Below are 144179 nucleotides of genomic sequence, written 5' to 3' on the forward strand. Positions count from 1 at the left end.
ATGGTAACTCAGAGCAACAGCAGGTGAATTACTGGTACAGCGGCAGTTCAAATAGAGGCAGTAATGGAGTAGAACTTAGCTGATCCGTAGATGGTAACTCAAAGCAACAGCAGGTGAATTACTGGTACAGCGGCAGTTCAATAATAGAAGCAATAGTGGAGTAGAACTTAGCTGATCCGTAGATGATGATTCAGAGCAACAGGTGGTGAATTACTGGTACAGCGGCAGTTCAATAATAGAAGCAATAGTGGAGTAGAACTTAGCTGGTCCGTAGATGGTAATTCAGAGTATGGCTGGTGAATACAGGTGCAGCAAGCAGTTCTGTTAGAGGCAGCAGCAGAGAGGAACTCAGCTGGTCCGAGGACGTTCGTACAGAGCAACAGCAGGTGAGTCAGACCGAAGGAATCCAGATCCTTACTGAGAGTGAGTAACTCGAAGAACAGGCATCGGACAGAAGGAAATGGGAGGTTTAAATAGTGCTCCAAAATGCTGGGACCAATGGGAATGGGTAGGAGGTCATAAGAGAGGGTAGTTGGTAGCACATGCGCAGAACAAGAGACTAGATGGTGGATGTTGATCCGAGAATGAAGTCAGGACACCCTGATCACCGCTTACAGGAGGAAGGTAACAACGTCGGTACCCGTCCTGCGGGGCCGGCGTGTGACAATGTGTTGAATTTGTCGGTTTGGTGAGGTTGAGGCTGCTAAGATTAAAAGATTCCTTCCGGTTTTGTCCCTTTCTCATGCATAATCTTATTCTTTTTTCTAAGACCTCCAATTGTTCCTCTACAGAGTCTGTTTTCTTTTTAAGTCTGTAATTGTGCATGATTCTTTTTCTTTGTTGAGTTTTCAATTGATTTTGAGTCTTTGATTAAGTAGAATTTCACTAGTTGTGGGTAATTTCTGTTTGTTTTTTTTGCAGATGAAATTTCTTGAGCGTTGTGGTTTGTTTACTTTATTTTGGCCTGTTTGTTACAGTTTGTTGGCAATCACTGATGGTCTTCTCTCTTTGCAGGTCTCGTTACATAGGGTGTCCATTCTGAGCGTCTTGTGCTTTCTGTGTTGAGGGGTGGATTTTGTTTGTTCTGATATATATTTTTTTGTTTTCAAATTCATCGAAATCTCTGTAGAATTTCCTTTGCTTGGTTGCTATGATGTGGTCTTTGATTTTGTTGAGTTTATTTGGGGGTCTTAGTGAATCTTGTATACTATGAATTTGTGTGTATTTTCTCAGGGGAGGACTTCCTGTCTTTGATGAGGAGTTCCATCAAGTAGGACCAGGTTTCGAGGATGCCGTTCCATTCTTTCTGGAAGTTTTCATTGCTCGGTGCAGACGTGGTGTGGCTGGATCAATTATAAATAACTTATTGTATAAATATATTTCAATTATTAACACAGTGGGCTCATTTATATAATTGCAAGTGTACTTTTTTTTATATTGTGTTGTATTTTGGTATAGGAAATGTATTTCTGAGACGGTGGCAGGGGAGGAAATTGAATTTGTGTAACTTTTCTAAAGGAAGCCTCATGCTAATTAATTCTTTTCATGTGAAGTGACAAACATGTTTTATTAGCCTCAAAGCACAGCAGGGAGTCGTTCCTTGCTATCTTGCCTTGTTAAAGTGAAAGGAAACATCTAAACAATGTGATTTAGAATATTACAGATTAGTGTAAATTTTGTTAAGTATAAATTGCATTTAAAATCCAAGTTTAAGGAACATCTCACAACCTGATGTTAATCTTTGAATGAAATATTTCAGATTTTTTTTGGGGCCTGGTCGGAAAAAGGGGCTGTTTATCCCCTGCCAGGCTGTGTCTAAAACTGTATAAAATAAGCACTGTTTGACCTTGTTTTATTATATTATCCGTAACTTCTGGAGAACACTAGTACCTTAAACTAGTGTATGTAAGAGTCCTTATTAGGACTACTTCAGCTAATAAAACATCAGTGCTTAAAGATCCTGTTCTGATGCCTACTTACGTGTGGCGATTCCTGTGACCTACAGATTAGACCAATCTAATTCGTTATCCGACTGTTCTGAAGTTTGGAAGCCAGCATTCCAGTACCAATGCTCTGCACACTACCTTGAAGCTGGCCAGTGTGATAGGCCAAGGGGAACCATCCACAGCAATCTTGATCTAAAGCAAGAGGTCAGGGGTACCAGCCCAGGTGCCCAGTGAGGGGGTACTTCATCAGCGAGTTACATAGTCGGAAGCTGTTCTAGCGCCAGTGAAGGAGCCTAGTGGTGGCATCAGTTTCCTACTATTGCGACAGTATGGGCGCAGTTTGGGATAAAGAAAGGGGATGGTGGCAAGGCAAGCCCAGCCAGTCCCCAGCAACAATGGACAGGGTGGCATAGGAGGTCCATTTTGTCACACTTCCAATTTAGCTCAAGGCATTGGTATGCACAGTCACCCAGGTTTCATAGTATGGGTTGAAAAGGCAGCAGCCTTAAAGGATTTAATCTCTTTCCAGATATTACTTTGTATACCTCCTTCCTTTATGTCCCCCAATCTATAAAGATCTACCAACACTTAATTTCTCATGCAGCATATGGGACAAAGTGACTAAAATGTTCTCTCTTACACCCCGGACTCCCTACTATTTCCCTCTCCAGTGGCCCTCATAGAATTTCCCCAGCCCAATGAACAGACTACACCCTCTAGCACCCCATGCTGGGAGTATTTTCAGACTATGAAAATGAAGGTTAATGTGTTTTGATGCACACTTGCACTCTTCTGTATGTATATTGCTGACTTATGAGCCTTGCTTCAACTGAGTGAATCCTCCTCCCATGCGTGGGGATCCCCCATGTGTTCCTCCTTTTGTGATTTCCCCTCTTTTCTTTTTTCTGTACCCCATATATTTTTGAAAAAGTTTTAATAAAAATATTGATGATAAAATGTTCTCTCTTCTTTGACTTTATGGGCCATCCCTCTCTGAAATCAATAAGAATATTTATGCTTCTCAAATATTGCTCCACTAAATGTCTTCTCAAGCTTTACAGAGGTCTGTACTCATTTTGGGTTCTATAATTACCAACTTTTCCAATATTTTCACACTATTTTTCACTCCAGTATGTGACAGGGTGTCCTCCTTGTCCCCAAATCTTATTTAAATCTATTTGTCTTACCCACCATGATGCCATGCAGCTCACTGCCATTATGTACAATGCTAGAATTTCTTCTTGAGAAGGAACTACAGGAGATTAAGTGGGAACATCAGATGGGAGTGACCTTGCACTCCAAAGACTAGGCTAAGATTAGAAGCAGTCTTGCTAAATCATTACTATAACAACAAAAGGAATTATTGCTGGTATCCTTTCCAGGCTACACACCATCTAACCTTCATCAGGACTCTGTGGCCAAATTGGTTTCTTTAGGCACATTGGGTAGAGCTATCCTAAACTAAGCTCCTTCTGGTCAACAGCTAGAGATATAGTTTTAAATTTGCTTAATGTCCATCTCCCAGATACTGCAAAGTTGCATTTACCCTCATTCCATTTCATGAGAACTTGAAATATGCCAATAAATCAATAAGATGCATTTGCTCTGCAGCTAATTGTCTCATCTTTTCCAAATGGAAGTCTCCTCATCCACCTTGTCTTTTTAACTAGAAGAGTATGGTTTGCCCATCCTATAGCATTTATGACTAGCATACCAAAAATCATTTACTTTCACTTGGAACCCATGGCTACAACATGTCAAAGCTTCTACACCACTTTGCTGTATTTGGCCTACATTGAAACTCCCCTTCTTTCTACATAGGGACTTACACGTACACATTTTTCATGTGGAGTGTATGTATACGTTACGCAAATAAAATGGACATGCATCCAACTCTGCATGAGGCCCTCAGTGTTTTGAATACTAACTCATCTTAAAAAGGAGGAAGAAAACTTACCAGTGATTTGTAACCCTTGTAATGATTCTCTCTTATCCCTGTTTACATGCACATGCAAATTGACTCCAAATCAAGGTAAGTGAGTATTTGGAGAAGTAAGATTGCTGATTGCAATGAGAGATGCAATACAATGCAGAACAGGCACATCCCACTTCATTCTAACTTTGATGTATTACCAGTAATAAGACTTGACTGCCAAAATACCAATCTAGGAACCTCCATGAGTACATGCATGTTTTAACCGTTTCCTAACTGTAAAAAAAACTAGTTACAAGCTAGTGGTAAAGACATGCTAATTGTTTACTTCTTTAATCATTTTAGTTAACTGCTTAATGGCAGCCTTGTGTTCAGATTGCGACCTTATTGCAGGTTTGCAGTATCTCATGTAACTCATCTGCAATGCCAGCCTGGATTAAACCGACATAAAGGTTATAGATGTCCATGTCTACAGGTTCTGATACAACATGTGAATCCTGACTTAACTCATTGATAAGCAATAGATTTGGGTTGACAGGCTGTGAGCTTTCCAACTGACTCCTACTATAATCTGGATCCGCACTGCTTACACGTTGTGAATGGATACCCTCCCTCAATGCATTAGGTGACGACGGACAGGGAGTAAAGTTAATCATTCTATCTTCTTGTGTTAAGAATTCCCAATCAGTTTCATCTTTGTTGGTAAGTGATACGTGAATATTTTTCACAAGATCTTGTATCCTTCTTTCGCTATCTTCCATTGTATTTTCCAGTCCTGTAATCTTATTTTGCTGAAAGGAAACTTGAGTAGACAACTCTACTATAAAGCTGTATTTCTTGTCATCGAAAATGTTGTCATCATCCCCATGCGAGCTCTTTTCTTGATACAAATTTTCTAAAACATAACAGAAACACAAAACAAATTACTTTGGCTCTAGATAAATGTACATTTGTGGTATTATGGATGATCATAAGGTGGGAGTTGCCCAAGGTGCGATGAACACTTGGTGCTTTAACTGATACTTTATCACTAAAAGGTCTGAAAACGTAACTTTTGTTATCATTATTGTACAAATAATATTCTCTTTTTTGGATTTACAGCTATTATAAATAACCCCACATTTCTTTATAGTGCCACTGACCCTTAGCACTTTACAAATGAGTAGAAAAACAATCCTGTAAGAAAAACAGGGGAAAGAGACAGGCACAAGATCAAAGATTACCTTACACCCATGCTTACAATCTCAAGGTAATTGGGGAATAATACATAAGTTGGGATGGTCTGTTATCCTGGAGCAGTCTTCAAGTGTGGCACAGTACATAGCAAGATTCCTGGATGGAGTGGTGAGGTTTTAAAAGCAGTGAGCATGACAGAAGGTGTGTACAATGAATAAATAAAGAATATTGTGATGACATTTTCATTGAGAATTGACTAAATACAATGGGTTCTACAAAAATGGTGTGTTTTCAGGGTGTGTTTTCAGGGAGCATTTTACATTTTGAAAGTTAAATGTGTGAAATGTGAAAGAGTCTCATGGAATGGATACTGCATTGGAAAAGTCTGCAGATGGGAAAATTAGCATGTAGTGATGGAAGAGGGGAGGTGTGATGATGGAAGATAGAAGGGGTCTAGTATGTAGGTATTTGGTGACAAATGAGGACAAGTGGATCAGGGTAATACTGATAATTTATGTTTATGTTAGGCAGTCAATGTAAGGACAAGCAGTAATGATTAGTGAAGATGTAAAGTGCTTAGAAAATTATTTTGGATGTGTCTTGTGTGATATATAGGCATATTTTGAGAAACTTTTCAATAATCTAGCACAATTCACATACTGACTCAATATGAGGTACAGGCTAGAGTCAAAGAGGGTACCCAGGAAACTTGCTGGTGTGATAGCAGTTATTATGGTAGTAGTGGAAGTAATAGTTCTGTCTTACAAAGTTTCACTTTTGTATTTTTGAATGTTGAAAGGTCAGCTGGAACATGGTTAATGCATCCGAATAAAAGAACAGGGATGAGTAATAAAAGAACAGGGATGAGGAAGGGTTTCAGACATCTCTGACCACCTAACTGAAGTCATTTTGCAAAGAGGAGAAATCTATGGGCCTGAGTCACTAAGGAAAGTAAGGCAAAAAAAGGAGTAAATGTTCTCTGGGACAAACCATGTTACAATACAAGGGGTGCAAACTAGTTTATTATTTTGCACATAAGTTAAATACTGGCTGTTTTTTCATCTAGCACACCAATACTTAATAGCTTTATTTTTACACTGAAATTCAAAGTTGATCTAGGACATGCCCTACCTCAACTATAAATCTGTCCCCACATTTTACATTTACCTCCCCCTCCAATGTTTTGCCCATGTGCAAAGCTACTCCCTTTTTATGCTTTACGCTCCTTAATGACTCCTTAAAGGCCCTATGTGTCTACCCATAAATCACCAAAATGCTTACCTAAACACCCCCCTCCACACCCTCTGCCAGCTCATTTAATGAGTCCTGTATCATCAAACAGGGGGTTACTAGGAATAAAAGGACCCCATAGCAATACCCTGAAGGGGCCCCATTTTCTCTTCACTTTCCCACAAAACACGACTCTGAGGTGAGCTGTGAAAAGAATCATATAGATGATTTCTTCACCAGCTTTATTACTCTAGACAATTCTGCAATTATATGCCGTTTTCCTGCATGTAGCAGGCAGTGTAAGCTCTAAGTTCCTGACATAAGAACGCCATTCATTCTATGAATGTTGTCAGTAGCGTACACATATCAGTGCTTGTGCGTCAGACATATTGCTTTTATGCTACCTTCAACTTGTAGGAAAACACAGTGTAAAAGTGCAGCATTCCTAGGCCAATATACATGGGCGCAGAGCAGCAGGCTAATATATATGGGCGCAGAGCAGCAGGCTAATACACATGGGCGCAGAGCAGCAGGCTAGTATATATGGGCACAGAGCAGCAGGCTTATATACTGTACATGGGTGCAGAGCAGCAACCTTATGCCGTTATCCTTAGGGGCAGAATCTTGCTGGGCCCTGGAACAGCTGCCTGGGCTGCTAGGGCTTTGTTACCCGCAATATGAAATACTAATTTTCCACTTAGGTGCAAAGCTGTAATTGACAAGAAAATCTCTCAATCTGCCCAACTCAGCCCATTAGACTAGACCCCTCTAAAGATGCTCATAATGATCCATAAATTTGTGTATTTAACCATAAAATGGGTGCATTTGCGTAAAAGTAGGTACATGACATCACAATAGAGTATTTGCACTGTGCTATTTCACTACACTTTTGTACATTTGTAAACTATACTTTTTGAGTCTTCTGTGATAGGAAAGACTTCTATAGTAAAGATTTTGTAGAACACAAACAATCCATAATACAATGTATCATGAAGAACTATTTGTACCAAATACAGATAAATTTTTAGAAAAGAGTGTTCGGAATTATTATCATAACAGTTTTATTTAGCTCAGGAATGTCTGCCATTTATCTATGATATATCTTTAGAGCTTGCTAAAACAATGAGAACTGCAGATGTACCATTGACATGATGTTCCTTTGCTAGATAAGAAGGCAGCAGAGAAACAAAACACTACATTTTGTGTTCAGGCCTAGAATGAATTACTTTCAGGTAACATAATACACATTAGGAAGTGGTATGGAACGCTATGCAGAATCACATGCATCTGATAGGGAAAGCAAGATTCATTTACACTCCTCACTTCTTGATGACAGTGATTATTTCTTTTATTGTCTATGGAACAATTTCATGTGATTGCCCTTTATGATATAAGCATATTTTTAATATATTTACTGCCTAGAAATAATGTAATATCTATAAATTAGCTGTAAAAATAAATATATATGTTTAAACAAAATATTACAATATATTTTGTTATATATTATTTCCATAAAGTACATATTTTTTTGTTATTATTTATAAATTTTGCTGCCGGCTGTACTGAGATACCACATACCAAACTTAGGAAATAGCACTGTGGTTTAGTGGTTAGCATTTCTGCCTCACAGCACTGGGGTCATGAGTTCATTTCCTGACCATGGCCTTATCTGTGTGGAGTTTGTATGTTTTCCTTGTGTTTGCGTGGGTGTGCTCTGATTTTCTCCCACAGTCCCAAAACTTACTAGTAGGTTAATTGGCTGCTATTAAAATTGACATTAGCCTCTCTCCGTGTGTATGTTAGGAAATTTAGACTGTAAACTCCAATAGGGCAGGGACTGATGTGAGTTCTCTATACAATTATTAGTGGCGCTATATAAAAAAATAGCTGCTGATGATGATGATTAGACATTTCAGCCATGCAAAAATAAAGAGGACCCCTGTTACTTTTTAGAAGGAGAATACTTTAAACTTTTATACTGCATATTGTAAAAAGTATCTGTGAAGGGAAAGATAAGCCAACAAAAACAATCAGTTTCTCTTTGTTAAATTTGTCACATTGAATGGTCCAGAACAGAACCACTGTAAACCATTAGATAGTTTATTTAACAACATAGTCCAATAGAATACACATAATTTAACCTCGTAATCACATGTTAGCATTCCACTGCACATTTATGACTAAAAGGGATATATACGATTGGTTGATATAGATTATAGAACTAATTTACCCTATACATTGTGTCTTTGAAGAACTTTGAAGCATGCAGTATTGCAGTATGCTGGATCGTGAACATGATCCAGTCTTGCAGGAATTCTAGTCTGAAGTCTGTAACCTTTTCATGTCCATAACAGCTAGAGACATCCCCTTTCAACCTGAATACTTTTTGCTGCCCCTAACTCTTCCAGACCTCCAGTAAACATGTTAACAAAATTATCAGACTTTGAATAAGTCCAATACATTTTTCACTACTTCTGACGTATTTTTAAGTGGTGCTTGCTGAGTAGATGCTAGGCATGGGAATACACTTAGTTATGCCCACGGAAAATCAAGATTTTGTATATTGGTATGTAATTACTCAACTTTGAAAAAGTGTGGAGCTTCCAGACGAAATGTGTCAGACATCTATCACAGAACGATGGCAGCATTGAGGACAAAACCATCCACTGAGAGTAAGCGGAACCTTAATATCTTCGCAAGTGTACCAGGCCAGAATGAGCTCTAAAGTTGTAATATATGACCCACTACGAAGCAGCAGGATGGCCAGAACAGCAAAACAGGGACGTAGGGACAGTAAGAGTTTTACAATCATTGTTGAGACCAACAACATGTATGGGCAGCACAGTGGCCTAGTGGTTAGCACTTCTGCCTCACAGCACTGGGGTCATGAGTTCGATTCCAGACTATGGCCTTATCTGTGTGGAGTTTGTATGTTTTCCCTGTGTGTGTGGGTTTCCTCCGGGTGCACCGGTTTCCTCCCACGATCCACAAACATACAGGTAGGTTAATTGTCTGCTATGAAAATTGACCCTAGTCTCTCTCTCTTTGTGTGTGTATGTTAGGGAATTTAGACTGTAAGCTCCAATGGGGCAGGGACTGATGTGAATGAGCTCTCTGTGCAGCGCTGCGGAATTAATGGCGCTATATAAATAACCAATGATGATGATGATGATGATGTCCCAGGGAACTCTGACGGAATGGAAAAGAAACCAATGTTACCATAGAAAAACCGCTTATACATGTATAGAACACATTACCTGGATCAATAATATGTGGGGAAATTCTCCCTAACTAACTATTCCAGTGGAGTTCCTAAAGGACTTATCCTGCTTTGTTCTTTATTTGCATGCTGGTTGTATATGTATAATTATTTATATATGTGCTCACTATTCTGCCTCATGGTCTGATGATTTAACACATTATTGCTATTTTATATATATACCCTTACAATATTTGTCTTGAATAAATATATATGTGCAAAGAAATATTTAGATAATCTTTAACATATAATAAAAAAGGTTTTTTCTTTAATTTATCTAATTTGGAAGAGACAATTATTTGGGTAATTCTTCCAGTGATAACAAAAAAACAAACAAAGTAGAAATTTTAAGTTCTAAAAATATTTGTCATCATTATTCACTTTGGTATTTATTGCTATATTTATGCCTCTTGATTCCCGATGCTGTTTGAAATTTTTAACATTCTTACTCTTTCCAGCATATACATATCTACCCGGACCTGTAAGCCCCCAAAGTTGGCATGGAGTGCCTTTACGGGACAGTTCTAAAATGTGCAATTAAGGTGTGTAGTGGATTTGCTCTTATATTATGACAGTAATTAGGACAGTAAAGTGTATTCGTTAGCACTGTGCCTCACAGCGCTGAGACATTGTGAGTTTGTATGTTCTCCCCTTGTTTGCATGGGTATCCTCCGGGTGCTCCGGTTTTCTACCACAGTCCAGAAACATACTGGTAGTTTAATTAGCTTCTGACAAAAAAAAAAAAAAAGGATCCTAGTGTGTTTAAATTTACTAAATTAATAGTAAAAATACGGCTTTAATTAAATTAAACCTATATGCAAGGATATTTTGACATAAAACAATACATTTGCTAAATGCTACACAGGTTCCATAGCTGAAACAGAGACTCCAAAGGAAAAGAGGCAAAAAACGGAAAAGGTGGATAAAAAACACGCATGTAAACAAACGGTCTGAATTCTTCAGAAAGGAGCTGATAAATGTTCCATTGTGCAAGGCTGTTAAAGAGGCAGTTGTTTTTAGCCTTTGAAACCCTATCATATTTAAACCCTTCATATCCAGGTAAGCTATTTAAACTTAATTAAAACATTGTTCTTATATAAGCTAGTGGTAGAAGTGGAAATTTAGAAGTGGCGGTATGAAAAATTTAATGGGAATTTAAGTGAATGGAATTTTATAGTATTACAATGAAGGTAGTGGGAGAAGTATGGCATACCAGCGTATACACCTCACATCCACCACTGATATAAGCAGTGATAAAATAAGGAGAGCATCCATTTTCCTAGACAGTACATAGGTTTACAAACCACTGATCCAGTAAACCCGAAAAGTACTACTCTATATTCGAAAATGAGCATACATAATTCTCCATTATGATTGGAGAGTTACATAATGCAGCAAAACTTTAGCAGATCTAAAGCAGAACTTTCCAACATTTAGCAAATATGTCATTTAAGGATGCGCCGGCTGTACCGGCGGTACAATGTTTTTTATTTACAAACCATTCTACATTGTACCGCCGCTACACCCGGCACATTCTTAAATGAACACCTTAATACCAGAAGTGAGAGTGTCGCTTTCTATAGTGACGTCACTATGGCCGGACGGCCTGTTCATGCGCCGCATTTCTGTCAAGTCTCTTTTCCAAGATGTTGGAGGAAAACACTATTGGTGAGCCCTCCATCGTTCTTCTCATGTAGGTCAAATTGCTGTCCGGGTTTATGTACTTTGTATTTAGTACCTAACCCATATAAAAAACGTGTGTAAATTACAACAACATGGAATATCAATAAGAATAACCGATTTCATTAAAACACTGCCAAGGCAAACTCTGGACTCCAGCATCACAAAAATAAACAGTTATATTAAAGGTGAAATCAAGTACATTTCCTCTTTAAAAAAGACAGACTGTTAATGAGATTTCATATATAATAATGGTAGAAAATCTGCAAATCCTCCCTCCCTAGTGCACCTTATCATTACCCCAGATGCTCCAAACTTTGTTAAGTAAGTAAGGCCTTTAGAGAACAAAAAAAAAAAGGTAAGTAACTGTGCTGAATGTAAATTATGCAAATTAGCTACATTTATTACTTAATTTTTATGTAAAGGTTGAGGAAGACCATAATTTGGGGTGGCTATGAATGATTACAAAGGAGGATAAAGGACTACAATTATTGCAAGGGGAGAATAATGAAGGGGAAATGAGTTTTCTGTTTTGCACATAAGTTAAATACTGACTGTTTTTTCATGTAGCACACAAATATCAACTTTAAATTTCAGTGTACAAAGCTATCAAGTATTTGTGTGCTACATAAAAAACAGTCAGTTTTTACCTTATGTGCAAAATAGAAAACTCATTTGTACCCCTTGCATTGTAACATGGTTTTGTCCAGGAGACCTAAATAAGAAACTTCTCAATTTAAGATCCTTAATGAATCAGGCCCCATGTGCCTTAACAGTCGTTGACCCCGTTCTGTGATTTTATGTGGTCTTCCACTTTGTGGCTGAGTTGCTGTTGTTCCTAAACGCTTCAACTTTCTAATAATATCAGTTGACAGTGGAATATCCAGCAGGGATGAAATTTCACTGTCTTATTGCAAATATGGCATCCTATCGCAGTATCATGCTGGAAGTCACTGAGTTCTTCAGAACAACCCATTTTGTATCACAAATGTTTGCAAATGGAGACTGCATGGCTAGGTGCTTGATTTTATACACCTCTGGCAAGGGGTCTGTTTGAAACACCTAAATTCAATAATTAACAGGTGTGGCCAAATACTTTTGTGCATATAGTGTATTATGTGACAGGGAGTGATTTTATGTAACTTACATGTTTTGAAGTGGTTTAAAAGCATCTTGTTCCACAGTTAACAACAGGCTAACAGGGTGTGTCTGCAGTGAAGAGTAATTAAACAGAACACCTGCAGAGAACTCTTTTTTAAAGGCATGGTGGAAGTCTGCCTTGAAAAAACATTAAGTGAAATGTACGTCAGCATGTCTGTGGTGTAAGGGAATTTCTGAACAATATATGAGATAGCAATGTACCTTAAAGATATAGAACTATCAGTTTCAGGGAGAAAAATGGACCTTATGTAGCGACTTTGCAGCTCGGAGTTATTATAGCTTCCATGGCTCCAGTAAGCTTAACTGATCACAACAACTTCAGCTGGCATGTACGAATGATTGATACTGTGTCTGAAGTGCCTGGCTTGGTATCCAGTGAGATATTGCAGATAATCCCACAATCAATGAAGAAATAATATATTTGGTTAAATAACTGAACCATGAGGATTGTTGGTGAATAACAACCATAAGAAACAATGGATAAAAACAATTAATGTAACTTCATAACCTCCCTAAGGGTGCAATTGGGGATAAATAATAACTGACTAAATGTGATTTAAAAAACCAAATGTGTTAAAAACTCACCACAAAATAAATTTGAATCACTCATTTCCATAACTTTATAATCACCAATACTATTTTACTAAATTTTATATTTTGCTGTGTTGGAGTTTTGTTCTGTCATGTATGGGTATTTTTCATTATTTATTAATAAAAGTTATATTTCGGGTCTATATACTATAGATTGTGCTATCCATTTAAATGACACCCCCCCCCCCCCCACACACACACTTTTTTTCCTTTTTTCACGCATAAACAAATTATTCATGAGCAAAGGCACTTTCCCTTATAAAAATTATATAAAGAATACATGATTAATAAAAATTGAAAATTACTCTTATAATAGGGAAGATACAGCTATAAGATTTCGAGGACATACAAATCTATTTCCCCTTTCTTTTTTCCATTTCTTTTCATTTTTATCCTCTGTCCCTCTGCACACAGAGTAGAAGTGTCACCTGCCAATAATGATAGAGAGGAGTGTAAAGTATAAGTCCTGATGGAAAGAAGGAAAGAGGTAAAGATATATATATATATATATATATATATATATATATATATATATATATATATATATATATTACTGGGCATATCTCCTACTAGAAAACTACAGGGCATTACTACTGCTATGCACATTACTGACCATTTTACTGGACATTAACACTGCTAGAATATTAATTACCGGGTATTATAATTATTGTCATTATTGGTTAAATTACTGAGCATTATTGTTTATGTGCTTAGTAAAGGGCATATTACTGGGAATACAAATAGTACTGCTGTGGATCTTATTTGCCATGTTACTACTGTTGTTTATGATATTATATATTGCATACCTGCCACTAGAACGGATTTTATATTGTATACTTAGTTTCAGAATGGAGTCTACATTTTACTGAAGTGATTTTAAATGGTGATAATGACTGAAGGTGAGAAGGTGCAATTTCATACATCACCCCAGATAGCTACAAACCCATGAATCAATCCTGCTGGCCAGACAAGCAAGACAAAATACAGAAACATCTAGAATAGAGCACATTAATAAAAAATATCACAAATTTAGTGGTGAAAGTATTTTGTATATTAAGTAATTGTACAATATATATATAAATTAGCCTTTTGCACTATAACCTAAATGTAACAGAAACCTAACAGTGATAGGAAAGTATGGCTAAGGGAATACAAATTAGAGAAGAGAATGATTTATCCATGTCAAGCATGAAGTCAACACAAAAAGTTATGTTATTACAAACACACACCTTCTACATGTTTTATATATTTATTGCTAGAACACTTTTATATTACATGGCCCATCCAGTTAACAATGTTTTATCTAGCTAAGCTATTTAAGCATTGTTGAGCTGATGAAACTTAATTTACGACACTATGGGTTGTCAACTTTGTGTAAATCAGCAGTAGACCACAAGTCGGGCAAAAAGAGGATTGTGACTACATAAATCATATAAATGCACAGGTCTGCAGTAGCATGTAAATATGCATATTTGACAAATTCCATTAGTTCCAAAATATTATTTTTTTTAAAAAAACAAGACTTGTTGCCATTCTATTCCATGGTGCAATTTACTGGTGGAAAAGTAAAAATCACAACAGACCTCTTTTTTTTTTTTATCAGAAAAGTATTCTAATGGAATGGGACAAAAATAATGTTAGGGGTACATTTATTCCACATCAATGCACATAAGGGTAAGCCAGAATGTGTAGAGGATGCTGTCACAAATGACTTTGTATAAACAGGGAGTAAGGACATGAAAGACATAAAATGTGAACAAATTCTGTGCAAGTCGATCTAACCATAACTAATGTCAAAATATTAAGATAAAAGTAATTCTGCCGCTACATGCTGCTGAGACGCCTGTATAATACAGGAATGAAAAGCCAGGAGAACAATGCCGGACCACCTCCCCTAGACCCCTGCTTTGCTATTCTGAATATGTACAGAGGTTGGTGCTTACACAGTTTATGGATTCACTGCGCAAATGCAAGCCCCTAGGCGAATCTCAGTAGAGCACAGTGGGGCCTCTTCTGAACATACTCCGGCTGGTGAATGTGCAGTAAAGCCCCAAGCATGGGCTGGCCCTTGCATGCTCAGAATACCAGTTTGGGGGGTCACTGAAAGTTACACCAGTATTGTTAGGCCCTATGTAATTTTTTTCTATAGACTCTGACAGTGCCGTGTTCCTCTCTGCCGTGAGGTGTCTCTCCTTGCCCGTGAGAGCAAAGAGCGAGCAATCTCTTAGGCGAAAGGATCATGAACAACATGCATAGTGCTCAAGGCACTATGTAATAAACAAATTAAAAAAAAATCAGTATAAGTCCTGAGAACTTTTTATATAAAATAGCAATTAAAGAACTGATAGAACTGTGGAGTTTCCCTCAAGATACTCACATCTGGCTCCCATGGTTCACTAACCTCTCCAGATCTCCAATCCTGGAGGCTTATTCAAATGAGCAGCAAGCAGCAGTGTCAGTGTTGAACCAGAAAACTAGATAATGCTTATGTTTTAGAGCTTTTTACTTTCAAACGTACTGTAGTATTTTTTAATGCTTATGCTTTCATCCTTTAATAACCAATGATGTGAGTAGAGAGGAGTTAAAAGGCAATAAAAGAAAATACATTAATATCTCTGTCAAAAGGTTAGAACTCCAAAACACAATGTTGCAAACCTTGCAAACAAAGCATCAGCATATCAATTAAGGTCTGGTAAGCACATCTACTGTGACAGAATGTATCCAGTGATCCCTGTCCTCTTTGGGTCTAATAGAAGAAACAGTAGAACAAAGTGTCTCTATTCAAGCCTGGCCAACTATGAAATAATGTAAAATGTGAGTGAACGGACAAGCTGGCAAAGTACTGCATGGGATAAAGTAACAAACCTCTATCTGAAAAACTATTACTCCAACTCTCACTACATCCCAGCATCATTGTTATGAATCCTCCCAAATTTTCAAAAACACTGTCAAACACTTCAGTAGTCAAGTAAAATTACAAGTGACTCTTCTCATTTTCATGCCAGAAGTTATTATTTGTCCATAAAACATAATTAAAATGGATATGTACAATTCAGGACTTAATGAATTCTTTAGGTATAATATATAATACATTACAGTTTGCGTTTTAAAAATACCCATATATTCTCTATATGCAATCTGGAATTAAGAGTGTTATCAAACAAGTAGGAACTTGTTTACATACATTTGAAACCAACATCTTTTTACATTAGCTTTATAGAAGCCTTATCTCTGCTATTGGGGGACCCTGTTCCTTCCACTATCTAATTCTCAGAGGCCTATTTATCAATAGTCCCTTTACTATGGAGGTTGTAAAAAATAAATACATAAATTATTGCCATAATGTAACAAAAACGCTCAGCTCATGCCCTGGATACTGGTCTGGAGCAATAAGGGTTAACTTACTGCTTTACGGGGCAGTCTTTGCAGGTGCTGCCTCTCCTCTGGCCCAAACTGGCAGGAGATAATATTAAAAGTATTATTTTTAATTATTTGAACCCAATCAGTTTAGTTTCAAATAATTAAAAATAATACATTTATTATTATCTCCTGCCAGTGTGGGCCAGAGGAGAGGTGGTGCATAATTACATAAGCACTCTGGTGATATCACTGAGTACACTAGTGCTCTGCCACTGCACTACAGAACAAAATCCTTAGTGGAAGGGATGGTGGGAGGGTAGTAGTAAGAGTGACCACTCTCCCTCATCCTGGAACCTACAGTATCAGGTGCACCCCTGCTTGGGGCCCATTACAGGTTGTTGTCTGGTGATCATGTGTGATTACCAAACAAACATCCTTACACTACATAAATCTTAATCCTGGCTTCAATAAACTCCGGATGTTGGAATTTGACCAACCCAAAAACATTCTAAAATAGGCTCAGCACAGGGGGGAGAAAAGCCTCACTGATCACTATTAATCTAGCAATGACTGTATAATAGGTAGAGACATGCAATAAGTTCTATTCTGTTTTTAACACACTGTCATAAAAACAAATCCTTACATTTTAGATGTATTTGGCTAGGGTCAGAGCACCTATTGACATCAGTCTCCAAAACGGAATACACATGGACGAGTAGGAGATGATGTGGGCAGGTTTAAAACAACCTGTAGCTAATTAGATCACTAGATCATTAACAGCAGCACATATTATTTCAGAAAAGTCCATCTGTAAGTATGATGGAGGGGCTAGACCAACGTGTAGCCAATCTAACCATCTAAAGGTTAACAACAGCACTAAGTAGTGATATGAAGCACAAGTCAAAATACTACATGTGTACCTCCAGTGTGGGACTGGGGCATGAAGGGCCCACAGGGAGAATATAATGGTAGAGACCCACCAGAGGGGGTGTGGTCAGCCACTAGAGAGGCGTAACAAACTACTAGAGGTGGTATGGCAAGCCCACAAAGGACAGCTAGCACCATAGTGTAGTATATAAAAAATGCAATGTGTATATAAAGAGTACCCAGTCTTGGCCTGCCCCTTAGATTGTGCAGAACAGTCACAAAAAAATCGTGATTGTCCTAATAGAATCAGACATTTGACAGACTGTCCTGCTTTCTCCTACCTGTTCTTGTCACTTTCACCACCTGTGGCTGCTGGTCTCTTTAGTTGCAGCTTGTCTGGATCCTGGAACGTTGGGGGCCCTATTTGGGGAAAAAAAATGAGCACATTTAGAAAATGTCAACCAACCCTGGCGTTAAATCAATAGCACCCATGATTAATAATTAGGCCTTCCTCCAGCCCCAACATTAAAATAATAGTATTCCCATTTAATAAATAGATCTATATCCCTCCAACCAACCCCAGCATTAAAGTAATAGAATTTCCATTTAATAAATAAACCTATTTCCCTCCCTCCAAACAGCCCCAGCAAGAAATTAATAGTATTTACATTTAATAAATATACCTATTTCCTGCAACCATCGCTGCCATTAACTAATTCATATTCACATTTAATAAATAGATCTCATTCTCCCCAGACTCACCCCACATTCAATTAATGGCACTCAAATCACCCCATCTTAAATGAATAGTCCCCACTATTAAATTGCCTCACCATCACCCCACAAACAAAAGAGCACCCATTAATTAGCCACCACCTACCACACACACATTACATTGCCACAAGCCTCCTGTGCCATCACACACACACACACACACACACACACACTACATTGCCACAAGCCCCCTGTGCCATCACACACACACAAACTACATTGCCACAAGCCCCCTGTGCCATCACACACACACACTACATTGCCACAAGCCCCCTGTGCCATCACACACACACACACACTAAATTGCCACAAGCCCCTTGTGCCATCACACACACCACATACTACATTGCCACAGGCCCCCTGTGCCATCATTCACACATTACTGTGCAACTTCATAATCACTATGCTGTGTTCCCTTATAATCACCACGCTGAGCCCCCTTATAATCACACTGCGCCCTCCATGCTATTTTTTCCCCCCTTCACCTGGCCCCCATTCAACACCCTGTGCCTTTCTGCTGCCCCCTTCTTCATCACTCTGTGCCATGCTACTCCCCACCCTTATTCATCACTCTGTGCCATGCTGCTTCCCCCCTTCATGAATCTGTGCATGCTGCTTCTCCCCTTCATCACTCTGTGCATGCTACTTCCTCCCCTTCTTCATCACTCTGTGCATGCTACTTCCTCCTCTTCTTCATCACTCTGTGCCATGCTACTCCCCACCCTTATTCATCACTTTGTGCCATGCTGCTTCCCCCCTTCATGAATCTGTGCATGCTGCTTCTCCCCTTCATCACTCTGTGCATGCTATTTCCTCCCCTTCTTCATTACTCTGTGCCTGCTACTTCCTCCTCTTCTTCATCACTCTGTGCCTTTCAGATTCCCCCATTCTTTATCACCCTGTGCCATTCTGCTTCCCTCCCCTTCTTCAACACTCTGTGCCTTTCTGCTTCCCCCATTCTTTATCACCCTGTGCCATTCTGCTTCCCTCCCCTTCTTCAACACTCTGTGCCTTTCTGCTTTCCTCCCCTTGCCTCCGTTCCTTTACTTACCTTTCTATTGGCTTCTTTCATCTCTTTTCTTCTCTTCTTGTCTTCCTACTGGCTCCTTTTTGCACTGCTCCTCGCTGAATGTCGGGCATGACGTGATGATGTCACGCCCGACATTCAGTGCAAACGGAGCAGGAAGGAGGAGTTCCAGTGCTGCGATCATGTAAGTATTTTATTTTTCACTTAAAGTACCCTGCTCCCCCCCAGCAATGAAGAGGGCAGAGTCATCACCGGGGAATAACCCAACTCCCCAGCGGGCCAGTCCAACCCTGAGTACCTCTATATCAGGCCTGGCCAACCTGTGGCTCTCTCGTTGTGATGAAAGTCCCAGCATGCTCCTCCTGCTTATAACCTGCCGATAGCTAGCAGGGTATGCTGGGAGTTGTAGTTTTACAACACTTGGAGAGCCACAGGTTGGCCAGGCCTACTCTATATGTTTTAAAAAAAAGAAAGTCCTGGGCAGGAATAGACAGAATTCCTCCAAACACCTGGCAGCTTGTTACATTTGTGCTTATTCTGTGACTTGCAAATGTAATTTGTCACAAAAGTCACAGTGATAAGTCCATCCTGTTTTACCAGCAGAATCAGAAAACTATAGCTAGAGTTTCACTGAAAGAACATAAAAGGAATGTTTATCATAAATATGTCCCACTTAGTGTGCAATAGATTCAACCTTAGTTTTCTGATACTAGCATGTTTCCAAATGTTTCAAATGTACCCCATAACATTTTTAAAATATATGTATCATTCTAATGTCCTTCTCAGTAATTTTAATAAATTTATCAACCTATTCATCAGAAAAAGCCAAATCTTAGACAGATTTCTGATGATCATCTAACAACTGCACTCTACAAATGTAGTACTAATAAGAGTAGGTACGAATTACTCTCTATAGTATACTTGCCTATTCTCCCAGAATTTCCAGGAGGCTCCAGAATTTTGGGGGAATCCTCCCGGACTCCTGGAAAAGTAGGCTTCTGCGCCATTAAACCCTACCCCCTGCTAGGAAATGCTGTGAATATGTAAAGAGAAAATGCATCCAGTTCCTCTTGCCTACCATTACTCTGTTTTCTGTTCTTAGGAGCTGGTGAGTTTTGCTGTAATCTAAAGAAATCTGAGTAATTAATAAAAAAGGCAAATAAAAAATGCCTTTGAGTCTTGTGTTTTTCAGTGAAGTAAACATTCAGTTTATCTCTGATGTAATAGAAGGCGTCTTCAATATGCATTTGAAATAGATACATTAGGCCTGATTTAGAGTGGAATGCAGCGTAAGCAATTGAAAAAGTTGCATGCAAGTGTATGTACGCCGTATTCAGACGTTAAAGATGCATCCAGATCTGAATGAGTAAGAGATATGTCAGCCTGACAACAAACACACCCCTGAGAAACTTCAAACTCGAGAAGATGTGCAAAAACCTTTTATTTTATGCTACAAACACAATTGGTATGAAGCATAATTTAAACTTACATAACCTAGGTAATGCAACAGGACTAACTTCCCAACATGCGTACAAAAGAAAAAAAGTTTTTTCTTTCTTCCATATTTGGAGTTCATCATAATCATCTGCTATTTACCGTTTTTCCCCATGTATATGACGCTCCACTGTATAAGAAGCACCTATATAAATCATGTGAAAAAATTGAGGATAAACATTATCCTCAATTTTTTCAGTGTAATTGTGCAGCTTATACAGAGGAGAGACAACGCTATAGTCAATTCTGCCTTACCCTGTCAGATGATTCCTCTGTCAGGTAAAGTCTTCTTTCTTCTGTCCGTCTGATCCTGATGCTGGAAACCCGATTAAGGTCCTCTTCGCGATGTCCGGATGTCCTTTCTGGACCTTGAAAGGATGCCTTTCAGGACCTTGTCAAGGTCCTGAAAAGACATCCGGACATCGCGAAGAGGACCTTAAGCGGCTTTCCAGCATCAGGATCAGACGGACAGAAGAAAGAAGACTTTACCTGACAGAGGAATCATCTGACAGGGTAAGTGCTACTACCCCTGTATAAGACGCACCCAGTTATTAGACCCAAAATTTTGGGGAAAAAGGTGCGTCTTATTCATGGGGAAATACGGTACACTTGTCCCTGACCATCCACAAAAAAACAGGCTTTTTCAGACATATTCACGACTATGCTCAAGTCTGAATCTGTATGCAACTGCTCAAACACGCCCTTACTGTTCATTGCCTCTATTAGGACAGCCCGTTCTCCTCGTCATGCTTCTTCAGACATAAGGAGTTGTAAGTGCCAAAGAGTAACAGGTCTGAAAATCCGCAATTCAATAGGCATTAATAGTGTGAAAAACGCAAAGATACACTGTGCAAACGGGCGTACATCTTATTCTGAATCAGGCCCATTGAGTTAAATGGGTTGTGTATACATATGTTACAAAAACAACAAAATTAAATATAAGAGAAGGGAAAAAAGCATCAGCGGTTTTTGCTTTGGTAACACTGTTCTTATTTTTTTTCACCGTTATCAGGAACTAATAATATATAACTCTTTGAAATTCCATCTGTTCCTGCAATCTTATTTTCCACTCAAAAACCTTTGAAGTTCTCTAAGCTCCATAGGACTTGTTAGGGAGGAAAAACAAGACCACAAAGTGGCCACAGTGGGCATTACTGTTGTTCAGTCGTGACCTGCTGATGTCATGTTCTCTGCACAAGAGGCTTTGCATGTTCTTAAACAAAACTTGGCATGAATAACTAAGGAAAGTTATTTTATATTGATTTCAAATGAATTAAAAAATAAGAGGAAATAAAATTGCATAAAGTTTCCTATCTTTTATGCCACTTAACTTTTAGAAAACTATATTTTCCACGTATCCATATCCACAGTCCTTTCACATTCACTGTCCACAAAATGATTCATAAATTACTTTGCTACTTCCACTTAAATCCTAAACACGTTGTAGTGATTATTTCAGTTTGCTAGTTTTTGTTATTCAGTACTATAGGAGTCAGCAGTTTGAAATGCTGTTGATAACAGTTTATGTGTGTATATTGTTCCTTGTGATAAATGTGATTCTTGGTTGAAGTTGTGTATCAAAATGTGTTTCTTGTTTACAATCCAATATTTGAGTTTAGTTCTTGAGATCAGGTAGTACCTTGTAGTTTGTTATTGATACTGCATTAAACATAATAGTGTAAGAGAGACTACAGCTTACAAAGTCTTGCAAACAGGGCCGGTGCGACCATTAGGCAGCTGCCCAGGGTGCTGGTCTCTGGTATGCGGTACTGTGGTGGGTACCCATATTAACAATATCACTGAATGAGCAGTGAGCAGGCGGCCAGGGCGGTGCGATTGCCCACCTGCTAATTAACCACGCCACGGTGCCGACCTGTAAAGAGAGGTAGTGCTGCCATCTCTCTCCATCCCTCCAGCAAAGGGCTCCTGGCAGCGTTATGAAGTCACAACGCTGTCAGTTTAGAGGATCCGAGAGGCTGAGAAAAAGAAAGAGAAGAAGCATGTAACACAAAGTAAGACGTAGGGAGTGAAGGGTCCCCAGTAAAAGGAGGGAAAGATGGGTTCCCTAGTAACATAGTTGAGGAGGTTGAAAAAAGTCACCAGTCCATCAAGTTCAACCTATTTTGGATCTCCTGGGATCCCTCACTTATATTTGAAAGTGATCCAGATTAATCAACCGCGATCTGTTTCAATGGGAAAAAATCCCTCCACACCCAATAATGCAGTCCTATTTTTTCCTGTATCCACTACTATCCTTCATTTTAATTATCGGTTGTATCCCTGGAAATACATTTCCGCTAAAAATTTGAAAAATATAAATATATCTATTGAATCGCCTATCACAACATTCCCTGGCAGTGAATTCCATATCTTGACTGCCCTTACTGTAAAGAACCCTTACCATTGCTAGTTGTGAAACTTCCTCTACTCTAACGTTAGGTGGTGACAGCATGAACTGTGTATAGTTCTTTGGGTAAAAAGTTCCCATGAAAGTTCTCTGTATTGACCCTTAATGTATTTGTACATAGTAATCATATCTCCTCTTAGACGCCTCTTTTTTAAAGTAAACATGTCTAAACTGGCTTACCTTTTCTCATAACTTAAAAACTCCATACCCTTTATTAATTTTGTTCCCCTTCTCTGAACCCTTTATAGTTCCTAAATATATTTTTTATAGAGCAGTAAAAAGGAAGGAGAAAGAGGAGTCCCCAGTAAAATGGAGAGGGAGAGAGGGGCACAAGAAAATGGGATGGAGAGGGGGCTCCAGAAAATGGGAGGGTGGGGGGTGGAGAAAATGAGGGGAGGGGGAGGGTCACGTTCAGAAATCCCCACCTTTACTTACTATTAATTTAAAGGAACTCAAAATTTGAGCACCTATTTATTTTATTAGTATTTGCACATGATTTGGCTCTGTTGCTATCTATTAGTATAATTAATTTACATCTGCAGAATACATTAACATATAAACAAAATGTAATTTAAATGACATACATACAGCATTAAGCCGTTTATTAAAATGTTGTGGGCAGGAGGGCATGTGAGAACAAAATCTGGTTAGGGCACTTGGCCAGGGGTGCATATGAAAGATAAGCTAATGGGCAAGCGGCATGTGAGAAAAGCTGGTGGAATAGAGGTGGCATGAGTGACAAAAGCTGCTGTGTATGGTTTGGAATGTGTGAGAAAAGCTGGTGGGCAGCAGAGGACGTACCAGTGGGTAACTGGTGAGTGATTATTTTTTTATGCTTTGTTCTAAAATGTAACATTTGGAGCCTCCCCTCTAGATATTCTGTGTTTGCTCCTGGGCATTCTGTGTCAGTACATCTGGACTGCAGCCATACCAACCAGCCAGGGGGAGGCCAGAGTTACTATTTTTATTTTAAAAATCTAAAGTTTGTGAGGTGCTAGGAAGTGAGAATTGGGGGGAGGAGGGGCGGTAGGCTGAAGCTTTACCTAGAGCGCCATAAAACCTTGTACCAACCCTGCTTGCAAAGGACTTCTTATGATACTATACCCAATAAGGATACAAAGGGTTATTCACTAACAAAAAAAAAGACAAACTTTTAGATTTACTTTTTTAAAGTCACACCAGATTTATAAAAAATATATTTTATTGCATTTACTGGAAAATTTGATATGATAATCCTAAAATAATGATTCAAATGACATTCTAAACATTGCCTTATGCATGCTATACATATTCATTTATAATGAGTGGTTGAATTGGGCTGGTATGTGCACCCATCGACTACACAGCGGAGGCAGCCATTTTGTTGACTGAACCGATATTCATCAGCATACAGCCAATTAATTCATTAGCAAACAGAGACATGTCTGGCTCTGGTTTTTAGGGAACTGATGGATTGCATAATCATAAATATTGGTTCAACCCACAAAATATAGGGAATAGGTATAAGTTTAGACTACATGGGTGATTTTCAGAGTATGAGACATGTAGGATTTCCAACCTGGTCAGATTTTACAGGCACACACTTAGGGGAGGGTGTCAAGTTGTCCTGCTGGTTTGTCCTTTCTCCCAGACCAGCCACCTTAATACATGTGGCTGTGGATCGTCCCTCTCTTCCCTTATGTGTGTGCCTGCCTTCCTCCTATCTCCCTCACTGACACGTCTCACATGAAAGATGTCCAGTCCCACATGTGTAAGTAATGGAAGAGTTAAGTGTGATTGTCTGTTGGTGATATTAATGCAATTGTGCTAGTTGAAGGGAAATAGGTCTATGTAGTAAATGTGAAAGGTATAAATTAAATTAAACTAATTACATAGTTGCCAACTCTCTCGGAATGTCCGGGAGACTGACGCATTTCGCGTGAGTCTCATGGACTTCCGGGAGAGTGTGGCAATCTCCCGAATCTGCCCACTTCCTAGTGAAGTAGGCAGAAGTAGGTCCAAAATGACGCGATTCACCGTGAATCGCGGCATTTGGCCCCACCCCCTGCTGTAAAATGATGCGTTTGCATCATTACGTCACGGGGGCGGGTCCGAAATGGCACAAATTTTGGAGCCCCGCCCCCATCACACCCACCTCCCCCGGCAGGCTCCCGGAAGCCAACTTTAGAAAGTTGGCAAGTATGACTAATTATTAAACATGGGTGCTATTGATTTAAAGCAGGAGCTGGTTGGGGCCTTCCATACTTCTTATCTTTTTTTCCCGATCAGGGCCATAACATTTCTGGATCCAAACAAGCAGCAACTGAGTTTAAGACGCGAGTAGCAGCAAGAACAGCTAGAAGAGAGCAGGAGAATTCGCCAAATGCCGTAATTCTGGTGGGGTAGTCCCGATTGTGTGTGACTATCCTGCTCAGCCAAGGATAGTTGGGAGACAATGTACATTTCACACTGCGCTGCTCATGAAGGGGGAGCTGTGTACACCTAAGAGTAGTGGTATCAGCCTGAGTAGTTCTCATGCTGGTCGTCCTTTAGAAATCATGCTTTTGCCCCCTGTTTTATCATTATTTTACAGGTGTTTCTTTATTATGTCATTTGATTTTAAAGAGGGAAAAAATACCATAATCATTTTTCACTTGCTGCATAAAATTCAAGGGAAAAAAATTATTTTATGCCATGTTTAGAGAGATCTTACAAACAGAGATTCCCCAAGCAACGGTTTTAATTATTATACACATCATTGGTGAATATCGTAGGTGTAGTTTTGACATTCCTTTGAAAGAAATAATACATTATTTTGATATAAAATATGGCTTTTGCTTTTTTGATCTTGCTTTACACTTCATAAACATTACATCATTATGATCAGTAAAATATGCAAAGTGTGTTTCTCAGGAGTATAAGTTTATATTTTTCAAACAATCACTCCTCTGTACACACATTTGTATGTTAACCTCTTAATTCTCACACATTCAATTATCAACTAGGTCACATTATTTCTCTTCGTACATATTTATTCTTAGACAAGAAAAGACTGTTGTCTATAGTGGTCTAAACTTAATAAAAGCATGTGCACACTCGCTGCAGATTAGTTTATCTTCTATTAGATTATGTGAAATATTAGCTACATCACAAAACAATGTTTCGGCAATTACAGAGAGGGCACCCACTTTCCGCATGACCTCTTAAGACTATCTAACTACGAAGTGATCTTGGTTCACGTGAACTTACAGGCGATAAGACGGACAGAGCCTTTGCAGCTTTTGTAAGTGACAAAATATATTTTTCATTATAAAAAATCCCAGTCAACATTGCAGCCCATTGAATCCAAAGGGTGAAACAGTGTTTTGAGAATGTGGGATTTTGTATCGGAATGTACTTTGCAGAGTGTGTAAAGCATCTAGGCCGTGGTTGTCCAACCCGCGGCCCGCGGGCCGCCTGCGGCCCAGCACGCCTTTAAATGTGGCCCAGCAGGAGTTTTGGTTGTTGCAAGGGGGCAGCACTGGAAAAAAGAATCCTGCAAAAAGAAAAAAAAAAAAAAAAAAGGAAATACTTACCTTGCGGTCACGTCAGCTGGCACTCCGGCTCCCCTTCCTGGTCTCCTCCTCCGTGTGGCGCTCGCAGTGAATGTCGGGGGTGACGTCATCACACCCGACATCCATTGCGTAGCGCAGCACAGAGGAGTCACCCACGCGAACTATCAGCAGTAAAGATTATCCAGTATCTTATTGTTGTTACTCTGAATTTGGACTTTCTGCACCATGCAATTATGAACTAGCTGTGTTCTCTGTATGTATCTAATATAAATATTAAGAGATGATTGTATTTTTAATATTTTAAACCATTTTAAATGTGCAATGCTGAGTAGGGTGAAAATATCACCCACTGTTACCCTCATCGGAGGCTGCTCCATGAGCCATTTTTCCCGCCACCCTATCTTTAAATCTCTGTAGATTTCTATTAGTCCTCCTGATGCTACCTATATCGGTGACCATTTCAAACTGGTCAATAAAAAAAATGATTCATGGGTGCAGAAAGAGAGGAAAAAAAAGTTTTTGGTATTTAATTCCCCGAACCACACTAAGGGACAGATGCAGGTAAGTTAAATTGTAGCTGGTAATGGGACTACTGCAACATGTTTCCTAACTCTTACTAACTTCATTTCCAAGTAAGTTTAATATGTTAACTATGTTTTCTATGGTTTTTTCGATGATCAGCTATCGTTAGGGTTAGTGTATTTTATATGCGGCCCAAATCAACTCGTCGTCTTCCAATGTGGCCCAGGGAAGCTAAAAGGTTGGACACCCCTGATCTAGGCATTGCTTATTTTGCATATTCTCACTAAACAGTAGCCTATCTTCTGTTGCCTTATTGTTTCAAGAAGGCTGAATAAAAGAAAAATATTTATACACATAATAAATTGTGTACATGCCAATTCAACAAAAATGCTGTTCAATTGTACCTTCTGGTATACATTCTTCAGTGTTCTACCCAGAAAATGTTATCAGCCAGGTGGCATTAAGAAGCATCCGGGTGGGGGCAGTTGTAATGATTTGTAAAAATACTGAAAAATGTTGGAGGTTATTGCCCACATCTGCCAGGACTGGCCAGACTGGTGGTCAGTGGTGTAAAACACACTGCTGGCTGTAGTGCTCACATCTATTAGGCTCCAAGAGCCGGCTGGCAAGTAAAAAAACATCCATGTGGAGCATCCAGGAAATAGGTTCTGGGGAGAACACTGTTCTTTTTAGCGGCAGGAAGCTTGGTAAACATTAAAAATATAAATGTGCCTTATGGTGAATCAATCACCTGTAAACTGAACTTTAATTACTGTCTTTTATTTCTTCATTACGTGCCTATCCCCATTTATTACATGTCTATCTCCATTTGTGTCCATTTTTCAACTCCATAGAGTATTGGAGTTGGGAAATGTATGTGGATCTAAACACTCTGCATACATATACCTACACTGTTAGAGGGTACAAATAAACAAAAATAACTTTACCCTACTGTGGCTGGATCAGTTATAAATAACTTATGGTATAAATGTATTTAAAGGAAATAGCACAGGGCGTTTATTATATATAATTATATATAGTTATTTTTGATATTGTGTGTATTTTGGTATAGGAAATGTCTTGTTTTGGGTTTTGTAACTTTGCTAGAGGAAATCTCCAATTAGGCATATGTGGGGAGGGAGACTGTTTTGCTGATAGCAGGAAACGCTAATTAAGTCTTTTGATGTTAAGTGTCAAATGCCTGCTCTGGCCTGAAGGCCCAGCAGGGAGCCGTTACCTGTATCCTGGTTAAAGTGCAAGGAAATCTCTGATCAATGTGATTTAGGATATCACAGATTACTGCAAATTTTGTTAAGTATAAATTGCATGTTTGGGGAAACACATTGCATCCCTATACTAAAAATAACTCAGACCTCAGGGGGCTGGCTTACCCCCTGCAAGGCTGTGTCCAAAACTGTATAAAACTGCACTGGTTTGTACTGAAATTTATCATTCTTGTTTCTTCTGACCTCTTGATCACTGGTACCTTAAACCAGTGGGACTGTCCTTATCACGGCACGGCACTTGAGCAAATAAACATCACTTGCTTCAAAGACCTGCTTGACAACTTCTTCCATGCTGAAATTCCTGTGACCTACAGATTAGACCCACCTCTAATCCGTTTCTGGCTGTACTGAGGTTTGGACCAACCTTTCCAGTACCACCTCGCTGCCCGTTACCCAGCAGCTCTGGCAAGTGTGATAGGCCAGGGGGGATCCATCCACAGAAATCCTGATCAATAGTAAGAGGTCAGGGGTACCAGCCCAGATACACCAGCAACAGGGTACACTAGCAGCGACAGTTACCCAGAAGGAACGCAGTTCTGGATGCCATTAAGGAGTCCAGTGGTGGCAGCAGTTTAAGTCTCTCCTACTGCGGCTAGAGGGCGCATTTGGGATAAAGGAAGGGAACAGTGACAAAGTAAGCCCAGCTGATTCTTAGCAACAACAGACAGGGTGGTATAGGCGGTCCATCCTGTCACACCTACCTGTAAAAAAAGTAAGCCACGGAAATCAGGACTGTCCCACCAAAATCGGGACTATTGGAGGATATACTTAAAACTGCAATGAACTATATTCTGTCATATCAATAACGCTGGTTTACTTTGAATTTAGTAAAGATGTCTCCAAACTTTCAGTTTTGATTGTGCAATACACAGTACACAGTACAGTATGCTCTGTACCCAACAGGACTGATTTACACATCTGTAGATACTAAATGGGGCTGAATACAATGAATAAAAAATTGAATAGCAGTAAATTACACGTGTAAAGGCTAAAAATAAACACTGTCTGTGCAGCTTTCAGAATATGGCTAAACAATTATATAACGAACACGCACATATTAACAGAATAATCCAAATTAACTAATGCTTCAAGCATCTATACAAGTAAGGTAGCACTGCAAAGACTATATGACCAAAAAAAAAACAAGTCCACACAGGCAACTATCAACAAGCCTCACACAGGGGACATGGTTAATCTTTCCTTTTTGCAAAAGCTGGCATCACATCTCTCTGGACTCTAGGTTCCAACTGGCTAATTAAGGAACTGTCTTAGCAAATGTGGCTGTAAACAGGAGATATGGAGGCTATGTTTTAGGTTACAGTTTAAATACTAGTACTCTAAAATATATAAACTGCTTTATATAAAATTTTTACTAAATAACAAACAGAAACTAAAAGGAACTAATTAGAGTAAAGGCACGTAAAACAAACCTGTGATCTGTGGGGGATGAATTGCGTTTCTGTCTTTGGGTCAATCTATCTATTCAAACCATCTTATCTATCTATCTACCTACCTACCTATCTATCCATCCAATCCAGTCTATATATTCATTCTATCTATTTATCTATCCAATCCATTCTATCTAATCTTATCTATGTTACCTATCTTATCCATCCATTGCCCAAAGATTTACAAATTATGGGCAGCATGGTGGCTTAGTGGTTAGCAATTCAGCCTCACAACACTGGGATCGTGAGTTCAATTCCCAAACATGGCCTTATCTGTGTGGAGTTTGTATGTTCTCCCCGTGTTTGTGTGGGTTTCCTCCGTGTGCTCCAATTTCCTCCTACACTCCAAAAACATAGGTTAAGTTATTATATTGACCTTAGTCTCTCTCAGTGTGTGTGTGTATATTAGGGAATTTAGACTGCAAGCTCCAATGGGTAGGGACTGATGTGAGTGAGTTTTCTGTACAGCACTGCGGTATTAGTGGTGCTATATAAATAGATGATGATGAAATTAATAATTGTTATTAAATATGTACTATTGTTTGAATCCTTTGCAAATGTTCATCTTGTTATGCCACTGCAATTACACACATTCAAAATCTGAAAGAAACTCTTCTGGTATCTCTGAGCGATTCTCTATTTACAGATGGAGAGTAATACACACACCATTTGCCATTTCATCAGTCTAGCAAACACATATTTTTATATTTACTGCATACATGTGTCACTACTACTATACAGTGCTGCTCTCAAAACAATGCCCATGAAGGAATAGAAGCAATACCCTGTCATAATGCACAATAACAGCTGGTGGTACATTCAGCAAGAAGGTTGAAAAGACCACTGGAATATTTTTATTTTAATAAAAAGTTAAATTATTCAACAATAAAAAGTAAAAAATAGTTTTCAATATTGTAGAGTGTTCGTTATTTATACTACCTTATCTATAAGACCATGCTTACCATCGGGAATATTCTCTTAGAATATATTCATTCTATTATATGTCACTCCCTTTATAACACAACCATGTAATAAAGCCAGTGTTATATTTTGAGTAGGAGTTACAAAGAGGAAGCCCTGTACTACAAACAATTTAAATATGCAATCAATAAACAAAAATGTATTAAATATAACATTGTTCCTTGTGGTACTTCATTTCCTAGCAGTATAGGTTACTCATACACGGTATATTACATCATGGTACTCCCAGGATGGCTCATCATTAAATTCTATATATATAATCATTTCCATTGTCTGCTCTTGAGTGCAGAGTCCGATGAGCTATTTATACCCCAGAGACTCATGTAAGACAACAATCCTTCTGGTTTACAAAGCAGATGTATTTGATATATTTGTCTTTTTACCAGTTAAGCCACAATAAGTCCTCGCTGTCAATAGTATATTTCCATTATTCATAAAAGTATATATTAAAGAAAAATGCACTAAAAGTATAACTTTAATTCAAAGCCATATACATAACACATAATACTGCATCTTCTGCACCGTTCTTTATTATTTTAATGTTTGCAATCTCCTAATACATAGCAGCAAAATAACCAATATTAAAGTGCAGAGGTCACTATTAATTTTAAAGTGCATTTTGCTTTACTGTAAATCTCTTGGCAGAATATTAACTGTGCATTTATTGTAACTTAGTTTGTGTTGTACACTAATTTTTTTAAAAAAATTGCCCAAATTGTCCAATTTCCTGGTCATAAAAGTAAACAGTTCTAGTTCTTTATAGGAACATATTTAATAGTTTTATCAGAATTAATAAACTTTAAATCATTGCATTTTTTAAAAAAGACCAAAAAACAACCCCCCCCCCCCCTCCCAACAACCCAGAATTTCCTGGTGACAGATTTGCTTCAAAAACACAAGTTCTTAAAGCAAAGCGGCTTTTTACCAATTTAAAAATCTCTCACAAAAGTATACATTTTTAGAAATATATAGTTTAGAATGGCCAAGCCCAGACTTCAACCCTAACGAGATGCTGTGATGGGACCTTTACAAAGTTGTGTTGTAGTTTTGTAAGGAGCTGTGGGCCAAAATTCTTCAAATGCAATGTAAGACACTGATAAACTCATAAGAAAACAATTACTTTAAGTTATTGCTGCAAACAGTGGTTCTACAAGCTGCTGAATAATGTCATTTTTCTTACTTTTTCACACATGGCTTCTCCATGTTGGATTATTTATTGCTGAATAAATAATGACAAAGAAAAATCTGGAATGTGTTATTTGTCCCCTGAGATCAGATTGATCAAACTGATCAAAAATACACTTATTGGGAGATACCTCTGCAAATTGGAAGTGCTCAAAGATTTGAGGCAATAAGATCTACACTGTGGAAACCACTTAGGATCACCCCTTTCATTAAATAAAATGTTTCCATTTTGATCCTGAAACACTGCTCAGTTTCGCCTCCTTTATGAGTTAAATTAAATAAGCCCACTAGTGCAAAACTAATGCAAATAATCAAGTCAAGCAAAGAATGTCCTAAAATGTACCCTCTCCTCTTCACCCCTCTCTCTCATTTATTCCCACAAGTCCTCCACCACCTAGATCCGCAACTCCATGTGCTTTGGGGAATTGCTAAATGCACAGCACCACCAGAGAGGATTTGGCGTTGCACCATGGTGGTTTTGCACTTGGTAAATGAGGCTCAATGCTTTCAGTGCTCATGTTTATTTACAGTTCTATATGCTTGGAAATGTTAAGCTAGAGTTAACTCTCTATGGATACCAAATTAGTGATAATAGCAACTAAATCCACATAGGCCAAGTTCAGATGTTCATTCGGTTACCATGGTTACTTACCTCCAGAGGTTTGGCTGGCTCCATCAAGACATTTTATTTTGTCTTCAGACTCCACAACAGTAATGGATGCAGCCTGGACTGCATCTGACAATTTCCTCCTTGCTGTCTTTTCATTTCTTCCTTGCTTCAATTTCTTAAACAATAAAAATGAGAGATGATTTCAAATATAAATCAATAAATATATGAGAATATAGTGATTAAAGGAATTATAAACATACTTTTTTTTCACCTTTTACCACTAGCTTCCCTAATTTGTCTGGTGTTACACAAGTCTGTTTGGTGACAAAGCTACCGTTGTGAGACCATGTTTATTAAAAAAGGTGAACAGTGAAAAGTAGCAGCCAATCTGATTATGTCATTGTTTGCTGCTTACAAAATAAAAGCGAATGTACGATTGGCTGCAATGGCTAATGATACTTTTTTCCTATGCATCATTTTTATATATATTGTAAAGTTGTTCTCATCAAAGAGAGATAGAACTAAACACATACTTACCTACTTTCTTCAGCTCCCTTCCGGGAGCCAGCCAGTGGAGGGGGGCGTGAAGGGGCGGGGTGGCCGAAATCGCGTCATTTCGGCCCCGCCCCCTGTGACGTCATGACGCAAATTGCGTCATTTGACAGCGGGGGCGGGGCCAAACGCCGCGATTCACCGGGAATCGCGGCGTTTGGGATCTAATTCTGCCCACTTCACTAGGAAGTGGGGCACTTCCTAGTGAAGTGGGCAGAATTCGGGAGATTGCCACACTCGCCCGGGAGTCCGGGAGACTCTCACAAAATGCGGGAGTCTCCCGGACATTCCGGGAGAGTTGGCAAGTATGACTAAACATATAGATAACCGAGAATAGTTTATTCACATAGTAGTATGTAATCTCACTGCAGCATATAGATTGATTTGTATTACATTGTCTTTACATCCTGACTCACACTCCTGCATAATAAACTAGACAGATTGGGTACATGTTACTGAGACAAATTGTGTTCTCTGGTGACTCCTAAAGTGCGGTGGGCGTGCCAGATTATGTTGCAATAACCCCGTCTCCCAATTCTATTGGAGTGGTAGTTGGTGGGACAATCCGTTGTATTACTGGTCCTCTATCACGCCATTAAGGGACATAACTAGAATATTTGTGGGCTCGTAGCACCATTGCCTAAGGCAGTGATGGCTAACCTGTGACACTCCAGGTGTTGTGAAACTACAAGTCCCAGCATGCTCTGCCAGCTATCAGCTAGTTATCTACTGGCAAAGCATGCTGGGGCTTGTAGTTTCACAACACCTGGAGTGTCACAGTTTAGCCATCACTGGCCTAAGGGCACCCAAGTACCGCAGAGGGTGAAAAAACACACATACGCAAGGGGCTTTCACTATGGATGTGGGCCCTGTAGCAGCTTCAACCCTTACTACTATGGTAATTAAACCTTTGACACCATTTGTCTCTGTAAAATGTGCTCCATCTACATAGTTTAGCTCCATGACAATATATCTCCAACTTTATAATCCAGAGAAATCTGTAAAGCAATTTATGATTATGGCGTCACTTTACACGCATAATCTGAAAAACATAATATCACTTTCATGTTCTCTATCAATCCCCAAGAAAGGTCTCTTATTGCTAATCCCATCCCACCCCACAACAAAGTGCAAATACAGCCTAATATATTTTGGCACAGGGATTGATAATGCAGTTAGTGGAAAATGTCTTTCAGTGTCCTAGCATCTAGTTAAATTGAGTGTGCCCTGCAGCAGTTTCCATCAACTCATGTATGTAACAGAAACCATCCAACTGGAAGAGGCTATAACAGAGAATAAACTGTACTGTGCCAATAAAAAAATAGTATCCTCCTCAAATTAATCTTTACTTAAATTATACCCGTCACATTTTGTTTTGCCTTTATCACATAATACTTGAGGAACTATTGCAATGTAACAATGTCTTCTACACATTACAAGAACAATGAATAATAATGGTTCTTTGTAGTAATTGTTAAGTGCAATAATGTGCAAGTATGATCTATACACCAAGGTTACATGTCCAATGTACACATTACTGAAATATCACAAAGCAATTGTTTGGAATATTATTCAAGGGTACCACTTTAAGTAAATTGGTTGCATCGGCAACAGCTCTGTCAAATCATTGACCATGTTCCCTACAAACCTCCTGGTGTAGCAGGTTTTAACTGGCTACCTCGTTTAAAGCTGTGCAGTAGAAGGCTCTCTTCTCTGACAGTGGAGAGCACTCAGAAAGTTCAACTCCCACACTGTACATAGAGGGGTACTGTGGCTGGATCACCTCTAAATAACTTATTGCAATAATTGCAATAATACATTTAAATTATTAGCACAGTGTGTCAATTTATATTGTTTCAAATGTACTGATTCTTGATACTGTGTATTGGAAATGTACTTATTTTATTATATCGCGTGGCACTTTGTATAGAAAATGCCTTCATTTCTGAGGCAGGATGGCATGATTGGATTTGTATAACTTTTCTAAAGAAAGTCCCTCATGTTAATTAGACCTTTTCATCTCAGTGGCCAACACATTTGTTCAGCCTGTATACACAGCAGGGGGGGGGGGGGCGCTGCCTCTCTGTCTGTGTGGCTTGTATCATGCATCTCAGATCCTGTCCGAATAATGCACACAGAAGGTTTTGGGATATAGCAGATAAGTGTAAATTTTGTTAAGTATTGCATTTAAATCCATGTTTGGGGAAACATATTGCATCCTGATACTAAAAATAACTCAGACTTCTTGGGGCAAGCAAAGAGTTCAGGGGGCTGGCTTACCCCCTGCTAGGCTGTGCCCAAAACTGAATAAAACAGCACTGGTTTGTACTGAAATGTATCATTATTGGTACATCTGACTTTCTGATCACTGGTACATTCAACCAGTGTGAACTGTCCTCATCAGGGCACTTGAACGAATAAACATCACTTGCTTCAAGACCTGCTTGACAACTTTTTCCCTGCTGTAATTTCCTGTGACCTACAGATTAGACCCAAATCTAATCCATTTCCGGCTGTTCTGAGGTTTGGACCCAGCTTTCCAGTACCACCGCTCTGCCCGTTACCCAGCAGCTCTGGCCAGTGTGATAGGCCAGGGGGAACCCATCCACAGCAACCCTGATCTATAGAAAAAGGTCAGGGGTACCAGTCCAGGTGCACCAGCAAGGGGGTACACTAGTAGCGACAGTTACCCAGAAGGAACGTGGTTCTGGATGCTGTGAAGGAGTCCAGTGGTGGCAGCAGCTTAAGCCCGTCCTACTGCGGTTAGAGGGCGCATTATTGATAAAGAAAGGGAACGGTAGCAAAGTAAGCCCAGCCGGTTCCCAGCAACAACAGACAGGGTGGCATAGGTGGTCCATCCTGTCACAGGTACCTATTACAGAGGAAGGGTTGTACCAAAGGGGGAACCCACTTTAAGATAGTTAAGTACAATCACCTGAAGTACAATTTACATTTGCAAGGCAGAATGGTTATAATGTACTTCATGACGTTTAATATGTACATAAATGCCAAGGCTTTATCTATTATATGTGGTGCAATCAAGAATTACAGGTAGTAGGTCTGGCATATTCTAGCAAAGTGTTAGATTGCAAGTACAGTTGTTAATGGCCATGCATATTAATCTATGATTTCATTAACCAGTATAGTTAGTGATGTAAGAGAGATATCAACTATACATTTACACCACTTGGTAACCCATCGTTCACAGTGTGTCCTCTACTTATTCTCATGATAATTTGCAGAATATTGGGATAATTTCCCTACCTATATAACAAGAGAACATTTCCCTATCCCATCATCTAGAGTACATAATGGAGCTCCATTTCTGCAAAAACAACCCACAGACATATTCTAATCCCTTTAGTGTAATGTTTAAAAATCTGAATAAATATATTTGACGTAAAAAATTTCACTGACACTGATAAAATACAGACATTGTGATTGCCGACAGTGAAAATGCAGACAGTCACATACCGGCATTAAAACGGCAATGCGAACAGGTCCGCCAGTAGTAAATAGTAATAAAAATAAAATAAAAATTAAAGAAAGCATACCCCCTTCCCCTCCCCAGTCATATTAACCCTAGCGCTGCCAGTCTAGGGCTGGTCGGAGCAAAATTGGGGGGGGAGACAAACAGCTTGGGGTGTCCTGCACTCTCATCCAGCCAGGCCTAGGCTTAGCCAGCCTGATGTGGTGCCAATATAGCAGGGGAACCTGCAGCAGGGTATCCCCCAACCATGATGCCACTCAGCCCCATGCTGGATTCCCTTGGGAGTTGGGGTCAGCAAAAAAAAATGTGGGGTACCCATGCTGACAGCACCTGGGCTCTTCCCACAGAAATTATTAAATATAAACCGTAATGCTGCCTGTTTAGAGCTGAGCGGTGAAAAATCTTTGGGACAAACAGCATGGGGTCCTCCCTATTTTCCTCCAACCAGTCCTAGGCTTTGCCAGTAGGGCTGGTGGCACCATCGCAGGAGAACCCACAGCAGGGGGTCCCCCTGCCATGATGACAATGAGCCCCAGGCTGCTCAGCAAGGGTCTGGATTCCCTAAGGAGTTGTGGTCCACAAAAAAAAAATGCAGACCCCCTATCTAATGGTACCCAGGCCCATGCTGGCAGCACTTGGGCTCTTCCCACACCCCTAGACGGCGGGTATGGGGTAATAAATGTGTATAAAAAAATGATTTAAACACTATTTTACATAGATGAACTACAGGTCCCAGCAAGCCCAGGCTGCCATAAACAGTCTGGGCATGCTGGTGCTTGTACTACTACAAGCACCAGCATGCCCATGGCTGTCAGGGCATGCTGGCATCTGGGAAACCAAATGTGCCAGCAAACTCTGACACCCAGGGCCCGCTGTGTCCTGTAGCACCCCAATGTAAAATGTAAATAAAAGACACCTCCTCTGTTAAAACCACCATATCTTATTAAAAAAATAAAATAAATACATTCATACTTACCAACTTCCTTCTTATGTAGGATCCAGACTTGTATGCTTTTAATCCAAATTCAGTGATATTGGCAAAAAAAAATAAAAGTCTTCCCGAGACACGGCAACTGTTTCTGAACACAGAAGTAACCCGCCACATAATGAAACTCCGATAACCGACAGGTCTACTTATAACCTGGGGCTTGCATCTCTGATAGAATGAGAAAGCGTGGGAATGCCAACATCATTGACACTTTTCCACGCTGTCAGAGATGCAAGCTCCAAGCTATAAATAGACCTGCTGGCAATTAGAAAATCATTATGCGGCGGGTTGATGTTCAGAAACAGTTGCGGCATCTAGGGAAAACTTTTAGTGTTTAATTCATTTTTATTTATTTGTTTATTTTACACATTTATTACCCTACTCCCACCACCCATAGGTGAGAAAAGAAACCTAGTGCTGTCAGCATGGGGCTGGGTACCCCTAAGGAGGGGGCCCACACTTTTTTTGTGGACCCCAACTGCCTAGGAAATCTAGCTCCTTACTGACCAACTTGAGGCTGGTTAGCATCATGGCGGGGGGCACCCTGCTGTGGGTTCAACTGCCATGGGGCCACCAGCCTGGCTGACTAAGCCTAGTGCTCGTTGGATGAGAATCAGGGAAGACCCCACGCTGTTTATCCCTCTTCCCCCAATTTTTCTCCGATCAGCCCTAGGCTGGCAGCATTAGAGTTAATATGACTAGGGAGAAGGGTACACTTTTTTTTCCCTTTCTTTTATTTTTATCACTATTTACTGCTGCCGGCCACCGAACCTGCTCACATTCTCGTTAAAATGCCGTCATTCTGACTGTTGGAAATGTACATGATGGGATTTTGTCTGTCAGGATTTTCAAGTCAGTCATATTTCCATCGGTATTTCTACCGTCGGAAATATGACTATCACCAACTTGACACATGGAACACTAATTTAAATGACGCCTATTATCCAAACAATGAACTTCAGTCAAATAGAAAATCTACTGCATTGCAAGTGAGTCTTTTCTATAACCACTAGCGCTCAAATTTGGGAGCCCTACCTACTCTGAGCCTCATTTACAGGTGGATGTATATTAATTTTTGCATACCAAAATGTCAAAATAGCATGTCCCTTGGAGATGCGACCTAATAAGACTTGGAGCCATCCCCATATAGACTCATTAGGATGCATATTTTTTGTGTAGGTACTGGAGGCTTGCTGTATAGATACATGATGATGACACCAGCAGAACTATCTAGCCAATTCTGATTGGCTGCTTGCACATTGACTCGTCCAGCTCATAGTACTTCATTCATTCGCGTCACGGCTGTATTATTTCAAGTCACGGGTTACTAATTTGTCATTTCTATATGGACAACTACCAGAGTCCCATTGGATTTATAAATCGGCAAATGACAGATGTGGAGGTGTTTGTATTTCATTACATTTCATATGGAAAATTTATAGGTTTGCTTTATGATTTATAATACTATCAGAAAATTATTCTCTTTTCTGAATATGACATTTGACCCCATGACAAAATTGTGTAAGTGCCTCCTTGTACAGCCCAACGGTGAAAAAATCATATATACATATGGGAATTTGATAGGGATAGGTGCCCCCCCCCCCCTCTTTCAACTGTGAGCCCCACAGCAGCTTTACCCACTGGTAGTTACGCACTGCAAAACGCTGGCTGTTTGTGCGGGTAAAACGAAAAACATTTTAGAGACTTAAACAAGGATCACTTCTGAAAGTACATACATTCCACCACTTTAAGTTCATTAGACTATCTTTTTCTGCAAAATTAAATCTCCTTTTTGCATGTGTACATAAATATGGGCATTATTGCATTATGCCACATCACACAATTCACACCATTGTGTGCTTATCATTGCAAATAACTGCAGGAAGACACAAAGCTGGAAGATGGCTTAAGTGCTCAATTTTTTTTGGTCACCTGAACAGCCGATACACCCAAACTGGTAATCACACAATATACATAGTGTACTGTAGACTAATGTACAATTCTGTATTTGGTAAGGACTGCCAACAAGTACTCACTATAATAAGAAAATGCATTGTGCTAAATACTGTGCTTCATTTGTTCGGGGGTTGGCTCCAATTGACTATGTAGAACTTTATGATCTCATGGGCACAATTAGCAATGGTTATTTGGCTACAGCAAATCACTGCAAAACTAGCCAAACTAAATAGAAATCATCCAGAGATAATATAGGTTTAATAAATACTGCATTTATAAAGTTCTTTCAACACAATAAACATTATATCATTCATGTTTGAAGCGGAACTGCTGGATAAAATTATACCTGGGTCACAAAACAAAGTCAATCCAGTTGTCTTTTATAGGACACAAACAGAAAACACAGAGTAATTCTATTACTCTTTTACAAGCAAGAGAAATAGTGTCAGAAAGAGAAAGCAAATCATTTGAAGAATAAGAAAAGTGGAAAAATATGCACCAGTGACAAATAGAGACGCTCAAAGTGGCTAAAATAGCAAATTCTTGAACTTTAGACAGACGAAAATAAGTGAGCTAAAATTCAGCAAGAAGAACAGGTTCATCCATGTTTGAGCAGGTCTATGCTTAAATGGCTTACATTCATTTTTAATGGTTTATCATGCAAACTGCAAACTCAAACTTTGAACTTGAACTTGGCATTTTAGCTTGAATAGACAACATTTCAGTTTATTTTAATGCCATTTGTTTCAGTTGTGAACACGATCAAACTGCAAATTCAAACTTCAAACTGTGAACCCAACAGAACTGGCCCAGAAATCATAACAGTACTGCAAAAAAAGTCAGATTTGATTTTAATTCAAGCATTTGAAGTGACAAACAATATCAGAATCAAAATATGTTGTGATCCAACATCATGGATACTTGGGATGCAGGGAAGGAATATAAAAGGCACAATTCACTGCAACACTAAATCACTTCTTGTCACTGCAACTAAATAGTCACCTGGGAACCAGTTGTCATGTGTGCATGTGTGACATGCAGGAAATGTCCACCAACATACGTTATTTAATAAGAACACCACCATGTATAAGCAAACAGGCTTTTGTAATTTAGAAGACGCAAAAGTGACACCTCAGCAGCTAATTTTCCTGCTATTGTTGGTTGGTAGATGTTGGCATACATAACTTCTAACACATAAGGGACTGTCATGTGTTGAAAGCCCCAATTGATGAGTCCACTCAACTTCATATATGACAAACCCTTATGTTTTTAAGCAACTCTGATATTCTCTTGCAAAACAAGGTGAATAAGCCATTATAGAGGTGTCAGAGGTGAATATCTTCTGAACAGTTTGGGGCTCAATGTCTGGGATACTAATACTTAATTATAAATAAAGGGGTTTAATTAATAAATAAATGTATTTTGGAGACAACTCCTTAAGACTATAGTCAAACTATATATTATAATATTCCATCATGAGGGAAAGGTACATGTATAGCCGAAAAGTAGTAGTACAAAGCTTAATTATGTACCTGCAAAAAGCACTCAGAATAAGAACTAATGGCCTTATATAACTGCACAGTGACAGCTCTAAATTACCTAACTAAAAAATACTGAAACAGCCAAAGAGCCGGCATTTAAAATACCTTAATTTTCTGTTTATTACAATGTGTCTTTTCTTTATGAGATTAATGTGACTATATTCAATGTAGCAAATCAATCAGCTTGTTTTGTGTTATGGGTTTTAATACTGTAATTACAAAATTTTCCCGTATTTTCACACAAGTAGTGAGCATATATTTGACCACATTGGTCCTGATATAGTGATAGGAACAAATCCAGCTAAAGAGTGTAAATTTACACCTGGACAAAGCATGGTGACATGCAAGAAGTGTAACTGACATTTTTTTCATGGAGAAAATGCTACTTTCCTAATGCTCAATATATTTGTTTTTAGATGTCATGTGCCTTGTACAAGGTGCAGTCATTTTAATGTACTCATTGGCATAGACTCAATGGGGCAGATTCAATTCCCCAGGTTGTTCTTTAGAACAATGCAGGCAGCGTATCATTATCATTACTACAGTAATAGCTGTGCATTATTACAGTTAGTACAGTAATTGTAAAGCAGATGTTTGTACGCGGCTCTGCGAGCCACAAGCAAAAGTCTTTGATAAAATTACTGTGATAACGATAAGGATGAGCACCCCGCCTTGTTCTACAGAACAACACAGGGAATCGAAGTAACACAATTATTTCTTTGATTATTTTTATTAAGGATTTTTTTTATATAAAATTATAATATCCTATTGGTGTATGTGCAGATTTTATACAAGGAAGCACTGACCATGTGACCAACAGCAATGTGCAGATTAAAGTACAGTAATAAGATGGAGCAGTCACATCTCACCAGGGACACATACAGTCAGTAACACAGCAAGAGACATGAAATTAGGAAGGCTCAGGTACAACAAGGAATGAATTAATAAACAAAGCAATCAAATTATTTGAAGATTTCTGTACATTGTATGCCCTCTAATACATGCTATATATTTCTATTTATAAAAGTTGGTAGAGAACAAAAGATTTGCTGCCAGAGTGCATACAGCTACCAAGTCTTCTCAGACCATAATCGTTCCAATTGTATAGTTTTCTGCTGGGTGTTTGTTAGAGATTACTAACATGAGAGTTAAAACATTTTTTCTGTGCTCATTTATGTAAATTAGTTATAAATTTGTCTATTCTCTAAAAAAAGCATTGAATTAACAAGTGTTTTCTGAAACAAATGACCACATATGCTACCTAAAATGGATAGTTATTCGGGTAGAGCACAAGTGTAGAATCATTTACAGACATAATATATAGTAAAAGACTTTCGCTGTATGTCACTGTCACTAAACCACAGAGCAACATCCATGCTCAATTATTTAAGACTGGAGTCAGTTCTCCATGAGTCATATTTTAGAAAGGCATCTCTTAGCATAAAGACATTAAAATGCTATATGAGTGTCTAATTAGACAATGCAAAGGCAATAAGTTTAAAAGGTTGATGCCAATAAGTAGCAAAAGCAGTAAAACACTCGGTTTTGACCAACACATTTATTTTCATTTACCAGAACATGAGCCCACATAAAGAGCTATTTAAGGTCAGTGAGAACCAAGCAAGTAATAAGATCAGTGGTTCTCAACCCCATGCTTAGGACACAATAACAAAACAAGGAAGAGATTTATTAGGCCAGTGGCATTTATACGGCAGAGTGGCCTATTTTTCACAAAGATGACCGAACATTGCTTATTGACCCTTCATAAATTCTTTCTATAACACTGTGGCAATACAGCAATACAGCCAACAGCCTGCTCACTGCTTTAACTTCAAGAGCAGTTAATGGTCATTGTATCATTCTCCCTTCTACAATCAGCCACAAGGTCATAACATGGAACGTCCAACTAACAAGGAATACACATTAATTCATCTACTGACTACACTGGAGTCCTAGAAAACACAAAGAATGTATTAAAACCCATCTTATTTGTAAAACACTATTCTTTCATGTGCATGTCACATATGAAAATAAAAGCACCACCTCTTCAAGTAAGAATTAACTCTAAGCCTATTACATGATGCCTGTCTATAATTAATGAGCAATCTACAACCTTTATTACTTAAACACATATACACCTACTAACTTTAAGCAGCCAACCAAATACTCTGAAACAAGTTTGAGCTTGAAGTGGATCTGGGAACATAGTCAAGTGTTATACTTGGCAACAATATTTGCAATATAATATCAGCGGCTCACAACAAAAAAGCAATAAAGTGGTTATTAAAGTACAATGTCCCCAACAAACAGTACTATAATCAATAGCCATTAGCAGAGATAATAACTAAGTAAACAGATATAAAGCCAACAAGAGTATTGCGATATCATAAATAAATGTTCACAGAAAAGCACCCCAGCAGAACCATATTGACAGCTACGCGCACAGAGTTTGCAGTAGTAGATAGTAGTTAGGTAGATGCATATTCTGAGTATGATGCAGAGTGAAATTACATGAACAAAATGATTGCCTTGTAAAACTGATATTTAAATAGTCATAAACTAAGTAAAAGGAGAACAGACAGGGCAGACTTGAAGGTCTGCCATTCATTTGCTAAACTTCCCACAGCTTTTCCAGAATGCACCTAGGCACATCTGCTGGCAAAGAAATGTAATGTAATAAAAAGGTTACATTATATATACGTTGCACATATATAACTCTTGTATCTTTGTCTTTTCGTCCAATGCGAAGATGTAAGATGTAATCAATTCTGTTGTAATGTATCTATGTAATTAGTAGAAATGTGCATACAATACACAAATAAATAAAGTTTGGTTAATGGGCCCAAATAAGGTAAAACAGCTACAGGAAGAAACTTTTTAATTTGGGTTAATCAAGAGTGTAAATTATGAGTTAAACATTTTGGATTTAAAAAGGGAGGAAAAGCAGGACAAAAATGGGATACCTAAGTTTATAAACAGGGCAGAAGCACAAAAAGTGACGTGAATTTGTGCACAAACTACTTTATGTAAATACACTATATGGACAAAAGTATTTGGCCACACTTGTTAATTAGTGAGTTGTTTCAATCAGACCCATTGCCAGAGGTGTAAAAAATCAAGCACCTAGCCTTGCAGTCTCCCTTTGCAAACATTTGTGAAACAAAATGGGTCGTTCTGAAGAGCTCAGTGACTTCAAGCATGGTACTGTGATAGGATGTCACCTTTGCAATAAAACAGTTTGTGAAATTTCATCCCTGTCTGCTGGATATTCCACGGTCAACTGTAAGTGATATTATTAGACAGTGGAAGCAACTCAGCCATGAAGCGGAAGACCACGTAAAATCACGGAGCAGTCAATGACTGCTAAGGCGCACGGTGCGTAAAAGTTGCCAATGCTCTGCAGATTCCATAGCTGAAGAGTTCCAAACTACAGATTACCTACTTCCCCCCAATCTATTCAAGTAGCATATCTGTAGGATTTCATACCCAGGATCATCAATGTTCTCAAAGGGTGTACTACACTAAGCCTGTAAGGAAATAAGAAATTGTATGAGTGTGTAATTACTGTGTGATCTGTAGTTTAATGGGAAAGACACTGTTCTAGCTGGCTAAAATAAATCAATACTGTGCTTTTGCGACTCAATTGTTTTATGAGCACAGTTATTATGTAACTGATTTGTGAGGCCTAGACGGCTATTTAAAATATTGTTAGGGCATTGACTCAGATTATACTACACAATGATCTTAGATAAGAGCTAACAATAACGGAGTGTGTTTTCATTGAATCTAAGCTATTTTTTCTTTATCTGCTTCCTATAACACCCAGACTTAATATAACTGTTGACATATTTAATCTATTTAGCAATAAATAATGATAGTGAACATGTTTAATCTATTACAACTATTATATGCATGCTTGCTTATCTGTTATTGATTATCATTAAAATTACAACAAGTAGTGCAGATCATGTAAGTAAAGAATTTTCTCTCAATAAGACAGCATTTGAACAGTGGCAGAGTAAAATTATCATGTGTTCTTGGTGGCACTCCAGCCAGGTTATGCCATCTCCCAGGGGTGTTCCCCCTCTCTGCCCCTCTTCTGTCGAATGCTCCTGTCACTGGTTGCTCACTAGTGTAGCAAAGTAACCAAAATGTTGAGTGGATCAGTGGCTCTGTCCTTACTCATTTGCATTTCACACTATCAATCACCATGCTACAGTAATCGCAGGAAGAAAAGAACATTTCACCATCAATTACTGCATAGTATCCACTAACCAGAATGGAGGGAGCGGATGGGAGAGGCAAGTTAAGTGCTAGGAGTCCAGCTGGGAGCCTAGTTTCTGCGTCTTTTAGGATACATTTACTTTAGGACATACACAGGGGCATAACAATAAGGCCTGCAGGGGGTGCGGCGGCTAGGGGCTCAGAGATGAGAGGGTTCCTGGAAATGCCCTTCCCAGGCCCCAGCTCCCTCCAAAGTCCTACCCTGCTCTCATAAAGCAGAGTGAAGACCTCTTCTGGAGTGCACATGCTCATAAGAAGCTACTGAAAGCTGATAGGGTAGCCCGGGAGGTGGAAATAGCTTCACAGGCCCCTACCAAAATATATGCAGAAAGCCTTATCTTCCAAATATTTTACAATAGACAGTTTCAGCTTCTCCCCAGATCCATAACATATAAAACATGTCAAGCTCATTTTATCTTTTACCAAGGTACCAACTGAAATATTGGGTTGGAATTGGGAATGTCTGCACTCCCCCCTTCCCCCTACAGATCACTGCGAAAGCTCCAAGTGCCAGGTCAATTTATTATTACATTGTTATTAGGCTGGTGTTCTATCACAGCTTATCACAGCAAAATAAAACTTCCTATCTCCTCTATTTACCAAGAAGATTTCATCTTGCCAGCTAAGTGATAAGTGATACTCAGCTGCCTAGATATACTGTTTGGCAGCGATAAGAATAGACTTACAGATTCGCTATTATTATTATTACTATTATTATAATTTATTTGTTAGGCGCCACAAGGTATCCGCAGCGCCGCACACAGTACTAACAGTAGACTAAACAGGGTGAAACCATACAGAACAATGAACAAAAAGTACCAATACTTCAGAAACTTGGGCTAGTCATATGCAGTAAAGACGGAGCGGAAGAACAAGTATGGAGACAGGAGGGGAGGGGGTCCTGCTCATACGAGCTTACATCCTAAGGGAGGGTAAACAGACCAGGCACAAGAGGAGCCAGTTGAGGCAAGAGGAGAGAAGGGAGGACGAGCAAAGGGAGAGAGATTGGGGTTAAGTAGATGGTTGGTATGCTTTGAGGAAGAGGTGAGTTCTGAGTGCACGTTTGAAGGAGCACAGAGTAGGAGAGAGACGGATGGAACGAGGGAGGTCGTTCCAGAGAAGGGGGCTGCACGGGAAAAGTCTTGGATTCTGGAGTGGGAAGAGGTGATAAGGGTGGAGGAGAGGCGGCGGTCGTTGGCCGAGCGCAGGGAGCAGGCAGGAGTGTGAATGGAGAGGGGGTTAAAGATATAAGGGGCAGTAGAGTTGGAGAGAGCCTTGTAAGTGGTGGTGAGGAGTTTGAAAAGGATTCTGTAGAGGAAGGGAAGGCAGAGAGGGGAGGCAGAGGAGGAGCGGCGTGAGAGGAAGATGAGTCTTGCGGCCGCATAGAGTATAGAGCGGAGGGGGGAGAGACGGGTGTGGGGGAGGATCTGTACACAGCTAGCCAGTTCATGCATGTGCAATATCTTGGGCTTTTAGTTCCACTAATTAAAAACTTTTTTTTAAATAAATAAAAAAAATAAAAAATTATTTCAATATTAGCCACTGTTGAAAATATGGTTTATTTGACTATAAACTCATTTTTTCATTGAATATTTTCTGCTATCACCACCCTGAGATAGCAGAAGAAGGATTGCTGTAGTACATGTTAAAGCTTGTTAAATAGGTTTCCCCATGCTGCTATCACCGGAGCCCTTGATAAATAGGGAGAAGCGCTATCTCTGGCGGAAACATTCTTTCTTTAATAATTAGAGCCCGCCATCTGAAGGATCTTTAGAAAACAGGTTATTTTTCAAGAAAACCTTTACAAAAAGTGTCCCATTTCAAATTACAAGCACATTATAACATTCAATGTACATATATGGCTGTCAAGAGTCTGCTATCTGGCTTTAGGAAGCAAAAGCACAGTACAGTATATGATGGGTATCTGAATAAAAGGAATAAATTGTCATTTTAATATAAAAGGTATAGGAATCATATGAAAGCCTTCCTAGGCATATGACAGGTATTAGAAACGAGTTACATTCCCTGTGTGATAAAAATATGTACATATTAAGCCTCACTTATAGCTCATACTATGCCCAAGCATAAACCCTGCATATTTGCACCTTCTGCACCGAAAACACAATTTACACTATGGGAAGCATGCTGATATAGTACAATCACATACCTGCAAAGTTTTGAATATATCGGAGGAACCCTTATGATTAGTGCCAGTTAGTGAGATTTTTTATACTTGTACATAATCATTGGGCACCCTTGGCCTGAAAATGAATTGTAAATACAAGACCCAAGTCCACCCTACAAAGTCACTATACAGCGTTTGCAAACTGATCATATATTGAATCTATATAGAAAATTATAATGCAAGATGACAGGTTCATTTGCTTGAAATAATTCTTGTTATTTCACACAGGGGTGGATATTTTATTCCAATTTTTAGTGTGATTCTATTCCAAAGACAGATGGCAGTAATTAATAGTTAATGGGCTACTTTGGATTTCATTAAACATATGGGACCTCATTACAGTGGGAATCACTTATACTAAGTCCTAAAAATGCAATTTGATAGGTCTGTTATTGTCTACTCAGAGCCACTGTATTAATCCATGTTTTTTCTCTTCAATTAGGTCCTGTAATATTATAAATAAAATAACATATAATTATTGTGTAGCAGCAAGTTCTACCCAATGCTGTAATTTGTACTGTACAATGTATATTTGTATATACAGAATTGTGTTCCACAGAAATATGCTGAATATTGGATTGACAAACGTTTGAGTGATTGAGGCCACTACGCTCTAGCTATATATGAGGCTCTAGATGCCTAGGGCTTAGAAAGAAAGTGATGAAAATACTGCCATTGCTAGGGTTTACATATTAAGGCTGATTAAAGCAAACAAATAATACAATATATAATAGTAATATAGAAAATGTTTTTATGTCTCTGGTATATAACTTGATCAACCAAAGAAATACAAAAACAATTATAAATATATAACAATAAATGTAATGATGCTGATGTGTTGGGCTTCAGGTTGTGCTTTCCTGTTGACATTAACCGTGGGTTCACTAATCTGACAATTACTTCAGTTACTACACATTCATACAACCTTGGTTCTTTTTTACCACTGGGAATGATTTCATCATTATCCTGTTGTATCTTTACATTGAGTTCCTTTTAAAAATGTTTTTATTTAATGATAACCGCACTTTGCATGTATTCACATATATTCTTTTACTTTGGGCCATTTGACTAAGTTGTATTTTTCATATTATTTTTTTTGCCATTACTGAAATACATAATTGCAAACTTCATTATGATTTAAATGCTTTTTTCACTTTATGGACCTAGTTTATAATTACACTTTGCTGTTGTACCTGTTGTTACCATGTTGGATCATTTTACCTTACATTACCTTATTTACATCTACTTCACATTTTCTTATGGTGGTTTGGTGAGGATTTATTACATGTATTTTCAATTGTTTTTTATATTTTCATTAGATGATCGCGGCTCCCTAACCCCAGGTTGCGGTTCTCAAGGAGGGCTACAAGCAAGATCGAGAGGAGAACCAGGTAACTAGAGCAGGACTGATAGGAAAAACTGGGAAGAGATGTGAGAGTGTCTGGTAGAGCGATGATCTGCAGGTAGATTAGGCACAGAGGTCCGGGGGAGCTGGGAAGCCCCTGGAGTCAGTATCACGAGGAGGTGCGAAAATCTGCTGGTTGGTGTGACACATGTAGTAACACTCTGCTGGAGGATGGAGAAGGATAGCATCTAAAAGCAGGATGCAGGGACTGGTCGTAAAGCCTCTGCAACAGGATAGTGAACTGTAGCATTGGAGAGCAGGGAGCAGAGACAACAGCAGTAACACTCTGCATCAAGAGAACTGTAAGAGAACTGGAGCCGGACTTGAAAACGTCTAGACAGGTGAGGAGACCTGAAGATCTGGCACCCAGGTAAGGAGGCAGGTGCTCTAAATAGACAGGGCTGACAGGCAATCAGCCAATCAAGTGAATGCATGAAGCTTTGAAAAGACCAGGTGTGCTCAGTTCAGACCGGCAAGATGACACCTGCCAGCACGAGCCGCAGGGGACCCAATAAGAAGAGGAGAGCGGGTGCAAGAGGTAGATGGGAGCGCCGGACCCCGACTGAGTGGCAGCGAGTCCAGGGCCTGACAGGTGCAGAGATCCAGCAATTCAATCTACGAGCTCCACTTTTACTTCACCTTGCTTCAGAATATTATTCACACTGTACCTGTAAATAAGCATAATGTGGTATTTATACTCTATGAATGGAGCTGGAACAACTTAAGTCATTCCATTTGGGTGTGGGGTGTGGATGGGGTAGGAATTAGTGCAATTCAGGACGAATCCTGCAGGGGAAATGCGCAAAAGTTTGTGGCCAAATACAGAATGAGGCAAGTATGTTGTTCAAGGTTTGAAAACATTTGCTCATCTCTACCAGTATGTTTCAGCACGCACAAATGTCAGCAAAATATATATCAAAACTTGCTTAAAAAGGACAAATGAGCCATAAATGCAGCTATTTCATGAAAAGCGGAAAGATCAGTAAAATATATCTTGTCGGTAGCCAATAGGATCAACAGATAATTTTGTTGTGTTTAGTAACAATCCTCAAATATGTAACGGACATATATGGTAGTACGAAGATCAGTAGAGGTCGCTTTTTCATTGTATAGTGGTTACCGTTCGCGCAGCACCTTGGCAGCTCTTGTCTCTTGTGTGCAGGGAACCACTTTCACATATGAAACATTGTATGGGTCAAAAGTCTTCATGTGCAACTGTCCTAACTGTAAAGTGTAATTATACTCATAATCGAAAACACAAATGATTATTGGAATACCTTACACTTATTATCTTCCTTTATTTATTTATTTAACTTCAACAGATTCCACAGTGCTATATAATTAGAGAATGCTTATCCATTCACATCAGTCCATCTCTTTTACAATCTAAATGCCCTAGCACAGGCACACACACAAGACAAAATTAGTAAGAAGAAAATTAAACTACCACTATGTCCCATCGGGTGAAGTTCAGTGGGACATAAAGGAGAGAAGAAGAACTGGAGCTGACAGGCATAAAGCAGAGATAAGAAACTGACAGAATATCAAGCAGAGGGGAGCTGCAGGTAAAGGCTCAGCGGGCATCATTGAGCCCTCTGACAGCCGGTTGAGCATTACTTGGCTATACACCCTTTGTAAATAGAACTTATATCATTTCTTATGTAGACACTTTGTAAACCCAATTGTTTACACTGTCTAGTTTCAGTTTTTGATAAATAGAACTTATGTCATTGGGTATCCTTCGGGTGCTCCGGTTTCCATTCCACAATCCAAAAAAACATACTAGTAGGTTAATTGGCTGCTATCAGTGTGTGTGTTAGGAAATTTAGAGTGTAAGCTCCAATGGGGGAGGGACTGATGTGAATGAGTTCTCTGTACAGCACTGTGGAATTAGTGGCGCTATATAAATAAATGGTGATGATGATGATGTCATTATTTGCTTTGAAAACGCTTTCAATGTTATTGCTGGTCTGCACATGCTTATACTTGGGAAATAATATCTAGATGCAGTTGTTTCCCCAGAGATTAATTAGATGAAAGACATTAAGAATGGTCATCCATGCTGAAGAAAAAGGTTAGGGAGTCATGTCTTTGACATATGTACTGGTTTGACTTAAATAGTTTTAACTAATAATGTTATAATCTAATTTTCCGAGAAGCGAGAGGAGCCCATCTTAATGTCTGATTCACCAGAGAAATTGAATGGATTCACATCTGTTTAGTATTACCAGTACTGTCACATATCCACACTATTTTATTACAGGGCTTATCAGTGATAAACTGTCCAGAGAATGTTACAGTGTATCTCAAACTGCACAGCAAGTACTACTTGGTAATAAATTGTGGAATTTTGATATTGGGAATCTGGAATCTATGTCACCAGGGACAAATATGAAAAGAATTCTCAGTGCAAAAATAGAAAATAAATGGAACAATTGTGTCCTAAAACAATACAGAATTGTAATTTACGAACAGTATACAAATTAACCTGTATTGGAATAAACAGAAAACTTCATGTAAGCTCAAAACTTCCAATTACACAAGTGATAGATCTGTTTTTAAGGCACTGTTTTATATGTATCATGATAAAGTTTAAAAAGGTGATGAGAATGTATATTTAGTAGCAATCAGTGGTTAAAGTAGAAATTTAGAAGTGGCTGTATGGTAAATGCAATGGGAATGGAAGCGAATGGAAATTGATAGTTTTACTATCAAAACAGTAGAAGAATAGGCTGTATGGGATACCTCCATTAACTGGCCCACTGGTAGCAATGAAGATTAAAGCAGCAATTATATACATTTGATTGTTGGAAAGATAATTCACAATTTCACTACAGCTAGTATAAGTTGTCCTCTTTACCATTTGTTATCATTATGACCTACTTCAGAAATATATTCCTTAAACGGATGGTTCTGACTAATACGTTAAGGGAAATATTTGTGAATATTCCCCCATCATGGCAATAAGTATTCTTTTTTTATTGCTGCAATAAGTTACTTATTGCCCACATTTCTAAAATAAATAAATAAATCGCCTAGGTAGCTAAGAGTTACTCAGTTTCCCCGGCGATATTGGCTGGGAACAGTAATAGTAATGTACTGCCTTGCAGGGCCAGCCTCCGTTGTTCTGAGCTTGTGTGAGCCAGCTTGCTGGTTTATGCATGAGCCAAGGAACTGAAAGCCCAATCTATTCTGACAGCTGACTGCACTATGCTCACTCCCAGGCCAGCTTCTTCTACATGTCACAGCTCAAATGCTGTGTGTGGGCTGGAGGAAGTCTGCCAGTGAGAGAGCAGAGCATGCAGGATAAAACGCTCTTTCCCTGGGTGCATGAGGCCTTATGTATTATATCATAAAAAAAACACACCAGAGCACCTGATGATCAGCTCACTTTAAAAAAAATATGGAATGAGGATGCCTGTCACTTAGTAGACTAAAAAAAGATACAAAGCACCCAAACTGGTCAGAGGTCATTACCCCATGCTATTTATTTATGGATGTAATTAGGTGAACACATCACTATGAGATCATTTTATGAGGCCAAGTGAATTTCTGAATTGGTCACATACAGTCTTAATACAGCTACACTCACTGCATTTTTTACAATTTAGAAAACTAACAACAAAATATTTAACTTTGGATTAGGGATATACCATATATTTATAAAACACATTGTTTTAATAGGTGATCCTCATATATAGGTGCAGCACTTATTCTACAGGCTTGTACCTAACTATCCTGCTCCAAGACAGCAACTGAAAAGGTGCCCCTTCTCACTAATATTTACACAATTAGACATTTGTATTAGTGTATGGTGCATTGTAACTTTATTCCTTTTTAGATGCACCAAATAGACAGAAAACATTAATTTTACAGCAAAAAATATTTCCTTTTTCAATCAGTTCCCTACACTTTACTGCCCCCCAAAGCTGCTGTCTGAGATTTCTTGTGAGCAGCTCACAACCAATGAAAGTTCCACTGCATAGAAAGGAAGAATTGCAACAACTTTAATGCCTAATTAAAAAGCGGTTCCCAAGTGTGCACCGAGGCTCCCAGAGGTGCTGCGGCGCTGTCACAGGGCTGCCGCGGCCCGGAAGAGAAAAAACAAACAAAAAAAAACAACTTATCAATCCGGCGGCACCCAGGACCCATCATCGTCCTGCCTCCTCGCTTCTCACTGAATGTTGGGCGTGACATCATCACGCCCGACATTCGGCGACAAGCGGCAGGAGAGAGGAGGATGCTGGGTCCCGGGTGCCGCCGTTTTGGTAAGTTTTTTTTTGTTGCTGTTGTTTTTTTCCTCTTCCTGGCCCCCGGAATGCAGAGGGGACAGAGTGAGGGGATGCATAGTGAGAGGATGCACAGGGGGCAGATTGAGTGGATGCAGAGGGGGCAGAGTAAGTGGATATGAAGGAGGGCACAGAGTGTGTGGATATGAAGGAGGGCACAGAGTGTGTGGATATGAAGGAGGGCATAGAGTGTGTGGAGATGAAGGAGGGCACAGAGTATGTGGATATGAAGGAGGGCACAGAGTGTGTGGATATGAAGGAGGGCACAGAGTATGTGGAGATGAAGGAGGGCACAGAGTGTGTGGAGATGAAAGAGGGCAAAGAGTATGTGGAGATGAAGGAGGGCACAGAGTGTGTGGATCTGAAGGAGGGCACAGAGTGTGTGGATCTGAAGGCGGGCACAGAGTGTATGGAGATAAAGGAGGGCACAGAGTATGTGGAGATGAAGGAGGGCACAGATTGTGTGGATCTGAAGGAGGGCACAGAGTGTGTGGATCTGAAGGAGGGCACAGAGTGTGTGGAGATGAAGGAGGGCACAGAGTGTGTGGAGATGAAGGAGGGCACAGAGTATGTGGAGATTAAGTAGGGCACAGTTTGTGTGGAGATGAAGGAGGGCACAGTGTGTGGATGAAGGGGCACAGTGTGAGTTAGCTGTAAATTATTCTTTGACAGAAATATAATTAAAAAAAAATATATAAAAATATTATTTTCCCTTGGATTTATGTGTATTATTTTTGCATACAACTAAATAAGTATTTCTGTCCTGACCTAAATACTTATTATGTTTTTTTGACCCAACTACTGAGTATATTAAGTAGATAAAATTGAATTAAAATATGAGCACTCATCTGTGAAATGCACGTGCACATTTAATTTTACCTTGCACATCATCTCAGAATAGGTACGTGTGGATTGTATACCCAATAATAGTACTTATTCATATTTACAGTACATGCAACTTTAGACAACAGGAGCACTGCATGGTTAATTTAAGCTATATAATAAAAAATAAAAGAGTATTTTTAAGGAAATAAATCAAGCTGAAGTGCACAACCAATAGCCAAGCAATTTCCATACAGGCAGGCAAAGGATTCACTGATATCATGGTAAGAAAATATCACAATAAACCAAATGGGAGATAGCTCTGAAAACTGCTCTACAGGAAGCAGTGTATAATAGGTGAATTCCTCCTCCTCATTAAATGTAACTTTTAATAGTTAATAGATTGGTTGCTATGGGCAACATCTCCACTTTTTCAAACCCACAGTTTAGTAAATCTAGCCCAAAGTCTTTTGCGCTCTGTTAAACTGCACTGCTTAGTTGTAATAAACTTCATCTGTGAATATGTTAAAAGTTCTATAAAATATTTGGACAGGGACAGCCATAGGAACAGCTTATTGGCTTTATAAGAACACTCAAAGTTTCTACACCAGGAATAAACTGCTATGGCAGGCTGGCATTATCAGGATACAAGGTCTAATACTCTCTGCACAAAATGGGCTGTTATAGCCAAAGTACAAGGAAGAAGGCTCATCTGAAGATTGCAAAAACTGGCATGTGTGTACAGTAAAATTATATGTCAAGAGAAGATTATCCTGCCTCTGTGACACTATTTACCTTCACAGTTCTGGTATCATCGTTAATGGTAACTTTAGCTTAGTACAAGCAAACACATTGTTTTAGAAGAAAAAATGTTTTAAATCATGGAAACTAGAAACATAGCTAACACTAACACTGGCCAATGACGTAAGATGGTTCAGAGTAAACAAAACAGAGCACCTGCTATATGTAAACTTCCCAAACAAAGGCTCACACTTACTGGCTTTCAGGCTGGTCCTGTGTTTAGATTACTCTAGCTGCAAAGTTTGGAATAAATTAGCTATATGCAATTTTTTTCTCTTACAGGATCTTAACCCTATTACCCTGTACACCTTCTCTCTTACACCATTATCCTACACTTTGATATTATGGTGTAAATGCATTGAATGCCTTCCTACCCTTGATTTTCATGTCTGCATTTATATTTTATACCTTGTATTTGTCAGGTTTATGTGTCCCCTGTTTTCCCCACTATACTGTGCTGTGGAGCACTTTGACACCTTACTAATTATCAATAACAATAGTAATAATATATTTCAATAGTGACATCCACTTTGAAAATACTATGGAACACATCAGTGTTCAGATAACATGAATGAGTTCCTGTAGTTCATGAACAAAAGTAGGTCTGCTCTGCACAAGATCACCTAAAACAATCCAGTCTAACTAATTGATTAAATGCAGAAGACAACCTAATCAGCACTGTTAACCACCCTATAGAGATAACTATTTTTTCAAGACTTATTTTACAGTCTAGACTCTAGAGTGTAATCATTTTCTGGCAAGCCAACTTGGCAATACACAAGTTCTACAGAAGTAGAGATCTAGAGATGTCAATATGCAGTTGTATTTCATCAAATGTCAGGTGCACAGAAAAAGTAAAAGGGCAATTCATTTTAAAATAGAAACAGGTCAAGCATATGCTGCTGTATACCTTGATAAAAGTATGATTCATGTGATTGCTGTACACTTAAACATCACTTTTTTAAGTACAATTAATATGTAAGTTAACTGCATGTAAATATATAATAAGTAAACTATAAACAAGTAATAATATATAAGCAACAATATATAAGTAAACTAGTATGTGCTTTGGCAACAAGATAATTATTCTATTTAAAATACAAGAGGAGCATGGTTTTGGACTGGTTTCTATTGCATTAAAAAGCTCCACTTTTGGACATCTAACAAGTTAGAGAGTTACCTGCAACCTATAAGATGGGTTCCGTCCCCTGTATGATGGAGGCTGTCCCTATTTCTGCTCTGCAAAGACTCTTATGGGAGTATCTTTATCAAGCTGAGAGTTTCTGGTGGGTTTGAAAAGTGGAGATGTTGCCTATAGTAACCAATCAGATTCTAGTTATCATTTATTTAGTACATTCGACAAAATCTAGAATCTCATTGGTTGCTATAGGCAACATCTCCACTTTTTAAACCCGCCATCAGCAGTACATACTATAAATATGTACCTCAAGCTGCCCCGTGATAACTATTTTTTTTTACTTTTTACCTCACATCCACCAGGCATGGGGGGGAACCACATTTTTTTTTTGCAGGCCAATCCCTCTAGGAAATTCAGAACTATGCTGACTGGCATAGGGCTGGTTGGTATTATAGCAGAGGCATCCCAAGCTGTAGGGTTTCCCTACTATTGTGCTACCAGCTCTGGCTGGCATAGCCTAGTTGTGGCCATTTTAGAAGGACTCCATGATTTTGCCAATACCAGCCTAGGCTTGGAAAGACTAAGATTTAGAAATGTAATTGTCCTTTTCCAATCCTTTCCATGGTCAAACATGATTAGCATTTTTAAAGTAAAAGTATACAGAGAACTTATAAAATGTGTACCCTGCCCAGACACATAGTAGAGATATATCATAAAGCACAAAACAGTCAAGGATCAATGCAAAATTCTCTTTGATAGCTCTGTAAGTCTTGATTGGTCGCCTAGATTTCCACCAAAGAACATAGGATTATAGAGGAAGATGGCAGTGTTTGGGGCAGAGAAGCTTACACTGGTTGATGAGAGTTGTTGGGCAGATTGAGCATGTTCTGTGGAAAGTATAGAGTAGGTGTGCCATTGGACCTAGTTTTAAAGACCAGTACAACCATGAGATTTCACACAGCCATTGTATGGACTAACCAATATTATTCTTAAGACTGCAGCACATCAACTGAGTAGGAACCAGTGAAATGTCACTCAGTGATGTCACTGGTACCTATTTAATTGCTAGTTTGCATTCTTGAAATCACTGAGCCTCTGTGTCTAGGCAATCAATACACTATAAAAAAAACACACTGTGCTCTATTTATAAAAACATAGGATAACGCACCAATGCTTCAAGCTCTTCGTGTGACTGTTTCTCTTCAGCTTCCAACATCTGAGTATGCTGCAAGTAAAAGAGAAATACAAGCTTTTAGCATTTAACATAGGCTGATTAGTATGAAGATACAAACATTCCATATCTATTATGTCCATCTTTCATTACATAAAAGAAATATGTATATAGAAAAGACTCAATATTACATATAAATATTTAGGCTTAAGTCTAAGAAAATATTTTTTTAGTCATATTAAAAGGCATAAAAAACAACATAATCAATTAGAAAATACACTAAGCAGTGATTTACACAATCAAAAAACAATAATATATAAAGAAGTATTGGGAACAACCATTGCGTACTATCATTTCATCTGAATATTGGTAAAACAAACAATGCAGTAGAAATAAGTTATCTCAATAAGTAAACTCACATAGATGGCTGAGTAACATATGCCAATATTTTTTAATAGAATAAAAGGACTGGAATGGGGGGTTATCAGGTGGGGAACTGGAGGCGAATATGAAGGGAAAGAGAAGGGAGGGAAACCTGGGAAGGAACGTGTAATCCACTCTGAGGCTGCTAACTATGTCCTATAATATTATATGAAAATATGATTCCACATTTGATTAATACAAATTAGAAGGAAGGAATTGTAGGGTTATTGAAGGAAACCCAAGAGGAGATATTCAAAGTACTAGTCATGTATTCTATCTGATGTTTGCCAAATACATTTTATAACCAGGAAAGCGAAGGAGGATGTGGGTTCCTCCATGCTGATCAGCGGAGTAACAGAGCTGTAAATGGCCTAATGAGACGGTTTTTAATGTTTTGGAACCTCTGAAATGGGCAACAAAAGGAGCTGTAATTTAGGAAAACTCCACTAAACATGAAGAAAGGAGCCCTTCTACCGACAGCTTCACCAGCAGCGGTCAAACACATCTGGGAACATGTTACGCGATTTGCTTGGAACATACCATCTTAAAAGTAACGCATAGTGATTGAGAGATACTGAGGCTTTCCCAGAGAGCAGGTTCAGTTAAACACCATGATGCTTAATGGGCAACATCACAGAATGTCTCACTAAACTTGCTATGCTGCTGTTGGCAATAGTAGCAGCAGAAGCATTGCCCTGTAGAGAGTCGCGCTGCACTGATAATAATGACCAATATTAATTTCTACTAACTTATTTTTGGGTGGATTTTCAATTTAATAAAATTTAAATAAACATTAATTATATTAGACGTACATAAATTTAGATTTATAGTCAGGAGATCATAAAGATAAGGGCTATGGAATCTGCTGGGGCTCTATAAATTTAATGAAGATTTGGAAAAATTTGTTCCAATGAGATTTAAAATATATAATGAACAGGGTTGTCAATGATAATCAAACTAGACTACATCTGTGTGCACAACAGCAGAGCCTCTGTTCAGTCGATTAACCAATTGCATAACCAGATCCTCTGCTACAGCATCTCATGATGTTCACGTATTTTTGTCAATAGTTTACTTGGTGCCCCAGACCAGTGAACTTCAGGCTTTGGCTGTATTACATACTTCACAGCTTCTGCTGTATTGATAACATCACAAATGGAAACTCTTATTAGTATTTGATGAAATGTTATTTTCTAAAGAGCTAGCTCATTGTTTCTGACCTTACAAGGTTATACTAATTTAGAGCAAGTAAATTAGGAAACATTCCAGACATACTGTGTAGGTCAGAGATTTATGCTCAGATATATAGGCCATGGTTCAGACAATCAATCTTTCATGGTTTCACATCTAGCATTCTCTATGAAAAGTTCCATTGTAGACAAAGTAGACCAAATCCAATAGTTATATACTGATGAACAATAGGAGATGTGGCACATGGTTCCATTCACCACTTGCCATGCTGTTCGCTTTGCAGCTACTCAAAACATGAAAGACATCCTATTCCATCTATTGTAACCATGGGCATTAACAAGCAACACTAGTTAAAAGGCTAGACAAGACCTTGTATTTGGCCCTCGCTTTAACAGGGCGTTAGACACATCACAAAGCTTCCCTGCAGGATAGTGTACTATGTACTAAATGAGTGCTGTAAACAGAGAATTGTCACAGCCTGGTTCCAGCAGGTGGGCGAAGACCAAACTGCCAGCAGTTGGGCAAACAACGATTTGCCAACATATTGATCAACCATTTTTTTTTTATTTGGGACCCCTAGTATCTCTTTGCCATTGTTCTGGGACCCCAAAAGGGGTCAATAGAGTGATTTGCCCATAAGACAACCAAGGAGCCCCAAAAACAAATTTTGGGATCCCAATTGAAACTCCAACCCACAGATTGGGCACCTCTTTAATCAACCCTCTTTAAAAGGTGGCTCAGGCTGCACTGAAATCTAGCCTGCCATTTGTACATGGCAGATAGACTTGTAGTGGTTTGGGATTTATTATAGCAGCAGACAGATTCAGCAATGCTACACATAAAAAAATACTATTTCCAATAAAAGTAATACATATATAATTCAGGTACCTGTGAGGGTGGTAAAGATGTCAATACTGTAGCTCATAGCAGTGTACAAGCATTATTTTGGAATGTGCCAGGTCTTGCTGGACTGTATTAATTATAACAAGAGTCCCATGAAATTCATGCTATGGAGCCCAGTAATTTCTTTTTATGCCCCTTCCTATTATAAACCATAATTTAAATTTCTATCATTTAATTCCTCAATTGTTTATCAATGAAGGGGTAATTAAGAAATGAAACTGATGGACAGACAATGTTTTATATGTCTGCCTGTTCTTTGATTCATGAGTCAACAATTTCCCACATGTGATATGGACACCTTCATTTCATAATATAAAATGTGTAAAGCTATTTGCCCGATTTTAAAAGCAAACTTTCACCTCCCTGCAATGTCCCGCCACCATTCTGTCATACGGAAAAGGGGTGGGCCTGTAATATTTTAATGGTAATACCTCTAAAACTGAATTTATTTATTTTTACTGAAAGAAATAGCATAAAGCAATGCTTTTTATGTTAAATGAACTGAGACGGGTATTAAAAGCCCCTGCGTTTTTAACACATAGCCTCAGAGGTGTGTGCCAGAGGTAAGGAAACGTTGCTATAAATTATAATTACAATAACTTCTTTATTTAGAGTTTGCATGAGAATCATTAGCAGGAAGCAGGACGAAAACAGCCTTAGGTATGGCAAATATTTATTTTTGCAATACTGATTAAATCTTGTATCCTCATCTTAGCACAAAATTGGCATGACTGCCTTATTAATAGCAAGATTTTTTGTTTACTCCTCTTGACATCCTGGTGTTCTTAATTTGAGGAACACTAGCCAAGTTTTGCAGGCTAAGCTTTTTAAACAAATAATGGTTGCAAAACTTACCTGGTTCTTGCTTTCTATAGACTTGCTGCATAATGTGATTGGTGACGGCTTGATTTGGAGTTCTTGCAGTTGCCCTTCTAAAAAGGCCACATGTGCTCTTAATTCAAGATTTACATCTTTGAAGCCTACAAGCTAAAACGAAAAGAACAACAAAACTATATTAACCTGGGCATGTTTCATACACATGTGTCTGCATGGCAATAGTGCCTGTGTCTAATATTTACATTCTATAAAGTAAACCTGCCACACAAATTCCCAAGTTTCACACATACTTACATATAACATACTTCTAAAACACTTACCTACATTTTCATGTTCCCCTCCAGGAAAGCCCAGGGGGGAGGTGGGGTCTGATGATGGCAGGGCATGGCAATTGGCATCATTTTGGCCCTGCCCCCATGAAAGTGTCATTTGACCGCGAAGGAGTGGAGGGGCAAAATTACATGATTCACCAAGAATCGCGTTCACTAAGAAGTAGCCAGAATGCAGGAAAAGGGCCTGTTCTCCCGGGAGACCTACCCCGAATTTGGAGTCTCTCTGAAAGTGTGGGCAACTATGCTTTAGAATACCCATCATGTACTCATACACCCAGGAACATCACAGGACACATACCTGTTCTAAGCATTTCTCCAGCTCTGTCTGCCTTAGTCACTGTAAAATCTCACTCCTAGTTTTACAAAATGAAACTTCTTATTTCAGTCTCCTGGACAAAACCATGTTACAATGCAAGGGGTGCAAATTAGTGTTCTGTTTTGCACATAATTTAAATACTGACTGTTTTTTCATGCAGCACACAAATACTCGATAGCTTATTTGTACACTGAAATTTAAAGTTGATATTAATGATCCTTAATGAATCAGGCCCTTAGTATTTATATATCAATGACTGCTTTGATATTACATATTGGGTGTATAACCAAAGCAAACAGTAATTGGCTTACAAATGTTAATGCCCACAGACAAGGGTGAATAATGCTATGTAAGAGAATCCCAGGGCACCTCACAAAGAAACCTTTAAGGAAAAGAACCTTGATGTTATTTGCCCTAAATCTGTGTGCTTATGTGTTTTACTATTTACCTTTGTACTGTTTATACAGCTAGCAACACAAAACATATAGTGCACTACACAAACTGCACATACTGTTTTAAACATGGTACAAATAGCTTTCTAAAACTACACTACATGTGCTATACTACACATACAAATATCCACACGACATATATTGCTACACACTTTGTTGCACAAATTACACTTACTACTCTGCAAATTACACATACAGCACAGCTACACCTACTGCTCCTTACATAACATATACTAGTCTGCACATTACACATAGTACTCTGCAAAAGTAGTACACATACTACACTGTCTACAAACTACACACACTATGCTGCACAGTACACAAGCTGCTCTGCACTGTCCACACACTATACTGCACAATACACATGCTCAGCACCAGGGGCGGATCTAGGCAACTGCTCTACCCGGGGCGATTAAAACACAATCAGAGCAGCCGGGCAGCACACTGTCAATGCTGAACGGACCTGCACAGTGTGCAGCCGTCAGCAGCAAGCCCCTGCTAAGGGGGGGAAGGGGGGGGGGGGGGGGCGATCGCCCCGATCGCCCCCCCCCCCCCCCCCCTTGGATCCGCCACTGCTCAGCACACTGCACATTACACGTTATACTGTACACAAGACATACCACACATGTTGCACATGCACTTCTATAAGGAACAATGTCAGAAAAATGGATTATCTCCAAACATTAGGGGTCATTTATTAACAATGCATTTAGGAACAGAATTTGCACTGATGCCCAGCAACCAATCAGACACCTTCACTGTGTAACTTGCTAGACAAATAACAGCTAATTGCTGGTTGGTTGCTTTGATTCAGTGCAAATTTTGCACCTAAATACAATGTTAGTAAATGAGCTTTGTTCTGTATAGAAGCAAATATTTCCCAACATAAAGCCCACAGTGAGAAAGAACCAGGGGAAGCCTGTATATTGTCCCTATATATTCTTTCCCCACTTAGTTCAATGAATTCATCAGGCAGTCATAGAAAGGCTTACAACAGGTTTAAAAAAAAAGTTTATATTAGCTTTAACTGCTAGAACAAACAAAGAAGCTGTAATACAAATAAAGTAAAGCTTTCATTTGCTCAATATTCTTGCCTAAGTTGCAGGTCATGGACTAATAAAAAAAAACGTAAAAAGGCTTAAAAGAAAAAGTGAACAAAACACATTGCTTTCACTATCGTTCTGTAACTACACATATCTGGTATCTAAATAAATGGGTGAGCATTAAGTGTAGAATCCTGGTAAGTGTACTCTTACCGTACTATTTTGTCTTATTATATAAAACAGTCATAAAGTAAAATGATATTTAATGAAAAAAAAATACTGTAGCTGAACTATTATCAGTGAATCAAATCCAATTGAAAGGTGTTTTTGAAATAAAAGCATTTTACATGGTACAGAGTTTGCCCCTTTCTGCACGCTTTGTAGCTGATAGAAGAAGCTTGGCACATAAAATCTTGTCTTAAATTTAAGACCAGTGAACAATGGTGGCTACTATCCGTGATGATCAACTGCAACCTAATGACTGACCTCAACAGTGTCAGTAGAGGAGCAGCCGAGGAAGAAACCTAGAGCAGGGAAGAGCCCTTAGGTAAGTAAAGTAATGCAGGGAGTGGAGAGAGCAGAGGTGGGGAGCTGTTGAGAAGCTTGGTGGTGGGGAGATCGGTGGGGGTGCAGAGAAGTAAGTAAGTATGGTGTAAATCACAACATAAAGGAAATGGGACTGTGTAATATTTACAAGAAACATTACCTCTCTGAAAATGTACACCAACAGTCCATCTGGTTTTGGGTATTCCCTAAAAGTATTTTTTATCTAACCAGTATTAAATACCTTAAAGTGCTTGAGCCCAAATAAGGAAGCCTAAGGTGGCACTCTTTAATATTACTGCAGTTCAGCTCAGTGTCTTGATCTGAGATTGCAAATCACATGCAATGCACACACTGTAAGCGATAATAAGCAAATGTTTCAGGCCGGACATCTACCCAGAGCCTCAACGCGCAAGTCTCCGGCGCCACTTTGCTATTCTATTCTTGTTCTAAATTTTGAATTCTACCACTAAGTTTATTTTAAACGGGAAAAAAACCAATAAAAAAAATAAAAACATAGCCACTAGTAACAACAAACATAGATAAGGAGACACTAAAGTATCTAATGCAGGGGTGGAGAGAACTGGGGGGGGGGGGGGGGCGATGGAGAGAAATTGGGGAAGAGTGGAGAGAACCTTGGAGAAGAAAAACTCAGCGGGTGTGGTGGAGAGGACTGCGGGCAAGGGGCTTTGTGGAGAGAACTGGAGTGGGGAGAGAAGATTAGAGAAATCATATGAGGATGGGGGTGTATATTATATAGTAGAAGGTAAGTGTGGTGGATAGAGAACTCTATGCAATGTGCCTGGGAGTGCATGGGCTATTATTTTTAATTTAATTTAAAGGTGAGGGCGAGTCAGTAGGTGGGAAATATTTATGTATTGTTGGAGTGATGGTGGGTGCAGTTTATTTGATGGGGGCTGTATTTAATTTAATAAAGGATCATAGTAGTGCCTATTAGTTTAATTGATGGATTTGGGACTATATTTATGCTAGGTGGTTAGGGGTCTAAAAATTGAATGTGGAGTTGAGTTTGGGGAGAAGGAGGGCTGTTTACTAAATGTGAATACTAATGATATAAATTTGAATATAATGTATACTGTGTAATGTATTAATGTAATAATATATCATGTGGGTGCAATTGATTTTACACCTGGCTGGTTTGTAGTAGAGAGGCTGGTGGATTCACTAATTTCTAGACTTAACATATTTTCATGTACCTATACTTTTTCCAAACAGGCCCCAACATTCCAGGAAACAGAAAAGCAGCAACAGGGGCAGATGCAGGTTGTGAAAACTGCAAGAACAGGTAGGAGAGAGTAAGACAGTCTGACAACTATCCTGATTTTGGTGGGGGAGTCCCAATTTTGCATAACTTGTTTGCTCAGTCTGTACTTTGTCCTCACTGCAAGAACAGCTGTGTGGTATGTCCTGGTTCACACTTAACACACACTTTACAAACCTAACAGTAGTGCACACAGCATTGCCCATGCATTTAAAATGAATAGAAAGGGCTTGAAAGTGTGACCTCACACTGGCTTAAATGTACCCCACGCTCATGAAAGCCTGCGTTTGCCACTACCCTACCCCCACCCCATCCTGCCATGCATCCCCCGTGCATTATGTCAGAAGGAAAGAAGAATCATTATCCCAGTCACCCAAGTGATTCTTCCTTTCATCTGACAAATTGCCAGAAGGAAAGAAGAATCATTTCTATGCGGTGACCAGGGCAGTTATTTTTCTTCCCTTCTGTCCCTTATAGTGGCAGCCCATGAGTCTAAGCCAGCCGACCACACCCCCTCTGGGGGCTTGGCCATTCCCCTTCAGCAGCGCATCACCATGAAGGCCAAATATTGATAGGGTCCCCCGGATGCAATGTTCTGCTCCTGCTCGCCAGGTATCTCAAGTCCACAGCACTCAAGAAAACATAAAGTTGAATGGCTAGGGGTGAATTTAAAGAGCCTAACTGGGTTACCAGCCAGCAAGTAGCTATTACACTGCAGTGGCCTTTTTAGATTACAGCTGTTCTCATTGGTATGCAAGTATTACAAACTACTTGTGTTGGGAATTTAAAAGTCTGTGATATTGGGCAGAGAGTGAGGACTGTTCATATGCAGAATGTGCAGTGATTAGAAGGAGAGCAGAATGTTCAATGTAAGGGAAAAAGTGTAGTAGCTAGGCAGAGGCTTCCATTAACAAAAATGATTACTTGGGTTTACTTTATTTTAACATATAAACATATTTCAAATTTTTCATATCAACCCAGCAAAATCTGGTTTCACATAACAGTTGCTGGCAGCTAATCATGTACTGGGCACTTACATGCTAATTATTAACATACAGGAGTTGGCAGCAACCACACCACTGTCTAATAGGGGCTTTATGGGATTGAGCTCAGGTGGGTCTGTTTAGAGATCAGTCTCTGTGCCTAAAGATACTGTAAGCAGTTAACTTCATTGTGTCTTACACAACATTCATGGCATCACCAACGATAATATGTAACGTAATTAGTATGTGGGCTAGAGTTCTCCTTTAGGTATTGCACTTTTAGCAATAACGTTTCAATTCAGGAATCTCATTATTAATTAAGGCAATCTGTTAAACCACACATACTCAGTCCTGCACAGGAACAGAAATTCAGTGCAATATGAACTGTGAATGAGAGTTTTCATACTGTAACAATCTTCAGTCTATAAATACCAATTGTAGCTATTTTTAGTTCTGACACTATCGCCATAGTAACTACAGTGTCTACTCATAAAAAAAAATCTGTTCTACCTTTTCACATAAAACAGCAACAAAGTCCAATTAATTACCATTAACATTTTATCTTGCTTTACTTTATGCCATTCCCATAGTTTATTTAAATTTAAAGAAATAAAATGTGTCATTTTCTGCTACTATTTCACACCTCTAAAATTAATACCTCGTACAAATTGAGTACTAAAGTAAGAAGTGAGGGTAAATAGTACCCAGGTCACCAAAAGAAAAGTTTGCTGTGGCATTGTGAACACATCTGTGACAGCTGCACATCTGAAGTTTCTTTAAAGCGATTGAAAATAATAATGGTAAAGGTCCAGCCTTTCTGCAGTTTGTGATGATATAGTTCCTGTTGGTGCATTGCACATTCACACTATCGATGATAAAGTATCATCTAAAGTGTGAATGATACTTGTATTTGATAACTGCCAAGAAAATTGCTCCTATTGCTGAACTTGAAAATAGGTGAATACAGAAGAAACTATACAACTGCAACAATAAATACATGTAATATATAGGCTTATCTTTAGTTGTTTATTGTGATAATGTGCATTTAAACAACAATCAATACCTTTACAATTGAGACACACTATAGAATTCATTAATGTAATGTGCAAATTGAAATTTATCCACTCTCTTAAAAGTATGAACTGGGGTCTTTTTTAGTAAATAAATTAACTGTACTTTGTGTAATATCTTTACTAAAAAAAACCTCAGTGTTATTAATTAACTAAACAAATGGTACTTTCTGTGAGAGGCTCCAATTAGTCAGATAGCCTTACAAATGTTAATTAGGGCTGATGCACATGAACGCCTCAGTGCTGTGGTAATGATCCTTTATTGTCCATTAATGATCCCATTAAACCCAGTTGTACATGGGCACAGGCTTGTGCAGTTTTGATCAGTTTTTCATCAGGTAAATAGGTAATAAAGCAGGTTTACCTGGTGAAAAAAACAAGAAAACAAAACAAAAAAAACAAACAGCCTCCATGTACAAATGGGTTTAATGCACTGGATCAATAACAGATCATAAAGCCACTTGAGTGCCCTTAAACCAGGGGTAGGCAACCTGCGGCTCTCCAGGTGTTGTGAAACTACAAATCCCAGCATGCCTTGCCATCTATCTGCTGGCTATTTACTGACAAAGTATGCTGGGACTTGTAGTTTCCCAACACCTGGAGAGCCGCAGGTTGCCTACACCTGCCTTAAACAATACTCTGCTCATTTCCCTAATTCTTCCCCATGACTTATTTTTCTTATTCTGCATAGTAAATTCGACCCAAAACAGAAAAACTCAGTAACCTTTTAGGACTGTTGTAAGATATGTAGATGACAGATATGTTTAAGGAAACAATTATGTTGTATATAATATCCATTGCCAATACTGTTATCAACTTTTCTAGAAAAATAATACCAGTCTCTATTATTATTTTCCCTATTAATATCTATGGATTGGAGCCAAGCCCCAATTTTACTGGCCAGGCTGGTAAAATACCAGCCAGGTGGCTTCCATGATTGCTAATTAAAGAAAATATGAACCACCAAAGGGTTGATGTAAGTCATAAGTCTGAAACAGGAGCACAAAATGCCCTTTTCTGTATTGCACTTGCAGAGGAAAAATTAGTATCTCCCTGTTTCATCTGTCTAGAGAGTTGGCTTGGTGGAAGGATGGGTTGGGCATGCATAGCCCGTGTATAGTAAGGGAGTGGTCCGGCCTTCCTCAGGAAGTGGGTGTGTAACCATGGTGTGGTCATATATGAGGAATATCTATTGTGACAAGCACTGGAAAAGTGATAAATGGCAGGTATCTTATGTCCTGAATTTCTGTCATGTGTGTTTTAAAACCCAGGGAAGATTGTGTGTATTTGGGTAGGAGCTTCCCAAAGTCTGTTTTTGGCTGTAGCAAAAGCTGGTATAAGGTAGGGATGTGCACCGGTGACTTTTGAGGTCTCGTGTTTTGTGTTTTGGATCCAGATTTTCTCGATGTTTTGGGTTCGGATTTGTTTTGCAAAACACCTGCCGAAACGTTTTGGTTCGGATTTAAGGTTTTGGATTCGGATTTTTCTTGAAAAAAAACTAAAAAGTGTAAAAATCAAGTTTTTGGGCTTATTTTCACTCCTACGCTATTATTAACCTCAATAACATTCAATAACAATAATTTCCACTAATTTAAAGGCTATTCTGAACACCTAACACCTCACAATATTTTTTTTTTTTTTAGTACAAAACGTTGCAACGAGGTATCTTTCTGGACTGCGTAGAGGAGTGTTCCCCACAATACAATTAAAAACCCATCAACTGGTCTGAATTACACCCAAAAATAGTATCTGGACTGCGTAGAGGACTGGCCACTGGCCACCACAATATAATATATAGAAAACCTTCAACAGGTCTGAATTACACCCAAAAATAGTATCTGGACTGCGTAGAGTAGTGGGCACTGGGCAACACAATAAAAAAAATATATAGAAAACCTTCAACAGGTCTGCATTACACCCAAAAATAGTATCTGGACTGCGTAGAGGACTGGCCACTGGCCACCACAATATAATATATAGAAAACCTTCAACAGGTCAGAATTACACCCAAAAATAGTATCTGGACTGCGTAGAGTAGTGGGCACTGAGCACCACAATAAAATATATAGAAAACCTTCAGCAGGTCTAAATTACACCCAAAAATAGTATCTGGACTGCGTAGAGTAGTGGGCACTGGGCACCACAATAAAAAATATATAGAAAACCTTCAACAGGTCTGAATTACACCCAAAAATAGTATCTGGACTGCGTAGAGTAGTGGGCACTGGGCACCACAATAAAATATATAGAAAACCTTCAACAGGTCTGAATTACACCCAAAAATAGTATCTGGACTGCGTAGAGTAGTGGGCACTGGGCACCACAATAAAAAATATATAGAAAACCTTCAACAGGTCAGAATTACACTCAAAAATAGTATCTGGACTGCGTAGAGTAGTGGGCACTGGGCACCACAATAAAATATATAGAAAACCTTCAACAGGTCTGAATTACACCCAAAAATAGTATCTGGACTGCGTAGAGGACTGGCCACTGGCCACCACAATATAATATATAGAAAACCTTCAACAGGTCTGAATTACACCCAAAAATAGTATCTGGACTGCGTAGAGTAGTGGGCACTGGGCACCACAATAAAATATATAAAAAACCTTCAACAGGTCTGCATTACACTGCACATACGGCTGCTCCTCCATCCTCTCCATCATATACATGTTGGAGTTCCAGCGTGTGAAAACCTCTTGTTTTTGATAATGTCAGTGCATTTTGAATATTTTTCAATTTGCCCCACAACACTGAATGTACTTTATCTATGATACGCATCTATCTATCTTGACTGCGTAGTGTGGTGGCCGAGGTACACAATTTGGTACCGAGGCCACAATATAATTAAAAAACCCTCCACGGGTCAGAATTCCACCAAAAAAGGGTATGGACTGCGTAGTGTGGTGTGCCCGGAACACAATTTTTTACAGCGCCAACAATATAATTAAAAAATTGGGCATCAACTGTCACCGTTGTTTAATATCTGATACACCTAAATATGTACTGCACATTGGAGTGGCCCCGGTAGTAAATTTGGTGTCGGGGCCACAATACCTCCTCCAACTTCCAAGTGTAGTGTTTATAAAGACAGACAGCGTCGAAGTGTTATTAGTTGACTTTCTTAACCCTAAAATTGTCCCTGTTGCAAATATTCGTGCAATGGACAGTTACTTTTTCATTGAAAGGCTCAAGCTTTCAAGTGTAGTGTTTATAAAATATAAACAACAATACAGTAGTTTTAGAGCACGTCAATACCTCTTGTTTTAAATTATGACAGGGCATTTTACTTTTGGTTTAATTTCTTGAATTTGTTTAAATTTGGTTTTACTTTTTGAACATGGCAAACGACTGTTGATTGGTCATATAATGCAAAAAAAAAAGTTCCAAGATGGAATTGTCCTTGGGCCCTCACACCCACCCTTATGTTGTTGAAATAGGACATGCAAACTTTAACAAACCAATCATTTCAGCGACAGGGCCTACCAAACAACTTTGGCTGAAATGATTGGTTTGTTTGGGCCCCCACACCAAAAAGCTATTCATCTCTCCCTGTACAGACTAAACAGGCTCTACTGAGGCAAGATGTCGTCCCCATCCTCAACCTCTGATTCCTCTCCCCATACAGTATGTACTTCCTCCTCATCACACATTATCAATTCGCCCCCGCTGGACTCCACAACCACAGGTCCCTCTGTACTATCTGGAGGGCAGTGCTGTACTTCATTGAGGAATTGATTATTCATTGCAGAATGTGTGAACTTTGTAATATTGCAGTACCACTGGACTTTTACTGCTGAATGTGTGAACTTGGTAATATTGCAGTACCAATGGGCTTATACTGCTGGATTGGTTTTGCAAATTTGGTTATAATTATTTTTTTTATAACTTTTTTTTTTTTTTTTAAAAAACTTGGGAATAATGGGGAAATAACTATGCCCTTAGAAGCACAGAGCACAGGACACAGCACCACTGGACTGAGCACAGCACAGCACAGCACAGCACAGCACTGAACTGAACAGCACGAGATATAGCAGGACAGAGGACCACCTAACACACCCTCCCTCTACCCAGATCAATGCCCGAGTTAAGATGGCGGCGACTAGCGGGGAATTTATAGGATCCGAGTATCGCAAGATCCGACAACGGGATTATGAGTCAGAGCCTCAGTTTCAGATTTGAATTTGGCGCCAATACCCGGATCTGTCTCGGATCCGACTCGGATCGGCAACATTCGGGTGGGCTCGGATTTCATAAATCCGAGTGCGCTCATCTCTAGTATAAGGGTACTTGGGGTTATGAATGGAGAGAGAAGGACGGGCTTTATTCATCACGGCCAAATTGGGTCTTTCAGAAACCTAGCAAGTTGCTGGCTAATAAGGAGTTGTGTCCAAGAAGGTGCTGTTAAAAAGCCATAAGTTTGTTTCCTCCGTCTCTAACTACCTGGGGAGAAAGGTCAGATGGCTCCTGAAAAATGCAAAATAACAGAATGTACTGGTCATAAATTGCAGTATGTGTGTGGGACACTAGGTTCTTTACTTTAGAGAGGGTGTTCCTGTGTAGTAGTTAGGAGCTGGACAGGCAAGGATTTTGTTTATATCTTGTTTATTTTGATGCTAGTGCAGCGGTTCCCAAAGTGTGCGCCGTCACAGGGGTGCTGAGGCCAGGTAGAGAAAAACAAAAACAAATAACAAAACAAAAAACTTACCAATCCGGCAGCGTCGATGAAGGAGGGCACAGAGTGTGGGTGGATGAAGGGGGCAAAGTGTGTGGATGAAGGAGCACAATGTGAGTTAGCTGTAAACTATTCTTTGGCAGAAATGTAATTGAAAAAAATATATAAAAATATTCTTTTCCCTTGGATTTATGTATATTATTGTTGCATACAACTAAATAAGTATTTCTGTCCTGACCTAAATACTTATTACATTTTTTTGACCCAACTACTTATGGAGACTCTAAGGGTGCCGTGAACTGGAAAAGTTTGGGAACCACTGTGCTACTGAATAAAACTAGCTGAGGCTATTTGAACCAAAGCACTGGACTGGTGTAATATATTTGGTGGACGCGTGTGAACAACAGCTGTCTACCACAGAAGATGGTACCCCTAACCCAATCTTGCAACACTATTTATATATCTATACACACACACACACACACACACACACACACACACACACACACACACACACTTTTATTGCATAGTGGGGACCCAGGTCTGGAACATGGCACCTAGGGACACCCCTTTCCTAATGCCCTGTCAACAAGACAATCATATGAATATGTGTAGGAGCTGTTGGTTACCGGAGTTACCACTTGAGATTTATAGCTTGACTTTGCTCAAAGTACTGACATAGACTGCATAGTGGGGAAAGTTTCAAGTATTTTAGCTGTCTGAGGACACCCACACGCCCGCATACACCGCCAGCCAGCCATGGAGGTTACAGTCCTGGTCGACCACTCATTGTTTCAACAAGTTTGATCTCTCTTTAAAGCTATTACACAGTCACATTTTATATCTGGCGCCAATTAGGCATGTAGGAAAGTCTATATTTAATCCTTGCAAGGATGATACTATTCGGAATATTTATGTTGTGCTAACTCCTAACTCTTGTTTGGATTATTGCAACCAAAAACCAAACATACCCCACCTACAGGCAGCACTGCTTTTTGTTAAACGCCCTGGATCAACCACTGTGTTTGGATAGCATTTGGATGGAAACTGAACCGTGTTTCCAACCTTCTGTGTTTAAAACACCGCTGCCATCAGGTAGAGAATAGTTGTGCACAGAACACATCTCTGGGTACCTGCACTTTGTTCCACTGCCAGGCAATAGGGCATCACCGCTGCTGTCTGAACCACTCTCCTCTGAAGTGTCAGAGGGATAATCCTCTCTACTGCGAGGGGCATACTCATCTACACTGCTCTCCGGGTTATAGTCGGAGCCACCAATAGGCTGTGTCATGCGCCTCCGACCACACTTTACTTAGCAGACGGATGTGACTGTGTCTTATCCCCGTTCGGTATAACAAGACTAAGAAACTGCTCCTCTTTCTGCTTTTATTGGGACATACATATGGATGGTCCACTGACATCTAGTGGTATCGTGCACACCTTCTCACCTCCACGTTAGACACATGCACGCTTTTGGTCTGACATGCCAGATTTTTATGCCGAGTATAGCAGCAATGTGCCCTGCATTGACTAGCCTTTTTTAAGCTTTGTGGGGACCTAAATTTTGGCCCTACTACGCCTGAGATCCCCACAGTGATGGTGTGTAAACAAGTCAGTGTCCCCACAAGTATAGGAATACAAGTACAAATACACGCAAACACACACACAGGGGTCCAGGTAAGTTTCTTGCCCTTAATTAAATGATCAGAATTTATACACATTCTCATTAGTCGTAAAAGAGTTTCTCTACGTCTCCTGAATGAAAATGTCCTACACTATGTCTATAGTACTATATGTGAAGCGTTATCTGTACAGTGATATACAAATGGTCTTGCTTCTTTATTGCAGCCATTGTTAACTGTAGCCATGTCCTTTTTGCAAAGTCTTAATAGTATGATGCATTGCAGAACTAAGTCTACTGTATGGTGATTATTCTTTGTCGTGGATAACATGATGGTTCAAGCTCATGAGGATCCAGATATAGAACAAAGATAGCAATATATATATCTAGTAAAAACTTAATATGCATGGTGGATAAACATGTGTTCCCTCGGTTTGTTTTCCTAACTAAGGGGCTGATACCAAAAATGTTTGTTCTACACAAGGGGGAGAACCGTGTTAGTTTCGTTCGTGTTTTGTTCCTCTACTCAAGGTAAGGGCGGCAGTGACATGTGATATGTTTACACATATCCTAGCTCAGGGCCGGACTGGGACTAAAAATCAGCCCTAGCATTTGAAGCATACAGGCCCACCTCTGTTGATGAGCAGGAAAAAACTGTGTGCGGCCGCGCAGCAGCCGCGCCACCAAGGGTGTGGCCACATTATGTTGGGGGCGTGGTCAACATGGGGCATTGATACATACAATATAATAAAACATTACATTTATCGGGCCCTCCCCATCCACATCACGCCACCCCAGAAACACTTTACAACACCCCACTCCATTGTTCTTATCTATGTTTCTGATGCTGCTGACATCCATCAGGGTGGGAACTTCCTGTAGAGTGAGCCGCTCCTCACTGAATGTCGAGCAGAATATAGCAATTCTACAAACTTGTCTTTTATTATTCATTTATTTCTCTGGCTTACGACCCATAGTGTAGGATACACTTTAAGGGTACTGTACGGCGCTGCGGACCCTTTGTGGCGCCTTATAAGTCAAAGATAATAATAATAATAATATCTTACGGAAATGTACCTTTTATGCAGAATTACATGTAAATTAAGATGCGTGCAGTTCTGAATACTAAATAAAGTATGTATTTTAAATGGACGCAATTTACACGTACGCTTTAAATTATGACAATTCTACATAAGGCCCAAAATCTTTAAAATGTAGGCCTCGACAGCTTACGGCTATGTCATAATATGAGTGATTATTTCACTTCCAGTCAAGAGCTGAGAGATACTCCAACCTTTTTGCAAGAAATGCGTTAACCAAGCGCTTTTATAAGCATGACCATGCAGTAGTTTCTTTTTTGTTTATTATGCAATGTCTCCTGCATGGTATGAGTTTGTATTATTTGATGTGGGAGGAGCTCACTAGTGGTGTGTAGTGAGGGGTAACAGATGTGTCAATGTAGAGTTGAGATGTGTTTTGATATACTGAACTCAGATGTAGAGCAATTGAGTAAGCAGAGAGCAGCCAAAGAAAGAGAGGTACAAGTGAAGTTTGCAAGATGTATATAAAACCAAGTATGAAGCCAAAACAGGTGCTGACTATAAGATAAGGATATCGCAGTGTATCATTAAACTGATCTGAGTCAGAATTGGATGCAGAGGGTGTAGGCTCACACTGAGAGGCTCTTAGAGACTCAGAGACTCTAATTACCTGTCTGATAAATGTTGTTGTGTACAGGTTATATGAAAGTTGAAAACCGAGGGCGTCAGAGCACACTAATGTGAAGATCAAGAAAGATGGGCTGCCTTAATCAGCAGAGTTGACAAGGGAAGTTCTTCAGGTGGAGTTAGAGAAAACAAAGATCCTTTACGGTAAAAGCTGCAATGCAGAAGGAGAAAAGACAAGGAGGGAGTAATAGTCCCACAATGTGTGAGTGTCAGTTCTTGAGCCAAGTATTACCACCTGACAAACCTAATAAGGGGAGATTAGAGTGAAATCCATAGATTAAAAACATGGTTTGTATTTATCAAACAAAGATGACCTGGAGCCAAATATTAACACCAGTTAAGATGGTGCACTGCTATATGTGCTTCATCTACAGTATAACTGTCCCTGAGCTATAGGTTCTCTGGTGACCTAAGGCTATAACAGGAAGAAATTATACAGAACACATTACTTCAACATATCCATGTAAACAGAAATTATGCAAAGTAATGTCACTAGTTAGGACTTGACAGACTACATACTCATAAATGATGGTGCAGCCAACAAGATGGCTGTTTCCACTGTGAGTAGGTCAATATGAACACTTGAAGATATTACATGTAAGAGTAAGAGAGCGTGCTCCCCCAAGCAGACTGTACCCGCTTACAACAAAGTACAGCCACAAAAGAGATTCCACAAAATTAAGCTGTAAAATTAAACATGATCTTAAAAGAAAAGAGGCTTTTAAATGCCCGGATGGCTGCAATTAGACATGTCATTTTTTTAATGATATAATCTCAATTCTTAAACATAAAGAAGAAAAAGGCTTTATTGTCTCTTTCATTACAAGAATTACAGTTAATTCTACAGAGAGACTTCACAGACTTTAGTCAGCAAAATAAAAGTCCTGCAAATACATAACGCTAAATTAACCTGTTATTCTGGGCTCTGCTGGTGAGCTCTTCACTAGATTATGTTACTAAATGCTGCCCTGCCTTGCACTAAATTAAAAATATATATATAAGTTATGGACCTTTTAAGGGCCATTCAGCACTATTATGGGTCCATATAAAAAGAACACAGGCAATAAATTAACATTATCAAGTTATCTGACAGTTTAAAAATAAGAAAAGAAAACGTATTTGTGGAATAAACAATGACCTCATCACAAGCAGAACTACAAAGACCCAATGTCCCAGCCCCACCTGGCCTGGACAAAATAAGCATCGATGCCCATGCTCTAATTATCCTTTAGGCTCACAATCAGTTTAGATCACTGGTCGAAGATTAGAAGTGCTGATATGCAGAGCCGTAAATAGGAATTCTAGTGCCCTGGGCGAGAAAGACAAATGCCACCCCCCAGCCCTCAATTTTAACCAAATTAACCTAAAATATTCCTAAATTGCGCCCCCCTTCAGCGTTGCGCCCTGGGCAGTCGCCCCTGTCGCACAGCCCTAGTTACGGCCCTGCTGATATGGAACTTTCATTTTGAAAGAGTGAAATAAATTTTTAATGCATTTTAACACTAAACACTGTAATATAAAACATATTAAATGATGCAAGGCTATCCACCCTGTGTCCCCCACCTCACCTGTGTCCAATTACCTTTCCTCTGTGTCCCTTCACCTCTCCATCATGTCCCCTCCATAAAATTACAATAAAACTTTCCAAAATATCTCTCTTATACCTTCTCGGTACCTATGTGCTCCTATCTTCATTGTAGGTATCTCCCCCTCTCCTGCCCTATCTGCTCTCTCCTGTGCCTCACATCCTGCTTCTCTCACTTCTCCCTTACTCCTTAATCCTCTCTATCTATCCCTATTCCTGCTCTCATTAGTGAATGCACACATTTGCCCCTCCATCATCATAATGCATCCTCCTTCATCACACCGTATCCCCCTCTGTTATTTACTTACCTTGCTATGACCTTCTTTTCTTCTTTATTCTTCTCTTCCTCCTCTGTCTTGTCTACAGTGTTCTGGCTCCTCTCTGCGCCGTTCGCCACTGACAGAGTCGGGATGTCACACCCGACATTCAGCGAGAAGGGAGGAGGGAGCAGCCGCTGGATTCAGCACCTAGTCATTTTTTACTGGCCCGGTGGACAAGCAGGGAAGGCAGGTAGAGTGAAGCGCCTCTCAGGCATGGTTACCCTGCATTCCGCTGGTCCTGGCTGCATTTCAGAATTCCCTGGTATGAAACCCATAACCCACTACTCATAACCCACAATAACACTAAACATCAGTAGAACAAAACACTAGTAAAATATGGTATTTTCTATTTTTGCCATTTCCTTCGAAAGGCACATAATTTAAATCTGAATTGTACCACTACAAAGAATCATTCAAAAAAGTCCCAATACAGACTAAGAATAAATGGAACAAGACAAAGAAGCATCATGAATCACAGGGTGTTATCATAAACACCATCGCTCTATCCGTCTCTCTCCCAACCTGTGCTCCTTCAAATGGCCACTTAAAACCCACCTGTTTCCTTAAAGCCTACCAACCATCCACCTAACCCCTCATCCTCTCTTCTCGTTCTCCCTCCCTCCCCTGGCCCCTCTCTTCTCTCCCCCTGCTTCACTAGCTCTCTTTTGTGCCTGTTTTTGTGTCACCCTCCCTTAGGATGTAAGCTCTTATGAGTAGGGCCCCCCCTCCCCTTCTGTCTCCATACCGGTTCTTTTGCACTGTCTTTACTCCATATCTTTCCCTGGAGTTCCTGAATCACTGGTACTTTGTGTTTATTGTTCTGTACTTTGTCACCCTGTTTTGTACTACTGTTTGTACTGTGTACGGCGCTGCGGAAACCTTGTGGCGCCCAATAAATAAATGATAATAATAATAATTAATGTAAATAGGTGTGACTGCACAAAAAGTTTAATTTTCCTAGTTCTTCACTTTCTTAACTATAGGCATAGTCAATGAGATTCCAACAAGGAGAGTGGCAACTGTGATGGCTTTTGTACATATTTGTATGAGCAGCATGCAAATACTCACCATCTGCCGATTGCTGGAAGTTGACGTAGACATATCCCAGAGACCACCGTGTGATCATGTCCCTGCATGTCATATAGATAAAACAGGACCTTTTGGACTAAACTTTTCATATAGCATGGCCTCAGCCACATCAGGATGGAGGTCACCCAAATAAAGCCCCTCCCAGAATAGTACACTGTGACCAGCATCCCTCTCGGCAGCTAGTACAAGAGAAGCGTGGGTCTTCCAGCTCACAGCGACCTCTGGTATCTGCTAAATATATAGCAAACTGGGAGAAAATCTGCCTGCATATAACAAGGCGCAGGAGACTGCATTATGATGTAAGGAAGTGGGGCGAAGAAGTGCCGATATATCATACTGCTCATACCGCTCCACTTCAAACACTGGTTTGGATGTAAAGTTCTACAGATAGAGTAGTAGATTATATACTTACTATAAACTTGAGGTCAGGAGGGTCACAGCATATAGTATTATAGGGGCAGCACTGGGGCACAATGGTTAGCATTGCTGCATCATAGAGCTGGGGTTATGGGTTCAATTCCAACCAGGGCCCTATCCATGTGAAGTTTCTATGTTCTCCACATGTTTGCATAGGCTTCATCCGGGTGTTTCGGTTTCCTCCCATAGTCCAAAAACATACTGGTAACTAAACTGTATGTTCCCAAATTTATGTTCATAATAACGTTTGAATAAGACAAATGCTGTTTAAAATAAAACTATTTTCCCAGATTTCCCAGCAAATATTTATTTTTTCTATAACCAGGAACTCCTGGTCATTTCAGAAATAAGCTTTATAGACATTATGTTCTGTTTAAATGGCCTTTATTTTTATCCCAAAACAAACAGACTCTATTCCTCTCCTTAATCTCTCAAAATCCACTTTGAGAACTGTGACACTGTTTGCTCACCACATTGTCTGCCCATTAATACAAATCAGTAATAAAATTTGTCAACTTAATACAAGACTACAGAATCGTACATGAAAACACTATATAACCTCTTTTAATGTCAGTTTGTTAGCTTCTAAAGTTCTGAAAAAGTTCATCTTGAATGGTCCAGGGATGCAGTGTTTTTTTCTTAGCTTTCCATCAAATGTGCCAACATCTCGACACAATTTCGAAGTATACTTTCATGACAAATAGACAAACCTATGGTTAAATCTTACACTACAATCCAGGCACACACTAAAGCGCTAACATGACCAGATCGATTGTATTTTGACATGCTAACTTCAATAAATATTAATTTATACATCAAACAAAATAAGTAAAAAGTGTTGACTGCTTTCAGCATGGAAAACAAGTGGTACTGTGCATTTAGTCAAAATGAAATCAAGAAAAATGCAGGAGAGATACTTTGGTACTGGATTAATAATACACTGTACATAATACAGTAACTAGAAGTATATACAGTATAATCTATGCATTTTTAATGGATCTCACTGGCCCATACTGGCAGTGCTACAACGAATTTTATACAGAGTGCTGACCTTGCCCAAGTATGTGAAAAACTTGAGTAGTCAGAAGTAACCTACAAAAGTGGGGGAAGCAAAACTGCTATGTAGATACAACTGTATCCAAAGCACAGAGCAGGGTTTAGCTGTGGTGTATATAAAGCATTGAAAATAAACAGCTGTGACTTTACAGTGTCTAAAGACTGGTGAAAAACATGCCAGAAATCTAACTCAATATATGTAGTAAAAGCTGTATACAAACCATCAAAACAAAAGTTGTCTGAAGGCAGAAACAAATCTTCAAGGGGCTAGTCACAATAAAGTAAAAACGTATACATCAGACCTACAAACAGTAGCCTACTCTCCTGGAATGCCTGGGAGACTCCCGAATTTCTAGGATCCCTGGGAGAGCAGCCTCCTGCCTACCGCCAACTTTCCTACTGAAATGGGTGGGTGCTGGACTTAATAACACAGTTCACAGTGACTCATGTCATCCTGGCCTAGCACCCCGCTGTGTGGTGCTGCGAATTGTGGCATTGCATTGAGGGATGGGCCTCCCCTCTTGGGGGTTCTGAAAAGTTGTCAAAATGGGAAAGTTTGGTAGTAATGGGTGAAAAGGGTAGTTGGGTCCAAAAAAAGAACTGTTGCTCCATACCACACTTGTGAGGTATGGTTCTATATAATAATAAAGACATACAGAGAGGGACTCATTTAGAGGTATAAGCATATATATCAGGTTTGCATCAGGCAAAACAGCTGTGCATACTTATGCCCCACGATTGGGTAGATATAATGTAGAAATGTGGCTTGACAGTGTTATCAGTAAATGCCTATACAATGTAATATAATGTAATGTAATATGTCATATACACAAGAAATTAGTGTCTCAACAATTATTAAAAAATTAAAAAGTTGCATTTTCAATATAAAGTGTAATGAAATACAATAAATACTTGGGAATGACATTTAACATTTGTTGTTTTCCCATTAATAATGAAATGAGAGTCTTCTTTCATGCAGTAGTCCAAATTGAAATGTTATAATATAGCCGTAACACTGATGATTTAAGTATTTTCAGCTGCAGTGGTCAATACGCAATCAACCGATCAGAAGTGACTAGATAGTCCTCATCATCACTGTGTACACTAGTACTAGCCCTCCAGCACCCGCAAGATATACGCCTCCTAAAAGGCGTATCTGCTGATATGTCCATGTCTATCTGTATTGCAATTACATGAACAGTTTCCCAAACTTGCCCCCCCAGCTCATTCCGCCTCACCATGTATACATGGCGACACATGTCAATTATATGTGAAAATTATATGTGAAAAACTATATACGGACAAAAGAGACATTTTTGGTGCACAGGTGCAGTATGGGAATGCATATCTTCTGAAAAACAATTTAACATATGCTTGACTCTAAAATGTGCACTGTGAATCTGTAAATGTGTTCATTGCCCATCGATAGTTCACTGTGCTATATATACAACATGGCACAATAGTGACACCCAGTGGTTATTAATATATATCACTTTATATTGTACATTACAAAAGATTTATTTTATTATACCGTCACCTTCTATTGCCAGTAAATCAACAAGTTTTTTGTTTTGCTTTTTCATTTTAGGTGAAAATAATATTATAACATGGAGGTAAATTCCTGTCCTTGGTATGAATTAGAGTAAACATATTTTACTCTAATGCAATATTTATGTAATTACAGCACAGTACAAATTTTGATACATTATTTATAATGTCTTCTATTGCTTTGGGAGAATGAGATTTCGTCAATCATCTTCTTTAAAATAAATAAATAAATAAATAGAAACCCTGCCACACCAGTGACAGATCATTTTTATGTAAGATTGTGCTCATTTTAAAGCGTACTGTTTAAAGGGACTAGTGCACCTTCATAACACTTATTGGCTTGTGCATGCCCTCCTACAACTTTTATTGTGTATATTGATTTATTGTTGCTATTGCAACCAGGCAGAGTTGTCTATTATTGCCCTTGGATACAACACTGCTCTGCTGTCCTCTCCAGATAGCAGCTTTTCGACATATTCAAGGTGAACAAAACAAATCTTTACCTTATGATAAAGTAATGGTTCCAAACTAAAGAGTAAATGAAATGTATCTGAAGGTATAACTCCCATTTAAAATGTCATTCAGGGAAGGTATTTTACAAAATTGCTTTTGTTATACATTAAAAAATAAGTTAACATTTTCAGACAGAATTAGAGACAGAAAGAGAGGAAGAAAGGATTTAACAAAATGTTAATATACAAGCAGGTCTGAAACGTGTCTACAGGGGGTAAATGTATCAAGGTGCGATTTTGCAAATCCAGCGATTTTCTCGGAAGAGTTGAAACTTGCAGATGTATGAATCTGAGATTTCATGTAAAATCGCCAGAGATATGTTTCTGTCAAAATCGCTATTTCCAAAATCGATAGAGATCAAACTCCCGACTGTTTGCCACTTCGGCTATACAAGTTTCAAATGTATGCAATTTTTGCTTTAAAAATCCCCAGATACATCACGCTGCATCCTAGCAGCGTGATTACTAAACACATCACTGTTACACTGTCTGTCTATAGAGCTGGAGGTCCGGCAGCTGTCAAAAGTGTTAAAAATATATAAAAGTTTTTTTTAAAAAAGCGTGGGGGTCTCCTGCCTGAGCACTAATAACCCTAGTGCTGCCAGACTACTGCTGGTTATGTGAAAATCGGGGAAAAATTTTGTGTGGAGTCCCCCCGATTGTCACTTAACCAGCACTAGTGCCATAAACAGCCTGGGCATGCTGTTACTTGAAGAACCACAAGTGCCAACATGCCCTGTCACCCATGGCTTGCTGACACATGTAGTTCCACAAAATAAAAAGTTTACAAAACCACAACTTTCTCATTCAAACCACATACACTTAATAAAAATAATAAAACCCCAATAAAGATACTAAACACCCTCATTTATACCACATAATTTTATGAAAAATAATAAATCCCCAATATACTCACCAATGATGTTTTCATCTGTTGTCAGCATTCCAATAGTCCGGCTTGTAAATGTCCCAAATAAATTTGTTTCCAAAAGTCCATGCTTGGAAAATTCTTGAGTTCTTCTGACCAGGAGGGCCCTCTTGTTGATTGTAGTCTTCTTTTTTTCAGCCAGAAAGGGACCCATATTTGTAAAATCCAACCCGGAACATGCTTGGTTATAAAAAATAAACAAAGATGACAGACGCCGCAAACAGCTTCTACACCGTAGAAGCTCCAATACGCAATGAACAGCCGCAAGGTCTATTTATAGTATTAGGGGTTTTTTCACAACATCTTCTTTTTTTTACCAAGCATGTTCCGAATTGGATTTTACAAATACGGGGCCCGTCTGGCTGAAGACTGCAAGCAACAAGGGGGGCTTTTTGCCCAAGAAGAACAGAAGATATTTCAAGCAGGGACTTTGGATTTACAAATACTTTTGGGACATTTCAAGCAGGGACTTTTGATTTACAAATACTTTTGGGACATTTCAAGCAGGGACTTTGAATTACAAATACTTTGGGACATATTAAGCAGGGACTTTGGATACAAATTTATATGGACATGGTTTTCAAGCATTTTTGGATTAAAAGCTGCTGACGAAAGAAGAAGAAATCTTATTGGTGAGTATTATGGGGTTCTGTTATTTTGAATAAATGTATGTGGTATGAATGAGGGTGTGTATTGTTTTTATTGGGGTTTTATTATTTTTATTAAAAGTATGTGGTTGTTAACATTTTGTATTGTGGAACTACAGGTCCCAGCCAGAAGTGGGTGTCAGGGATGCTGGCACTTGTGGTTCTCCAAGTGGCAGCATGCCCTGGCTGCCATGGGCACGCTGATGCTTGTAGTTATACAAGTATCAGCATGCCCTCACTGTTTATGGCGGCCCGGGCTGGCTGGGACTTGTAGTTCCACAAAACAAATAGGCGTCTGTTTGTTTTTTTATAATATACAATCACCGTTATTACCCTACACCCACCGCCCAGGGGTGTAGGAAGAGCCCTAGTGTTTTCATCACTGGGCTGTTTGTCCCTAGAGAGGGGGGCCCGCTCTTTTTTTTCGGCAGACCCCACTCCCTAGGGAATCCAGCCCAGTGCTGAACAGCGTGGGGTTGGTTGCTACAATGGCAGGGGGACCCTTCTCACGTGTCCCCTGCTATAGTGCCACCCACACCAGGCTGGTTTGCCTAGTTCTGGTTAAGTGAAAATCGGGGGGACCCCACGCAAAATTTTTCCCTGATTTTCACATAAACAGCAGTAGGCTGGCAGCACTAGGTTTAATAATGGCCGGGTGGGGGAACCCACGCGCTTTTTTTTTTTTTAACATTTATGTTTTAAAACATTTGACAGCTGCCGGAGCTCCTGCTGTATAGGCAGGGGCAGTGTAGCAGTGATGTGTTTACTAAACACGCAGGAAACACAGGAGAGTTTACTTAACAGAGTGAGGGCAGGCACATCCATTAGGCCCATAAACTGGGCCTTCCAAGTTACCAGTGATTCTGCTGGTAATCAGGAGTTGCACCTGAGTGGTGTTGGTAAAAGGCTGCAAGGCAGCGCAGTCCATCTCTCGCTGCCTGGGGACAGGGGCTGCAGAGTCTCTGTGAGAGAAAGCCTGATATCTGCCTGCAAGTTACTGTGCTAAAACTTCTTTTTGTCTTGTCTTAGTTTGTTAGTCAGGAGTGACCAGTGTTTAGATAGAGCCGAACGGCAAGGTGTTTATTTTGGAGTTTCATTTTGCTTTCTTACTGAATAAAACTGGCTGAGGCCAGTTGCATTAAACCTTTGGACTCATGTGAAATTTCTCGGCCGCTATAAACACCATGTACCCCTGGGCCCCCCTACCTGGTCACAACATTATATATGGAGCAGAAATGGAATAGGGGAACAGAGCAGAGACGACCAGCAAGAATGGAATGGAGGTATACATCAGAGAAGAGCAGCAGAAATGGAATAGGGGAACAGAGCAGAGAAGAACAGAAGGAATGGAATAGAGCAGTGTTCCCCAAATTGAGTCCTCAGGGAGCACTAACAGTGCAGGTTTTCCAGATCATGTCTGACATAATCAGTATTGCCTATAAGAGCAGACCGTTCTCACCTATTGTTTCAATGCATGTTTCTGAATTGTTAGAACTATGTTTCATACATCTCTCGTATTATACACCACCACGAAATATGTTGCCGCTTTAGAAAAAAGGGTAAGAACGGTAACAATGTTTAGTGCTGCAGAGAGTGATACAATTATTGCCGTTGTGCAGTAGCAAAGAACAAAAGCAAGTGTTTTCTATCACTGCATGCTACATACCCTTGACAAAACCCACAGAGATTAGATCATAAGAGAAAGCACACAAGGAAGTAGTCACTGGAATTTGCATCAAGATCACCCACTCAAATCCGAGACACTTATGTGCCAGAGCTGTCAGGATTATAATCAGAACAGAGGCGACATTAATGGGTTTTTTGGCTGTTCATCTTGGAAAAGAGAAGCTCAGCAGGTTTACCAGACAATAGCAGTCTGACCTGAAGAGAACGCTGCACTAAATCTATATTGGGACTGTCTGTCAAACAAGCAGGAGTGCAAACAATGAGTACAGTACAACATGTGACATACGATAATGCTGCCAAAAGAAAGGTAGAAGAGTTAATAAAACTTAATCCAATATTATTTTTTAATACCTGGTATTCCAGCCCTTTGATCTTATTCTCAGCTTTTTTCAAGGAGATTTCTGTATCTTGTATATCAATGGTGCGATGCTTGCCTGTATTGTCTTCCAAAGTCTTTCCCTGAAAATAAACCTCATGCTTTTCTTCTGAACTTGTATTGGAATCATGTGCATTTTCCAAACATTTCTCTTTATTTGGCTCATTGCAAGTATCTTCTAAACCTTTAGCCTGATTGTCATATATGTTTTCTGGACCTTTCCCTTCCTGTGCACTTTCTGAACTTTTCTCTGGAAGATGGTTTTCCTGTGTGTATTCTGAACACTTCTTGATAAGCTGTTTTTTCGGTGTGGTTTCTAGACCTAAATCCTGAAAATCTTCCAGGTCCATTTTTACATGTATCATTTCTGGAGTTTTCAGTGTATTTTCAGGAACTTTTCCCTTTAAAAGATCTTCCTGTATAATTTCTGGAATATGTTCCTGAAGATCTTCCTGTAAAATTTCTGTATTTTCCCGTGGAAGATCTTTGTGTGACTCTTCTGGGTTGTTTTCCTGAAAAAGGTGTTTCTGAGTCTTTTCTTGAACTTTCCATTGAAGGTTTCCCTGTGTATTTTCTGTATCATTTCCCCAAAGAAGGTCTTCCTTTATAATTTGGGCCCTTTTACACTGAAGGTCTTCTTGTGTTTGATATGAATTTTTATTACTAAGGTCTTCCTTTGTCTTATGTGGATTTTTTCCTTGAAGAAAGTCTTTGCTGGTCTTTAATGATTTTTTTACCTGAAGGAAGTATTTTTTGTTTTTCGAATTTATACCAGGAACATAGTTGTCCTGCACTTTTTCTGAATCTATTCCTTGCTGACAATTATAATGGTTTATTTCCATCTGCAAAAATGACAATAGAGAAAACCTAGAAATTATTCCTTATTCGCTAATGATACAAAAGTTAAATATCAAGCTAAAATTAATTCAGGTAGTATTGCTATAAAGGTTGGACATGTCCGATGACTTTTGAAGGGGCATGTCACATCTATAATAAAGATATATACTGTATGAAATAACTAGAGATGTTCACTGACCCCTGTGTTTTGGTTTTGGATCTGTATTAACTTTGTGTTTTGGATTTTTGCAAAACCGCCCTCCTGTGTAGTTTTGGATCTGTATGTTTCTTAAAAAATGCTAAAATATGCTACAATCACATAATTTTGCTCATTTTTTGTCCCTATATTATTATTAACCTCAATGACACTAATTTTAGCTATTTACAGTCAATTTTAACCACCTCACAGGTCACAATATGATTTTCATACAGTTTTGGCCAAAGACTGCAGCGAACTGGCTGGACGCTAAGCGACAGGGCAAGGACACAAACACACGGCAGTTATCACATCTAGGAAACATTGCTAAACAGCAGCGGCAGAAAAAAAAGAAAAGTGGTGCAAGATGGAATTGTTCTTGGGCCCTCCCACCCATCCTTAGGTTGGATCTTAAAAAGGACATGCACAGTTTAAAAAACCAAGCACTTCAGCGACAAGGAGTTCCAGTTTTGAAGCTGAAGTGCTTGGTTTGTTTGGGCCTCTACAAAACAAGCTACCAATTGCTTAGCTGGCTTAAGCCCAACAGTGCTGTTAATGAACTCTACAGTGGCAAGATGTTGGTGTCATCATCCTCACCCTCATCAGTGTGTACATCATCCTCACACAATATTAATTCATCACCGCTGAAATCTACCATTACAGAAGTCTCTGTACTTTGATGTATTTGCCCATAAAGTCCTTCTCGTGGAATTTTTAGTTCATTTTACAGCAGAGTTGTCACAATGTTTGGGAAAAAGATCTCAAAATGTTTTGCTAACTCATCTGCATCACCAATGGGTCGCTTGCGAAAGCTAAGTTTTGCAAAGCACACAGAAGTTTATAGCACATCTATGAAACATTGCCACACAGAGGTAGCTAAAAGGAAAAGTGGTGCAAGATGGAATTGTCTTTGGAGTTATCAGAGTGCCTGCACCATGCCAGTATGCCCATAAACTAGCATTTTCGGTGGGCCAAACTGATGCCCATAAACTAGCGTTTTCGGTGGACCAAAGTGTCCATAGAGAACCACATCTATCACTTCCCGATTGCCTTTACTACCTTTAGGCTCAAAGAAAGCAACATCCATGTTAACTGTTCAGCCAATGTTATGTTGTGCTCTCAAGTGTGTTACTATAATTTTGCAGAAATAATTTGAAAATCCCAAGCACTGCGACCAGCATCTGATACATACGGCGCTATCGCTGATTGACCGCAGGCCACTGTCCCCTTCAAGGTAAAGGTGGCTCTTGGTCCTTTAGTGAGGAGGATCGCTTGATCTGCTTTGTGAGGGCAGGTCATTGTGAGTCTAGAGGGGGTGTAGTCACTCTGACGTCAAATTTTGTGCCGGCCATCAGGTAGGGTTTACATCCTTGGTTAAGTGGATTATATTCATGTTATGGTTCAGTCATCAGTCATTAGCTGTCCTGCAGTGTGCTTTCTCCACCACCAATTTACCAGTTGATTTAAATAAACTGTGACCTATTAATTTGCCACCTCAAGAAACTGTCCGTGTCTTTATTTAATTATATACGTAAAATTAATGTATAAGTGTGATGTGTAGGAGTAAAAGACATTGTCTGTCTGCAGTTTAGGATTTTTATACGAGTTTCTCTACACAGACAAATGAGCAACTAAAACCTTTTATTTATTTGGATACTGCATTTTGCTTTATAGTACATGTACACTTACATATGTCAATGAACAGTGGGGTCAATTTTCTCAATTCATTTGATTGTTAAAATGGGCCCTACTTCATACAGACTTTACTGTATTTTAATTATGACAATACATTTCAGGAGAGCAAAACTGTTGTTTCTTGTTAAGTCCTGCTCTACAGCTACTGAAATACATGTTGCTGCAATTATTTTAAGTATGATGCAGTTTTTACTTTTTATGTGGAGTTTGCTGACCATTACATTTGCAGTTTGGAATAAAGCTCGGCATCTTGCTCTATATAAACAAAAGTTTTTGAACATTTGACCTTTAAAAGGAAATTAATCTAAGAGTCCCTTATCTGAGTTATGCCATTTAAAATAAACAGGGCACCCTTTGGGTCAGTGTTATCTTTTTTGGGGGGTAGATCATGGCTTTGCTTTACGGTGGAGTTATCCTTTAAATATAATGAAAAGTGTTGTGGGACATCATAAGAAGAACCTGCAGATCTCAAACATGAAAAAAAAAAATGTTTTTTGAGGCATTGTTGCCATTTGTTAAGAATTATTTGTAATTTGTTTGATTGACCTTCACTACAGTAGTGTGTAACCATTTAATGTCATTTCCGGCTAAAGCTTACACATTTTACTTAAATGTTAGAATTAAAGTTGTTTCTTTACAACCATAAACAAAAATGTTTACCAAACTCACACAGAAACAGGAGGGGTAGCAGGTACAGTTTAACAAACCAATGAACTGTAAGACTGCAGGGAGCTGGCTGGTTACTAATCGACAGAGCAACAAACATTGCAACACAGCAGTGGCAGAAAAGAAAAGTGGTGCAAGATGGAATTGTCCTTGGTCCCTCCCACCCATCCTTATGTTGGATGATGAAAAGAACATGCACACTTTAACAAACTAAGCACTTCAGCGACAAGGAGTGCCAGTTTTGTGGCTGAAGTACTTGGTTTGTTGGGGCCCCCACAAAACAAGCTAACAATGGGCTTAAGGCAGCTAAGCTAACAGTGCTGTAAATGAACTCTACAGTTGCAAGTCCAGCACTAGTGGAAGCAGTTTTTGCCAGTGATAAGAAGAAGGCCATTGTCATGCCTGGGCATAATACCAAAAAGCCACCTCTTATGTTTGGAATTGTTTATACCCAAATCCTGACAACAGTTGTCTAGCTATTTTTAGCATTTGTAAAGCCACAGTCAGTAGAAGTAGGGACCATGTTATGCCATTTGAAGAGAGTTTATGGCAAGTACTTAGGAAAATCAGAAACTTACGCTAAAAAAATACCAACAAGCAGTCCAGCATCAGCTAGCTCCCTTCTCTCAGCTACATCCCAGCACTTGCAATCTACAACACCAACCCCTTCATCATCATCAAAATCGTCACTAGTGATCGGAGTTAGTCCTGCATCTAAGCTGCTAAGGCTAGATGACTCCTCCCCTATCCAGGATTCCTCAGAAGAAATCTTGAGAGTTAGGCCAGCAACTACTCATCCTGCTGCTGGGGGTGGATCTTCAACCCAGAAGCAAACCAAGAAGAACTACTAGTAGTTAACAACAAATGACTTAAACAATCCTTTGCAAGAGGAAGCAAGTATGACAGCTGTCATCCAGTCGCACAGCGGATCACAGGTGACATGGCGACTATACTAGTATTAGATCTGTGTCCAATATACACCATTTATGCAGCAGGTTTTAGAAAGTTATTTGAGGTCCAGTGTCCCCATTACCAAATTCCATCTCAACACCATTTTAGTAGACAAGCAATTCCTCACCTGTACCAGGAGGTTACAAAAATACAAAATTATTGTGCTACAAAATGCCATTCGACCCACTGTACACTTAACCACAGATATGTGAGCAAGTGGAACTGGTCAAAGTAAAGATTATAAGAATGTGACAGCCCACTGGGTTGGTAAATTGCCTTCAGCAGCAGGAACAGCAGCGGCATCTAACAAACCATGTCAGATCTTTCAGAGGCAGGCTACTCTGTGTATCACCAGCTTCACTAAGAGGCATACCGCTGACAACCTTTTCGAAAAACGAAGGGATGCCATTGCAACATTGCTTATCCCGCTTGGACTCTCCTCAGGATATGTGATTTGATTTCTGGTAACACAATCAATATTGTGAGAGCCGGTCGAATTCCATCACATTCCCTGTTTTGCTCACACAATCAAGTTGGTAGTACAGACCTTTTTAGAAATGGACAGTGACATGCAGGAGATGCTGTCTGTGTTCCGAAATATTTTGGTACATTTTAGGCATTTTGCAACAGCATGTACGAAATTGCAGCTGCTACAAGAAGAATACAATTTGCCCTGCCATCATCTGAAGCAAGAGGTAATAACAAGGTGGAATTCTACCCTTTATATGCTTCTGAGGTATTTTAAGGGACAGTATTCAGGATTACTTGGTACGCAATAAAATTATTAGTGGGAATCAACATGGATTTGTGAGGGATAGGTCATGTCAAACTAATCTAATTAGTTTCTACGAGGAAGTTAGTGGGAACTTAGACCAGGGCAGGACAGTAGATGTGGTCTACTTAGATTTTGCAAAGGCCTTTGATACAGTGCCACACAAGAGGTTGGTTTACAAAATAAGGGAACTGGGTCTAGAAATCAAAATTTGTACTTGGATCGAAAACTGGTTAGAGAATAGGGAACAGAGAGTTGTGATAAATGAAACATTTTCTAATTGGTCAAAGGTCTTAAGTGGAGTTCCTCAAGGTTCCGTGCTGGGACCACTCCTTTTTAATATATTTATTAATGACCTTGGTGATGGTTTAGAGAGTAAAGTTTCTATTTTTGCAGATGACACTAAACTCTGTAAGGTAATAAAATCAGAGCAAGATGTAGCTTCTCTACAGAGGGACTTAAATAAACTGGAGGATTGGACGGCTAAATGGAATATGAGGTTTAACACAGATAAATGTAAGGTTATGCATTCAGGGATCAAAAACAAGAATGCAATCTATAAATTAAATGGAATTAATTTGGGAGAATCTATAATGGAAAAGGATTTGGGAGTGCTCGTAGACAGTAGACTTAGCAATAGTGCTCAATGTCAAGCAGCAGCTGCAAGGGCAAACAAAGTATTGGCATGCATAAAAAGGGGCATAGATGCAAGGGAAGACAGTGTAATTTTGCCACTGTATAAATCATTGGTAAGACCTCATCTTGAATATGCAGTACAGTTCTGGGCACCACTCTATAAAAAAGATAATTTGGAACTAGAAAGGGTTCAGAGAAGGGCGACAAAATTGATAAAGGGTATGGAGTCATTAAGTTATGAGGAAAGGTTAGCCAGTTTAGGCATGTTTACTTTAGAAAAGAGGCGCCTAAGGGGAGATATGATTACTATGTACAAATACATTAGGGGTCAATACAGAGAGCTTTCATGGGAACTTTTTACCCCAAGGACCATACACAGGACACGTGGTCATCCCCTAAGGTTAGAGGAGAGGAAATTTCACAACCAGCAAAGGAAGGGGTTCTTTACAGTAAGGGCAGTCAAGATATGGAATTCATTGCCAGGGAAGGTTGTGATGGCAGATTCAATAGATATGTTTAAGAAAGGGTTAGACAAATTTTTAGCGGAAAGGTGTATCCAGGGATACGACCGTTAATTTAAAATAAAGGATAGTAGTGGATATAGGGTAAAAATTGGATTGCAATATTGAGTCTGGGGGGATTTTCAAAATTGAAACAGATGGGCGGTTGCCTACTCTGGATTAATTTCAAATATAAGTGCAGGATCGCAGGAGATCCAAAATAGGTTGAACTTGATGGACTGGTGTCTTTTTTCAACCTCATCAACTATGTTACTATGTTACTATGTTATGAGTTCACTGACATTCAAACACAGTTTCAGATCCACAACAGCAGCTTTTTTCTGTATGTACAGATTAAGCACTATTTACATCAGTAGATACAAAATGGGTCCTGGCCCAACTCTCCAAATTAGAGTCCCTCCGTCTTTATAAATTGTTTTCAAAGGTTCTCAACATTTTATCATTTGCTTCTTCACAACCAACAGTTAAAAGAGTTTCAATTATGAACTCAAGTCCGTGGAGGATATAAGGGAGACCCTTGAGATTAATTAATGGATCTAAAGCAGAGAAAATGTAGCTAAAATGTCAATATATGTTTTAATAAAGGAGAAATCCTATAAGATTTTATACAGATATTACCTTGTCCTCATGCAGATATCTGTGATCCATCCGAAATTTATCAAAATTCCGCTGAAGAAATTGCAGAGGGCATTATATCCTATAAAATAATCCCATTTTGGCAATAAGTTCATCATGTCATCAGGACAATCACTGCAACTTCCTCCCTCTCAATTATGTGAATCTGGGTTTTCACAATCATACAGCTAAACTCATTGGAAACCTGCGACTAAAAGTCTAGTGGCTGACAGCTGGAAAAAAGCTGACCTACCTACGCTCACGTCCATTAATTACCGAGTTAAGAGCATAAGTGACCATCAATTATTTTCGTTTTAAAATATAATTTTACCATGGTAGAAGTTATTTACAATAATCTACTGGAAATAGCTTTTCAATGTAGAATCCTTGTTGTGTGAAATTAATTTAAACAATTTAGTAATGTGTACATTGCAATCTTTCTTGCATTTAGACATGTATTTAATACAAAAAAGCAATTAGTAAATACTGCACTAAGGGCCTCATTTAGAGTCGGATGCAAAGTCCGTTTTAGGCGCATCCAACAAAAAAACACTATCATGCATGTGCAGAAAGCACCAAATCCGCCTGCATCTTGGACACTTGCGCCTAAAACAGACTTTGCGTCCGACTCTAAATGAGGTCCTGAATGTGTATCTGTTGTAAATAAGTATTCCTCAGAACTGTTTATCCATGGAACATATCAGATATCTCATGTCCTGTCAAATAGTTTAATCATATTTGTTAATGTTATTTTAGGAACAAATATAAAAATAACAAAGCATGCTGCTTTTCTGGTTTAAAACATATTGAGTTCGTAGAAATGAGGGTGGGGCAATTTTGAAGGAAACAGAAGCTTAGTTTGTACTCTGCAATGTTAAGTAATTAGCTTGCCAAGGTCAGGCTTTATAATTCCTACATCAAATTCCCTATGTACTTCATTGGTACCATTATTGTAATGTTAACACAATATGTCATTGTTCTAATATCCTTCTCCTAATTATATTTAAACCCATAAGGAAAATAATCTTTTGTCACATGTGTATAAAACACCGTCTGGAGACAAACACTTATCTATAACAATTATTATTTTCCCCCTCCTAACGTATTCCACCCTAGTGCACATTCTTTTCAGGCTGTACTTTAGTTTATTTGAGCACTAATACACTAACAGCTCTCACCTGAACTGTTTTCTCAGAACAGTCCTTCTGGAAAATTATAACTAAATATCCCTAGAATTCACACTCCATATGCACATAGATAACTAAATTTATAGTCTGATTTAGAGGTACAACAAAATTATGAGCTTTGCTTACAAAAAAAAAAAAGTTTGACTGTATTTTTATTTGATCCAACGATACAAGACACTTTTAAAATTACCTTGTAGATGCATCTGGCATCTTCATCATCAATTTGTATTACATCTATGAGACACACAATGATAAGCCCCCTAAAATGTTTATCTTAAAAATACTTGTAGGCCAAAATCGGATGTATCCCTAAGGGGCGTGGCTGACTAGCCTCTACAAGGTCAAGAAGTCATACGTAGAAAATATGCTCAACTCCAAATATAGACTCAAGTTTTGCATATACGCAGTGTGAAAAATTTTATGCAACTTACATTTTTATTTGGCATTAATGGGATTATGTCCAACTTAAGTCAGAGACTTAGGGGTGAATGTATAAAATCTTCTAAAAAGGAAAAGTGGAGGTATTGTCCGTAGCAACCAATCAGATTCTAACTATCATTTATCTGGTACATTCTAGAGCAGTGTTGGCTAACCTGTGACACTCCAGGTGTTGTGAGACTACATCTGGAGTGTCACAGGTTAGCCACCACTGTTCTAGAGAATGGTAGCTAGAATCTGATTGGTTGCAACGAGTATAATAACTCAATAACTCTAATTTTCCTTATTAGAAAGTTTGATACATTTACCCCATAGTGTTTCTATAATTATACTGCATTTGGCATTTAAAGCAGGATAACAGGGGTGTTTTGCGCTAATGAAAGGTCATCTTTGCAATGATATTTCATTAAAAATACGGTAGCCTTTATTCTATTGGATATTTGCATCAGAGCCATTATCGGGCATTCTACCAGACGCCTGTCACATTTTACATATCTTTAGCCTCTAAAGAAATATATGTTATGTAAAGTATGAAAGTATTTGTATTCAAACATTTGTTTAGATTGTTATCTTTACAAACCAACAACTTCAACCTTAAAAACTGAACAAGTTTCGTAGATGGTAGGAATACAGTTACTTAATTTAGCAATACATTATAAGGTACTACAATAGACATTCTACATTTATGATGCATTTATAAGTGCATATAAATGGATGTGAAAATAAAACTCACTGTACTAAATCATGTTTATATGTGCATTTAACTTGCATTGTGCTGCAGTGCTTTTTTCTTTTTTTTTAAGCTTCTGGGTTTTTTTCAGTGTGTCTGACACATGTCAAAGCAGTTCAAAACGTACATTCGTCTCAATGGAAGTACACTATTTCCTCATTTTAAATATGTCTTGACTTAAGCAAAATAACATAGACATATTTATAAAAGTAGACCGAACAAGTTTGTAAATGCATGTAAAACATGTACATAAACGCAATGAGTATATTTATGCTCAGCATCAGATTTTGACTACAATGCAGCCCTGGCATACAAAGCATAGACGCCCACATTCATGTTTGTACCCAAAGTCATCATTCATTGGGTAACGCTATCTAATGGTGCAAGTATTCCTTAAGTAGGAGAGAAGGGCAAAGCATACAGTGGGTATGATGTACAACAATTTTTTTTTATTATTGAAACAGGGCTAAGCAGCTCTCTAAGGCCGAACAGCCAGTTTACCTGTGAACATGTTATTAGTATTCTTAGGCAAATGCCAGAATTGCCAATCCAGGACTATTCGTGCTAAAATGTTTGCATGTTTGAAATGCTTAAAAAAAGGGCAAAAGTAAATGGCAGTCACTAATGCCAAATAATATCATGTAAAAATAGAAAATACAAAATGCATAGGTAGTACTGCATGTAAACAATGCACATGAATTAGTTTTATATTCCTTATATCATTCTTGCCTACATTTTGGACATCTAAGGGACAAGTTAGGGTGGTGTGACAACTTGATTTGCGTCATCCCGGTTTCCATCCTGCAACAACACAATCTGTACCAACTTACAGAAGGGGTTGAGCAATGATGGTGCAATTTGCACTCAATTGAGTCATTAAAGGCCCTCCCCAGCCAAATCAGAAGGGAGGGAGGAAGGATGCAAGATGGTGACCCACTTCAATAGGAAGTGGGCTGGTTTTGGAAGGATAGTCTGCTCTCCGAGGCGTCCATGAGACTTATCTGAAATTTGGGAGTCTTCCAGACATTCTGGGAGAGTAGGCAAGTGTGCCCTATATCATTGACACAGGGTATATAGCACAAGCAGAGCTACAGAAGAGTTGCTCTGGAACTTAAAAGATTCAGAGTCTTTCCCTACATCAGGGAAAACCCAGCTATTACCTCATGGGAGTTTAAGACAACCTAAAAAGTGCCTCCTGCAGCATAACACAAAACAATGTCATGGAGCATTATCTTAGAGACCGCTCTGTCTTTGTGTTCATGAAGCAACTTCTGATCACTTCATGTTCCTCCCATCTCACGGATGCTCTTAATCATGATCACTAATAGTGCGTTGTTGGCAGGGGTGCCGAGAAGGGGACCATGTACAAAGTAAATTAATCATCAGGGGGAAATACACATCACCTTGGCCATGCAGGAGACAACACGGATCATGTCCTGGGCAGAGCACCATGTTCCAGTAATATCAGCTGATTCATCCTTTAGATTACTTAAGCAGAACGGTGGTGTGAGAGTCACAATTTTCACACTTTGTGATTTTGTCTTTTCCGCTTGTAATCCTTCTTACAGGGAGGGGTTGACAAGGGCCTCTGTCTCTTTTTTTGACGTTGCAGGTTTCGGCCCTCTCAGTTGATTACATGACAATAATGAAAGATATGATGTGACTAGACCAGCGCCGGCTGGTTTGAAGGCTCATTCAACAAGGATGGTGGAAGCGCCAAGGACGGCGCATTGTGGCGCTTCGGCCGAACAGTTGTGCCAGGCAGCTGCGCGGTCGTCTGTCCACACCTTTTCTAAATTTTACAGGTTGCAATCCCATCCTTTGGGATATCCCCATGGTCCCCTTGTCCCCCAATGGCAGGAAAGAGAAAATATAATTTTTTACTCAGTGTAAAATATGTTTCTCTGCATCTATTGAGGTCTACTACGTACCCTTCCTTTGTTCTGACTGATTGCATGTACTACATTCAGGTATTTCTGTTGTTAGGCCCTCTTTGTTTGTTGGGCTTTGTTATAAAACCGAGGTTAGCTCCAAATGGGAGGGACAATATAAGGGAGGTACTACACACTGAATAGTATTAATGATTAAAGTCACAGTATCCCCTAATGAACTCAGAAAAACTAATTTTAAGGAGAGTAACAAAAAAAACCAACCTTATTTTGCAAATATATTACGTTCTTATACTTAACTTACCATCCTGACAACTCTATATTATTTCTCTTACACCTATGTACAAAAAATCACTGCTGTTTGATCCTGAATGCAACTTCTCATAAAAGTGTCATCCATTCACGCTCTAACAATTATTATTATAAATCTCCTGCTTTAATCTGTCACAACACACATATACTTCTTTTAGTTGTTTACTAACCTTTTGCCATGTCTAACCACTGCTATACAGATAGGTTTGCACTTATTCTTGTCCTTCCCCACTGCCTCTTCTTACCATAAGCCATCTATTTGAACATACTGCAACATTGTTTTTTTCACATGTGTTTGCTCTTTTTTCATATTTGGGAAAAATGTGAAATTGTGTCTCCAAAAATAAATAAAGTAGAAGATAGCAAATAGATAATCTGAATATACATATGAACTGTGGACATTTCTGTATAAGAAATAAGAACTGGGCATATATGTGCAGTGAATACTGTTCATGAAATCATTTCTTTCATACTTTTATATCGAGATCGACATGCAGATTAGTATTGTTTATGTGATATGGGTGAACAATGTTGGGACCCCGCAGGTTAAGTGTGATGCCAACATTGCTGCTTTAAATTAACATTGATGGAGGTCGCAGTGACATGAAATTGTACTGCCGGACACCTGTGTATTCGTATCAGCAGCTGTCAACATGATGGTGCGATCGGAAATCTGCAGGGTCGGTTTGGAGGTAAGTCTGAATGGATTGCAATTGTTTTTTTGTAAAATCAGAATTTTTTGTAGACATCCTCTTTGTCGGATTTTGGGCATATTTAAACCGTACCCAATCCATGGTAAGTCTGTATTTCATAGATGCCAGCAAATTACTGTTGGTGTAAGTAATGTCGCACTTCTCCTCTTCGGAAACACCTACCCCACCCACTTTATAGGACATCAATGTAGTCCATAGTGATGAACAGATTAACCCCTGAACTAGCCAGCATTGGCTAGCTAGTAAGATTTTGAAGAGAACAACAGTGTAAGGTGTTCCTATCATCATCACCATCATCACCATTAATTTATATAGCGCCATTGATTCTGCAGCGCTGCATAGAGTACTCATTCACATCAGTCCCTGCCCCATTGGAGCTCACAGATCTAAATTCCCTAATATACACACACACAAAGAGAGCCTACGGTCAATTCTGATAGCAGCCAATTAACCTACCAGTATGTTTTTGGAGTGTGGGAGGAAACCGGAGGACCCGGAGGAAATCCACGCAAACACGAGGAGAACATACAAACTCCACACAGACAAGGCCATGGTCGGGAATTGAACTGATGACCCCAGTGCTGTGAGGCAGAAGTGCTAACCACTTAGCCACGGTGCTGCTTTATGCATGCTTATTTGACCCTGGTGGCTAGTTGCATATATTCTAGAGAAACAGAACCATAAAATGTCCCTCCTCCTTTAATAAATAGAACTAGCTTCTGCACTTATAGCACTCCTTCCTACACACCCCTCCTGAGGTCAGAGAGTCATAAAGAGTGATAGGAAAGGACAAATGGCCCCTGTTCATTACACTGCTGCACAAAACCAATGATAATCCAACTTCTCCATAGTCTCCATTGATGAAGAGATTAGACTAGAAAGGAGATGGAGCAGAAACAAATAGGTGCAGTCTGCTGGGGTTCACTTGACAAGCAGTGAAGGCACCTGACCAAGCAAAGTGAAGAATGTAGGCAGGAACAGGACAGAGGTGTTATTATTAGCCCTCATATATAGGGCACCACAAGATGTCCGCAGCGCTGTACAGATTACAAACATCTGAGATGTGGTGATCAGAGGGGAGGAAAGGTGACGGTCATAGCCTGAGCACTGAGGACGTGAGAGTGTGTGTAAAGAGAGGAGATTGGAGATGTAGGGAGCAATGGAGTGGGTGAGGGTGAGGAGTTTGAAGAGGATTCTGTTCAGGAAGGGGATCCAGTGTAAAGCTAGGCACATGTACAGTGGCGCTAGAGGAAGATAAGTCTAGCAGAGGTATTTGGTATAGATCGAAGGGGAGCGAGATGGGGGCAGCCAAGGCAATTAAGGGGAAGGTTTAGAGATCCATTTGCTATGTTCTCATCTAGTTCTATTTTCACACGTCTCCATATAATTTCCCGTGAAGCATGTCTTCATCTAAACATAATGTCATCATGAAAGATTGCAATAATTAAAAGATTAGTACTTTGGAAAAACAATGTACTTACATAAATGTGCAAAAGTTTATTTAATAAAAGAATGTGCTTCTTCAAAAATAGAATTTCTTCTTCAATGCATAGTGCACTAGTTCTAAGTAAATGTGCACTAAATTCTTACCAATACTGTTTACATGAACTAGACCTAAAATCAAAGAGTGTATTATGATATTAAAGTGTATTAGAATATAATTTTGGCAGAATTAGGTCACCATAAACCTTGTTTATCTCTTACACTTCACTCATGTCTTATTGCAATTCTTTATACATATTGTAAAACCACAAGTCACTCTAAAAGATCTGATACCATCTACAACTATGTCAGTCATTTCTTCTGCCTTCAGTTCAGCCCTTGGTTCTTTTGTTTTTGCAGCTATCGATCCTATCTGCAACAGGGCACTTTCTACACCTCCTCAAAATGCTCCAGACAGAACCTTTGTTGCACTTACAATTTTTAACCACAGAGTAAAAAGAGCTGCTGTGACACAACACAATTTTTGTTGTTCGTTTTTTTTTTTGCATTATTTTCCATTGCTAATCTTTATATATTTCACAATATTCTCCCCTTGTCCCACCTCTTTCCTCCATTTGTCTGCTTATGTACCCTAAAAGGTAAACACCTAACACTGGATGCTCCTGGGAGCATCAGAGTACCAGTGAGTACCAGTGAGTATAATCATCAGTCTGGTTTTTGGCATTTACAGGAAGGACGCATAGTAGACAGGCATTATTGTTGGACACAATTGAATGTAAGGACCAGTAATCATATACACAGACAGGGCTTGATTAAGGGTTCCAGCCACTCTAGGCTAGTATGCCCTCAGCGCACAACTGGATAATATGTGATGGGCGTACCTTGCTCTGCCCAAGCCCAAAAAGGGGGCACATGCATGTGCTGCTAACTTGCAGATTTCTGGCACTAACTCCCACCTGCATCTGGAGAGACGGAACAGAGAAGGAAAGTTGCAGGCAAATTCAAGTCGAGTACACTAAAGTTCACGCAAATGCGGCTCATGCAGATCTGCAAATACACGCATATATGCCTGTTAGGGGGTGTATGTTTGGCATCTGCAATAGGGCAGGTGTAAGTATGCGCTGGTGATGACTAATTATAAACCAGGTGCATTTTGTTGAAGTGTAACCATTGGATGAAAGTGGCCACCAATTTCTGTACATGAATATCGGTTACGATGTGATTAATACATAATCCAAAAATTATCTATCAAATAACATGAAAATAAGATTTATCTATTTCTTAAAATTATAGTTTTCTAAAGTTAGAAACTTATATAGTTACAGTTTTCTTGCGGTTAATAAAGAATATTATGTGGTAAAGAACATAATTAATGTTTTCAATATATTAATCACATTGACTGGTCAATTTGGTGTATTTGGAGAAGACCTAACTTAAGGGAAAACACTCATTTTTGCAGAGGAAAGAAGTTATCTCCCAAAGATAAATAGACCCCCTAATAACATTTCTGGTGGAAAAATGAAATGTAATTAAAATGCTTAAAAATGGCAACCAATTCAATTTATTTTTTTTTCTTTATAAGTTATTCATAACATTCTACTATTTTCTAACAGGTGCATACATTTCTCACACTCTGCTTTGCTTGTACTGGGATAATATTGACAAACTCCTCCTATACTGTTCTAAGAATAAAAATCCATAAATATATAGCACAATGTGATGTTATAATCTTTCATTTTGATTATGTTCAGCACACCTATGGATTACACTCACAGGGAAAGTGCTTAGATTAATTTTAAACTGTGTGCACACACCAAATCTCAGTGCATACACTATGGTTCTTGATACATTAGGTTCTGTCCATCACTGAAACTGGAAGAATGTATTTCAAATAAGTTCTTGGACAAATCATTGTATCTCTGTTGTTCACATTGTGACATGACTGGGTAAAAAGTGAGACTAGATAAACTTTCAAACTACACACATTAGCGCTCAAGGAACATTACACTAAAACAATACTTCTAATGAAAACAATTTATGTTTCATAGGATTCTTCTTGCTCAGTAAAACAAGCATTATGTATAAAAGTAAACACTGTGAGGCAACATTAAGATTGCTGACGTAGTTGATAAAGGTTAATATACTTTAGTCCTGAAGTATAGTGAGGTCTGTAAATTTGCTATAAATATAGAATGAGCATTAATGTTAAAACAGCGCTTGTGCTTTTACACACTTTAGCAGATATACAAAATGTACTGTGTTATAAATGTTGACCATGACCCTCTCTTAAAGAACTCTATTTACTATTGTACAGCAATAACACAGATTTTCTATAAACGCTTATCCCAGAAATAGAAATCCGTTTATCAATGCATTTATGAATAAAATATTACAGGAGTAGGAGCAGCTGTTTAATACTCAGCGATACTGGTTGGCAACTGTAAGAAAAGTCTCACTGCTTCGCCATCCATTCTTGGGTGAATCTGTGCATACGTTACCGGCTTTTCATTTTATGCATGCACAGGGGGACTGGAAGACCTGAGTTGTACTTCCAGTTCAACTTGCTAACATGTTTAGCTCAGATGGTGATAGTGATAGGATGATTGTAAGAACCAGCATTCACACAATATTCTAACGACGTCCATGTAAGAACCAGCATTCACACAATATTCTAACGACGTCCATGTAAGAACCAGCATCACACAATATTCTAACGACGTCCATGTAAGAACCAGCATTCACACATTATTCTAACGACATGCATGTAAGAACCAGCATTCACATAATATTCTAACGACGTCCATGTAAGAACCAGCATTCACACAATATTCTAACGTAGTCCATGTAAGAACCAGCATTAACACAATATTCTTACGACGTCCATGTAAGAACCAGCATTCACACAATATTCTAACGTAGTCCATGTAAGAACCAGCATTAACACAATATTCTTACGACGTCCATGTAAGAACCAGCATTCACACAATATTCTAACGTAGTCCATGTAAGAACCACCATTCACACAATATTCTAACGATGTCCATGTAAGAACCAGCATTCACACAATATTCTAACGACGTCCATGTAAGAATCAGCATTCACACAATATTCTAACGACGTCCATGTAAGAACCAGCATTCACACAATATTCTAACGACGTCCGTGTAAGAACCAGCATTCACACAATATTCTAACGACGTCCATTTAAGAACCAACATTCACACAATATTCTATCAAAGTCCATGTAAGAACCAGCATTCACACAATATTCTAACGACGTCCGTGTAAGAACCAGCATTCACACAATATTCTAACGACGTCCGTGTAAGAACCAGCATTCACACAATATTCTAACGACGTCCATGTAAGAACCAGCATTCACACAACATTCTAACGACGTCCATGTAAGAACCAGCATTCACACAATATTCTAACGACGTCCATGTAAGAACCAGCATTCACACAACATTCTAACGACGTCCATGTAAGAACCAGCATTCACACAATATTCTAACGACATACATGTAAGAACCAGCATTCACACAATATTCTAACGTAGTCCATGTAAAAACCAGCATTCACACAATATTCTAACGTAGTCCATGTAAGAACCAGCATTAACACAATATTCTTATGACGTCCATGTAAGAACCAGCATTCACACATTATTCTAACGACATGCATGTAAGAACCAGCATTCACATAATATTCTAACGACGTCCATGTAAGAACCAGCATTCACACAATATTCTAACGTAGTCCATGTAAGAACCACCATTCACACAATATTCTAACGATGTCCATGTAAGAACCAGCATTCACACAATATTCTAACGACGTCCATGTAAGAACCAGCATTCACACAATATTCTAACGACGTCCATGTAAGAACCAGCATTCACACAATATTCTAACGTAGTCCATGTAAGAACCAGCATTCACACAATATTCTAACGTAGTCCATGTAAGAACCAGCATTAACACAATATTCTTACGACGTCCATGTAAGAACCAGCATTAACACAATATTCTTACGACGTCCATGTAAGAACCAGCATTCACACAATATTCTAACGTAGTCCATGTAAGAACCACCATTCACACAATATTCTAACGATGTCCATGTAAGAACCAGCATTCACACAATATTCTAACGACGTCCATGTAAGAATCAGCATTCACACAATATTCTAACGACGTGCATGTAAGAACCAGCATTCACACAATATTCTAACGACGTCCGTGTAAGAACCAGCATTCACACAATATTCTAACGACGTCCATTTAAGAACCAACATTCACACAATATTCTATCAAAGTCCATGTAAGAACCAGCATTCAAACAATATTCTAACGACGTCCGTGTAAGAACCAGCATACACACAATATTCTAACGACGTCCGTGTAAGAACCAGCATTCACACAATATTCTAACGACGTCCATGTAAGAACCAGCATTCACACAACATTCTAACGACGTCCATGTAAGAACCAGCATTCACACAATATTCTAACGACGTCCATGTAAGAACCAGCATTCACACAACATTCTAACGACGTCCATGTAAGAACCAGCATTCACACAATATTCTAACGACATACATGTAAGAACCAGCATTCACACAATATTCTAACGTAGTCCATGTAAAAACCAGCATTCACACAATATTCTAACGTAGTCCATGTAAGAACCAGCATTAACACAATATTCTTATGACGTCCATGTAAGAACCAGCATTCACACAATATTCTAACGACGTCCATGTAAGAACCAGCATTCACACAATATTCTAACGATGTCCGTGTAAGAACCAGCATTCACACAATATTCTAACGACGTCCGTGTAAGAACCAGCATTCACACAATATTCTAACGACGTCCGTGTAAGAACCAGCATTCACACAACATTCTAACGACGTCCATGTAAGAACCAGCATTCACACAACATTCTAACGACATCCATGTAAGAACCAGCATTCACACAATATTCTAACAACGTCCGTGTAAGAACCAGCATTCACACAATATTCTAACGACGTCCGTGTAAGAACCAGCATTCACACAATATTCTAACGACGTCCATGTAAGAACCAGCATTCACACAACATTCTAACGTAGTCCATGTAAGAACCAGCATTAACACAATATTCTTATGACGTCCATGTAAGAACCAGCATTCACACAATATTCTAACGTAGTCCATGTAAGAACCAGCATTAACACAATATTCTTATGACGTCCATGTAAGAACCAGCATTCACACATTATTCTAACGACATGCATGTAAGAACCAGCATTCACATAATATTCTAACGACGTCCATGTAAGAACCAGCATTCACACAATATTCTAACGTAGTCCATGTAAGAACCACCATTCACACAATATTCTAACGATGTCCATGTAAGAACCAGCATTCACACAATATTCTAACGACGTCCATGTAAGAACCAGCATTCACACAATATTCTAACGACGTCCATGTAAGAACCAGCATTCACACAATATTCTAACGTAGTCCATGTAAGAACCAGCATTCACACAATATTCTAACGTAGTCCATGTAAGAACCAGCATTAACACAATATTCTTACGACGTCCATGTAAGAACCAGCATTAACACAATATTCTTACGACGTCCATGTAAGAACCAGCATTCACACAATATTCTAACGTAGTCCACGTAAGAACCACCATTCACACAATATTCTAACGATGTCCATGTAAGAACCAGCATTCACACAATATTCTAACGACGTCCATGTAAGAATCAGCATTCACACAATATTCTAACGACGTCCATGTAAGAACCAGCATTCACACAATATTCTAACGACGTCCATGTAAGAACCAGCATTCACACAACATTCTAACGACGTCCATGTAAGAACCAGCATTCACACAATATTCTAACGACATACATGTAAGAACCAGCATTCACACAATATTCTAACGTAGTCCATGTAAGAACCACCATTCACACAATATTCTAACGATGTCCATGTAAGAACCAGCATTCACACAATATTCTAACGACGTCCATGTAAGAATCAGCATTAACACAATATTCTAACGACGTCCATGTAAGAACCAGCATTCACACAATATTCTAACGACGTCCGTGTAAGAACCAGCATTCACACAATATTCTAACGACGTCCATTTAAGAACCAACATTCACACAATATTCTATCAAAGTCCATGTAAGAACCAGCATTCAAACAATATTCTAACGACGTCCGTGTAAGAACCAGCATACACACAATATTCTAACGACGTCCGTGTAAGAACCAGCATTCACACAATATTCTAACGACGTCCATGTAAGAACCAGCATTCACACAACATTCTAACGACGTCCATGTAAGAACCAGCATTCACACAATATTCTAACGACGTCCATGTAAGAACCAGCATTCACACAACATTCTAACGACGTCCATGTAAGAACCAGCATTCACACAATATTCTAACGACATACATGTAAGAACCAGCATTAACACAATATTCTTATGACGTCCATGTAAGAACCAGCATTCACACATTATTCTAACGACATGCATGTAAGAACCAGCATTCACATAATATTCTAACGACGTCCATGTAAGAACCAGCATTCACACAATATTCTAACGTAGTCCATGTAAGAACCACCATTCACACAATATTCTAACGATGTCCATGTAAGAACCAGCATTCACACAATATTCTAACGACGTCCATGTAAGAACCAGCATTCACACAATATTCTAACGACGTCCATGTAAGAACCAGCATTCACACAATATTCTAACGTAGTCCATGTAAGAACCAGCATTCACACAATATTCTAACGTAGTCCATGTAAGAACCAGCATTAACACAATATTCTTACGACGTCCATGTAAGAACCAGCATTAACACAATATTCTTACGACGTCCGTGTAAGAACCAGCATTCACACAATATTCTAACGTAGTCCATGTAAGAACCACCATTCACACAATATTCTAACGATGTCCATGTAAGAACCAGCATTCACACAATATTCTAACGACGTCCATGTAAGAATCAGCATTCACACAATATTCTAACGACGTCCATGTAAGAACCAGCATTCACACAATATTCTAACGACGTCCATGTAAGAACCAGCATTCACACAACATTCTAACGACGTCCATGTAAGAACCAGCATTCACACAATATTCTAACGACATACATGTAAGAACCAGCATTCACACAATATTCTAACGTAGTCCATGTAAGAACCACCATTCACACAATATTCTAACGATGTCCATGTAAGAACCAGCATTCACACAATATTCTAACGACGTCCATGTAAGAATCAGCATTCACACAATATTCTAACGACGTCCATGTAAGAACCAGCATTCACACAATATTCTAACGTAGTCCATGTAAGAACCAGCATTCACACAATATTCTAACGTAGTCCATGTAAGAACCAGCATTAACACAATATTCTTACGACGTCCATGTAAGAACCAGCATTAACACAATATTCTTACGACGTCCATGTAAGAACCAGCATTCACACAATATTCTAACGTAGTCCATGTAAGAACCACCATTCACACAATATTCTAACGATGTCCATGTAAGAACCAGCATTCACACAATATTCTAACGACGTCCATGTAAGAATCAGCATTCACACAATATTCTAACGACGTGCATGTAAGAACCAGCATTCACACAATATTCTAACGACGTCCGTGTAAGAACCAGCATTCACACAATATTCTAACGACGTCCATTTAAGAACCAACATTCACACAATATTCTATCAAAGTCCATGTAAGAACCAGCATTCAAACAATATTCTAACGACGTCCGTGTAAGAACCAGCATACACACAATATTCTAACGACGTCCGTGTAAGAACCAGCATTCACACAATATTCTAACGACGTCCATGTAAGAACCAGCATTCACACAACATTCTAACGACGTCCATGTAAGAACCAGCATTCACACAATATTCTAACGACGTCCATGTAAGAACCAGCATTCACACAACATTCTAACGACGTCCATGTAAGAACCAGCATTCACACAATATTCTAACGACATACATGTAAGAACCAGCATTCACACAATATTCTAACGTAGTCCATGTAAAAACCAGCATTCACACAATATTCTAACGTAGTCCATGTAAGAACCAGCATTCACACAATATTCTTATGACGTCCATGTAAGAACCAGCATTCACACAATATTCTAACGACGTCCATGTAAGAACCAGCATTCACACAATATTCTAACGACGTCCGTGTAAGAACCAGCATTCACACAATATTCTAACGACGTCCGTGTAAGAACCAGCATTCACACAACATTCTAACGACGTCCGTGTAAGAACCAGCATTCACACAACATTCTAACGACGTCCATGTAAGAACCAGCATTCACACAACATTCTAACGACATCCATGTAAGAACCAGCATTCACACAATATTCTAACAACGTCCGTGTAAGAACCAGCATTCACACAATATTCTAACGACGTCCGTGTAAGAACCAGCATTCACACAATATTCTAACGACGTCCATGTAAGAACCAGCATTCACACAACATTCTAACGTAGTCCATGTAAGAACCAGCATTAACACAATATTCTTATGACGTCCATGTAAGAACCAGCATTCACACAATATTCTAACGTAGTCCATGTAAGAACCAGCATTAACACAATATTCTTATGACGTCCATGTAAGAACCAGCATTCACACATTATTCTAACGACATGCATGTAAGAACCAGCATTCACATAATATTCTAACGACGTCCATGTAAGAACCAGCATTCACACAATATTCTAACGTAGTCCATGTAAGAACCACCATTCACACAATATTCTAACGATGTCCATGTAAGAACCAGCATTCACACAATATTCTAACGACGTCCATGTAAGAACCAGCATTCACACAATATTCTAACGACGTCCATGTAAGAACCAGCATTCACACAATATTCTAACGTAGTCCATGTAAGAACCAGCATTCACACAATATTCTAACGTAGTCCATGTAAGAACCAGCATTAACACAATATTCTTACGACGTCCATGTAAGAACCAGCATTAACACAATATTCTTACGACGTCCATGTAAGAACCAGCATTCACACAATATTCTAACGTAGTCCACGTAAGAACCACCATTCACACAATATTCTAACGATGTCCATGTAAGAACCAGCATTCACACAATATTCTAACGACGTCCATGTAAGAATCAGCATTCACACAATATTCTAACGACGTCCATGTAAGAACCAGCATTCACACAATATTCTAACGACGTCCATGTAAGAACCAGCATTCACACAACATTCTAACGACGTCCATGTAAGAACCAGCATTCACACAATATTCTAACGACATACATGTAAGAACCAGCATTCACACAATATTCTAACGTAGTCCATGTAAGAACCACCATTCACACAATATTCTAACGATGTCCATGTAAGAACCAGCATTCACACAATATTCTAACGACGTCCATGTAAGAATCAGCATTAACACAATATTCTAACGACGTCCATGTAAGAACCAGCATTCACACAATATTCTAACGACGTCCGTGTAAGAACCAGCATTCACACAATATTCTAACGACGTCCATTTAAGAACCAACATTCACACAATATTCTATCAAAGTCCATGTAAGAACCAGCATTCAAACAATATTCTAACGACGTCCGTGTAAGAACCAGCATACACACAATATTCTAACGACGTCCGTGTAAGAACCAGCATTCACACAATATTCTAACGACGTCCATGTAAGAACCAGCATTCACACAACATTCTAACGACGTCCATGTAAGAACCAGCATTCACACAATATTCTAACGACGTCCATGTAAGAACCAGCATTCACACAACATTCTAACGACGTCCATGTAAGAACCAGCATTCACACAATATTCTAACGACATACATGTAAGAACCAGCATTAACACAATATTCTTATGACGTCCATGTAAGAACCAGCATTCACACATTATTCTAACGACATGCATGTAAGAACCAGCATTCACATAATATTCTAACGACGTCCATGTAAGAACCAGCATTCACACAATATTCTAACGTAGTCCATGTAAGAACCACCATTCACACAATATTCTAACGATGTCCATGTAAGAACCAGCATTCACACAATATTCTAACGACGTCCATGTAAGAACCAGCATTCACACAATATTCTAACGACGTCCATGTAAGAACCAGCATTCACACAATATTCTAACGTAGTCCATGTAAGAACCAGCATTCACACAATATTCTAACGTAGTCCATGTAAGAACCAGCATTAACACAATATTCTTACGACGTCCATGTAAGAACCAGCATTAACACAATATTCTTACGACGTCCATGTAAGAACCAGCATTCACACAATATTCTAACGTAGTCCATGTAAGAACCACCATTCACACAATATTCTAACGATGTCCATGTAAGAACCAGCATTCACACAATATTCTAACGACGTCCATGTAAGAATCAGCATTCACACAATATTCTAACGACGTCCATGTAAGAACCAGCATTCACACAATATTCTAACGACGTCCATGTAAGAACCAGCATTCACACAACATTCTAACGACGTCCATGTAAGAACCAGCATTCACACAATATTCTAACGACATACATGTAAGAACCAGCATTCACACAATATTCTAACGTAGTCCATGTAAGAACCACCATTCACACAATATTCTAACGATGTCCATGTAAGAACCAGCATTCACACAATATTCTAACGACGTCCATGTAAGAATCAGCATTCACACAATATTCTAACGACGTCCATGTAAGAACCAGCATTCACACAATATTCTAACGACGTCCGTGTAAGAACCAGCATACACACAATATTCTAACGACGTCCGTGTAAGAACCAGCATACACACAATATTCTAACGACGTCCGTGTAAGAACCAGCATTCACACAATATTCTAACGACGTCCATGTAAGAACCAGCATTCACACAACATTCTAACGACGTCCATGTAAGAACCAGCATTCACACAACATTCTAACGACGTCCATGTAAGAACCAGCATTCACACAACATTCTAACGACGTCCATGTAAGAACCAGCATTCACACAATATTCTAACGACATACATGTAAGAACCAGCATTCACACAATATTCTAACGTAGTCCATGTAAAAACCAGCATTCACACAATATTCTAACGTAGTCCATGTAAGAACCAGCATTAACACAATATTCTTATGACGTCCATGTAAGAACCAGCATTCACACAATATTCTAACGACGTCCATGTAAGAACCAGCATTCACACAATATTCTAACGACGTCCGTGTAAGAACCAGCATTCACACAATATTCTAACGACGTCCGTGTAAGAACCAGCATTCACACAATATTCTAACGACGCCCGTGTAAGAACCAGCATTCACACAACATTCTAACGACGTCCATGTAAGAACCAGCATTCACACAACATTCTAACGACGTCCATGTAAGAACCAGCATTCACACAATATTCTAACAACGTCCGTGTAAGAACCAGCATTCACACAATATTCTAACGACGTCCGTGTAAGAACCAGCATTCACACAATATTCTAACGACGTCCATGTAAGAACCAGCATTCACACAACATTCTAACGACGTGCATGTAAGAACCAGCATTCACACAATATTCTAACAACGTCCGTGTAAGAACCAGCATTCACACAATATTCTAACGACATGCATGTAAGAACCAGCATTCACACAATATTCTTACGACGTCCATGTAAGAACCAGCATTCACACAATAGCCTAACGACGTCCGTGTAAGAACCAGCATTCACACAATATTCTAACGATGTCCATGTAAGTACCAGCATTCACACAATATTCTAACGACGTCCATGTAAGAACCAGCATTCACACAATATTCTAACGACGTCCGTGTAAGAACCAGCATTCACACAATATTCTAACGACGTCCATGTAAGAACCAGCATTCACACAATATATTTTATCAAAGTCAATGTAAGAACCAGCATTCACACAATATTCTAACGACGTCCATGTAAGAACCAGCATTCACACAATATTCTAACGACGTCCATGTAAGAACCAGCATTCACACAATATTCTAACGACGTCCATGTAAGAACCAGCATTCACACAATATTCTAACGACGTCCATGTAAGAACCAGCATTCACACAATATTCTAACGACATGCATGTAAGAACCAGAATTCACACAATATTCTAATGACGTCCATGTAAGAACCAGCATTCACACATTATTCTAACGACGTAAGAACCAGCATTCACACATTATTCTAACGACATGCATGTAAGAACCAGCATTCACACAATATTCTAACGACGTCCATGTAAGAACCAGCATTCACACAATATTCTAACGTAGTCCATGTAAGAACCAGCATTCACACAATATTCTAACGTAGTCCATGTAAGAACCAGCATTCACACAATATTCTAACGTAGTCCATGTAAGAACCAGCATTCACACATTATTCTAACAAAGTCCATGTAAGAACCAGCATTCACACAATATTCTAACGTAGTCCATGTAAGAACCAGCATTCACACAATATTCTAACGTATTCCATGTAAGAACCAGCATTAACACAATATTCTTACGACGTCCATGTAAGAACCAGCATTCACACAATATTCTAACGTAGTCCATGTAAGAACCAGCATTCACACATTTTTCTAACGACGTCCATGTAAGAACCAGCATTCACATAATATTCTAACGACGTCCGTGTAAGAACTAGCATTCACACAATATTCTAACGACGTCCGTGTAAGAACCAGCATTCACACAATATTCTAACGACGTCCATGTAAGAACCAGCATTCACACAATATTCTAACGACGTCCGTGTAAGAATCAGCATTCACACAATATTATAACGACATGCATGTAAGAACCAGCATTCACACAATATTCTAACGACGTCCGTGTAAGAACCAGCATTCACACAATATTCTAACGACATGCATGTAAGAACCAGCATTCACACAATATTCTAACGACGTCCGTGTAAGAACCAGCATTCACACATTATTCTAACGACGTCCATGTGAGAACCAGCATTCACACAATATTCTAACGACGTCCATGTAAGAACCAGCATTCACACAATATTCTAACGACGTCCATGTAAGAACCAGCATTCACTCAATATTCTAACGACGTCCATGTAAGAACCAGCATTCACACAACATTCTAACGACGTCCATGTAAGAACCAGCATTCACACAACATTCTAACGACGTCCATGTAAGAACCAGCATTCACACAATATTTTAACGACGTCCATGTAAGTACCAGCATTCACACAATATTCTAACGACGTCCATGTAAGAACCAGCATTCACACAATATTCTAATGACGTCCATGTAAGAACCAGCATTCACACAATATTCTAACGACGTCCATGTAAGAACCAGCATTCACACAATATTCTAACGACGTCCGTGTAAGAACCAGCATTCACACAATATTCTAACGACGTCCATTTAAGAACCAACAGTTACACAATATTCTATCAAAGTCCATGTAAGAACCAGCATTCACACAATATTCTAACGACGTCCATGTAAGAACCAGCATTCACACAATATTCTTACGACGTCCATGTAAGAACCAGCATTCACACAATATTCTAACGACGTCCATGTAAGAACCAGCATTCACACATTATTCTAACGACGTAAGAACCAGCATTCACACATTATTCTAACAACATGCATGTAAGAACCAGCATTCACACAATATTCTAACGTAGTCCATGTAAGAACCAGCATTCACACAACATTCTAACGACGTCCATGCAAGAACCAGCATTCACACAATATTCTAACGATGTCCATGTAAGAACCAGCATTCACACAACATTCTAACGATGTCAATGTAAAAACCAGTATTCACACAACATTCTAACGACGTCCATGTAAGAACGAGCATTCACACAATATTCTACTGACGCCCATGTAAGAACCAGCATTCACATAATATTCTAACGATGTCCATGTAAGAACCAGCATTCACACAATATTCTAACGACGCCCATGTAAGAACCAGCATTCACACAATATTCTAACGATGTCCATGTAAGAACCAGCATTCACACAATATTCTAACGACGTCCATGTAAGAACCAGCATTCACACAACATTCTAACGACGTCCATGTAAAAACCAGCATTCACACAATATTTGAACGACGTCCATGTAAGAACCAGCATTCACACAATATTCTAACGACGTCCATGTAAGAACCTGCATTCACACAATATTCTAACGACGTCCATGTAAGAATCAGCATTCACACAATATTCTAACGACGTCCATGTAAGAACCAGCATTCATAATATATTCTTAGGACATTCAATGAAGGTCCTGCAATCACACAATATTCTATGGACTTGCGGTGCTTCCGACAACCTGAATACACAATATTTTATAGGCTCATGGTCTGCTCAGGGCTTGGGCTAAGCAGTTTTATTTAATTTGATCATCTTTATAGTTATCATGAACAAAGAGATCATGAGCATAATTTTATTAGTTGCTAAATGCATATTCCTAAAGCAAATCCTTCACATTGAGCAAGGCTAGGACGTATGCTGTCCATATTAATCATGCAGACATTCATTTGAGAGCTGATTTTGAAAAAATAAATAAAATCTTTTACATAAACACAAGCAAATTTTAAAATCAATAATTGCCTTACTAATCCTACAACTGAGAACCACTCTAAATTTTACCTAATTTCAGAGTGAAAAATAATTAAAGATGCTACGTTAAATCCAAACTATAAAAAGGTCAATCTGACACTTGCTGCATCTGAAGACTGTCAGGCAACAGAGTGCCAGAAAGCTAATGACATCATTATTAATACCTAGCATCAGCAACATTTAAGATTATTTTTCCTTTTTTTTTTCTTATTATTGATCTTGCACATGGAGCCGCCCCTCCCCCTCCACCACGCTGTCGCTTCCTCCCCCTCCTCTATGTGCAGCTTCCTCCCCCCTTCCCCTCTCCTTCCCTCTGTTCCTCCCCGCCTCCTCTCTGACTGTCTGGCGTGATGTCATCATCACGTCCCGACAGTGTAAGTGAGGAGCTGCGGTGAGAGGAACTCACTGCCAATAGGAGAGAAGAGGAGAAGCCAGGTAAGTAAAGGCTTATGTATGTGCAGGGACATAGTGTTCTGTAGGGGGACATTGTGTGCTGAGGGGAGGGGTAGTGTGAGCTGAAGGGGGAAGTTGTGTGCTGAGGGGAGAGGTAGTGTGTGCTGAGGGGGAGGGGGGCAGTGTGTGCTAAGAGAGGGGGCATTGTGTGCTGAAAGGGGGACATTGTGTGCTGAGGGGAGGGGTAGTGTGAGCTGAAGGGGGACATTGTGTGCTGAGGGGAGGGGTAGTGTGAGCTGAAGGGGGAAGTTGTGTGCTGAGGGGAGGGGTAGTGTGAGCTGAAGGGGGAAGTTCTGTGCTGAGGGGAGAGGTAGTGTGTGCTGAGGGGCGGGCAGTGTGTGCTAAGAGGGGGGGCATTGTGTGCTGAAAGGGGGACGTAGTGTGTGCTGAAGGGGGGGCAGGGTGTGTTGAAGGGGGGGAGGGCAGGGTGTGCTGACGAGGATGCAGGGTGTGCTGAATGGGAGGGCAGGAAATGCTGAACGGGGGGGAGGTAGTGAGTGATAAAGGGCACAGTGTATTGAAAGGGGCAGTGTGATAATAGGTACGGTGATCTAATGGCTGGGGGGGAAGAGCAGTGGAAGGTATGTGGGGGGAGTTAAGGTGTATGATGAATTGTCTGGGAGGGTGGTAGGTGATGAAATAACTTGGGAAGTGGGTGATAAAATTGAAAGGGGAGTCATGAAGGTCGCTGGTGGTTGAGGAAATGTTGCTGGGGGGACATGACCTCTGTATTGTGTGGCGGTCATGAGGATGCTCTCTAACGAGCCTGACCATTGAGGGTTTGTAATGTTTACACATTTTCAAAACAGAACCCCAACTTTCTAGAAGACAGCTAAACGACAACAAAGCTGCTAGAACAAGCAATAAAGAACAGCAAGAACAGATAAGAGAATCTGTCTAATTTTTTTTGCTGGAGAATACTCTTGAATGTTCCTTTAATGATTTGAGGGGGAGGGGGGCGCTACAGGTGCATGAGCCTAGGGCATCCAGAACCCTTAATCAGGCCCTGCATACAAATGTGCCATCTAAATAGTCCCAATTGCCATCTGAAAAATCCCAATCCTATGTTGTAGGAGATCAGCTGTAATTTTAGCCCCAATACAGCCTTAATGTTTTAATCTCTAATCTTAGGTGTCAATTTTTAACTGTTTGTAATATTGGGAAGTATAAGAGACCAATGTCACACAAAAAAGGTCACAAATATAACACATAAAATATTATTCTTACCATACTGGTCCCAGTTTCAATGGTATAACAGGGTTGATCTCCATGTCCCACACTGTAACAACAAATAAATAGTACTGTCAACGTTTGTAGATTTACTTTCATAAATGTTTTGATCCATATTTTATATATAAGTCACTGTAAGCAGCAACTACAATCCTAGCCAAACAAATCCAAAAGAAATAAGATGTTCATACTGGACCAACAATGGTATATAAGAAGGGTAGTGTTATAAAGAATGTAATAGAAAGTGTGTCTCTGGCTCTCACGCTGTGTCCATCTACACTGCAAGCAACACCCCTTGAAATTCTCCCATTTCATCTAATTTCAGAAACTTTGCTCTATGAAAAGAAATCAAATTTTTACATTGCACTGTAAATCTATGTTCCGAAATCAAGGTGAGCTATCAATGATAACGTTGCACTCCTTAAATGAGGACCAGTATCTTAATAATTCATTTTTTAATTGTTTCTGGTCTTGCTTTCTGCCTCTTTGAAGGTTTTGGGTTGCTGTATGCAGTACTCTTGTGGGATAGTTTGCAAGGGTTAGGGAGTCATCCCCTATACCCAAGTCATGTTTTATATCAGAGGTAAGCAAGAGGCAGTATAGGGGTAGCATGTGGCCCTTTATGGGATTCCATGAGGCTTCCCTCAGGGCTGTGTAGCCATTTCAGACCATGATTGGATAGCGCTGGATTCCTCACAGTTTATAAGTTAACTACTGGTTTTCCTCTAAACTAGTAATTTGAGGGATCTACACCAAGATAACAAGCTACCGCTTGGGGAATCAAGGACACAGTTCATTAATAGGAGAAATTGGCTTTCAAGGGCACCTAAGAATATCATTTGGACCCCATTGATAGTAATTTTTCTTTTACCAGAAAGAGTAAGAGATATACATCCATACAACCCTGGTAGTAAGGTTTAATTGTACTTTAGCAAGAACACCAGCTAACTTTCCTTTTCTTGGAAGGGAAGTCACACTCTTTTTACTGTAACCCACAGTTTTTATGTTCTTCTAAACAGTCTTTGCTTTAGGTATATGTATGTATCTGAATTGACACACATATACATTGGCTCCAAAGGCTGTTTGCCTCGTACACTGTATAGTAGTATCAGCTCTCTATGTTGCTTATTTATCAGTAAGTCTTTAACTGTAGTTATAAAACTGATCCCCCCTTCCCCCTCCCATTTCGGCAATAAAAAACCCTGATCACCGCAATTTAGCAAAAATATATTGCCCTGACAGCTGAGCTATATTGGGCCGGGGCATTAAGTTTGAAAGCGACATACATTAAAGCAGCAACTCCATGAACATATTAGTTGGGGGGGGGAGGGTTGTTTTATTTTTTAAGATGAATCACTTCTATAAGAATGTCAGTATTTGCCACTTTTTTCGTGTCTACATAACTGGCAGTTATACTTTGCAAAGCGCCAGAGGGATTTTGAAAAGAAGATAGTGATTTGTAGAAGGACAGCTAAGAACAGTAACTATCAGCTGCATGCTTAAGAGGTATTTAACGTGCTATTAAAAAAAACCAACAACATTTTATGCAGGATTGCTGCTTTGAAAATGCTTTATTCAAATAATGAAGGATTTTTATCATTTATTGCCATCCTGAGATGACAACAGTAGAGATATTGCAGCGATATATAGAGCACCACGATATGTGATAGCCGGCAAATTTTACCTCCGTTTTTAACGCCAATAGGGCTTTTAGCCCTTCAATAAATCAGCCTATGTATATATATTATAGTAGTGGTATATTCTTGTTTCAGTGCTAATGGTTATTATCTGTTTCTTTATGATCATTTTATCCAAATGGCTGCAAAAATGCATTGTGTAGTATGCAAGTATAAAAAGTCATCTTTTTATACAACACCCGAGTGTCCCTCTATGGTCATAATAAAATGGGAGGTAATGCCAAAATAAATGTTGTACATCTTATTAAATCACATATGGTGTCTTGATATTCTGCCCTTGTAGCTTAGAACACCTTTAAAATTATGCCAGTGTCTTATTTATATTTCATGAGTGGCCTTTTAAACTTTTAAACTCTGTTCACAAATGTGAGCAGAATAGACAGGTCGATTTTACATTGCACAGATTTATCATTGTTTCTCTGAAGACGACATTCATCTGTAATAAATGCCCTTTGGCTCCTATCAATGGCAAATGGAAACTGCATCTGAATGTACGTGAAGTTAGCAGGAATGAATTTATATTGGATTTGATTAACGTGAATCAATTTGATATTTGAGAAGACCAAAAGCAAAGGGCTAGGCATGTTTCATCTAATTGTTTGATATATTGAATGTCAGGTCTTTCAAGTCTTGTCAGTGTAAGTAACCTGAGGAAGACTTTTGAGCTATGATACAACTGTATGCAGATTAACAGCATTCATATGACACAATTATAGCGAAAATCTGGTTAATGATCACTTTATTCTTCCCATATAGTAGTAAGATTGTGAAACATGTAATTCCTTAAATATGTACCTTTATGCAACATATGGAACTCTGGTCATATGAAATGAACATGGACCTCAGAAGCAGGCTATTATTACTGCATAGCGATAATTAACCACAATGTTATTCACTCATGTCTATTCACAGTACCATTTCCAGAACATGACTATGAAGCTTCCTGTGCATTCTGGCATAGTTATCTGGCCTGGAATGTCATGAGAATGTAAGAGAATAGGTACCAGAAGAGGGTCAAGTTTTATGGAGAAGTTCAGTCAATTATATTTAAATTTGTGAACAATCCCTTCCCAAAAAGCGTGATCCCTCTGTACAGCAAATAGCGTAGGCACCTTTGCTGTCAACCTCGGGACTTAAAGTCGCCTTGATCTGCAGCACTCCGCGTTGATGGACTATCAACCATCAATAGCTTAAATAGAGTTCTATGGAAGAACATCTATAAAGCTCTATTGGAGAATTATGGACAGCATGTAATGTGCCCCGCAGCAAAAATCAGCAGCATTACATGGAATCCAGCACCTATCTTCAGGTAACAGGGAGTTCCCAGCTATTTGCTATATTTTTCCAGAATGGGTTTCCAGAAGTGAAATTGAAGATAAAATATAATAATCACATTTACTTGATTTTACCTATTTGTGTTTTAGGGGGTTGGACTAGGGTATAAGCATCATATTTTATTTGATCTTAATATTATACTTGTCTGAGATATTCTGAATTTTAAAGTGAAGATAGGTTTGTATGTGTGGTGGTATCATGATGTGAGGAGGGGAATGGAGGAAAGCAGCAAGCCACAGAGTGAGATATAAACAGTGGAAGGACCAGAGTGCCCAACAGCATAGAGTAGTGATGAGAATTATTGGAATTCATTATAACTACAATGACTGTGATAAACTGAACTGCATCCATTAAGTTTTCCAAGCTATTTTCATGTTAAAAAAGTGCTTATTATTTTATTTATTTATAAGGCGCCACAGATTTGGCAGTGCTGGATACAGAGGCAAGTAAAAAATAGATGAGGTAATATATAGCACATATGAGTGTGAGTAATGCTACCGGGACTAACACAGAGTGCCGCAGAAGACATGACAGGGAGTCAGACAGTAGATAGACATGGGACAATAGGTAGAGAGGACCCTGCCCACGAGAGCTTGCATTCCAGAGGTTTAGACAAAAACAGACATAGGTCCTCTGCACTCACCATGTACAGACTGGGGTGCAAGAGGAGGTTGCCCACATTGTCTAGACAAGAAAACAGGGATACTCTGCACTCTCCAAACACATAATTAATGCTATATCAAGTACTGTTCTATATTAAAAACAGGGAATGTTAGTTCCACATATTGCAATATATGTTTAAGCTTAAACATATATTGCAATATGTGGAACTACCATTCCCTGTTTTTAATATAGAACAGTACTTGATATAGCATTAATTATGTGTTTGAAGAGTGCAGAGTATCCCCGGATTCCAGAGGTTTAGGTAAGTATCTGTGTACATGTCCTAAAAATTATGTGATCTTGCTTATGTTTTGTTACAGATACTCAAAGGGCAATTTTCTTGTGTTGGTAGACATACAGTAAGTACTAACCCTGGCAGACTTTCATAAATGTAAAACTGCTTTCCATACACTGCTATAAACCCCACAAAGCACTGACATGTTTAAAATACAGAGTGCAGATATTATATTGATTTTAGGAGGCTGAAAAACAATCTGGTGCTGAAATGTATAGCTATTTGCATGACAATTAAAAGACTGATATACTGGAAAGAAAAATAAATTGACCAATTTGATTCCAAAAAAAGGGAGACTCCAGAGCCGGATTATCTACAATGTGATAGAGGCACACCCCTCAGCCTGGGGAACATAGCCAGACCACAACTGAAGAGAATATATAACAATATATGTAAGGTGCTGGGTGTTGTCATCACCTCTTGCAAAGTGCGTTATATGAACAGCGAGAGGGGCACCATTATTAGTAAGTAGGGGTGTTAGGATATAAGAAGAAAAAGGGACATCAAAAGGCTTAGTTATGCCATTGATATTACAGTAGGGCTCCATTTTACCATGTCAAATAATATCTGGTGGGAGTTACAAAAGTAAAAAAATAAATAAAGGCAATGGTTTCAGTAACACAACTACTAGTCACACTTAGATGTAGGCAGTGTAACCAGGGGGGGCACTGCTGGCAATATCTTAATATGGGGCATAGCTGTTATCGTCAATGAATGGAGATCTGCTATTAAATCAATTTGTGGGGAACTTTTGTCATAATCTGTTTAGACATTGTGGAGATCACATTAGGGAGAGCCAATCTGCTATGCAATGCCCATTTCTTAATACAGCTCTCCCTAAAAATAGAGACAATTGGGGGCTATAAAAGACATAGTAGCCAACTAGCCATGGATAATTTTGTCATGGAAAAAAAAGTCCTTATTTTTCAATATGGACCATTTGTATAATACAATTCTTTATATTTTGTATATGTAATGCAGTTTTGACAAGTTATTTTACTTTCTGGGCTTTATGAATTAATATTTATTGACAATTATTTAAACTCACAAAAAAATTAAATTCTAACCAAGTTCAGTAAATTCAGTATGGCATTGTGGCGACAATAGTACCCCTGTGTCTGATGAAATTGCAGCGCTGTGACTAGCTTAAATGCACAATTGCATGTATCTTACGATATGTGCAACTTTAAATCCAGCATATAGATAAGTCTGACCTAACATCTTTATCATCAACATAGAAAACTACACTATGCCTATTGTACCTGTAAAGACATGCATCCCAAAAGGCATATGTTATGGTTAAGACAAAATCTGATACATCTATTCTGAATATAAATGTGAATGTCTCTAACCCGCCTCCCCAAGTGTAATTGGCCGCAACTACAAGAGATATATATATCTCAAAACACAGAAAAATGCCTTATAATGCATTTTACATGGTGTAAATAGACTTGAATATAACTCTAAATGAGGGCCTATATCTCTTTCTATGCTACACAGCTGGACATAGGTGACAGTTTAGTAACTGACCTTGCTGCTCTCCTGTTTGTCACTGAGCGGTTTATTGCTAACCTGCTGATGGTCGATACTAATCTGACACTGCTGATGCTGGCAGCAGCTCCCATATTACTGTACTTAGGAATTTGGTGACTGGATGGTATTTGTCCATAGAGGTGCTGCTCGACGCACACCGGGTTACACTGACCTCGGCTGCCAGAGTGAGTCTGATAGTGACCGAGGCATCATGGTTACCTAGCAACGGCTGATGCCTGTGTATGACGTCACAAGGCTCACTGGTCAGAGGACCGGTGTTATGAGGGTATATATCACGTGATTGCCAGTCAACTTTTCTATTGATTCCCCTGGGCGATGATAGATGACTGCGAAGCTCGTACAGCAATGTAACAGCGCCCGTCACCGTGCTCCAAAGACACCATGACATGAGACCTTTAATAAAGGTATACTTTTTAGTTTTAAACTTTTTTTGGGGACATGCAGTGAATGCACATGGTTAGACTGTATCAATGTGTTTAAATTGTTAGTTTGGAAGAAATAAAATAAGGAATGGAGAGACCAATAGTCTTTCTAAATATATAAAAATGGCTGGTGTGGTATTTAAAGATATATTTTTTGTTTAAGCTCAGAATACAAGGGTGTAAGAGACAGTGCAAAATTTTAAAAAAGACTTGTAAATAGCAATAAAATAATGGGAACATGCATGAAATAACAGTAGTGCGTTTTTTTTAGTCTCTCGTTCTTTCCATTGTGTATGGTGCCTTTTTTTTTAAGTGTATCAGCTTTGCTTAGAATATCATTTTTTAATATAAGTGAATTTTGTATTGTGTTTATTTCTGAAACAGGTAGGACTCTCATTTGCAGTTATAGTAAATATGTTTGTGATTTATTCCATTGTCTATTTTCACCATATTAATTCATGCCACAGAATATATCCCTTATTTATTCTGCTACTGACAATGTTTATGGGCATAGCAAATATGTATACTTGGGTGGAGATTCAATTATAAAAAAAATACGTGCAATCTGTGTCCCCAGAACAGCCGAGGAGACACCTCGCATGTATTTATTTAGTGAAATATCTGCTCATTTTTGCTCACGCCCCATAGAGCTACAAGCAAAAATGATATTTTTACCGCACCGTGCGTGACTAATTGACTCTCCCCCTGGCCTGTGTTTTGAGCCACAATAAAATAAATGTTATTACTACTTTGCTAAGCCTTTTTTTTTTTTTTGGGGGGGGGGGGGGGGAGGTGGATAAAGCATGGATTGAGATACAGCTCTGTAGACTTTGATATTACTGACGTCTGAGTCTATGGTAGATCATGTAAACACATGATCTACATGTATGGGGGTTTCAACCGAGATTATTAGTAGTTATAGTCAGGGCCGCCATCAGAAATTGTGGGGCCCAGTACATTGAAGGAGGCAGGGCACCCTATACAATCTATAGGAAAATACTTTTTACATGAGGTTAAATGTCACAAATTGCATATTGCTCCAGCCAGATTGCATAGTCAGGTGCGTATTTGGAGGGGTTTCAATTGCCTAGACACCCATCATGCATACACAGCCATCATCACTGGTAATCGGCACCTACACCTGCCCTGTAGCTCGTACCTTTGAGATGCCCAAGCTTGAATCGGACGCGTCTGTGTGCACATCCTTACTGTATGTTGACCATGTGCTTACGCCTAGTTTGCTCCGTTTCACCCATGAAATCGTAGGACGTAGTAAGGATTCTTTGCTTTAGAAGATGAATAGTATGTTGCTACTTTCTCTGCCGTATGGTTTGTTTCTAGGCATCTGCAGAGCGAGTTTATGTAAAATCGTATTGGCATTTGCGTACCTTAATGAATCAGGCCCATTGTCTCTTTCAAGCCTTAACAGACAAAGGCTTGCTATTGAGCATAATGGTTTGCTAACAGCTCTTCCTATTTTTTTTTCTCAGACCAATTAAATTGTAAGGTATGAATATGTATTTATTGTCTCAGGTCTAGCTAATGAAACGAGTATCTAAACGGGAAGAATACATGCTTTTACCTTGCCTGTCATTTCCCTAAAACAGGTGCGGTTTCTGCCATGTCTAGGTTTGGTGGTAAATATTTTGTGATAAATACTATGAGCAATCCAAAAGTTGAGGAGCTCCTGTCTGGGCATTACGCCAACCTTAGTATAGAATGCTTGGTAATCCTGGGACATGGTTGTTAGGAACTCCCAAGTCAGTACAGTGAAACTCGGGAACTACTCAGAAGGCCAGGTGTTCGCTGGAGCCCCTAGTGGTGGGGACAGACTGGGCTGCGGGCCGACCGAGGGTCGAGTAGCGTATACTGACAAAGGAGTTTCCCAGAAGTGGAGTGATTGGTGGACTGTGTCACTCACCGGACTGTGAGTGCTTCTTCCCGGACATTTAGGAACCGTGGCCGTCCTCCATCCTGAGGGACTGCGCATGCGCAGCCCTTTCCAAACCTTCAGTGTATGTTCCTTTAACTTAATTGGCAGATCAGGCAACCTCCCTATATTAAGCACCTGTGGTCAACACCACGTTGCCTGATCTTGGAGTCTCATTCCCCATGAGTCTCTGAAGGTGTTCCTGTGTTTCCTTGTTTATTCAGCCCTGCTGATTCCTGTGGTTTCCAAACCACTTCTACCTCTGTGGTTTCCAAACCACTTCTGCTACTGTGGTTCCCATACCACTTCTACCATCTACTGAATCATCGTGACTGTGAGCTGATTCCTATCCGCTGCCTCCGTGCACTACAGTCTTCTAATCACTTCAACTCTACCATGTATCATTGGGACTGTTAGCTGATGCCTATCCGCTGCCTCCGTGCATTACAGGCTTCAACCACATCCACTCACCTGTTCATGATTGTGACTGCCAGCTGATTCCTATCCGCTGCCTCCGTGCACTACAGGCTTCAACCTGCAACTCGTCTGTGTTTCATCATCGTGACTGCTAGCTGATTCCTATCCGCCGCCTCCGTGCACTACAGTCTTCAACCTGCAACTCGTCTGTGTTTCATCATCGTGACTGCTAGCTGATTCCTATCCGCTGCCTCCGTGCACTACAGTCTTCAACCTGCAACCCGTCTGTGTTTCATCGTGACTGTTTGGCTGATTCCTATCCGCTGCCTCTGTGCGCTTCAGTCTTCAGTCCTTGTCAACGCTCCCGTGTTTTCTTGAGTCTGCCTCCACTATTGCTACCCGCTATTCTCCGTGATCAACAGTGCCTGTTCAACTCTGCTCTCCCGTGTCCCATCGTTACTGCCCCTGCTGGTTGCTATTGGCTACCTCCGTGTTCCCGCAGAGACCCGCTGCTGCTACTCCTCAGCACTACTCATCCATCTACTGCTGATCCGCTCTCCACGCTTTCCTGTGTTCCCTGCTGGTCTACCTTCCCGTGCGCTGCACCTACTAGACCACCGCTTCACCCATCCAGGGACTTCGCATCCTGCCGGCCTCCTGCCGTTCAGGTATCTCTGCACTCCTGTCTGACTGCCTCCTGAACCACGGTATGCATACTTCTCATTGACTGTGCTGTGTATTGCATACCTTGCTGGACTGTGTTGGTTCTCCTCTGGAGTGTGCTATCCGCTGAGTCTATTGCCATCATTGACTGTGTTATCTTATGCTGGACTACTTCAAGAGACTTTCTATATTGGCAGTATTGTTCAGTCATTTATACATTTATATTGTGCATATTACTGTGGATCAAAGTCAAGGTGCCCGTGTATATATTGTGTTGCAGTCTCTCCCCGTGCACCTCCTCACATATATATTCAGTAGTACAACTTGCTAGTGGCAGACCACTGACTCCTGTTTACAGTTCCACCTGTTCCAGTATCCTCTCACATAGCAGTGGTACAACTTGCTAACGCAGACCACTGACTCCCCGGATATCTCCACTTGGATTCCATTCCTTCACTCAGACAGCGGTACAACTTGCTATCCGCAGACCGCTGACTCTCATCACCTCCTCGTTTCTGTTGGACATTCCTCCTCACTATAGCAGTGGTACAACTTGCTACCGCAGACCACTGACTACCTTCACGTGTCCTTTGTCCATACAGTTCCTCGTGTATTACTACCTCCATATTGCCAGTGCTGCTAGTCATAGACTTTCCTGAGCATCTCATCATCTGCTATTTCCTGTTCCGTGATCACCCTGCTACCAGAGTACCATATTACCACCTATACTGCTTTGGTAAGCCTATCACCTGGTGATCCCTGGGTAAAGACTCCTAGTGCCCGTGACAGTAAGATCAGGCCATGACAGACCCAGATACGGAACCTACTGCTAAAGAGATGCTGCAGCATCTGGTCAGCCGTGTGGAGCAACAGGATGCTCGCCAACAGCTGTTACTTCAATGTTACCAATCGTTAACCTCCCAAGGAACATCTGGACAGACTGTTACAGCTAGTATTGAAGCTCCTGTGCTTTCCTCCGTTTCCCCAGTGCCATCCCAGGTGTCTACAGCTCCTACGCTTCACCTGCCTACTCCGTCAAAATATGACGGGGACCCTAAAACTTGTAGAGGTTTCCTTAACCAATGTTCAGTCCATTTTGAACTCCAACCTCAAAATTTTTCTACCCATCGTTCCAGAGTGGCCTATCTTATCTCATTGTTTTCTGGACAAGCCCTGGCTTGGGCCTCCCCTCTGTGGGAAAGAAACGATCCAATTCTACAAGATAGTGCCAAATTCATTTCCACGTTCCGAAGTGTGTTCGATGAACCAGGTCGTGTGACCTCCGCTGCTTCCAGCATTCTTCGTTTGCGACAAGGCTCCCATACAGTAGGACAGTATGTCATTCAATTTAGGATCTTAGCCTCTGAACTTCAGTGGAACACTGAAGCATTAGTTGCCGCCTTCTGGCAGGGGCTCTCCGATAAAATTAAAGATGCACTGACTACCCAAGAGCTTCCTTCGTCACTAGAAGATTTGATCTCTCTTTGCCATCGTGTAGACATGAGATTTCGTGAAAGAGAATCTGAGAAAACAACTTCTGCTAAAGCACCTCTTCGTTTAAACCCTCAATTTCGTCCAGTTTCACCTTCTGTGATTCCCATGGAGATAGGACGTTCCAAATTATCTTTAGAAGAGAGGAAACGAAGAGTAAAGAATAGACTCTGTATCTATTGTGCTGATTCCACACATATGCTCAGTTCTTGCCCTAAGAAATCGGGAAATGCCAGGCCCTAACTAGTTCTGGAGAGGTGAAGTTAGGGTCCCTGGAGTCCTCTCCATTGTCTATGAAATCTAAAGTCTGCGCTTTCGATGTTACGATTTCCTTTGCTACCAAATCCTTTGAGTCACAGGCATTGATTGATTCCGGAGCAGCAGGAAATTTCATTTCTAAATCACTAGTGAATCAATGGTCCCTACCAGTGATCACTTTAAAAACACCCATTACTGTGACGGCTATAGATGGATCACGTCTCATCAATGGTCTCATCACCCAGAGTACGTCTCCAGTAACCCTTCAGATTGGTGTACTACACCATGAAGAAATTTCGTTTTTAATTCTTCCTGTTACGACAAGTCCGATTGTCTTAGGCCTTCCATGGCTTCAATGTCACTCTCCCCAGATTGACTGGCGCACCCCTCAAGTTACGTCTTGGGGGCCTGAATGTCACCATCGTTGTCTCTCTCAAGTTATTCCTCTTAAAGTACAGCAATCTTCCATCTCATCTTCCTCCCCGGGACTCCCTCCTCAGTATGCTTCATTTGCCGATGTGTTTGATAAAGCTCAGTCTGAACGTCTTCCTCCTCATCGTTCTTGGGATTGTCCGATCGACCTTCTACCTGGCAAGACTCCTCCCAGGGGTCGGGTCTATCCTCTCTCGTTACCTGAAACTCAAGCCACATCTGAGTACATACAGGAGAATCTCCAGCGTGGGTTCATTCGACCTTCCACCTCTCCCGCTGGAGCTGGGTTCTTCTTCGTCAAAAAGAAGGATGGATCATTACGCCCTTGTATAGATTTTCGTGGACTCAACGCCATTACTATCAAGAATCGGTATCCCATTCCGCTGATCACTGAGCTATTTGATCGCATCAAGGGAGCTCGGATATTTACTAAGTTGGATCTTCGTGGTGCCTACAATTTAATTAGAATCCGTTCCGGTGACGAATGGAAGACCGCGTTTAACACCAGAGATGGGCATTACGAATATTTAGTAATGCCCTTCGGGCTGTGTAATGCCCCCGCGGTTTTCCAGGGTTTCATCAATGAGATCTTTCGGGACTTATTATATGTATGTGTCGTTGTCTACCTGGACGACATATTGATCTTCTCACAGGACCTGCCTTCTCATCACCAACATGTGGCAGAGGTCCTCTCCAGACTACGGAAAAACTCGTTGTTCTGTAAATTGGAAAAATGTTCATTCGAGTTACCCCAGATTCCATTCTTGGGGTATATAGTTTCCGGAGTTGGCCTGAAGATGGATCCAGACAAAGTAAATGCTGTACTACATTGGCCTCAGCCAACTACTCTTCGTGCCATCCAGCGTTTTTTAGGTTTTGCCAATTACTATAGACGCTTCATTCAAGACTTCTCATCCATTGCATCTCCCATTGTGGCCTTAACTCGGAAAGGGGCTAATACTAAGCAATGGTCATCTGAGGCTCTCCAAGCCTTTCAAATCCTCAAAGAGTCCTTCTCGTCTGCTCCCATTCTGCGACAACCTGATGTGACACTCCCCTTCTTCCTAGAAGTAGATGCCTCTAATGTGGGCTTAGGAGCTATTCTCTCCCAACGCTCGGAGCAACAAAAATTACACCCTTGTGCCTTCTACTCTCGGGGTCTTCTGCCCGCAGAGAAAAACTATACTATCGGGGACAAGGAGTTGCTGGCCATCAAAGCTGCATTAGAGGAATGGAGATACTTGTTGGAAGGAGCTCGCCATCCGGTGACGATCTTCACGGATCATAAGAACTTGTCATATTTGCAATCTGCTCAATGCTTGAACCCTCGTCAAGCAAGATGGTCTCTTTTCTTTTCCCGTTTTGAATTAATTATAACCTTCAAACCAGCTGCTAAGAACAAGAAAGCTGACGCTCTATCTCGAGCTTTTGTGACGTCCTCTGATGTAGAAGAGGTTCCCAACCATGCTATTCTAGACCCCAAATGTATTTCTCTGGCTGCTTCATCCACCAAAATGCTACCATTTGGGAAGACCCTCGTGCCTCCTACTCTGAGGAGGAAAATCCTTTCGTGGTTCCATGCCTCTCGTTTTTCTGGACACGCCGGTGAACATAAGACCTTTGAGATTCTCTCTCGTAGTTACTGGTGGCCTTCAATGAGGAGAGACGTCAAAGAGTTTATTGCTTCCTGTGATTTATGTTCTCAGTTCAAATCCTCCCGCAGAACTCCAGCAGGGTTGCTGCGACCACTACCCATTCCGTCCAAGCCTTGGACCCATATTAGTATGGATTTCGTTACTGATTTGCCACCAAGTAAGAATCACAATACTATTTGGGTAGTGGTAGACAGATTTTCGAAGATGGCTCATTTCGTCCCTCTGTCCGGTTTACCTTCCTCGTCTACTCTGGCTGAACATTTCATTAAAGAAATCTTCCGCATCCATGGATGTCCGTCTGAGATTGTGTCAGATAGAGGAGTACAATTCGTTTCCAGATTCTGGCGGGCCCTTTGTAAAACCTTGGGCATACGATTAGCACTCTCATCGTCTTACCATCCGCAATCTAACGGACAAACGGAACGAGTCAATCAAGATCTTGAGACTTTTATTAGGATGTTCTCTTCAGCCAACCAAGACAACTGGGTAGAATTGCTCCCTTGGGCTGAATTCGCCCATAACAACATGTACCATGAGTCATCATCCAAAACTCCATTCTTTGTGGTCTACGGTCACCATCCGTCTTTTCCGGAATTTCCTGCCCTCCCGCCCACCCAAGTTCCTGCTGTGGAGACTGCTTGTCAGACCTTCAAAAATATCTGGTCTCAGGTCAAAACCTGTTTAAAGAAGACATCTAACAAATATAAGTCTTTCGCAGATAAGAAGAGGCGGGCTATTCCACCACTAAAAATTGGAGATCGTGTCTGGTTATCTACCAAAAATATTCGTTTGAAGGTTCCATCTATGAAATTCGCCCCTCGTTTTATTGGTCCATATAGGATCATTCAAGTTATCAATCCAGTATGTGTTAAACTTCTTCTTCCTAAGAATCTTCGGATCTCCAATGCCTTCCATGTGTCCTTGCTCAAACCTCTTATCATCAACCGTTTCTCGACTCCTTCCTCAGCACCGCAGCCAGTTCAAGTTCATCAGGAGGAGGATTTCGAGATTACTGAGGTATTGGATGCAAAAATTTCGCGAGGAGTCCTCCGTTTCCTCGTTCATTGGAAGGGCTTTGGTCCTGAAGAGCGTTCATGGATCAAAGCTGAAGATCTTAATGCTCCTGCCCTTCTGAAGAAGTTTTATTCCAAAAATCCGGACAAGCCCGGTTCCAGGCGTTCTGTGCCCACCTTTAAAAGGGGGGGTACTGTCACTCACCGGACTGTGAGTGCTTCTTCCCGGACATTTAGGAACCGTGGCCGTCCTCCATCCTGAGGGACTGCGCATGCGCAGCCCTTTCCAAACCTTCAGTGTATGTTCCTTTAACTTAATTGGCAGATCAGGCAACCTCCCTATATTAAGCACCTGTGGTCAACACCACGTTGCCTGATCTTGGAGTCTCATTCCCCATGAGTCTCTGAAGGTGTTCCTGTGTTTCCTTGTTTATTCAGCCCTGCTGATTCCTGTGGTTTCCAAACCACTTCTACCTCTGTGGTTTCCAAACCACTTCTGCTACTGTGGTTCCCATACCACTTCTACCATCTACTGAATCATCGTGACTGTGAGCTGATTCCTATCCGCTGCCTCCGTGCACTACAGTCTTCTAATCACTTCAACTCTACCATGTATCATTGGGACTGTTAGCTGATGCCTATCCGCTGCCTCCGTGCATTACAGGCTTCAACCACATCCACTCACCTGTTCATGATTGTGACTGCCAGCTGATTCCTATCCGCTGCCTCCGTGCACTACAGGCTTCAACCTGCAACTCGTCTGTGTTTCATCATCGTGACTGCTAGCTGATTCCTATCCGCCGCCTCCGTGCACTACAGTCTTCAACCTGCAACTCGTCTGTGTTTCATCATCGTGACTGCTAGCTGATTCCTATCCGCTGCCTCCGTGCACTACAGTCTTCAACCTGCAACCCGTCTGTGTTTCATCGTGACTGTTTGGCTGATTCCTATCCGCTGCCTCTGTGCGCTTCAGTCTTCAGTCCTTGTCAACGCTCCCGTGTTTTCTTGAGTCTGCCTCCACTATTGCTACCCGCTATTCTCCGTGATCAACAGTGCCTGTTCAACTCTGCTCTCCCGTGTCCCATCGTTACTGCCCCTGCTGGTTGCTATTGGCTACCTCCGTGTTCCCGCAGAGACCCGCTGCTGCTACTCCTCAGCACTACTCATCCATCTACTGCTGATCCGCTCTCCACGCTTTCCTGTGTTCCCTGCTGGTCTACCTTCCCGTGCGCTGCACCTACTAGACCACCGCTTCACCCATCCAGGGACTTCGCATCCTGCCGGCCTCCTGCCGTTCAGGTATCTCTGCACTCCTGTCTGACTGCCTCCTGAACCACGGTATGCATACTTCTCATTGACTGTGCTGTGTATTGCATACCTTGCTGGACTGTGTTGGTTCTCCTCTGGAGTGTGCTATCCGCTGAGTCTATTGCCATCATTGACTGTGTTATCTTATGCTGGACTACTTCAAGAGACTTTCTATATTGGCAGTATTGTTCAGTCATTTATACATTTATATTGTGCATATTACTGTGGATCAAAGTCAAGGTGCCCGTGTATATATTGTGTTGCAGTCTCTCCCCGTGCACCTCCTCACATATATATTCAGTAGTACAACTTGCTAGTGGCAGACCACTGACTCCTGTTTACAGTTCCACCTGTTCCAGTATCCTCTCACATAGCAGTGGTACAACTTGCTAACGCAGACCACTGACTCCCCGGATATCTCCACTTGGATTCCATTCCTTCACTCAGACAGCGGTACAACTTGCTATCCGCAGACCGCTGACTCTCATCACCTCCTCGTTTCTGTTGGACATTCCTCCTCACTATAGCAGTGGTACAACTTGCTACCGCAGACCACTGACTACCTTCACGTGTCCTTTGTCCATACAGTTCCTCGTGTATTACTACCTCCATATTGCCAGTGCTGCTAGTCATAGACTTTCCTGAGCATCTCATCATCTGCTATTTCCTGTTCCGTGATCACCCTGCTACCAGAGTACCATATTACCACCTATACTGCTTTGGTAAGCCTATCACCTGGTGATCCCTGGGTAAAGACTCCTAGTGCCCGTGACAGACTGTAGTATAAGAAGAATCCTAGGTCAAAAGGTCACAGGCACAGATGCAATATCCAAGGGCAAGCAAAGGGTCAAACTCACAGGCAGAGAAGCAAAATCCGAAATCCAGGCGAAGGTCAAGGTCAGAAGAGAAGGGTCACAGGTCCAATAACAAGCAGGGGTCAAACACGGGTGATCAAATCTAAGGTAGCAGGAACCAAAACGGATAGCACAAGCAGGCAGCAGGACTGAGGACAGAATGCTATAACCGGCAATGAGGCAGCAGACCTCATTGCCTTAAATACCAATACAGACCAATCAGTAGTTGGATACACTGCTGCAGGCTAATTATTCATACAGAGCAGGGCCAATCAGGGCTTGTCCCTGAAATACACAGATGCAGGCTAATGCCTGTAATATCAGCCCACTAGTTAAATTAGCCCACAGCCTGCCTGTCATGCGCATGCGCCCGCCTACCGCCGGGACGCAGCGCTATTGTCACAAAGGCAACGGCCGGGCAGGAAGAGGAAATGACGTCCCGGTCGTCATGGTGACGGCCGGGACGCCAGGGCGCACGGGAAGCGAGCCGCGGCGGCTGTGAGTACCGCCGTGGCTCTTGACAGTACCCACCCTTGAGGAGGGGTTAAGGAACCCCAACACCCAGGTTTAGTGGGAAATTTCCTGAAAAATTCTTTAATGAGTCTCCCAGCATGGAGACGCCTCCACGGTATCCAGCATCGCTCCTCAGGACCATAACCCTTCCAGTGCACCAGGAACTGAACTTGGCCTTGGACCCTCCTTGAGTCAAGGATTCTTTCGATGACATATTCCTGGTCTCCATTCACATCCAAAGGCTGAGGCCTGCTAGAGGAAGGCTGACTGAATCTGCTGGGAGCAGCGACTTTCTTCAGAAGCGAACAATGGAATGTCGAGGGTATTTTTAAAGACGGTGGGAGTTTCAGCCTGAAAGCCACTGGATTTACCTTTTTCTCAATTGAAAATGGTCCAATGTATCGGGGCCCCAGTTTCTTGCAAGGTTGCCTCAACTTGATGTTCCGTGTGGACAACCAAACTCGATCTCCCACCTTCAGAGAACATGGCACACGATGGCGGTCAGCGAAAGCCTTGGATTTTTGAGAGGCTTGACCCAGTGCAGAGTGCACCTTTTTCCAGATAGATCTCAACCTGGCCGTAAAAGCAGGAGTTCCAGAATCCCCACTGGGAACAGCAGTAGAGAAAGAGTTGGACTTCGGATGAAATCCGAGGTTGCAGAAGAACGGGGATGTGTGTATTGTGGAATGGCAGGAATTGTTGTAAGCGAATTCCGCCCAGGGCAAGAGAGAGGACCAGTTATCGTGAAATTTTGAAACATAGATGCGTAAAAACTGTTCCAAGGACTGGTTGGTTCTTTCTGTCTGTCCATTCGACTGTGGGTGATATGCTGAGGACAGACTGATACTGATCCCAATGGACTTGCAAAAAGATCTCCAAAATCGTGCAATAAACTGAGATCCTCAGTCCGAGACGATGTCTTCAGGAAGACCGTGGAGACGAAAGATATGGGTCAGAAACAAGGTAGCCCAGGTCCTGGCATCCGGTAGTTTGGGTAAGGATATAAAATGTGCCATCTTACTGAATCGGTCCACGACTACCCAAATGGTGTTATGGCCTGCAGATACTGCAAGGTCAACAATAAAATCCATCGAAAGATGGGACCAAGGTCTGCTTGGAGCAGGCAAGGGCAGCAGTAGACCAGAAGGGCGGTTTCTAGGAGATTTGTTTCTGGCACATTCAGGACAGGCACGGACATAAGTCTCCACGTCATCCGATAAGGTAGGCCACCAAAGCCAGCGAGAAAGAATTTCGATAGTCCTGCGAATTCCTAGATAACCAGCAGAGCGGTTATTGTCACCTTCTATGAGAACCGATTTCCTAAGGTGCACCGGAACAAATAATTTATTGGCAGGTGTCTGCACCGGAGCGATTTTCTGGAAGTGACGGATAGTGGCTCCTAAATCCTGGGTGAGTCCAAGATGAATCGTGGTTGAAGGAACAATAGGCAACGGGTCAGGTGACTGAGGATGATGGGCCAAAAAACTTCGGGACAATGAATCTGCTTTAGCATTTTTGGAACCTGGACGAAAAGTGATGATGAACCTAAATCTGGTGAAGAATAGGGCCCAGCGAGCCTGCCTGGGATTCAGAGTTTTTGCGGTCTGAATATATTGGAGGTTTTTATGGTCTGTGAAGATGGTAATCGTATGTGCAGCTCCCTCCAACCAATGTCGCCATTCCTCCAATGCCAACTTAATTGCCAATAATTCACGGTTTCCAACGTCATAATTACATTCCGCAGGCAGAAACTTTCTCGAAAAAAATGCACAAGGGTGTAACTTTTTACTCTGTGGGTCTTTCTGAGAGAGAATGGCCCCAGCACCAACATCCGAAGCATCCACCTCCACAATAAACGGAAGTCCTGGGTCAGGGTGTCTAAGGACTGGAGCGGAAATGAATGCAGCTTTGAGAGCTGAGAAACTTGCCAGTGCTTCTGCGGACCACTCCGCTGGGTTAGCTCCTTTTCGAGTGAGGGCAGTGATAGGAGCCACTAACGAGGAGAAGGAGCCAATAAACCTTCGGTAATAATTGGCGAAGCCAAGGAATCCTTGGATCGCCTTTAAGTTAGTAGGTAGGACCCAATCTTGAATTGCCTGCACCTTGGCGGGATCCATAGCGAATCCTGATGAGGAGATGATATAACCTAGGAATGCCACTGTGGACACCTTAAATTCGCATTTCTCCCATTTTGCGTACAAATGATGTTCTCGCAATCTCAATAAAACCTGGCGGACGTGCTGACGATGCTGAGATAAGGATTCGGAATAAATTAAAATGTCATCCAAATAAACAACAACTGTTTTTCCCAAGAACTCACGTAATACATCGTTAAGCAGATCCTGAAAGACTGCCGGAGCGTTGCACAAACCGAATGGCATTTACGAGATATTCGTAATGTCCCGAGTGGGTATTAAAGGCAGTCTTCCACTCATCCCCTTTCTTGATTCAGATAAGATTGTAGGCCCCTCGGAGGTCAATCTTAGAGAATACAGTAGCTGTTTTTAATTGATCGAACAGAACAGAGATCAAGGGTAACTGATGCATGTTCTTAATCGTGATGCTATTTAGTCCACGAAAAATCGATGCAAGGTCTCAGGCTGCCATCTTTTTTAGAAACGAAAAAATAACCTGCGCCTACCGGAGATTTAGAAGGGCGGATGAACCCTTTCTCCAGGTTTTCTTTTACGTACAATTCCATGGCCTGTGTTTCAGGAAGGGATAATGAATATAAACGCCCTTTGGGCAACTTAGAACCGGGTACCAATTCAATTGCGCAGTCGTATTCCCGGTGTGGTGGAAGTGAATCAGCTTTCTTCTTGCAAAAGACATCACTGAAGTCCTGGTAGGGTACCGGCAAGAATTCTGGACTAGGCTGTATAACTCTAACTCTAAGAGGCAGGGTCAAGCAGGATGTAGAGCACCCGGGACTCCAACGGACAATCTCCCCTGTTTCCCAATCAATAAGGGGGTTATGACTGCGAATCCCAATATTAAAGAAGCAGAGGGACAAGAGATAAGATAGAAGAAGAGCTCCTCCGTATGGAGGACTCCTACAGACAACCGAACCATTGGAGTCCTGGCGAGAATCCTTCCCCCAGGCAAGGGGTTACCATCCAAACCACATGTGGTGATGCTTGATCCTAACCTGATATGTGGAATATCAAGTGTCTGAGCCAAATGTATATCCAGAAAATTACCAGCTGCACCACTGTCAAGAAAAGCTTTCAGGTCCATGGATCTTTCACGGAAAGTTAGACGTCCAGGGACTAATAAAGAATTGTCTGAAGAGGTAATCTAAAGACCCAAGCGCACCTCTTCACCTGCACTTAGGCTTTGGAGTTTCCCGGCTTGCTGGGACATGAATGAACTAAGTGGCCTGGTTGACCACAATACATACACAAGCCTAGTAAGCGTCTTCTGGAGCGTTCCTCCGGAGGCAAACGATAAGCGCCCAACTGCATGGGTTCAGAGGAATCGGGCAAAGTGTTATCAAGTTTAGCGAAAACGTCCATAGGAGCAGAGGACTCCCGTTCAGCCTTCCTCTCTCTGATCCGACGATCAATTTTTATAACGAGTTGCATCAAATTCTCCAACGTGTCGGATATCGGATACTGGACCAAAGAGTCCTTTATCTGCTCAGTAAGTCCTAAGCGAAATTGACTTCGCAATGCTGGATCGTTCCAGGCGCTATCAGTGGACCATCGTCGAAATTCCGCACAATACTCTTCCGCTGAGCGACGTCCTTGCCTCAGCGTACGGAGATGAGACTCAGCTGAGGCTACCCTATCCGGGTCATCATACAATAGCCCCAGAGCTTGGAAAAAGGCATCCACAGACTGTAAGGCTGGACTTGTGGAAGGCAAGGAGAAGGCCCAAGACTGAGGGTCGCCCTGGAGTAATGAGATGATGATCCCTACCCTCTGTTGTTCGGAACCAGAGGAACGTGGTTTCAGACGAAAGTACAACTTGCAGCTCTCTTTGAAATTACGGAAGGCTGGCTTGCTTCCAGAGAATCGGTCAGGCAAATTCATCTTAGGCTCCGGTGTGTCACCAGCGAGAACTTGCTGGAGCTGCCGGTCTCTGGAAGCCCCTTCTTGGACTGCCAGGCGCTGGGATAAACTCTGCACCACTTGGGAAACCGCCTGTATCTGGTTGGCCAGAAACTGGGCTGGGGACAGATTCGACTCCTCTCCGTCCATGGCCGTATGATACCAATCTTCCTGGTCGGTTATAATGTTAGGAACTCCCAAGTCAGTACAGTGAACTTTGGGAACTATTCAGAAGGCCAGGTGTTCGCTGGAGCCCCTAGTGGTGGGGACAGACTGGGCTGCGGACCGACCGAGGGTCGAGTAGCGTATACTGACTTAAAGGAGTTTACCAGAAGTGGAGTGATTGGTGGACTGTAGTATAAGAAGAATCCTAGGTCAAAAGGTCACAGGCACAGATGCAATATCCAAGGGCAAGCAAAGGGTCAAACTCACAGGCAGAGAAGCAAAATCCGAAATCCAGGCGAAGGTCAGAAGAGAAGGGTCACAGGTCCAATAACAAGCAGGGGTCAAACACGGGTGATCAAATCTAAGGTAGCAGGAACCAAAACGGATAGCACAAGCTGGCAGCAGGACTGAGGACAGAACGCTACAACCGGCAATGAGGCAGCAGACCTCATTGCCTTAAATACCAATACAGACCAATCAGTAGTTGGATACACTGCTGCAGGCTAATTACTCATACAGAGCAGGGCCAATCAGGGCTTGTCCCTGAAATACACAGATGCAGGCTAATGCCTGTAATATCAGCCTACTAGTTAAATTAGCCCACAGCCTGCCTGTCATGCACATGCGCCCGCCTACCGCCGGGATGCAGCGCTATTGTAGAGGCGTCCGGCCGTTGCCTTGGTGACGGCCGGGCAGGAAGAGGAAATGACGTCCCGGTCGTCATGGTGACGGCCGGGACGCCAGGGCGCACGGGAAGCGAGCCGCGGCGGCTGTGAGTACCGCCGCGGCTCGTGACAATGGTAAGGCACTTTGTATACCCTGTAGTCCTTCTTATATGGTCCAGAAGAGCACCAACAAAGTAGGCTGTTAAACTGTGTAGATCTGAGTCTCATCATCTCTATGTGTTTCACCTAAAATATTAGAGAGTGGCTGAATCTAAAGACTGGTTTACTAATAGATAAATTGTGACTTTGCAAGGCAAGTGTGGACAGTCCTTTCTTGACTAATTGTGTCTGTATCCACCCTTCTCATGGTGGCGGCCATAGGCCTACAGTATTCTCAGAAAGAGACTGGTAGTTTATATCAGAAGGCAGGACAATTTAACTTAACTTTTTATTTGTCATCAGTGTAGTTTACAACAGTAGCTGGATTTGAGCTGATTGTATGAAATGGACATTAGGAATGTAAAATGAATTAGTTTCCTGTGGATGAAGTACTAGTTTTCAGGGTCACAATGTTTCTGCTGTCTTACAACATCAGTTCCAACAATACTTCCCATGCACATAGAGGAAGCAATACATTATTAATTTCAGCACACTATGAACATTTTCTTTGTACCAGCTGCCAGCTATTATTTTGAGCTGTATTGTTTTTTTAGTTGGCCCTATGAACAAAGGATCTTTTTTTCGAATCACATGCAGCACAGTTAAGACAAACAGTGCTCACAATATACATTTTTTTTTATGCTGTCACTTTTTGAACTAACGTTTATCTGCCTTTAGCAATATAGACATCTAGTGGCAGCCATGGAAATTACACGTTTTTTAGCTGTTAATGCGGTGTACCCGTATTCATAATTAGAGAAAAAACATTAAAGCACCACAAAGTGTATCTTATAAGTTGCCCTATATTAATGTACTACTAGTGAAGTTTACAATTATATGTATATAAGTCCTCATGCCTTGTTTGAGTACCAGCTATCGGTTTATGTTTTAATTTATTTTAGACAAAAAATAGCTGACTGCAGTGTCCATCAATTATTGACACCACCTCTAGTGTGCAAAGGAAAAATATCCCCCCCCACCCCCATCCATGATCACAAGTTTATTGCGGAAATCTTCAGTTCTGACAATTTCTTTAAGTAGTATGGGGCTTATGTAATGTTGGTTGTATGTGTTTGTTTGCGTATGATATGCATTTCAACAATGCACACACGGACCAAAAATTCAGGCACACATGGACCAAAAATTCAGACACACACGTCCGTATATACATTTTTGCAGATCATTGACTAGCATCTTCTTACCCCTGGAGAAGCGTAATGGTGCAGGCAACATACCAGACATTTCATTATGTTATTATACTGTGAACAAATAAGATAATGAGACATTTACTACTGACACCGATAAGCCACATCTGTACTCTACTGAGGCTGTATGCGTAAACTCTTGTATGCCTGATTTACCCCTATAGCAAATGTTTCTGTTTTTTATCTTATATCTTTCAATGTTACTAGTAGTTCTTAAATAAGTTAACTTTTTTAAGTTTTAATAGTCATTTTACAGAGTAATATAAAAAAAAATATTTTGATAATCTTCTGCCACATTCCTGCCTATGACAAGTTTCTGTCCCAAAATATAGATCCAAAATAATTTAGTTCTGATGTTTAAAGAGAAAAACATGAATTATATAGGCTATTTAAACCAAAGGCATGTAACATTACAAGATGTGTACAACTTGAATACATTTTGACTTGTGTATTTCATAACAATATGTAGTATTATCACCTATAATAAAGGCCATTTTTTTTAAAAAAACAACAAAAAGAAGATAGTTATGAGTTCGCAGACAGAATTTTTATTCAGAGCCAGAGACTATGGTATCCTACAGACAAGACAAATTACATTGTGAACTTTATTTCAAATAGAGATGCATTTGCATGTTTCAGTTTATCAGGAGCCTCCCATCACTGCAGTGGGGGACCCTGCTCCTTCCACAAGTCCCAATCTGTGGCTTCTTGTTTCTTCCCAACCTCCTTCTTGTATCATGACACTGTTCCAACACAATCACTGGAAACCGTATCCCACAAGGTCAGCACACTAAGTTGCTGAAATACTCCAGTGAGCATTTTGATTACCTGATTGCCGACACGTTGTTCTTTCCCCTCCTGATTATTAACAAAAGAGTTCTGATGCTAGTCAAATGCAACTTAGAAATGGAATACCTTTATTTTTTGTCTTTAGTATTTTTGATAAGCATATCTTAACATGTTTGACATGTTATATTACTCCTAAACAAGTTGTGCTGCCTGTAATTGCATGTTCTTCTTTGAATAATGTAATACATTTGTCTGTGGACCACGTACTATGCTTTCTGTGTTTCACAGTATCCGAAGTGGGTATGTGAGGGAGGATGAAGACCAGGGGGTGACTGGACTGTAGAGCAGAGGTTCACCTGTCCCCCCACCAAGCTAGTCCCATAGTGGGCTACTTGGGGCTGGATCACTGGGCTACCTGCATTTTATTTGCTTTACAATGTTCTTAGTAGGCTGCTGAGCTGAGTCTCGCCTGCGGGCTAAAATTTGCAAGCTAGCCTCTGATGAAGAATGGATGAATGATGGTAGTCCTATAGTCTGTACAATGATCCATCATCATCAGCTATTTATATAGCGCCACTAATTCTGCAGCGCTGTACAAAGAACTCGCTCACATCAGTCCCCCCATTGGAGCTTACAGTCTAAATTCCCTAACATACACACATGCAGGCCGAGGGAAACTAAGGTTAATTTGATAGCAACCAATTAACCTATCAGTATGTATTTGGAGTGTGGGAGAAAACCAGAGCACCCGGAGGAAACCCACGCGAAAACGAGGAGAACATACAAACTCCACACAAATAAGGCCATAGTTGGGAATCTGACCCCAGCGCTGTGAGGCAGAAGTGCTAACCACTAAGCCACCATGCTGCTCGTGAATGCAGACAATAACATGAAATTAATGGCTGGTATTGAATTGTGAGTAAGAAGGGAGAGATGTGTAAAGTATCTGTCACTCATAGTGCAAATATGTGTAATAGGGTTGTAACACATATCCAGTCTAATAGTTACATGAAAATACAGATGTTTGCATATGCTCCAACAGAAACATACAATGTCATATTGTATAACGCTGTGTTATTTATGGCTGCTATCAGTTGTCACTAATCTGGAATTGCAACAACTAATATCCAGTCTCACAGCGGAATAAATTGCTGCATGTAAATGACAAGCATTTTGTATGCATAGGCACAGTTATTGATACATTTGTTCCAATCACTTATTAAATATTATGTATGCAGCCTAGGTAGTCTGAGCTGAGCCAACCCATTTAATCAGATTTCTTACTGTCTCTGGTCATTCGTTTTTCTTGACATGCAGAGGTCTTCTTCTGGACTGCAGCCTTTTTTTTTTTTGCGAAAGAAGTGTGAGCGGATTGTTGATATAGCTGAGATGAAGAGGTACATATAGCTTAAATGGCAATATACCAACTGGCTGTTAGTTAAGTATTTAAAATACTTCTGCTGCCAAAGTATAGCTACATTGCTAAGTCCTCAAGAAATGTTTATATATTGCCATGGGAACAATTTGATAACCTATTACTACAATGATATTTATATACTGTCTTGCATGACTGCATTCTAAAACTAAGAAAATTAAATTCTATAGAATACAGTATTTCTAGGAAATTCAGCAATATACATACTGATGCAAACACTTGTGTGTACATAACACTATATTAATTTAGCATACAGCCTGTAAAAATGCTATAACCACTTCTTAATAGCTATAAAAAATAGGATGTTAGATACAAATCCTTAAATACTTATCTGCACTACTTATTTTGTAGGAAAGCTTAACTTGTAAGACTCTTGTGCATTTTAACTGGCAGTAAATGTAAGTACTTAACTGTTAAACATTGGTATACTTTGTTAACTTTATCATTCATAGACAAATTCCACACAAAACCTAAAAAAAATATTTTGGGCACAGTTCAATAGTTAAAATGCAAACCGTTATTTATCTGTACTATTTGATGGGTCTTCAGATTCCTTAACATTTAGAGTAGACAATCGTCTCTCATTTGAATGGAAAGTTCACAACAGAGGAAATCATATTCTAGATGGGATAAATGGGACAACTGGTAAGATCACAATCAAAGGCAACAGTACAGTAATAACGAAACAATAAGATGGCCGCCACACATACATTCACTGTTGCCCAAACTTTCCCACAATGCACTTACACACAGTGTGAAAATATAAATCAACAGTTATTTCATACAATAATCACAGCCCTGTCAATATTAAAAAAAGTTTGTGAGGTTAACTAGTTAACATTGGTGAACTTGTCGAAACATTGTTAACTTACATTAGATCTCTGGTACTTGAAATGTCTCTACACTTATGACAGGTAATACAGTCTCTGATATAAGTGCAGACTTATGTAAAGAGATCTAACTTGTAGATTTATAGGTATAGTGTTATTTTCCTAATGCAGCATTAATGATGTCACAGTGTTTGGTGTGTTATTACTTATCGTTCTCCTTCTGGATGAAGATAACAGTCTCAGCCACTGTCAGCCATGGACCAACTGCAAGCAGGGGCGGATCTAGGAAATTGTTATACCGGGGGCGATTTAGAGGGGGCGATTTAGGCCCCGCCCCCTTTCTGACTTCTGAGGCTGCTGGCGGCTGCACAATATGTGCAGGTCCGCTCGGCAGTGACAGGCAGGGACAGTGTGCTGCCTGCCCGCTCTGATTGTGTTTTAAACACAATCAGAGCGGGCGGGCAGCACATTGTCCCTGTCTGTCACTGCCTAGCGGACCTGCACATACTGTGCAGCCGCCGGCAGCAAGCCCCTTCCAAGGGGGGCGATTGCCCTGATCGCTTCCCCCCCTGGATCCGCCACTGACTGCAAGCCTGATCTTACTAGCTGTCCCTCTCTTCTCACACACAATTTGCTAATAGTGGGAGTCTTCCTCATCACACATAGGCTCGCTTTGCTGTGTAATCTTCCTCAGGCTGCTTGATAGCTGATTATCTGCTAGAGATCCGGCTACAAGACCTTTCTATGAAAAGCTATACTCAGCTTCTCTTTTCATAGCTGGGTGTCCCTCTTTTTCTTTGTACACTCGGTCATTCCTACAGACTCTCCTTGCCACAAACACCTCACTCCTCCTGTTGCTGTCACACGTCTCTGACTCCCTCTTACTCTCTGCTTTCTGCTTCCTGACACTCTCTCCTCTCCTCCCAGACTCTCTGGCAGGGCTGCCCTCTGCTTCACCCTGCGTTTCCATAGCAACTTCAGTAATTGGCTGCTCAGTATATGCCAGCCTAGTTACAATAATAATAATAATCATCATACAACCTGGTACAATACAGAACAGAGTTATTTTGCTATTGTACTGGACTTTATATTGTGCAAAGGTATAGCCTCGGGATACCTGGTGGCATAGTCCGACTATGACCAATACATACTGATGGCCGCTGGCTGACTTCTCTAATGGGCCTAACAAATCCATACCAATAAGCTCAAACGGGGTCTGCAACACAGGGATGGGAACTAGCGGGGCCTGATAGTCTGGCTTCGGACATGTTCTCTGTCATACTGGACATGTTTAGCAAAACCTTTTTACTGCCTCATACACTCCTGGCCAATAGAACCTGAGTAATATCCGCTCCCATGTTTTATCTTCCCCCAAGTGCCCCCCACATAGATGTGTATGTGCAGCTTTGAGAACAAGTGATGTATGGATTTGCAGCACTAACAATTGCTCTACAGTTCTACTCTGTACATTAGCAACTGTACAACAGATCATTCTTTACCATATAATAGGCAATACCTTCTGCAGTCTTGTTAGCCTATGTTACCCCATTAATCTCAACCACATTCTTATAGACATTAGCTAAGGGAGGCGTAGCCCCTTCACCCGAGGTCTCGCCAACATGTGTTGGTACTTGTGCAACTCTCCTTTGTCTATGCTCCCACCTCTTAGGAGGTGTATTTTCCTGAATTGTCTGTTTCAGGTTTCGTAGTAGATCCTGGTGCTTTGCATTTTCTGTTCCCTCAAGCTCCTCCATCAAGGCTAGACTTTCGGCCGCTGCTGTACATGGCCGGCTGGATTTGCTCCTGGAGGATCTGCTTGAACAGCGGAAAGTCTCTGCCCAGGATTAAAGGGTATGGCAGTTTTGAGGCAATGGCCGCTATCACTGTTACTGTCTGTCCGTTCACAGTAATAGGCAAAAGAGTCCTGTCATATTCCTCGGTAGTCCCATGGAGATATATATATATATATATATATATATATATATATATATATATAATCTCACAGCTCTAATTGGTGGGTATGCCTACAGAGCATATCTGTATGTATGTTGCTGCCTCTCAACCATAGAGAAGACCTGTCTTTGTTATTTAGCTGTTCCGTCACTTAGTGGTATTCCTGTGCAGTAGATATTGTGACAAAGAGGATTATTTGCCACACCTCCACTGCATAGGGACAGGTGAGGCCCCAGGGAGTCTATCAGGTACAAGCTGCAGACAGGGTTAAGTTTTGCACAGTAAAACTCCTAGGCTGAACACAAACACAGGTGGAGGATAGGGTCTAATTATTGTTTTGTGAATTTGTGCAGCGTGACTGATGCTAGCTAGTTGGCCAGTGACTAGGCAGGAGGACTGTGTTTAGCATAGTGTCATCCTGAAGAAAGTGTGTAATCTTATTGGTGTTGTGAACAATAAAAGCACAGTTTATTCAAGCAAAAGTTGTTTGTATCTATCATCTGTCAGGTGTCAGCATCACAATACATACAAATATATGCAAAAATCTGTAGTTTCACTTGTATTCATTAAGTTCTAGCATTTCTCCTTCTCCAAAAGTACTGCTTTTAATTAGTACATGGTAATACTATACATTATAAGTCTGCTGGTAATTCTCATAACTTGCATTCTCTAGTGACTGTCATTATATTGTTTTTCCTACTTCTAAAATCATATTATCAGTAAGTCAAAATGGTTGTCTTAAGATTACCATCCCTCTTCCCATGGGCCTGATTCAATGTCGAATGCAATGTGAACGCAACTTGCACGCACATCCGGGCCATAATCAAGTATAAGTGGATCTATTGAAAAGTTCCCATTTGAATATGGGTATAAGTGCGCTCCGGCTATATGTTACTTGCCGTATGCTGACAGACAGAACACACAGCAGAATACAGACATGTGTATGTCCCATCAGAACGCATGCAAAAAAATATTTTTACAACTATTAATACTGTCATCATTAATAAAAATACATTTATATATTTATTTATTTTTTAAATGATATACATAAATCAAGATGTTTTTAATGCATACTGTATATAAACTACATTTTTATAGTTTCCCTTACTTTCAAACACATGTTCTGGCATGCATAGGTGTAGTCATCATTATCAGTCGGCACTTACACCAGCCCTGTAGCTGGCGCAAGTGGTACAGTTAAAAAACATGTACCCAAGAGTTGCCAAGAGCTTGAATCGGACACTGCTGCGTGTGCTTGTCCTCGGCACGCCCTTACTGTACAATGCCTAAGTGCGTCCGCCCCTTCCACGCTTCAAGATGTAGGCAGAAGCGTGGCAGAAGTGTCATTTGCATTCAGACATGAATTGCATGCAATTGCGTTCACTGGCGTAAGGTCCATTTGTGAGCATGCACAGAGCAATTTCAAGCAAGATACGGCTTGCAATGGGACTTACATCCAAAGATGAATCAGGCCCCATGTGTGTAGAAATGGTGATGTTTTGTGCATTTGACTGTCTGAGTACCTGTTGTATTAATAATTAGATATATCTATTTCTTCTTTTGCTGGCTACCCTGTAGCATAACACCATTGGCTCCATTACGCAAATGAGATAATATAAGATATAATTTGTACCAATTTCCTAGTATTAAAGCAAATGTGCCCAGTCCTGTGTGGGGAGTAAATAAAAAAAAAAACATTACAAAAATG

At 40.0% G+C, this 144179-nt stretch overlaps 1 protein-coding gene across 1 annotated transcript; it reads right to left on the reverse strand.

Moving 5' to 3' along the window:
• Positions 1 to 4199: 4199 nt before the first annotated feature.
• On the reverse strand, positions 4200 to 120449 carry CCDC192 (coiled-coil domain containing 192). The gene is made up of 7 exons (XM_075192967.1): positions 120239 to 120449; positions 114716 to 114767; positions 84633 to 85499; positions 60465 to 60596; positions 57090 to 57146; positions 32513 to 32645; positions 4200 to 4774 (listed from the first exon to the last, which is right to left on the reverse strand). The coding sequence occupies exons 1-7, from the start codon at positions 120331 to 120333 to the stop codon at positions 4251 to 4253; spliced, it is 1860 nt and encodes a 619-aa protein (XP_075049068.1). The 5' UTR covers positions 120334 to 120449; the 3' UTR covers positions 4200 to 4250.
• Between the last annotated feature and the right edge of the window lie 23730 nt (positions 120450 to 144179).

Source organism: Mixophyes fleayi, chromosome 1 (assembly GCF_038048845.1).
Source record: "Mixophyes fleayi isolate aMixFle1 chromosome 1, aMixFle1.hap1, whole genome shotgun sequence".
Lineage (NCBI taxonomy): Eukaryota > Metazoa > Chordata > Amphibia > Anura > Limnodynastidae > Mixophyes > Mixophyes fleayi.

Excerpts from the sequence above, each read along its gene's own strand:
- CCDC192 (XM_075192967.1), bottom strand. The coding sequence starts at position 120,333 with ATGGGAGCTGCTGCCAGCATCAGCAGTGTCAGATTAGTATCGACCATC. Across the intron at positions 57,147-60,464 it reads CTATAGAAAGCAAGAACCAG|CATACTCAGATGTTGGAAGC; the intron begins GTAAGTTTTGCA and ends TTTTACTTGCAG. Across the intron at positions 4,775-32,512 it reads AGCCAGCCAAACCTCTGGAG|AAAATTTGTATCAAGAAAAG; the intron begins GTAAGTAACCAT and ends GTTATGTTTTAG.